Source organism: Pan paniscus, chromosome 6 (assembly GCF_029289425.2).
Source record: "Pan paniscus chromosome 6, NHGRI_mPanPan1-v2.0_pri, whole genome shotgun sequence".
Classification (NCBI taxonomy): Eukaryota; Metazoa; Chordata; class Mammalia; order Primates; family Hominidae; genus Pan; species Pan paniscus.
Window position 1 is genome coordinate 144,866,233 of NC_073255.2, and position 111,043 is coordinate 144,977,275.

General features: G+C 40.6%; 1 protein-coding gene across 3 annotated transcripts; it reads right to left on the reverse strand.

Annotated features, from left to right (window-relative positions):
* Positions 1–3,550: 3,550 nt before the first annotated feature.
* Positions 3,551–110,056, reverse strand: LAMB4 (laminin subunit beta 4). Of its 3 annotated transcripts, none has more exons than XM_034964769.3 (34): positions 110,001–110,056; positions 103,168–103,231; positions 96,028–96,185; positions 91,824–91,959; positions 89,176–89,249; positions 87,635–87,823; positions 86,513–86,576; positions 85,823–86,037; positions 84,508–84,628; positions 83,061–83,249; positions 78,425–78,604; positions 75,101–75,210; positions 72,211–72,290; positions 71,500–71,650; positions 59,424–59,609; positions 58,023–58,138; positions 56,766–56,886; positions 49,534–49,711; positions 47,841–47,984; positions 46,194–46,425; positions 45,587–45,744; positions 43,587–43,811; positions 42,600–42,820; positions 37,657–37,753; positions 35,456–35,831; positions 31,924–32,084; positions 29,152–29,357; positions 27,731–27,934; positions 23,580–23,724; positions 17,364–17,571; positions 14,203–14,341; positions 10,783–10,956; positions 9,008–9,161; positions 3,551–4,177 (listed from the first exon to the last, which is right to left on the reverse strand). In XM_034964769.3, the coding sequence occupies exons 2-34, from the start codon at positions 103,199–103,201 to the stop codon at positions 4,038–4,040; spliced, it is 5,286 nt and encodes a 1,761-aa protein (XP_034820660.2). In that variant the 5' UTR covers positions 103,202–103,231; positions 110,001–110,056; the 3' UTR covers positions 3,551–4,037. The 3 variants fall into 3 exon arrangements, with proteins under 3 accessions (XP_034820660.2, XP_057158915.1, XP_034820661.2); XM_057302932.1 differs by having other exon boundaries at positions 103,168–103,234; XM_034964770.3 differs by lacking the exons at positions 3,551–4,177; positions 9,008–9,161; positions 10,783–10,956; ... (12 more) ...; positions 47,841–47,984; positions 49,534–49,711 and adding an exon at positions 55,359–55,754.
* Positions 110,057–111,043: the final 987 nt, after the last annotated feature.

A 111,043-nucleotide genomic window follows, 5' to 3' on the forward strand; every position in this document is an offset into this window, starting at 1 on the left:
GCTGGGTTCCAAATACTTCTACCTGGCCTCTGGGGTTCAAACGTGGGCTCTCTGACTCCTCCCCTCACTCATCCCCTACTCTGGGATGTGCAGATTCCATCCTGACTTCTTCACGCTGGTCCCTCACACACCTTATCAGATCTCCTAGTGTTGGGGAGATGTCATTTTCTGTCAACTCGAATTAAGAAAATGATTAGATTGGTGCTGTAATCCCAGCACTTTGGGAGGCTGAGGTGGGCAGATCACAAGGTCAGGAGTTCAAAACCAGCCTGGCCAACATGGTGAAACCCTGTCTCTACTAAAAATACAAAATTAGCCAGGCATGGTGGCGCATGCCTGTAATCCCAGCTACTCGGGAGGGTAAGCCAGGAGAATCGTTTGAACCTGGGAAGCAGAGGTTGCAGTGAGCCGAGATCGTGCCACTGCACTCCAGCCTAGGTGACAGAGCAAGACTCCATCTCAAAAAAAAAAAAAAGAAAAGAAAAAGTATGCATGTTGTTGTTGCATATAAATATTATCAATTGACTACATATAGGTTCTTTACATCCTTTAATTCTTTTTATTTATTTATTTTGGCTACTCACATTAAATCCTCTTAGATGGGAGGCAGAGCTGTGCCTTCTACAATGAAAGCTGATAGAACCTCCTATAGGCAGAATACCTGGATCTGAAACCAAGAGTGGAAATACATGATACTGATCACAATTATATCCGAATGACTCACAAGCAAAAGGTTCCTTTTTGTACCTGTGACTTTGGGCCCTAATCTCTAAGGAAGTGTGTTTTTACTCGATAATACAATGGTTGTTCCACTGAACTGGAATATGTACCAATACCCAGCTATTTCAAGCTGTAAAGGATAAACAGGCAAAAAAGGGGGGTGTATAATTTTGGCTGGTGTAATTGATCCTGACAAAGATAAATAGAGCTGCTGGTTCACAGTGGCAACAGATGGATGTGACTAGGACCAGAGGGACCATGGAAGGAGCAGTAGAGAAAGCAGATCTTAAATCCCAGTGAAAGCCTCCTGAGTGGTTACAAAGACAAAGTCTACATCCTCAATCTGTGTTTCTCAATATGCTATGTTTTGTGTGTATTTATATTTTTAATTATAAAATATATTTAATTTCATTTTTATCTCCCTTTCCTCCCTCAGTAGTCTATATTTGGTATTTGTTGGTGGTTAACTTTACAATTTTGATTATAAGTTGCAGTATTTCCAGAAGGAATTGTTAGCTGAAGTGCAGAAGAAGTGGACCTCAGCTGGAGGCCAAGGTTTCAGAGCTGGATGCACTTGGTGAGTGATGAGACCGTGGGTTGGTTTCCCTTGAAGACAATGTGGGTGTGCTTTCATTTGGCTGAGTGCTATATTTTGTTTGGTGGAAGCACTTATTTTTACTTTAGAAGGGAAAATGGGGGACGGGCATGGTGGCTCACGCCTGTAATCACAGCACTTTGGGAGGCCAAGGCGGGTGGATCACCTGAGTTCGGGAGTTTGAGACCAGCCTGACCAACATGGAGAAACCCTGTCTCTACTAAAAATACAAAATTAGCCGGGCGTGGTGGCACATGTCTGTGATCTCAGCTACTCGGGAGGCTGAGGCAGGAGAATCGCATGAACCCGGGAGACTGAGGTTGCGGTGAGCTGAGATCACACCATTGCACTCCAGCCTGGGCAACAAGAGCAAAACTTTGTCTCAAAAAAAAAAAAAAAGGAAAATGGGATGAAGAATGTATTATGATATTTGGAAGTCAAAGAGGTTAACTTTATTCATATTGATTACATTTAATAGAAATTTATAATTTTTTTGATACCTGGCATCAAAATCCTTCCTATCTTGGAGGATTCCAAAGATAAGTAGAGGAAAAACTCCCCTTCTACTACCAAAGTCAAAGGGAATAGATATTCTCTCTATTTAGTCAATATGGTACCGAGGGCACATGAAGAGGCCCGGCCAACTGGATTACTTCTTCCAGGGTTGCTGAGTACTGAGAGAGTGACACAAGACAGAGAGACAGCTGCAAGTCACTGGGATGGTGGTGAGTGTCCAAGGAGGACAGCATTGGCCTCCTAACCTGAGTGTACTGAGGTGTGGTCTTGGAAATATGGCCTGATGCATAGTTGTCCTTAGTTACATTTTCTCCAGCCATTTCTTTTTGTATGCTGTCAGATATCCTTTGAATAAATTCCTTTCCTGCTTAATAAGCTACTGCTGGTTTTCAGTGATTGCATCCAAGAACTCAGACTGGTAAAATCCTAACGTTTAATTGGTTTATTGTTAGTTACTTAGCTTCTTTGAATTTTTAATATAAGATGTGCTTCAATGAATTAGCCACAAAGCTTTTCCCTCCATCTTCAAGATTATTTTCTTAACATACAGATTCCACAGTGGGATTACTGAATTTTATCATAGCTCATGATACACACTGTCAAATTGTTAATACTTTAAAATGTAAAGAGACACTGTTTCACTGAATCTTGCATTGGTCACATCTTGAACAACTGATACAGCAAGTAATAGAAGTTAGAATGATTTATCTGGCATTACTGAGGAATGAGATTTTTCACATATATAGATTTTTTTTTAGATAACTAAAGTCTCAAGGCTGGATATGTGAACCATTGTAATTATATACTTCAAGAGAGCTTTCTGGGGTGGTCCTTCCTGTAGAAAAGTTTCTTTCTATTTTTCAGGATCTCTAGGGAAATAGATTCTGCAATTTTCTGTAACAGCCTACATTTTAAGAATTTTCATATTTATGTATAATTCTAAAGCCCTTTGTTGAATTTTTAAATCTTTTTTGTTTGTTTGTTTGTTTTGTTTTTTGAGACAGGGTCTTGCTCTGTCACCCAGGCTAGAGTGCAGTGGCTTGATCTCGGCTTACTGCAACCCCTTCCTCCTGGATTTAAGCTATTCTCCTGCCTCAGCCTCTGAGTAGCTGGGATTACAGGCGTGCACCACCATGCCCGGCTGATTTTTTTGTATTTTTAGTAGAGACAAGGTTTCACCATGTTGGCCAGGCTGGTCTCGAACTCCTGACCTCAGATGATCTGCCTTCCTTGGCATCCCAAAGTGCTGGGATTATAGGCATGAGTCACCATGCCTGGCTTTAAATCTATTTTTTATGAGTCAGTCCTTAATGGAAATGCTCCAGCAGATCTTCCTTTTTCATTTATCAATGTTGATGTATATTATTTCTTATTCAAAAATGTGAAACCAAACTCACTTAAAATAAACTTTCTGAAGGATCGCTTTCACAAACAGAAGCAATTTGCTCTATTAGAAATCATACGTGCAAAAATAGTTAGTATGAAATCAGACTCATTTTGAAATGAGACAATATTATCTTTTATACTAAACAATAAGAACATGATTGATAGTCTTTTAAAAATAAGCAACACATTTTACAGCAAAAATGTCCACTGATAAATGAGGAGAAGTAGTTCAATATTTATCTTTTTGAATATTGTTCCAGTTCTACTTGGGGAAAACAGAATCCCCTGGCTGAGAATGAGCATGTAGGAATGTAGGTATAAAAGCAAGTTGCATTTTGAATTGTATGCAGTTTATTCAGAAAAGAATAATTTTACAAATAAAAGCAAATCCAAATAAACATAAAATATAGGACAATCTAGTACATGCCATACATATGTATTCCATCCTAATATTGGAGATATTTATTTAATGTTTAGGTTTATCTGACTGAAATGATTATTAAGTTAGTAGAGTACTTACTTAAATTTCTACTTGTTATATGGAACCTGTTATTTTTAAGTTAGGAAAGAGAAAGGAAGGTAAGAGGAAAAGTTTCTGAAACCAGAGACAATTTCATTACTTTCCCCTTTCGATTATGAAGTGGCATTTTCCTGGTGGCATTTCAACCTCCAGCCACACTGAGCAGGTGTTTAATGAGGACAGGGTGTGGGGAAGGAAGGTAGAAGACATTGTCAGTATTTCACAGGTTCAACAGAGCCCCAGGGGCTTGTACATCAGAAACCAGAAACAAAGGCACAAGCTTTTGCTCTTTAACTCTGCCTAGCTATAGCACCTAGCATATTTTTTTTCTTGCTCAACAATTTCATTTTTAATGGCAACAACTTGATCTTCCAATATTCTCAGTTGATCAGCTTTTGCTTGTCTACTTAGATTCAAATCTTGGATTTTCCTTTCTAAATCTGAAAGAAGAAAATGAAAGAAATGATATATTTCCATTTAATGGATTCCTGCTGGATACCTACATTATACCAAACACAGGGATTTATGCGCCTCTCAAAGATATATTTAGTTTTCTGTTTGGATTCAATGGATAAATCATCTATTTTCATCAGGCTTCTCAAGGTTTTCACATAAATTAGAGCAAACTGACAATTTTGTCTAAAAACTTTTATATCTAAGGCATTTATCAATGTGAGGCTGTAGTTGGTTAGAATTCATTAGGAATGAAAAGACAGATAACATCCTTGATGGGATTTGCTGAAGTGCTATATTTCCAAAGGTTTGTTCTTATTATTTTAGCTTCATTTTAAAACATGTTCTTTAGTGTTTTCCAATCTTTCAGAAAAAAAGACTGACTTTCATGTGTTGATTCCTCCCTGCTGATATTGAAGTCCCTGAACAGTAACAGCTAAGTGATGCCTTGGCTTCACTCCTATCCATCCATCAATCCATTGATCCGTCGACGCATCCATTGACCCATCCATCGATCCATTGATCCATCCATTCATCCATGCATCCATCCATCCGTCCGTCCGTCCGTCCGTCCATCCGTCCATCCATCCATCTATACATTCATTTATATAGTCTTCATTCAACAAATATCTGGAAATTCTAGTAAACCTTAACAAGGAGACCATATAAGTGGATACAAGAGGCATAGAGAGCTACAGTTAATAATGTGAGGCAGCATTTTGCAAAGAAACTCTGACATTAGAGTTTTTGCAAAACTTCTAAAAGAGGGAAGATAACTTCTAGAAGCGGGAAGGTAAATGTCTCACTTCATTTGGTCAGATCACACCTGAATACCGAGTTGGTTTGGAGTAATTGTCAAACTAACATGTGTTTAGAAAAAAGAATCAGATTGCTGAAGATACTTGAAACTGTCCTGTAAACAAACATTGAATTAACTGGTGATGTTTCATATGAGGAAGGCAGATTCAGGGCATGTGCCGTGGCTGTTTTCAAGTATCTGAAGGGCCAACCTAGGAAAGCAGAGTAAATGTGTTCTCTGTCATCCTGAGGAAATAAAATGGAAACTAGCAGGTGAAGCTCCACGAAGGAAGATTTTGTCTAAATATAAAAAACTCTCTAGGAGTCATGGCTGCTCAAAGATGAAAGAGCTAATGTGGAAGGTGTTGAGTGTTCTGTCACTAGATTCTTTCTTTCTTTCTTTCTTTCTTTCTTTTTTTTTTTTTTTGAGACAGAGTTTTGCTCTTGTTGCCCAGGCTGGAGTGCAATGGCGTGATCTCAGCTCACTGCAACCTCCGCCTCCTGGGTTCAAGCGATTCTCCTGCCTCAGCCTCCTGAGTAGCTGGGATTACAGGCATAGTCCACCATGTCTGGCTAATTTTGTACTTTTAGTAGAGATGGGGTTTCTCCATGTTGGTCAGGCTGGTCTTGAACTCCCAACCTCAGGTGATCTGCCCGTCTCAGCCTCTCAAAGTGCTGGGATAACAGGCATGGGCCACCACACCTGGCTGAAACTTTCAAATATAGGTTATTTGGGATTGAAAAGGGGATTCAACATTGAAACCATATTTGGACTAAAGGAATAATAAAGGCCTCTGTTTGTACCAGGAAAGTTAATATGATTGAGCTGGTTACACCAGACCCATTCGCCATCCTCGTCTGTGTTCTGGAAAGCTACCCTTCCTGGATAACAGCACTTGGCTCCCTTGACCTCTGGCTTTCATTCACACATGGCCAATGGACAGTGCTGATAAGTGGTCAGAGGATAGGAGGATGAGCAGTCTCTATCTCAGTTCAGCATGGAGGTGTATGCAGTTCTTCCATCCCTCAGGCTCCTGTGGGGTGGCCTCTTTCCTAACACTCTGGTGTTCACAGGGCTCTGGTAACGTTCCTGCTTCCCTGGCCCCTTCAGGTGTAGAGAGGCTAATGCCTTCTCACTGCTGCTAGTCACCAAGTACCTCCACAGCCTCAGTGGGTTCCCTTCATTCTTGTGCATTCTTTGTAGTTCTTCCCATCAAGAAGTAGAATCTACTTACCCTGTTCCTACCCCCACGCCCCTGAATCTGGGCTGGCTTTATAAGTTGTTTTGACTAATAGAAAAGCAGAAGAACTGATGTTGCAAGACCTCAGGAACCTTTCATCCTCTCTTCTCACTCTTGTGGTGCCCTGAAACAACCAAGCTGTAAAGCAGCCCGGGATAACAGACCATGTAGAGAGAGTGCCAGCATCTCAGCCACACCTGGCCCCTAACAGGCCATCAGCCGAACGCAGCTGCTTGAGAAACCCAGGTGAGACCTGTCGAAGAACCAGCCAGGCAACCCACAGAAAAGTAAGAAATGGTGGTTATTTTAAGCCATTACATTTTGGGGTAATCTATTATGCAGTGAATAAATGACTGAGACAACTCCACTTCTAAATACTTTGTCCAAAATTATGCCCATGTATGCTTTCTGTTTCTAGCTGGGACCCCGACTGACACCAAGTTCTGTGGAAGGACCGTGGCTGAAGACTGGAGTCCATTCCCCACTCTCTCAATATTGTTGCTGCCAAGGGCTCCATACTGGGATCCAGGGGCTCCTCTTCCTAACAGAGAGGAACAGGCACAGCCTTGTGGTTCCGCCCCTTCTCAAGTGGCAGCATGGGGAAGACAGCCAAATCAATGTCTCATTTTTCTATCTTGCTGAGTTCTGGAAACAGCCTCAAAAGGAAAAGAGAAAAGGCAGTAGAATGCCTTATTTTAGACCTCCCTGAGAAGCCCTCTAACTTCAACTTCTCTTCCAATCTAATTTCAAGAACTATAAAAGCTGTGGTCAATGGGGATCAGTGGAAACAATTTGTGTATGACATAAACAATAAGACATAAAAGCAGGACAGAAATATTCTCCCCATGTTTTTACTCCTAGAGTAAGGGCCAAGTTCTAGGATAATAGAAACTGACTTTCATGGTATTGTCTGACAAGTGGTCAGAGGATGGGGGGGTGAGCAGTCTCCATCTCAGTTCAGCACGGAGGTGTTGAATGCAAGATTAAAAAAAAAATCTGTTTTTCTGAATCTTTCTTAGTATTTCATAGTTAAAATAGCATTTTAACGAAAATACTTAAAAATGAAAAAAAATTACCCACAAGCCTGCTGCTTTTAAAACAATTATATAAGTGCAAGAAGCAGTGGTTTCTTCTTCACTCCCACTGCCTCCCTAGAGATAACTAATGTTAGCAGTTTGGTATGTATTTTTCCTGACTTTGGCCCATACTAATGTTCCATTTTCAGTTTTTTCATGTCATAGTAATGATATAAGTGGTTGTAAGGCCAAAGACTCATTTGATAATAAAAAAGAGGCATTTATAAGTGAGGAGTTTTGGTTACTTTAATATTTTGAGAATTACTTACACTCCTAGTTTTAAAGTTTTAGAAGATAATAAATACAACCAAGGGTAAAACTATACACTTAACATCTGATATTTCTTGATGGTTAGAGATAGTTAAGGACATGATTGCCCCCAAAAATCATAAATATCAATTGTGTAAAAAAAGATTCTGATTAGCTTTCTGATTGTATGTATTTTATGTTTTTTGTTTTGTTTTTGAGACAGAGTCTCTCTCTGTTGCCCAGGTTGGAGTGCAGTGGCGTGATCTTGGCTCACTGCAACCTCCGCCTCCTGGGTTCAAGCGATTCTCCTGCCTCAGCCTCCCGAGTAGCTGGGATTACAGGCATGTGCCACCACGCCTGGCTAATTTTTTTTTATTTTTAGTAGAGATAGAGTTTTGCCATATTGGCCAGGCTGGTCTCAAACTCCTGGGGTCAAGCAGTCCATCTGCCTCAGCCTCCCAAAGTGTTGGGATTACAGGTGTGAGCCACTGCGCCTGGCCGGTATTCCATGTTTGCAACACTTTGTGTGCGTCAGAATGTCCATTTAGATCAAAATCCTTGTCTAGAATATGATTCTTTCTGGGTTGCTATCCAAAGATATATGCTAGATGACCTAGTGCCCTAGATTATATTGATTCTTTTGGAGAGTTATTTTCATGAGAGGAAAAATAAACAACATAGGTTAGAACAGGGTTTCTTAATCTCAGCACTATTGACATTTTGGGCAGGACAATTGTTTGTTTAGGCAGTTGTCTTGTGCACTGTGGGATTTTTAGCAAAATCCCTGCCCTCTACCCAGTACATGCTAGTAGTACCTTCTAGGATGACAAGCAGAAATGTCTTTAGACATCTCACCCCCAGTTGAGAAGAGAGTTAGAAAAAAAGGGCATTTTTTTTTTTTTTTTGAGATGGAGTCTCACTCTGTCACCCAGGCTGGAGTGCAGTGGCATGATCTTGGCTCACTGCAACCTCTGCCTCCCAGGTTCAAGCAATTCTCCTGCCTCAGCCTCCCAAGTAGCTGGGATTACAGGCACCCACCACCATGCCTGGCTAATTTTTGTATTTTTAGTAGAAACGGGGTTTCTCCATGTCGGCCAGAGTGATCTCGAACTCCTGACCTCAGGTGATCCACCCGCCTTGGCCTCCCAAAATGCTGGGATTACAGGTGTGAGCCACTGTGCCCAGCCAAAAAAGGGCATTTCAAGGTGACCAAAGGAAATCTCAGTTTGTTTTGACTAATGCAAGGCAGATGCTCATTAACCTTTCTAGGCAAATCCATGCAAGAGGCTTGTTAACTTCACAGTCCCCAAAACACAAGACCAATTTCTACTTCTCTCTCCTCAGTGGACCCATGTGATAAAACTGTAAGCTGACATTGGTATAAATTCTACTAGTAAGGTAGAGTACCATGATGTTATTATCAAATTGGCAGGATGGATAAAAGAACAGATACCTGTTATTCTTCTTATCTTGGCCTCTGTATCTCCAGCCAATTTTTCTGCCGCATCTTTTAGCTGTTTAACTTTTCCTAATGTCTCCTTTGTTAGTCCTGTAGTGCTTGTCTTACGTTGGAGAATAGCATATTGTTTTTTCAGCTCAACAAATTCCTGTAACAAGCAACACTTCCATCATGAGAAAATATGTATAAAGCATGTACATATATGCATGATGATTCTCTTAATACCATTCATAGAAGGAATACAGAGGAAACCTTAATCCAGTCAATACACTTGAGTTGCTCTGATATTTCCGGCAGAGTTTTATTTGCATGTTTGTTTTTTCAGATTGAAAAAAATGTCAGCTTCTATTAAAAATAAAACTTCTTTGTTCAAAATAGCAATTGTTATTTCATGTTAAGGCAACTATGTCTGAGGCACCAATTGGTTGTTCTGCTCTATGTTAAGGGAGGATATGGAAGACAGAAATGACCCAATCCCATCCTTGACAAATCTCTGGTTCAGTTCAGTCAATCAGTTATATATGTAAAATGAAGGACGGAGTGAGTGATGAAGATTTAGAAACAGCAAGGATATGTTATTTGGTTGGCAAAAAGGTGAGAGAGAAATGAGGTAGGAAGGGAGGCAGGTGGGGAAGTAGAAGTGTGGCATGGAGATCCCCCTTGAATAGAATGGAAATCTGTGGGTTACCTTGTGTGTTGACAACCTAGAAGGTTAAGTAGATGAATAAAGGCCAGAGCCAGAAATGAAATATGGAAGTGGGAACAGGGTGAGTAGAAAGTACCTTTCTTGGCCGGGCGTGGTGGCTCACGCCTGTAATCCCAGCACTTTAGGAGGCCGAGGCGGGCGGATCACAAGGTTAGGAGATCGAGACCATCCTGGCTAACATGGTGAAACCCTGTCTCTACTAAAAATACAAAAATTAGCTGGGCGTGGTGGCACGTGGCTGTAATCCCAGCTACTCAGGAGGCAAAGGCAGCAGAATTGCTTGAACCAAGGAGTCAGAAGTTGCAGTGAGCTGAGATTGAGCCACTGCATTCCAGTCTGGTGACAGAGAGAGACTCTTTCTCACGAAAAAAAAAAAAAAAAAAAAAAAAAAGAACTTTTCTCAATCTCTGTTCCACAAAAAATGTTCTCAGTTCCTGTCAGTGGAAAATTTACCCAGCACATTAGGAATTAAAAGCAGGAGAATAGACCAAATGTAAATACACTAACATTTTTCTTTTGTTTAGGCAACTATATTAATGCAACCAACCAAAGGTTTCTTGCTAGGAAAATGAGCTGATAGGTTCTTTCAGCAACCTAAATTAATGGGCCACTTTCCACAACTGTTTAATTAACTCATTCTGATTTTTGTAACTTGATGTATTTTCTTTGGCAGGTGACTTTCATTTATTGTTTTCTTTATATGTTGTGTGACTGAATGAGAATAGAGGGCAAAAACATGCAATACAGACAAACAACATAAATTGTGAAAGTTTGGAAGTTCAGGGCAAATTTGATTTATGGACTGATTGACCAGGATACCACTAAGAATAATAGGATAGAGAGATGGGGGAGGAAACACTCCCAACATGATTTGGCCAGGGACTTCTGCCTTCTACAGATAGAAAATCCTTTGTGCATCAGGATCCCCTCAAAGACATACCATTGAGTCATGGACCAGCACAAAGGAAATGATGAGAAATGGCACAAAAATCTGGGGTTAAAGAACTATCTTTCAAAGAAGCCCTGCTTTTCTGCTCTTGGTGGCAGTGGTAGAACTAATGACCTTCTCAAGACTCCCAGCCTGGTGTTGGGCAGATTCAGCCTGAACTTTCGCATTTACAGCGTGGTCTTGATGGCTTTGCAACTTGGTCTGCAGCAGGGAAAGGCCATCCTCCAGCCCTGATCGCTGCTTTGCTAACTCCAGCTCACTCTTCATTTCCCTGGTTTGATTTTCAGCCTGTTGTTGATTTAAAGACCAAAAAGGGAAAATCTCTTTATGAAACAAACAAGAAGATAAATGATATATTAACCCCTTGAAAAATATGCTGAGTGTAAAGGAAAAGAAAATAGTGCCTCCACTTTTTCTGTTGCATTTATTTAAAATATTATAATAAAATATTTCAGACATACAAAAGGGTCTGAAAAATATAACGTTAGCCTAGTGTGGGGTGCGTGCCTGTAGTCCCAGTACTCGGGAGGCTGAGGCAGGAGGATTGCTTGAGCCCAGGAGGTTGAGGATGCAGTAAGCTGTGATTGTGCCACTGCACTCCAGCCTGGGTGACAAAGAGATAACTTGTCTCAACAACAACAACAAAAAAAAAAAAAGAAAAAAAAAAAGAAAAAGAAAAAGAAAAAAACAAAAAAAAGAGCGAAGAGAAAAAAAGAAAAAATATAACGAATAGCCATGTACCCACCAGCCAGTTTAAGAATAAAACATTAACAATGAGCTAAGGCCCTCAGCGTACCACTCCCCATTATATCTTCTCTCTCTCCCCTCAAAGACAACCACTATCTTGAATCTAATTTCTGTCATTCCATGTATCTCTATAGCATTTTTTCTACAACCTATGCAGTATTCCTAACAATATATAGTATTAAAATTTTTTTCACCTTATATAAATATATTGTATATTTCTGCAAGTTGATTTTCTAAAATGAAAAGTTATGAAAATTATGCTTATGTAGGTCATTTAAGCTAATTTACATAGCTCTAGTTCATTAATTTTTACCAGTTTAAAGCATTCCATTGTTTGAACATACAACATTGTATTTTCTATTCTCCGGCTGGTGCAAGTGACTTCTAATTTTTTCCCCTTACAAACAGTAATAACACTTTATGCTTGTTTCTTATTTCAGTGACCATATTGATCATATCTAGAAGTCCTATTTAAATATTTTTCAAATATAGCTGGTTATTAGACATTGTCTCTTGTTTTTTGGTCATACTTTCATACATTCTTAGATTTTCTTAAACATAGTAAACAATCTTATTTTGTATTCTGTATCCAATAATGGTAATATCCTCTGTCTGTTGGGTCCTGATTTTGTTGTTCATTATTTCTGATGACTCTTGTTTAAAGGCAATTTGTGGCTGGGCACGGTGGTTTATGCCTGTAATCCCAGCACTTTGGGAGGCCAAGGTGGGTAGATCACCTGAGGTCAGGAGTTCAAGACCAGCCTGGCCAACATGGCAAAACCTCGTCTCTTCTAAAATTACAAAAATTAGCTGGGCGTGGTGGTACGCACCTGTAATCCCAGCTACTCGGGAGGCTGAGGCAGGAGACTTGCTTGAACCCAGGAGGTGGAGGTTGCAGTGAGCCGAGATTGTGCCATTGCACTCCAGCCTGGGTGATAGAGCGAGACTCCATCCCAAAAAAATAAAAAAAAAAATCTTTAAAAAGGCAATTTGTTTCTTTACACGTTTGGGGGAAACTCTTGATGGCTAGGTTTTAAGGTTGTTCCTTTGGAGAGGATTTTTGTTTGCCTCTGCCAGGCATCTGGGAGCCCTACCAACCCAGGGCTACTTCAAATGATACCAGGGTTTTGAGGGCCACCCAGGTAGTATAAATTCTAGCCCCAAAATTGTGTTAGAGCCACAGTCATGGTTAGCAAATCTTAGTGGAGATGTTACTCCCCAACCCAGGGGCAAGTTTTTCTACTGACTCTGTGTGTTTGCATGTGTGTGTGTGTGTGCGTGTGTGTGTGTGTGTGTGTGTGACAGAGAGATTTTAACATTTCATTAAGGATTTTGCCATTTGGGGTCCCAGTTCTATGCAAGAATCTTGTTGCTTCCTGTGTGGCCTTTGCTTTCTGTCTTATATGCATGGTGACCATTAAAACCCAAAGCTTGAATGCTCCAGGGATGGGCAGATGCCTGCTGCCTGCTGTCAAGTTAGTGCTTGATTACCTCTAAATTCATGCTTTCCTGTCATTTTTGGCCTCTGAGACTATCAAAAGTTTCTTACTAATTCAGCTATGCATTTAAAAATCTAAATATCCAATCTAATATTTTTATGTGTTTTTTTCAACTACCAGGGTTCCTTAAGAGATTGGTTCACCATATTTTTAGAAATGGAAGTCCCTTCCTGTACCCTTGGGCATATGTGGGAGTTTGCCTAGAGCAGCAATCTGCAAACTTTTTCTGTAAAGGGCCAGCTAGTAAATACTTTATACTTTGTGGCCTATAAAGTGTCTATCCCAAATATTTAACTCTCTGTCATTGTAGTGCAAAAGCATCCATAGACAATACAGCCTGTGGTCATGTTTTGCCATCCCTTGTTCTAAGTATATGCCTAGAAGGGGAAATCCTGGGGCCTTCCTTTTTACTACCCCATATATGCAACCTCTTCCTATCCAACCCCTTTATTTCCTCGTGTATTACTTCTTGTTCTGTTGCTTTCTGCTTTGTTTGTTTGTTTTGAGACAGAGTCTCGCTCTGTTGCCTAGACTGGAGTGCAGTGGCACAATCTCGGCTCACTGCAACCTCTGCCCCCTGGAGGAGCGATTCTCCTGCCTCAGCCTTCCAAGTAGCCAGGATTATAGGTGCCCGCCACCATGCCTGGCTAATTTTTGTATTTTTTGTAGAGACGGGGTTTCACCATGTTGGCCCAGCTGGTCTCGAACTCCTGACCTCGGGTGATACACCCACCTTGACCTCCCAAAGTGCTGGGATTACAGGTGTGAGCAACCATGCCTGGCCAGATGGAGCATTTCTTTTGGATGAGTTTTTTTTTTTTTTTTTTTTTTTTTTTTTTTAGTTTTAGGATACTCTGATGAGATTTCATGCACATTTAATTATAAGAATGTTACAATAGTTAACTCATTTCTTTGGTTTTTGTGAGCTTTTAAAAAGTCTATTCCTTTCCCTGGTATCAGAAGGGAGATGCTCTGGCCTCATATCTACCACTAATTAGCTGTGTGACCTTAGGCAGTCACCTAACCTTCCTGAGTCATAGTTTCCTCATTTCCAAGCTGGTGTTAGTACCTGCCTTGGTGCAACCCCAGAATTGGTCGCAATTAATATGACGGTGAGACGTGCTCTGTAGAATATTAAATACATGCATAATACTACCCAAATCTTATTTATCCTCATAATAATCCCATCAGACCCGTAAAGCAAGCATAGCATTGGCATACATAAAAAGCACTGTGTTGTTTTTACCCTCAAAACCTATTTCAGGTTAGTTTCAAAGAAGACAAATACCTGCAGCACATTCTTTTTTATTTTTGTTACATTGGCAGTCAGCTGTGTAATGGTAGAGTTTGCCCATCCTTGAGTGATTTGAGCTTGTTGTAACTGGTTCAATGTTTTGTCAAGATTTAATAGAATATTTGCTTCTTTCCTAAGGTAAGATATTAACATGTCAGATTAGATAAATACACAATTATTCACTTATTTCACCTTGAGAGAGTTCATTTGACTCAACCAAATACTTTACTGAATTATTAAGTAAATTTAAATTACTCTTGAACAAGAGAAAGTGCTGAAGTCTTCATTTCGAGAAATAGGTATATTTAAATGCCAATAAAAAAACCCCACACACGTATATATTCATAGCCAGTGGATACATATTTTGTTAAATATGGAAATTAAGGATACAGGTTTGGGGTGATAGAACTATCAATCTTTGCACATAAAAACTATCCCGTGAATTCCAGTTTCCCTGATGTCTCAAATGTAAGCTACACTTTCTCAATCTCTATTGGAGTGGGGGTTGGGAGGGTCCAGAGGCCCCACAGAGAGCAAAGAGAGGACTACAGGCCCTGCATTTTCAGGCTTGTTTATTCAGAGTTAGCTAAGCTTCACTGACATTCCAGCCACTAAGAAGCCCAAGGTTAAAATCACAAGCATTCCAAGTGATAACAGTCTTTCTGCAGAAAGGAACTCACCTCAAGTCAACAATCACCAAATACTTAGATCTGTGGGCTCAAGACCACCTTGAGAAGAATGTACTGAGGGAGTGAAATATCAGACAGACCTTTGCAGAAGCATCATTAGAAATGAGTGTGCCCACAGTAGAGTTAGCTAAATTGCAAAATATTCCCTTTACCACCCAGCCTATCCTTTCCTCCAATGGTAATCTCTGTTTCCCTTTCTAACCTTCAGGAGCCTTCCCTCCTCATCATCCCACTGCCACCACCATTTCATTTCTGTAACAGTCCCAGGTTACCAGTGTCCATTTTTTCTATTCCCTGCCACCATTATCTTTTTCTTATATTATTTTTTCCTTTAGATTTTTAATTTACGACTGCAGGCCAGGCGTGGTGGCTCATGCCTGTAATCTCAGCACTTTGGGAGGCTGAGGCAGGTGGATCACTTGAGGTCAGGAGTTCGAGACCAGCCTGGCCAATATAGTGAAACCCCATCTCTACTAAAAATACAAAAAATTAGTTGGGTGTGGTGGTGCATGCCTATAATCCCAGCTACTTGGGAGGCTGAGGCATGAGAATCACTTGAATCTGGGAGGCGGAGGTTGCAGCGAGCTGAGATCGTGCCACTGCACTCCAGCCTGGATGACAGAACGAGACCCTGTCTCAAAAGAAAAAAAAAAAAAAAGATTTTCAATGTACTGCTTATTATAGCAAATTTAGAAAGTATCAAAAAAAAAAAAAGAAAAAAATGTAAGAAGGGGAAAAAATACCAGTAATCTTGCCATCTTTTAAAATGTTAGGATATTGTAGCAAAATTTTTTATTTTCATAATTAAGATCCTCTTTCATGTATAAATTGTTACCTGCTTTTTATTTTCAACTTCCTGTTCAGTTTGGATGTTACCTGCTTTTTAAAAAGCATTACCATTGCAATATAAGAATTTCTGCCTGTTATTAAATATCTTTTATCAACTTTTTTTTTTTTTTGAGATGGCATCTCACTCTTGTTGCCCAGGCTAGAGTGCAGTGGTGCAGTCTCAGCTCACTGCAGCCTCTGCCTCCCAGGTTCAAGTTCAATCAATTCTCTGCCTCAGCCTCCCGAGTAGCTGGGATTACAAGTGCATGCCACCACACCGGCTAATTTTTGTATTTTTAGTAGAGACGGGGTTTCACCATGTTGGCCAGGCTGGTCTCTAACTCCTAGCCTCAAGTGATCCACCTGCCTCGGCCTCCCAAAGCACTGGGATTATAGTCGTGAGCCGCTTCACCCAGCCCATCAGTATCACTTTTAATTGCTGTGTGATTACTTGATTTTTTTTTTTTTTTTGAGATGGAGTTTCGATCTTGTTGCCCAGGCTGGAGTGCAACGGCGCAATCTTGGCTCACTGCAACCTCCACCTCCTCAGTTCAAGTGATTCTCCTCCTCAGCCTCCCAAGTAGCTAGGATTACAGGCATGCACCACCACACCCGGCAAATTTTGTATTTTTAGTAAAGACAGCGTTTCTCCCTGTTGGTCATGCTGGTCTCGAACTCCTGACCGCAGGTGATCTGCCCGCCTCGGCCTCCCAAAGTGCTGGGATTACAGGCGTGAGCTACCGTGCCCGGCCTACTTAATCTTTTAAGTAATTGCTGTGCAGTTAATCTTCCTCGTTTTAAATATTAAACCTAGAAGGGGTTGGACTTTTGGATGAATCTGGTGCACTTCGTTTATACACGTGGATGATGAGACAGTGACAATGGCTCAGATCTCAGTGATGGTGGGTGTTGATGATACTACCACCTAACTGATCCTGTAACCCTGACCCATAGCACCCCATGCTCATAAAAACATCAATCTGGCTTTTCTTTTTTGGTTGGTTAAGTCAACAGGACAAAAGGCAAGAGTTAGTTAACTCTGTATACCATAGATATCATTTTCATCTTGCAGTACTCCTGGAGCTCTAGTGTCCATCATTATATTGGGTTGGTGCAAAAGGAATTGTGGTTTTTGCCATTGAAAATAATGGCAAAAACCGCAATTCCTTTTGCACCAACCTAATATCTTTACCGAGAATATACTGAGGAAGTGAAATATCAGACAGACTTTAAAAAATAATTTTGATTTCAAAGTACTGCTTAGTATAGTAAACTTAGAAAATACCAAACATTGATAAATAAGGGAAAAACTATACCAATATTCCAACCACCTGTTAAAATATTGGCATATAATGAGTATTTCACATTTATTGGTATGCATTGGTATAAAAAGGTATCAGGCCACTGGAAAGGCATTTTGAGTCTAAGAAAACAGGAAGAAAACAACCCTGAACCCTGTCACCGAGTCACTCAGCTTCCTGGGGAATCTCCAAAGAGAGCTCAGCCCTCAACTTGGGCACTGAACTATCAGAAGGTAATTTCATTTGAATGCTATAGATCCCTAGGCAAACATTTTCCTGATGTCCTTTCAGCAGATGGTCTGTTAGAGCAAGATAAGAATATTAATACAGTACTTACTCAGCTGCTTTGGCCTTCACCAAAAGCTTTTGGGCTCCATCTGCTTCTTCATTTAACCTGTTTTCATCTGTCCTGTAATCCTCACAGAGTTGCATATGTTTCTGTATTTTGTCAAGTTCATCGGTTAGATTTTGGGATGGAATTGGTAGGTGAATGTCAAGCACACCATTCGCAACCTTCTCGATGTCTTCTGGAGGCACGTTTTCCTCTTAAATAAGAAGCAGGGTTTTAGGTAATCATGTCTCCTTAACAAACACTGTATCTTAAAAGTATAACCACAATGATGTCTCAGCCAAATGCACTTGCATTTGATTATGTGCCCCTAGAATACAGGGATTAGATTGTAGGTTCCTATAGATTCTTCTTCATCCTCAGCTGTCCCTTCTCTCTGGAAGAAACAGTGCTCACTGAGTGCTGAATACTTGCTGAACAAGTGCTTGTTGGAAAAACAAAATACTAAAGACTTGGAACATTGTGTGTATTCTAAAAAATGTCCTGAGAATGATTTATTATAAGTACATACTCAAAAGCAATTAACATGTTTAGATACCTGTCATGAAGATTTAAGCACAATGAATGAGACACTGGAGAAGCTCTGCGTTTGAAGTCAACAAAACTGGATTCTGGTCCTCCATGACATTAAAAAGTCTCACAATTTTTGCTCATCTATGTAATTGGGTAACTATACCTGATGCTACAACTCAGAGGCCTATTCTGGGATTGGAGTGAGACAATACAGAGTAAAAGAACATGTTAATAGCATGTTATAAAGAAACTTTTTTTTTTTGAGACAGTCTCACTCTGTCACCAGGCTGGAGTGCAGTGGTGGCACAATCTCGGCTTACTGCAACCTCCTACTTCCTGGTTCAAGCGATTCTCCTGCCTCAGCCTCCTGAGTAGCTGGGATTACAGGTATGCACCACCATGCCCAGCTAATTTTTTTTGTATTTTTAGTAGAGATGGGGTTTCACCATGTTGGCCAGGATGGTCTCGATCTCCTGACCTCCTGATCCGCCCACCTTGCCCTCCCAAAGTGCGGGGATTACAGGCATAAGCCACTGTGCCCCCCAAAGAAACTTTCAAATACATCCATGCTCTACTTTCCAGAAAAGTAAATTTGGCCCCTATTGAGAACTAAAGTGGAAGATGAACTGTTAGAGCAAGCTTGTTCGACCCACAGCCCAGGGGCCACATGTGGCCCAGGACGGCTTTGAATGTGGCCCAACACAAATTTGTAACCTTTCTTAAAACATTATGAGATTTTTTTGTGTGTGATTTTATTTTTATTTTTAGCTCATCAGCCATCGTTAGTGTTAGTGTATTTTATGTGTGGCTCAAGACAATTCTTCTTCCAGTGTGGCCCAGGGAAGCCAAAAGATTGGATACTCCTGTGTTATAGCAAAGCCATTTGTCACTCTCCAGCTACTTACTGAACACCTACAATTCCCATAGGGAAGCTAGAGATGAACTAGACAAGGATCTTATCCTCAGGGGGCTTGCCGTCAGGTGAGGACTTATAAGTCATTATATACAAATATTGATCACATAGGAACAGAAGTGATCAATATAAGGCAAAATGCTATGGGGTTCAGAGGAAGGAGAAAATACTCCAGGAAGGATTTCAGATGCATTGAAACTGGACCTGGGAGGACAGCAGGTTAAACTTGTGGAGACTGTGGGGTGTGGGGAGGGGTAAGAGATATTCTAAACTGAGAGAATTACAGGAGCTAAAGCTCAGGGTGGTACAAGAAACAGTGCATGGATCACTCTTGGCAGGAGAGTAGTGTGCTTAGAAGGGCTGGGAGCAGATGGCACAAGTCCCTGTGTCAGAGGCTAAGGAACTTACACTGTTCAGAGAACAGTGGGAGCCAAAAATGATTTTCAGCATTTGAGTGACATGACATGAATATATATTCTGCTTGTAGTCATTTTGCTTTAGCTATTTTTCTTAATATAAATGAAATATTTTACTTTCTGTAATATTTTTGAAGCAATGTGACAAGAATTTTTTTGTGAGGGAAGTAAAATGACATTTTAAATAGAATCAGGGAGTTGGCTCTTTAAAGAAACAGTACTTTCTTTTTTTTTTTTTTTTTTGAGATGGTGTCTCGCTGTATCGCTCAGGCTGGAGTGCAGTGGTGCGATCTCGGCTCACTGCAACCTCTGCCTCCTGGGTTCAAGTGATTCCCCTGTCTCAGCCTCCCAAATAGCTGGGATCATAGGCACGCACCACCACATCCAGCTGATTTTTGTATTTTTAGTGGAGACAGGGTTTTGCCACGTTGGCCAGGCTGGTCTCACACTCCTGAACTCATGTGATCCGCCTGCCTCGGCCTCCCAAAGTGCTGGGATTACAGGCGTGAGCCTCCATGCCCGGCCAGAAACAGTAGCTTTTTAATTAAAAAAGTTCTAGTACATCATACTGAATGGGCAAAAGCTGAAGCATTCTCCTTGAAAACCAGCACAAGACAAGGATGCCCTCTCTTACCACTCCTGTTCAGCATAGTATTGGAAGTCCTGGCCAGAGCAATCAGGCAAAAGAAAGAACAAAGCGTATCCAAATAGGAAGAGAGGAAGTCAAACTATCCCTGCTTGCAGATGGCATGATCTTATATCTAGAAAACCCCGTAGCCTTGGCCCAAAAGCTCCTTAAGCTGATAACTTCAGTAAGGTCTCAGGATACAAAATCAATGTACAAAAATCACTAGCATTCCTATACATCAGCAACAGTCAAGCCAAGAGCCAAGCCAGGAAGGCAATCTCATTCACAATTGCCACAAAAAGAATAAAATACCTAAGAATACAGCTAACCAGGGAGGTGAAAGATCTCTACAGGGAGAACTACAAAACACTGCGCAAAGAATCCAGAGGTGACTCAAACAAATGGAAAAAGATTCCATGCTCATAGATAGGAAGAATCAATATCATTAAAATGGCTATACTGCCCAAAACAATGTGCAGATTCAAGGTTATTCTTATCAAACTACCAATGACATTCTTCACAGAACTAGAAAATATATTTTAAAGTTCATATGGAACAAAAAAACAGCCCGACTAGCCAAGGCAATCCTAAGCAAAATGAAAACAGCTAGAGACATCGTGCTATCTGACTTCAAGCTGTAATACAGGGCTACAGTAACCAAAACAGCATGGTGCTAGTACAAAAAACAGACACATAGACGAATGGAACTGAAAAGAGAGTCCAGAAATAAGGCCACACATCTAGAACTATCTGATCTTTGACAAAGTCAACAAAACCAAGAAATGGGGAAAAGACTCCCTCTTCAATAAATGGTGTGGGATAACTGGCTAGCCATATGCAGAACACTGAAACTGGACCCCCTCCTTACATCTTATAAGAAAATTAACTCAAGATGGATTAAAGACTAAAATGTAAAACCCAAAAGTATAAAAACCTTGGAAGGCAACCTAGACAATATTATTCAGGACACAGGCATGGGCAAAGATTTCATGATAAGGACACCACAAGCGACTACAACAAAAGCAAAAACTGAGAAATGGAATCTAATTAAAGAGCTTCTGCTCAGCAAAAGAAACTATCAACAGAGTAAACACAACCTACAGAATGGGAGAAAATTTTTGCAAACTATGCATCTGACAAAGGTCTAATATCCAGCATCTATAAGGAACTTAAATCTACAAGAAAAAAACAACCCCCTTAAAAAGTGGGCAAAGGACATAAACAGATACTTTTCAAAAGAAGACATCCATGGGGCCAACAAGCATATGAAAAAAAGCTCAACATCACTGATCATTAGAGAAATGCAAATCAAAACCACAATGAGGTACCATCTCACACCAGTCTGAATGGTGATTATTAAAAAGTCAAAAAATAACAGGTGCTGATGAGATTGCAGAGAGAAAGAAACACTTATACAGTGTTGGTGGGGGTGTAAATTAATTCAACCATTGTGGAAAACAGTGTGGTGATTCCTCAAAGACCTAAAAAAAGATTACAATTTGACCTAGCAATCTCATTACTGGGTATATACCCAAAGGGTTAGACATCATTCTATCATAAAGACACACTCACATGCATGTTCATTGCAGCATTATTCACAGGAGCAAAGACATGGAATCAACCTATATGCCCATCAATGATAGACTGGATAAAGAAAATGTTGTACATATACGCCATGGATACTATGCAGACATAAAAAAGAATGAGATCTTATCCTTTGCCAGAACATGGATAGAGCTGGAGGCCATTATCCTTAGCAAACTAACACAGGAGCAGAAAACCAAATACCGCATCTTCTCACTTATAAATGGGAGCTAAATGATGAGAACACATGGACACATAGAGGGGAACAACACACACTGGGGCCTTTTAGAAGGTGGAGGGTGAGAGGAAGGAGAAGATCAGGAGAAATAACTAATGAGTACTAAGCTTAATACTTGGGTGATGAAATAATCTGTACAACAAACCCCTGTGACTCGAGTTTACAAACCTGCACATGTACCTCTGAACTTAAAAGTTAAAAAAAAAGTTCGAATGAAAAGTGAATTTACTTCAATCACTTATTCATTCATCAAATAGTTATTTGTATTTATTATGAGATTATAGATTCAAATTTTTATATATAGAACTTTCAGGAGAAGTGATACATCCCTTTGTTAATAAGGCATTCAGATTTCAAGAAAAATATTAGGGTGGTCAAAGAAGAGCTGAATAGTATGGTCATCATCTAATGTAATGATAATTTTATTGGGGCTTTATAGCCAGGCAAAGAGAAGCAAGAGGTGGGTGGAGGGCATTGCAAGGCATGAAAGCTTCCTGGTCACCAGGGCTCTAGGGACACTGAGCAGTAAGAAGTTTCTTGTAAGAAACAGGATTTTTCTCTATGCCTACGTGTAATGATAGTTCTTTATGCCTTTAGTTTTAATAATCTGGACATAGATTTCTTTCAATTCCTCAAGTTAATTAAAGTAAAATATTTATTAGAAACGTATTCAGTAGCAATGAAGAGTAATAAGAGGACAGGCTCTATGACCCAGCAAACTAGATAGAAAGGAGGTCATGTAGACCCTATTCTACCAGTTCATGCAATTAGTTTAGCAACTTTGATTTTGATGTTTGTTTTGGTGCCTTCTTAGTTCAGCCTATTCCTAGACCTGGGTCCAGTCAATACCGATTCATCCAGCTTACTCATTGAAAGTTTGCTTTTGAATCAACAAAATGTCCAGTAGACTGATTCTACCCCATTCGTTTTTACTGACTATTTTTGTCAAAGGTAATTTCCACCTGATTTTTGTTTATCTTGAAAACAACAGCTAGAAACTGCCAATTCAATTTCTAGAAACATTGAGACAGGAAAAACAAACAACAACAACAAAAAACAAACCCAAAAAACCTTGGCCACAGGGGTCTCTCACACATATTAAGTAGAATAATGAAGTGATTGAAGAGATTGTAATGGATGCTCCAATTGCCAATTCATGTATAAAATGTTAAATTATTGAATTTGAAAAATGGTTATGGAAAATAAAGCCTCTTCACATTAATCATCTCTCTCTCTCTCTCAATCTCTCTCTCTCTCTGTGTGTGTGTGTGTGTGTGTGTGTATGTGTACAGAGAGTAAGGTTTCAGGTCAATTTCCAGCTTCAGTACTTGATTTTTTTAATCTTTACTAATTCTCTGGAGTTTAAAATGAGCCTCTCCCAAAGTAAGGCATAATGTACAATAAATCAGCTACTTTTGGTCAGCCACAGAGAACCAACAAAAGAAGACTTGGAAAATAGTCAATAATAGCTAATAATTTTTTTTAGATGCCAACTCCCTATGATATTTGATATCTAATTAAAATTCAGCACATCTTGATCTCATATCATTTCTGTCAGCAAAGAAAATTACTGAATCCTGATGTTGGGGAATCTGATAGAATTGTCATGTTGAACTTTCCTTAAAAAAAAAATAAAATAACTTTAAACACAAAGTTCATGTGTTTGGAATTTTAACTAAATTCTAGCATTTGTTACCACATTTATCTTTTACAGAAAGCTGTAATTTTTTGGCACAGAGTTGGTATTTTGAGATTATTCTCATTAAGGAATTAAAAACCAAAGGGTATATCATTTTTCTGATTTAGGCTTGTCATTTCCAATTAATATAATTTGGAACTGGCTATGATGTTTGACTATACATTAAAAAGGGAAAAAAACAAAAACTAGTCCCAATATATATTTTTAAATTACCTAACAAAAAGTTTTTCACTTTTTTGATGAAAAGATTGATGTTTTCTTCTTCAGAGTCACTTTGGTTTCTTATATTTCCCAGTTTTTCCCTTAGCTGTAAGGCATTGTTTTTGGAGACTTCTGCCCGTTCACTTATACTTTCGATCTGGAATGAGAAAAATACAATGAAGAATACTCGACAATATACTCAACAAAGGCATGTTCTTTGATGTTTAATTACTTAGCTGGACCAAATAAAACTGTCACTAAAAACTAAATAAAAGTCTAGATAAACCATAGATTCATTTGCAAGGAATCTTTTACAAGGTGATTATTATCTCTTCTCATTATCATGTTTTCTTTAATTTATCATTAATTTATCTTTTAGAACATTATTGACTTAGCACTAACGAATTTTTCTAATATAAGTCTAAAACACAAATTTTGTTTTAATGGGGCTTTAGCATTCTTTAATACCAACAACTTTCCCATAAATTACATAGGACTACTTACCTGCCATGGTCATCACGTTTAATAGGTTGAGAGCATTTTCTTTTATGTAAGTTAAAATGTTACTCTTCTAAACATTCCTCAAATTCAAGTAATGTACTTTCTTTGAAAACTAACAAAAAAGCATTCCTCCTCTTAATAAATGAGCTTGAACTGAGAGTGGGCTACAAAGATAAATTCCAGACACTTTGTACTCTTGGTAGAGGAATGACAGGAATAATAGGCTAGCAAACTAGAAGTGCAAATTCTTAATTGTGTGATCTGAGAAAGGTCATGGACTTTTTCTTGGGATTCCAACAAATTAGAGAGAGAGAAAAAACCCAGAAGCAATAGGACAATATTGCCAACAAGCTGAGCTTTATTGAATAAATTAATTGTGACAGAAGTAGGGCTAGTTAGGATCAAACATAATTAGGAAAAAAAAAAATCCGCTGGGCACGGTGGCTCACGCCTGTAATCCCCAGCACTTTGGGAGGCCAAGGCAGACAGATCACTTGAGGTTAGGAGTTCAAGGCCAGCCTGGCCAACACGGTGAAACCCCATCTCTACTAAAAATGCCAAAATTAGCCAGGCATGGTGGCGCATGCCTGTAATTCCAGCTACTGGGGAGGCTGAGGCAGGAGAATCGCTTGAATCCAGGAGACGGAGGTTGCAGTGAGCTGAGATCGCACCATTACACTCCAGCCTGGGCCAGACAGAGTGAGATTCTTGTCTCAAAAAAGAAAAAAAAGAAAAAAAAAGAAAAAAAATTCCGTTTATTTCCCCACAAAAGGAGCCTGCTTAATTTGAGCCATACAGATTTTTAAGAAAAGGATTTAAATTATAGTCATTGGCAAATGATGAAATAAAAAAGTATTTACATGATTTAAAATGTGTATCTTTTTTTTCAGAGTTGTTACTTAATTCTCTAGAACTTTCTTAGCTTTAAAATGGATAGCAGTAAGAATGGATTGCAGTAAAATGAGAATTCCAGAAATAAAATACCCTAGGCAGCAAAGCACCAAGTGATACAGAGGAAATCTCAGGCTAGATTAGTTGATACCATATTCAGAAAGAAAGAGATCAAGAAATTACTTCACTCTTAAAACATCCCTCTGCAATCCATCTTCTGTCACAACTGACTCCTGAGAATTCTCTCACAATCTCTTCTGGCACTCTTCCTCCTTCTAATCAAGAGGAAAATAGCACACCATTTCATCAACATGACATCCCCTCTCATCGTTTTCCAGTTCTCCATTTATGTGCTGATTAAACTAGCTTCTGCTAATATGGATTTCAAGGATAATTTTTTAACACTGATAGCTTAACATATTATTGACTTAATGATATGATCAAGCAGCAATCAGGACTCCTTTAAATGTGGGTGAGGTTTCTATTTTTTTGAGAAGGAGCAATATAATAGTTTAAAATTACATTAAACAATTAAGGTGTGTTTTAAGCACTGGGACCTAAGACCAGGATTTACATTGCTATGTTTGCTGCTGTATTCTCAACTTGTAGATGGATGCCTGGCACACAGTAGGTGGATATTTGTTAAAGCAATGAAGAACCACATGTGAATGGAAAATGATGTGGCAATACAGAATTGTGACTATGTAAGTAAAGTTTCAATATTTATGTAGGGATATGTTCCAGATTGGCTAATCAGATGCTTGCTCAAGGATATAGGGTGTGTGTGTGTGTGTGTGTGCGTGTGTGTGTGTGTGTGTGTATCTTGGCTGTGGTTCTCACCCCATTCCCAAGCTTGGCCCTCTATCCTTTACTGGATTTTGAGGCCCAGATGTCCTTACATATATTTCCTTCTTGTTCAGGAGTGGGTCTTTTTGTTTTTGGTTTTGTTTTAAACGAGGTCTCACTGTTGTCGGTGCAGGCTGGAGTGCAATGGCATGATCTCGGTTCACTGCAACCTCTGCCTCCCGGGTCCCAGCAATTCTCCTGCCTCAGTCTCCCGAGTAGCTGGGATTACAGGCATGCACCACCACGCCCGGCTAAATTTTTTTTTTTTTTTTGTATTTGTATTTTTTAGTAGAGATGGGGTTTTACCATGTTGGCCAGGCTGGTCTCGAACTCCTGACTTCAGGTGATCCACCTGCATCGGCCTCCCAAATTGCTGGGATTACAGGTGTGAGCCACTGCGCCTGGCCAGGAGTGGGCTTTTTTTGCTTGCAAACAAGAATGCTTACTGATACAATATTCAACATATAGTGGTAAAAAAATCAGCTCTTTAAAAGCTTTTTCTTCTTTGTCAGAGGCTCTTTGCGTATTGTCAAAAAAGAAACAGATTGGGGAGCACACCACTATCCTGTTTTCAAACCACAGAATAAAATGCATTCTCAAAAAAAAAGTCTAAAGAAAACTAGGTAATTAAAAATGATGCTCATTTATAAATGACCAGAAAAGTAAATGAAATTATTTCAAATCATTATAGATTTAATTATAAGGTACTTAAATGTTAAAACAACTTTCTCAGTCTATCAACAGGGGAATGAGTTCAAGGTACAGTTTAATTCCTATTAAGCTATTTTCTAACATGAAATTCTAACATTACAATTTGTATATTTAGTAGGTTTTCAAATATACCCTTACATATTTATGAATTTATGAAAAATTATTCTTTGCTTTGAGAGATCTATAGTTTTCAACCCTTTAAAAAAATTAATTTATATATTTCTTTTATTATTATTATTATTATTTTAAACAAAATAGAGATACGGCCTCCCTATGTTTCCCAGGCAGGTCTTGAACCCCTGGGCTCAAGGGATCCTCCTGCCTTGGCCTCCCAAAGTGCTAGGATTATAGGCGTGACCCACTACTCCTGGCCTGTTTCCAAATTTTTAATGCTTGGAGTCTTGACATTTCTATGTAGGTTTTGCTGTAAACAAACATGTCCACACGAGTCTATGACCTATGATAATGTATCTTGAATTCTTTCTCTCTCTCTTTACACACACACGTACACACTTGACTTTTGAATGACACAGGTTGGAACTGCACACGCCCACTTATATACAAATTTTTTTCAATAAAACTTACACCGAGTGTGCCTGCCTCTTCTGCCTCCCCTTCCACCTCCTCCACCCCTGCCATCTCTGAGACAGCAAGACCAACCCCTCTTCTTCCTCCTCCTCAGCCTACTCAATGTGATGACGATGAAGACCTTAATGAGGATCTATTTCCTCTCAATGAATAGTAAGTATATTTTCTCTTCCTGATGATTTTTCTGATAATATTCTCTTTTTTCTAGCTTACTTTATGGTTATATTATGATATATAATACATACATAAATATATGTTAATTGACTATTTAAGTTATGGGTAAGGCTTCCAGTCAACAGTGGGCTATTAGCAGTTAAATTTTGGGGGAGTCAAAAGTTACACATAAATTTTCAATTGTAGAGTGGAGGCTTGGTGCCCCTAACCCCCATGTTGTTCAAGGGTCAACTGTATACATATATATAACAGGAAATATATCAATATTCACCTCTGTTTCTAAATCTACATTCATATCATCTGTAATTTTATCCTATATTTCCAGGCACAAGAACACCAACTATCTAGAATCTATCTTCTCACTTGGAAGTTATATGGCAGTTTTATAAATTTTAAGCAGTCTGCTTCTTTATTGCTATAACTTTACAAATAAAGCAAGAGAAGATATTTACCTGATTTTTCAACCCACGAACCTGTTTGTCCAAATTACGAATAATGGATTTTGCTTCCTGGGCTTTTTGGAGGGCATTCGTTGAGAGGGTCAGGGAGCCGTGACAGCCGGGACCCCTACACTTCCTGTGCCCCTTCCGGCCCGTGCAGAGAGCACCGCCACAGGGCAAGGGCACACATGGCACATTTCCTGGATCTCTGCACACCTTGCAAGAGAAATGATTTACGTTAAATAGCAACTTGTTGTCAGAGCTTTTTTTTTTTTTTTTTTTTTTTTTGAGACGGAGTTTGCTCTTGTTGCCCAGGCTGGAGAGCAATAGCGTGACCTTGGCTCACTGCAACGTTCTCCTCCTGGGTTCAAGAGATTCTCCTGCCTCAGCCTCCCAAGTAGCTGGGATTACAGGCACCCACTACCACGCCTGGCTAATTTTTTTGTATTTTTAGTAGAGACAGGGTTTCACCATTTTGGTCAGGCTGGTCTCGAACTCCTGACCTCAGGTGATCCGCCCACCTCGGCCTCCCAAAGTGTTGAGATTACAGGCATGTGGCCTGGCTGTCAGAACTCTAATGCCATCCAGGCTCCTTGAGTCAAGGCACTGCTTTACTCATATGTTTCTTCAATAGTTGTTCATCCTTGGTACATGGGGGTAACCCATTAAACATTTCCTAGCTAACTAAATATCTAAATTACTTATCAGTATTGTGTCAGTCTGTCATCCTTTATATTTATGGTTTTCTGAGAAAACAGTCAAACTTTTAGGAATTACATGTGAGTTTCACTTTTTATTTAATTATTTATTTATTTATTGAGATGGAGTCTCGCTCTCTCGCCCAGGCTGGAGTGCAGAGGCACCATCTCTGCTCACCGCAACCTCCACCTGCCAGGTTCAAGCGATTCTCCTGCCTCAACCTCCTGAGCAGCTGAGATTACAGGTGCACGCCACTACCCCCAGGTAATTTTTGTTTTTTGTAGAGACGGGGTTTCACCATGTTGGCCAGGCTGGTCTCGAACTCCTGGCCTTAAGTAATCTGCCCACCTTGGCCTCCCAAAGTGCTGGAATTACAGGCGTGAGCCACCATGCCCAGCCTGCACTTTGTATTCTTTTGAGAGAATTAGCCTTTTTCTTGTAATGAGGCAAGAGGAGCAAATGTTCATAGCCTGTACTGTTTTAGAAATAGTAAATAATATCAAATAATCAAGCCACAATCTTTACTCTTTGATCAATTTTTGAGTTAAATAAAAATAAGGCTTTTTATAGTATATAATAAAACATATATATTTTATATACCTACATATATTTATATATTTCTAATATATAATGAAAAAGAAATTTAAAATGTAAGCTAGGGAAATATCATTGAAGAGGTTCATATACCAAGTAAAAACCACAAATGCTTTGACCTTACCATCATGAATATTTACCTTTTCATTCAATATTTGGATATCTGGTATCTTAATCTGCTTTAATCTTTCCAATGACAAGTTTCCTTTTGAGGTTAGTGTATCTAAGATGGTAAGTAAGTCATTCCTTGTATTTGCAGAGGTATTAATGGTGGAACTAGTTTCATTAATTTTCTTTTCAGCAGATGATGATATGTGATAATATTTCTTGATGTTTTCTGAGGAGTCTACGTCAATGCAAATTGAAGTAAGGTAAATTTTGTGAAAACAAATGAAATTATATATAAGTTATTAAGATAATCATTCTATAATTTGGCTACTGTCTTGGTCTCAACTATCACCATAAAATTTCAACATCTTCCTTGAATTTGCAATTGATGGGGGAAGGATTAGCTATAGTATAATAAATATGGATAGAATAGATACAGGGCATTGAGATTTAAGTCCACAGATGTGGTGTGAGTCCTGGCTTCACCCTTTACTGCCTGGGCATACCCTTGAGCAAATCAGTTCATCTCTTATATTTCATTTCTTCCTCTGTAAATTGGTGATAATAATTTGTGAGAATTGAGATAATATGAATATATTCTGTAAATAATTTCCACAAATATAAGATATTAACTATGAATACCTATATACACTCAAATATAATAAACCAACTAAATTTACTTAACCGTATAGAGCAGGAGTTGACAAACTTTTTCTGCAAAGGCCAAATAATTAACGTTTTAGGCTTTGCTGGCCATAGCATTTCTATTCCAACTACTCACCTCTGCCATTGTAGAGTGAAAGCAGCTACAGGCAGTATGTAAATAAAGAGGTGAGGTTGTGTTCCACTGAAGCAGTATTTACAAAGACAGGCTGTGGGCAGGATTCACCCTGATGCTGCGGTTTCCTGAACCCTGATGTTGAGGCTGCTAACAATAGCTAACAGCTAGTTGGGTGCTTTGTAGGTGCCTGTACTATACTTCCCGTCAATTTTCTTCCTCAATCTTCACAAAACAGTGCGAAATGCACATTAGTATGATCATATTCATTTTCAAATAAGGAAACTGAGGCTCTATTGAGGAAACTTATTTGCCTAAGTTCTCATTGATAGTAAGAGATGAAGCCAGGATGTGAATCCAGGGTGTTTGACTCCAGAGCCTGTGTTCTTAAGCACTTCTCTACATTTTCTATGTTTGCATTATTAATACAAATTTGTGAAAGTAATAAGGTATGTATGGTATATTTTAATGTAAATTATAGTATATTAGGGGTTTAAACCATAACTCCATATTTTAGGAATCAGAGGCCCACGGTCCTGATCTGATCTTTACTCCCTATAGAACCATAATCCAGGCAGGAGACAACCACACCTTATCTTTCAAACTTTTCTGGTTCTATAAGACCATACTCTTAATACATCATGCTTTTCACTTATCATGAAAAAAGTGTTCCTATTGCTTGGAATTAGTTTCTTCTTCCATTTTTGTGGCAGATTTTCTCCTACCCTGTGGAGATAATTCAATTGCCACCTATTCCCTGAAGACTTTACTAATGAACCCAGGAAGGATTCTGTTTTTGCTACTCTGTTTTTGAAGCAGCTTGAAGATGCTCTAACAGTCTTAATGCTGTTTGCAGTGGTTTATATTCTTGTCCCCTGCCCCCATTAGACAGAAATAACTCAAAGGTAGGGACTTGCTGTAATGATCTGCCTGTTTCTACTGCACAATGTCAGGCATTGGAAAAAAGCCCAGTAACTGCTGTTGGACTGCAAATTTGAGAGGATTAGCATGGGGGCAGTTTTACTTTATTTTACCTGGTGTGGGGTGACCTCTGATGGATTTTGAGTTCTTTCAGTGGGAACTGTCTTCTAGATTAGGAATCAGAGTAGATTCCTTACTCATTACATGGCATTTATTGAACATCATCAATACATCTTTGCTAGAATTTGTTTCACTAAATTTAGGCATCCCTTTAGGGAAATTAGGTATTCCTACCTGCCTTCTATTTTTTTTTTTTCTCTTCTAGGTCAAAATCAGATAAAACACAGGAGTGTATACATAGGACAATGAAAGCAGCCAAAGTTTTTTCCTGACATGGATTCATGTATATTTTCCATTTGCCTCTCAATTGGATGGCTTAGGTGTGAATAAACTCAGTGATGCTTCTCTCAGTAGTAACAGGTTGTCCATTTCCAAATATAACAGGGGTATGATCTTGAATAGCAGATGAACTAATCAAAGTTTTGCTTTAGAGTTCCATTTCTCTTGCAAATTATCTTGGCTTAGGCATAGCTCACATTCAGTTTTAAGAACTATGCAATATGAGTTAAGGGTGTGTAGTATGTTGCATGACTCTCATCCTTACAAAGCTCTTATGAGAAATATTGTGGGGTTTTTTTTGCCTCACATTCCATTGCATTTATGGTCACTGAAAATGGAGTGGCCTATACCGAGAAAGGCATATAAACATGTCTCTCTCATTTGCTTATGGCCATATTAGAATTTCTAAGTTGTTGATTATTCAAGACCCCTTACATGGGTTTGGCACTAGATTACTTTGGGTGTTAGCATTTGTTTAATATCAGACATTGTTTACTTGTTATTTTTGAGTGAATGCTAGCCAGGCTCTGTGATGTTTAAAAAGTTGAAATATCCATGAACAAATAATACCTTTAATGGTTGTTTTTGCATGTTCAAAAGTGCTCAGGCACTATGGCGGTAAGCAGAGGATGACTCACTAATGGAATGCACTGTGGATTTCATCAAACTTTGTGCAGACACAGTCAAAAATACATTTTTCCCTTACCCACAATGCTTGCATTAAGGACACTGGATTGCAAATCAATTTCTTCCTGAAGGTCTTCAAGTAAGAGGTCTGCTTCATTCTTTGCTCTTTCTATTGTATCTTTCAGATCTTGAAATTCATACACTGCTTTCAGTTGTTCATTTAGCTGCATGATTTGTTTTCTATAGAGAAAATAAGGGTAAATGTAGTTAAGCTTGTATTACATTCGATATATTGGTGAAAAAAATGCCACCAAAATTGCCCTCATTGTTAGGTATTCTTGATTAGAAGGGATTCCTTCTACTCGAGTTTTTCATTTGACGGTTTATAATTGTGTTTATGTCTCATCTCTTTCATCTTAATTCACCTTCCTGGACTATTGCAACATTCATTTAAAATATGGACAGCATACCAGGTCTAGTAGAATAAAGGCTCTCAAATCATTCCATTTTGACTGTTTATGCTCTGTCTTTCTTTGTTTTGGGTTTCAAAACATGCATTCAGACATGCTTCAATTAAATCAATCTAAGGGAGCTTTTGGCTTTCAACATATGATAAAATAGAACCGTTTACTTAGCCTGGGGTCAAATCAGGTCTTCATTTAGAATCAATCTGCATTCAGCAAGGTTCTTTCTAGTGTAACTTCTGTTCAGGGTCCCAACTCTTATTTTCCATTAGTGACAGGGAGGTTTTCTTGCTGGTGAGTGTTCCCCTGGGTTTTTTTCCATCACCTTCTTCTTTGATGGGTACACCTTTGTTGTGCTTCAATTTGCTGGGTTTAGCACCTACTGTTACTTCGAGGGGATAATGAACACATTCCTCATGATGGAGAAGCTGTGCAAATCTTGAAGTGTACAGTTGGGGGAAGTTATAAAATGAATTTATGGGACTAATTTATCTTGGCACAACGGCAATGCTTCCTTCCATTTTCTGCTGTAACTCTCCCCTCTAATCTATAGACTCTTCCTTCAGGCTCCAATGGTCACAACTGCAATTCTTCAGGCTAACAATAATAACAATAAAAATAATGATAATTACTCTAATTGGGACTTCTTAAGCACTTACATATGCCGGACACTATGCTAAGTGATGGGTCTTGAGTAATTCTCACAAGAATCCTATGAAATCCAGACTTTCTCTCTCTCTTTTGATGAAGAAATTGAAGCTTGGAGTTTAGTAGCTTGCTGAAAGCCACACATCTAGTAAGTGGATTTAAACCAGTTGGTTTGACTTCTGAATTTATGCTCATGACACCTGGGGTTCTTTGTCCTCCTGTTCCCCTTCCACCTGTAGTTTACCCAGCAACATTTTTTTTAATAGAACTACATGAGGCCTGGAGAAGACAAGCACGTGAGAAGGCAGGCCCTGTCCAGGGTGCCCCACAGTGAGGCAATGGCAAAGGAGCACAAAGAGGTGAGAAGATGGAGAAGGAAATACAGGCTTCTCTGTGAGGAAGTCAGGAAAGGCTTCAGGGAGGAGGTGATGTTTGTGTGGCTGTTAAAGAGAAGTAGGAGTTTGGCAGGTGGGCTAGGAGGGAACCGGGCTCTGGGCTGCTGGTTGAAGAAGCTCAGCAGCTACTGCTTTCTTCTCACTCCAGACCTGGGCTGGGCACTCCTCTTTCTCGCTCTTTCTCTCTGGCTCTGCCTGTGGCTCTTGCAGTCTCTGTCCAGAACATCCATGGTGGATTGGCTCATTCTGCTTTCTTTGTGCTATTTTGTCCGACATTTTCCTAATGATGTCTAACCACATGCCTGTGGTCCATGGGCCAAAGCTCATTCTCAGACAAGTTTTCTTTGGGCTATACAGTAGGGCTTCTTACAAGTGCTATTGGATTATCTGTATACATTTTGAAGTGGGGATAGTTCAGTAAAAATATGGATGTCTGACATCTCTTGAAAATTGAGGAGATCTGTTAACATAGGGGTCTAGATCTTGCAAAGCAGAAGTTTTATTGCTTTTTTGTTTTTAGAGACAGGGTCTCATTCTATCATCCAGACTGGAGTGCAGTGGCACAATCATAGTTCACTGCAGCCTTGAACTCCTGAGCTCACGTGATCCTTTTGCTATGTAGCCCAGGCTGGTCTTGAACTCCTGGCCTCAAGTGATCCTACTGCCTCAGCCTCCCAAAATGCTGGGATTACAGGCGAAAGCCACTGTGCCCAGCCCAGAACTCTTTAGAGAAGTATAGATGTGCCTGTTGTCACCTGCCAGCTTGACCCTGGCCATGTGTCCTCCCTGGGCCCTGTCACTGCATTTATGATGCGGTGGCCCTTTCCCTGAACTACCTAGGTGGGTGATACCTTCTTCCTTGTGCACCTTTTAAGCAATTATCATATATTTCTGGGATATTTCCCTATAGATAATGAGTTACCTTATATTTACACTCATGTTATATATGACATGAGCCTCTGCAGCTTCAACTATTCCTTAATCCAGGACCTTTTCTTGGGGAGGAAGGATATTTTGCTAGATAAGCACACTTTTGGGGTTTCTTAGCAGACTGTGTGCTTCTATGGGGGTAGAAACTATACCCAATTCATCCTGGTTTTGCCCTTAACAGTTTGGCAAACTTTGCCTTAGGAATCATAGCATCTCTGTCATAACTACTCAACTATGCCATTGTAGAGAGTGCAGCCACAGAGGAGGGGTAAATAAATGGGTGTGGCTGTGCTCCAAGGAAACTTTATTTACATAAACAAAGGCTGTGTCAGATTCCACCTGTGGGCTGTAGTTTGCTGAGCCGTGGCCCAAAACTATCAACATAATCTCAACAAATGGTTAAATTTTAAAAAAAGATTCAGTAATATGTAATAAAAATGAGCTTGCATTTTCAAGAAATGACCATACTTGGTATAAGACGTCATATTAATGTATAGGCTTCTAAACAACTGAAGAACTTGGGAAGGTTTGGTAAATTTTCCCTAGGTGTATCATTGAAAAAAATATGTTGTTTTTGAAACTACCATACTTCCAATTTTATATCTTTCAGCTTTACTGAGTTTGGGCTTCCCCATTAATGACTGTCCTTTTGTTACAATCAATGGCATCTGGAAAAATCACATATAATCCTAACTAGGTGAGAAAAAAGTAGACATACATGATTTCCAGCTGTTTTTTTTTTTTTTGAGACAGAGTTTCACTCTTGTCGCCCAGGCTGCAGTGCAATGGCATGATCTTGGGTCACTGTAACCTTCGCCTCCTGGGTTCAAGCAATTCTCCTGCCTCAGCCTCCCAAGTAGTGGGGATTACAGGTGCCTGCCACCATGCCTGGCTAATATTTGTATTTTTAGTAGAGAGGGGGTTTCTCCATGTTGGCCAGGCTGGTGTCGAACTCCTGACCTCAAGTGATCCACCCGCCTCAACCTCCCAAAGTGCTGGGATTACAAGCGTGAGCTATGGCGCCCGGCCCAGCCTGGTTATTAACTGAACAACTATCAGTCCCCTAAAGTCAACATAGGTACATTTCTAAATTGAAGGCTGACGATGTTAAAGCTTGGCGGGAGTTAAGGTAAATCAGGAGTTTGGCTGTCTGTTACTTGAGCATAAATCTTACCTAACAGAGTCATGATAATCCTTGACTTTTAAGAATTTCCCAGATGGGAAAACAGGATGTTTCAAAATCCTTTCTATTTCAGACACGTTCCCTCTGAGGTCTTTGAAGTCTGCCTCACAGACAGGCAGGGTCTCTCTTTTATCTTCCATGTTAGCAGCCAGTCTCATTAACCCTTGCACCGCTTTGGAGAGGGAAGAAATGGTGTGGTCCCATTGATCAAAGCACAAGTGACATTGAAGACAAGTAGGGAATTCCTGGCTGTGTCCCCGGGCACAGCGATCACATCTCTGGCCGCTGACACCCTCCCGGCAGCGGCACATGCCTGTGTCTGGATCACAGATGGGCTTCTGGGTACCTGCCCTGTTACAATCACATGCTAAAAAGGAAAACAGAAGGAGCAGAGAATGTCACTGGGCCTTTTGTTGATGACTAGCTCAAGAATCAGGTCTTTTCCTCTCTCCTGAAAATCTTCCCAACTCACACTTCTAAGATGAATATTTAAAGCCAATATAATTTCAGAGATCTGTGCAATAGCCATTATAAGACAGCATGGCTCTCTATATTCCACTAAGAAATCAGTTTACTATTTCAATTTGGCAAATATCAGACATTTTTATTGTGGGAGTGCAAGCATCTACAAGTGGGATCCTCATCTATTTGAGTAAGAAGTATGATTTAATGATGGACACACGATAGTAACTCTGCTGTTACAGCCTCCGAGGGTGGTTCAGGTGTGTCGAGACTCTCTAAGAAGTCCCATGGTCACACTTCTTCTGAGTAAAGCCCAGCTTGGGTGTGATGACCACGCTGTCTTCCATTACATAAGGAAAACAATTTCATTTTCCAAAAAGGAGGGGAAATTAAATTCATTTTGTCTTAATTTTAAAAAATTACTGACTCCACACGGTACTTTCTTTGAGTAGGTTTCTGACCAAGCCTGAAGATAGAGGATAGGGAGATCTATTGATCTTACTGCAATTTCCAAAAGGTTAGGGAATCACTAGCCTATGTTTTTGGACTAACTGCAAGGAACAAGTAATTTAAAAATGCATTTGAGGCTGGGTGCAGTGGCTCATGCCTGTAATCCCAGCACTTTGGGAGGCTAAGGCAGGTGGATTGTTTGAGCCCAGGAGTTCGAGACCAGCATGAGCAACATGGTGAAACCCTATCTCTACAAAAAATACAAAAATTAGCCAGGTGTGGTGGCATACACATGTATTCCCAGCTACTCTGGAGGCTGAGGTGGGAGGATCACCTGAGCCCAGGGAGGCTGAAGCTGCAGTGAGCTGTGATCATGCCACTGCACTCCAGCACAGGCAACCAGAGTGAGACCCTGTCTCAAAAAAAAAAAAAAAAAAAAGCATTTGTCAGTTTATGTAAAAATAATGCCAATTACAAATAAAAACTAGTTAACACACTAGGGCTCTTCAGCTAGTTCATCTGTCCAGCACATTGGCCTTGGTCCAGAGGGGTGGTGTCATGTCACTTCATCACCCGGAGGCCATTTCCCATCCTTAGCCGCTCTTCCCCAGGAGATTTAGTGGGGTCTGTGGCCTGACTTGATTATTTGCAGTTTCCTCTACTGCTTCTCTATAAAAGATGAAAGCATTTTTATGAAATAAGATTATCAAAATAGTAGACGGACACAGGGAAATAGGCTCTAAGATAGATTTTCCAAGAGCCAAAGTTTCACCCTGGGTTTTAACCCAGCAATTCCACTTAGAAAACTGAAGAAGTGGGGCCCAGAGAAAATCATTCAGAATGTGCATTTGAATGGGGCAAGGGAATGAGCAATATTTTTTAGCCACAAGGGCACATTTATAAAGGAATGGAGAGGAGGAAAGAGTTGCCATGCGTGGCTATGTATGGCTGACCATGGTGATAAGCCCATGATACCTGATATTTCTTTGGATTTTCTTCTTTTGGAAGCTGACTGTTCCATTTGTAATGAGTTTGAGGAATTTTAAGACAGGCTACGAATTTTAATATAGGCTAAATTTTTAACACAGGAGGAAAATAATCTTTTTGCAGGGCTATAGGAAGATTATTTTCAAAATGTAGAATTAAACTTTGTGAGTTTTCTAAGTCCACCTTATTAAAAGCACCAAAAAAAGAAATTTAAAATTCAGTTGGTTCATAGCATGTCCATGGTAGGGCCAGGCTGACTGTACGCATGAGTTTTTAGAAATCCCAATACTTACGAATGCATCGCCCAGGTGGATCACCATAATAATTTTCCTGGCACTCACTGCAACGTTTCCCGCCGTAACCTAATTTACACGGACACTGGCCTGTAAGCTGTGAGAACAGTCATGGGTGAGGAATTGACAAGTTTTATGGTCTAAAAAAAAATGCATTTTAATAGGAAATATTTTCCCCTCCAGTGAATTAGAACATACAGCTGTGCAAAGGCGGAGGAAGGATGATTCCCATGTCCAGCAGCCACCCCCGACAATACCAAGGATCAGGAGTTAATGTGCTTTGGCCTAAAGCTCCTGAATATATCGCCTGCTTCCAGCTGTTCAGGGACAGGTGGCCCAAACTGGGAAACATACACAGATGTAAATGAAAACAAAACACATAATGGGAAATGGGCCAGATTATTTCCCTCAACTGTTATGGGAGTTCCTCCATAAGTGAGTGAGGCCAGAGACCTGGTCTAACATTCATCAGTTAATGTGTCAAGTAATGTTTTCATTATGGAATGTATGATGTAGTTTTCACCAACTGGATTAGCGTTTTGCTCAAAAAAACATCTTTTTTTTGTACTTCAGGCTTAATGATTTAATGAGAGTTACTTAACTGTGTTTTTCAGAGAGGGCTGAACTTTTCTTTACCCTCCCAACTGAACTCTTGACCAGCTTTTCTGAAAACTGAGGAGGTTGGAAAATTAACAGGAGAAAATATAAAAGCAAATCACTATTGTTGTAGTCCTAAATTAGCTGCTTAAACAACAACTCCGTAAGTTTCCTGTGAATAAGTGGCTAGATTCTTAGAGTGACTGGATCTGCCACTTTTCTTTCCTTTTCTTTTCTTTTTTTTTGGAGACGGAGTCTCGCTCTGTTGCCCAGGCTGGACGGCAGTGGTGCAACCTCAGCTCACTGCAACCTCTGCCTCCCAGGTTCAAGTGATTACTCACATCTCAACCTCCCAAGTAGCTGGGACTACAGGTGTGCACCACCACACCCGGCAATTTTTTGTATTTTTAATACAGATGAGGTTTCACCATGTTGGCCAGGCTGGTCTCGAACTCCTGACCTCAAGCGACCCACCTGCCTCAGCCTCCCAAAGTGCTGGGATTACCCACATCTGGCCTGGATCTGCCAAGTTTCAATATCTTTGCAGTTCCTGCCAGCTTCTGCTCAAATATAAGGAGTTAGGTGGTGCTTGTTGCCCCGAGGCCTGTCGTACTGCTGATTGACCCAATTGTTGGGCAGTGCTTTCTTATACCGAAGTACAATCTGCCACTTTTTTTTTTTTTTTTTTTTGAGATGGAGTCTTGCTCAGTCGCCCAAGCTGGAGTGCAGTGGCGTGATCTCCACTCACTGCGAGCTCCACCTCCCGGGTTCACACCATTCTCCTGCCTCAGCCTCCCGAGTAGCTGGGACTACAGGCACCCACCACCACGCCTGGCTAATTTTTTTGTATTTTTAGTAGAGACGGGGTTGAATCTGCCACCTTTTAACTTGTTCCCATTGTTATGTGTCCTTACGAAATTGCACAAACCAGTTTGCAATTGCGTGTTTCCCCTTACAGTCCTTCTCCCAACTAGAGATGGCCATCCCAACCTGCCTTGGCTTCTTTTCTTCAGGCCCATCACCTCTAATTCTCTCTAGCCTTCATCACGGAATAGCATAGTTCTGTCCATTATCTTGGTTGTCTCCCTTTGGGCACGTACTAGTCTGTCAGTATAATGTTTAAAATATGGTGCTCAGAAATGACAACAATGCTCCTGGCACCACCAGGCCAGTAGAACAGATAATGGGACAGTAACTGCCCTTAACCTGGGCACAGCACCCCCCTACTCCAGCCTGTTCAGGCGTCGCTTCTTTGGCAGCCCTGCCACGCTGCTGGCTCACTGGAAGCCTGCACGCAATGAAAATCCTCAGATTTTTCTCACAAGAGCTGGTGCCAAGTTATTACTCCCACCCCGTATTTATGCAAGGGATTTAAAAAACCCAATTGCAAAACTTTACTTTTAACCTGTTAACATTTCATCTCCTTGTTTCCAGCCTGCATGACAGCCTATTGGGATATCTTGTTCTGTCTTTATCATATTAGCTTACGGCTTTGTAATATCTGCAAATTTGGGAAGCATGTTTCTCCAACTCCATCTAAAGTGTTGATGAAAATATTGGATGGCACATTTGGATCTCTCTGTGGGAAGGTACCAGGAACCACCTCTTGGCTAACATAGAGACATCTATCAGTAGTTGTTTAAACAGCTGGGAATCTAAATATCCACGTCTTCCCCGTACTCCAGTGAACATGTTTTTTGATTGCAGAGACCAGTGTTCCCCCATGGGATCCCCTATGCACCAAATAACCCAAAGGACCCTTGTTATGAGGGGCTTCCTGGTTAAACCAATACCATCTAACTTTCAGCTTCAAGGCTACCTTGGAACTGTGGTTTTTGTTGAATGCTGCTACAAACATGCTCCCCAAAAGGTCTAAGAAACTTGCCACATAGTGTTGTCTTGAGCACTAGGAGTCCCTCAAGAATTGGGAAGCCAGGTGGTCACGTGGAGATCTACCACTTTATTCCATGGTTGGTGGCTGCAGGTGTGGGGAGTGGAGGGGAGCTTATAAAACAGGCATGACCATCCAGTGTCCAGATCTTGGTTTCTAATACCATTCTCTAGTAAAGGAATCAGTGCTCCCTAGATAAACAGCTGATTCTAGGACTGGGGCAGAGAATACATAAGATGAGCCTGAAATATTTTGCAGTGCCAGAAAGTAAGGAATGCTTTTAAAAACTCTACAGTATTGGCCTATGTCAAAGGGACACAGGAGCCACTGAGAGATCTTCTAGTGACCAAAGCTGGAACAATTTGAACCACAAAATAAAGTAGTGTTGGACTATCCCCAAAAGTATAAATATCCATGAGTCCATGCTGATATAAATAAATGGTCGAATGAATGAATAAACGTAAGACAACAGACAAATCTCCAGTGCAGAAGAATTCCAATGATTTGTGGAGATACTCTGTCCTCGAGGAGGAAGAGCATAGCTCCCTACTCCTTAAGTAGGTTGCACATAGTGACTTCCTTCCGTAGAGCACAGTAGAAGAAGGAGGAAAAAGAGTAACTTGATGATATAACAGTCTGACAAACACTGCTTCAGCCAGGTGACCAAGATAGACATTAACAGGGATAAGTCGTGTTAATAATATGTACCCCTGATAGGATGTGATGAGAGTGGCACTTGACTTCTCTGGTGTTTTCGGAACCTATAAACCCAGTCTAATCATGAGAAGAATATCAGATCAATCTGAATTGAGGGACATTCTACAAAATAAGGAAGGCCTGAGAAACTGTCGCAGCCAAGAGGAGCCTCAGGAAATAAGATGACTAAATATAATGTGTTCTGAATGGACTCCTGGAACAGAAAAAGGACATTAGGTAAAAATTAAGGAAATCTGACTAAATTTGTTAGCAATAATGTATCAATATTCATGCATAGTGACAAATGTTATTAAATTAATATAAGGTGTTAATAATAGAAGAAACTGGATATGGGGTTTATTTTCTCTGTTCTCTCTTTACAACTTCACAAATATATTCTAAAATAAAAAGCTTATTTTTAAAAAGGTATGTTGTGGGGGCTGGGCGTCGTGGCTCACACCTGTAATCCTAGCAATCTGAGAGGCTGAGGTGGGCGGATCACTTGAGATCAGGAGTTTGAAACCAGCCTGGCCAACATGGTGAAACCCTGTCTCTACTAAGAATGCAAAAATTAGCTGGGCGTGGTGGTGGGCGCCTGTAATCCCATCTACTCAGGAGGCTGACGCAGGAGAATCGCTTGAACCCAGGAGGCAGAGGTTGCAGTGAGCCAAGATCATACCACTGCACTCAGGCCTGGGCAACAGAGCAAGACTCTTGTCTCAAAAAAAAAAAAAAAAAAAAAAAGATATGGTGTTTGTGTGTGTTGGTGGATGAGGATTGGAGAGAAAGAAAAAGAAGAGAAGGAAAAACCCATTCTCCATATAAGAACTACCTTCAAAAGACTTGACCTTTGAATAATAGGTTGAATAGTGGAGCTGAAATTGGAGGTGAGCCATGCTTACTAATTGGAAAGACTCCAGTTTCTTAAATTCGCATTTTCATTCCAATTAAATCCCGATCCCTATATTGTGAATTTGGCTTTTTCTAACATTTCTTGTCATTGTTTTTACCCTTTCCCCCCCAAACTCTATTAATGTGAAAATTGTTTCAAAGAATAGATTAAGCCAAAAGACAAAAACAAAACAACCACCAAAAAAACTAAGCGTATTATTAACAAATAGTTTTTTTCCCACAAGTAATGTTATCCTCATTAAAAATTCTGTGCCCACTGGTTTATTGACTGAAAAAATCACACGTGCATCTATCTATGTAGTATTAGTTGTATATGAAACATTGAAGATTTGCTCCTGGTACACATGCCTACATTCTTAAGATATGATTGATGCCAGTCTGGAAGTCAAGAAGACTTCTTATTTTACCCATATGTAAAGCAATTGGTGAGCAATAGGAAACAACAGCTCAGTTTTTTTAATGGACTTGTGGGTTTTGAAGGTATCTGTTTATTTTCATTCTGATTAATAATCTCTTCTGATTAACTATTTCTTAGGTCTTCCCTATAGTTACATGTATGAAATAGTGAAAGGTGAGGCTGATGTCTGTGTTTCACCGTGTATGAATTCTGACTTCCTCAGTCACAGAGAGAAAACTGAAGTAGGCGAAGCTGAACTTTGAGATGCTCATTCTCTTTTTTTGGTTTTCATTCCTTGATAGAGGCTGACTCCATCCCCTGTAAGGCCAATCCTGTTTCAATGCACTAATTAACAACAGTACATAAAAGAAACTTTCTTTACACATTTAGAAACCATGTCTCACTATCATGCTCACTTTGAGTGCACTAGTAAGCTTTAAAGTATCTTGCCTGGTCACAGTGGCTACTTTGAGAGGTCCTAGGGTCACAGTCACATGACTGACATCCTCTGCCAGGGACCAGATTCCAGTATCCATCAGCACAACGGTCACAGGCCAGGCCTGTGACATTCGGCAGACAAGGACATGCACCAGTGACAGGGTCACAGAGGCAAGCTCCCCCACCAGGGGGACACTCCATGGGACTCACGCCGGAAGCATGGCAGGAGCATCCTGTGATGACAAAACCATCATCAGAGGTAAATTCAATGATAAATGTGGCATTTAGCACACCATACAAAGAGCGTTTTAGACCTGGATGTACCATTTCTCCAAGGGGCTCAAAGAATGAACGCCTTATAATAGTAAAGAATTTACCAAAGAATCTAAGTAGGTTGAACCCATTTAATGGTTTCTGATCTCCCCAAATGCAAGTTCATGTGGTCGAACTTGCTCCAAGAGCTCACAGTTAGGATGATTAAAAGTCTTATTTTTCCCTCATGTCACTCACCAAAGTTCCATTTATTTAAATGACTTGAAAACAATGGTTTACGTACACATTACAGTCACATGATGAGTTTGTTACAATGCAGATTCCTGGGCCTCACTCCCAGAGATTCTGACTCAGTAGGTCTGAAGTACAGCCTAGGAATTTGCATGTTAATACACCTCACCTCCCCACTGCTCTGGCACAGGTGAACTGCGGACTAAACTCTGAGAAACAACGCTTTGAATCCACTAGGACAGGTATTTCAGGCAACAGACACAAAAGGCAAACTAATAACACCAGTGAGAACATTGTGGCTGCATCTGAGAATACCAGTGGTTGCAATGCACTAATTTCTGTTGATGAGTTCCGTACAACAGCCCTGTCACCTAGTGGGTGCTGCTTTTGCCTGCTGGGACTGGCCTAACTGAAATGATCATGGGAGAGCTGACAACACACTTATGAGCTGTCACTCAGCTGACACATTTCCCCCTGGGAGTTTTGCAGACTTACTTCTGCAGGTCTGATTGAAGGCTGATCCATAGTGACCTGGTTTGCAGAGCTGGCAGTTTGCGCCCTGAGTGTTGTGCAAACATCGAAGGCACTCCCCTGTTACCCGGCTGCAGGACTCTGGATCGGTTACATCTATGTTGTTGTTGCAGGCACATGGTCGGCAAGGTGCTCCTGAAATTCTTGGATTTCCATAGAAACCAGTAGAGCATTCTCCACACTGAGTACCTGAAAGAAAGCGGGAGGAAAAGGAATGGGGTGAGGTATCAGTGTCGGGAGAGAGGAGGAGATGGATGTTGTAAATAGAAAATTATTGGGCTCCTCTAGGAATAATGAGAAATCACACATTCGGGGTGAATAACGAAAAGTGTTCTAAGTGAAACAAAACCTTCATTTTCATTATTATTCATTTAAAGAATAAAATGATTATTCGGCTCTCAAAAGTGTTTGGTGGAGAATGGATTCCAGGCTTTCTTCAAATACCATGGAGCTGTGGGCACAGGATTTCTAGATCCTTATATAATCAGCATCACACTAGCGTGCCCCAGGACCCAAGACTAACCTCAGCCCCTGGTCTCCTGGGGCAACCCACTCTCAGTTGATCCTAGAGGTGAACTAAGGTGAAAATAAAGCAGGCCTGAAGAGAAAGTCCCAAACAGCAATAGCTGTCACTTCTAGAAGTGAAGATGAGCAAGAGCAGTTTTCATGACATATGAGCCCTTGAGGGTGTTTCTGTTAAGCAGTCTGAAGGAACCACCTTTCTCTCTAACACTCTTTACCCTTGCAACCATGAGATGACTGCGGCTTTTTAGGTGCCCAAACTGTGGCTCCACTCTCCACATTTTGGTTCATCCCACTTGGAAATGTTCACTTAGCCCAAACATGGTCTCAGTTCTTAAAAACTGACCAAACATACCAAACCATGCATTGGGAAAGAGGCTGCAAGGGAAGAGGTGAGAATTAACTGTTAACCTTAGATGTAACAAATGAGGGGAAAATCAGGCATGTAATTTATCGTGATGGTAATTATCATTAGTATTGCCATAAGTTCTACATATCATTAAATCAAATAGACTTCATAAGTTATCTTCTTATTTTCAGTAAACATTCACACTCATGTTTCATGTGTAAATACCTTTTTTTTTTTTTTTTTAATTTAGAGACAGGGTCTTGCTCTGTTGCATAGGCCCCAGGCTGGAGTGTAGTGGCATAATCAGAGCTCACTGTAGCCATGAACTCCTGGGCTCAAGCGATCCTCTTGCCTCAGCCTCTCCAGTACCTAGGGCTACAGGTGCAATCCATCATGCCTAGCTAATTTTTAAAATTTCTCTGTGGAGACAGGGTCTTGCTTTGCGGCCCAGGCTGGTCTTGGATTCCTGGCCTCAAGTAATCCTCCCTCACCCACTTCCCGGCCTTCCAAAGTACTGGGATTACAGGTGTGAGCCACTGTGCCTAGCCCTCTTAAAGTCTTTAAAATAAAATTTTCAATTGAGCAATAGATACATGTTTTGAATTAAGACTTATGTGATGGCTGTAGAATGCCCAAATATTGCTTCAAGATACCTGAAAAAATTAGTAATGTCTGTGAAATATCAAATTGAATATTTGAAATTATGTAAAGAAAGCATTTGACTAATTCCATTTATTTTTTAGTTGCTTGTTATATATAATACATATGCTACTTTATCACATTTATATCTTACTTAATGTGATAATTTTATTTTAAATAAATTAATTTGATTTGGTCTCATTTGGTCAATTAGTTTTCTAGAACATTATTTGCAAACAATCATAGCTCAGTGGCCGATGAGTTTTAATTGTCATTGGTTTGTGAATCATTCAAATTCTTTGTTCAATAAAGCAGCTATTTATCACATTGTGTCTTCTTACCATTTCTGCACCACACATTTGTCCAAGACAGATAAGTCATGAATATATGATCATTTTACAGATTACAGTGTGGGATAAAGAGAAAAAATTGCATCAAGCACTATACTGCATACCCGTATAACCTTGAAGACAATTGCAGATTACATCTGAGCTCCACAGATTCTGATAACAGGAATGGGCAAAATACTGATTGCTTGAGGGATCATCTGGACACAGGCAAGGACGACAGGGCTGTCCTGAAGAAGGATTTCCATAGTAACCATCAATACACCTGTCAAGACAATTTCCTTTCACCAAAATGTTTCCAGGAAAAGATCACATGTTAGCCAATGAGGGTTTGCTATGCTTTAAAACAGTGCACCTCTGAAAACTGAATATTTTAGAAGATGTTCATTTGCTCTGCAAGACGACTTTTGGTTTTTATATCAAAAGTCTCAACGTATGGTCAATTAAACTCTGTGTAATAGCACTCGATTTACATGTCACATTTGAGGAACATAGAAAGTAACATGCCAGGCAAATGTGTGTTATTGATTTAATCCTGCATTTTCTGGCTCTTAAGATGATTTTGAAGGGTGAGAAAGCAATGCTCTCCCCCACCTATAACAGTCCTCCCTCCCACACTTAAATATTGTTGAGTCTCTACTCAATGGATCTCTATTAGGAGATTGGAACAAAGTGTTAAAGACCTAAAAATTAAAGTGCATATGAATTCCATACCTTTCACAGTTTCTGCCAGTTGTAAAGCCTCCACAATTGAAGCATGACCCTGTCTCAGGATCACAAAGTTCAGCAAACCCATTACAAGGGAAAGGGTGGCAGCTGGGAAATCCAAAGTAGCCTGCCAGGCAGCGATCACAGCGGCGGCCAGACACCTCTCCATGGCAGGGGCACTGTCCTGTTACTTGGTCACATACAGTGTCCTTTGATCCTTGAGGATGGCAGTGACATGCTGGATGAAGCAAAGAGAAGTATGCTGGAGCGGGGATGAGTGGTGTGTGGTGGTGAAAGAGTTACAGTTCTGGTGTCTCATTTCCTTTCCCAATCCCAGTGAACTAAGTAAGCCTGTAACGTGCTTAGGACACAGCATATAATGAGTTCCAGGTAAACGTTAAATAACAATTCACTGAGTCACTGGATAAACAGTATGTTGCGAACAATTGGGTTTAATTAACGTTTGTTGTTAAAAACAAGTAACATGTTTTTAACGACTTAAACTTCCATATATCTTAGGTATATTAATATAACCTCTAGTATTAATATTTTAGTATTAATATAGTATATATAAATACTATACTAAAATAATGGTATAGTATTAATATAATCTCTAGATTATAAACCATATAAGAGCCCATCTTAACATGGTCAGAGTTTTCTTTTTCCTAGACAAGATGGAAGAGGCCCAATCCTTTTCTGATAAATTGTTGAATCCCTTGAGCCAATCTTCCCTGTGCCAAAATGTGATGTCATTTTATGTGATAGGGTGGCGCATGGAAGAAATGTTTGTTCCTTTGTCTAGATCCCTCTGTGTATCTCAGGCATTTTGTAACTTTTTTTAAAAAAAAGAAAAGAAAAGAAAGCAATGATGGATCCAATGATGGGCTGGGTAGGTGGCCATGCCCAAGCAATGCCCAGGAAGGGGAACCATTTCTCTGGATTATGATTGAAAAGATATGTTTCCCTACTTGGAAAGGAAATTAACCTACCTGTAGGTTTTCATGGTTCCTAAGGTAGGAATCTGAGGGAACAGTATTTTCACTAATGATTTACACTGTGAAGAGAGAACTATATACCTGAACATATTAGCCATGAGAGCTGTATTATCAGCTGTGGATGAAGCCCCATCTAAACCTTTATCAATGGGTGACTTATAAAATGAGTTACAAGGCTGTTTGCAAACCTCGCATCAGAAAGGGTGATATCCTCATTGGGAGAAGTCTTGTCTGTGGTGACAGCATTGTCCCTTTCTTGACTCCCCAATCTTATCATTGTTTTAGGCTTTCCAGCCACTGGGTTTGTGAGCTAGATCCTCAAGCTGGCTTTGCCAGCTCCCTTCATGGTGTTCCACGTTTTAACTGAACTACCAACCATTTGACACAGACTGCAAACTTCCAGAGGCATGGACTATGCCTTGTTCATTACTCTTGGTTCCTAATGCAGCTCTGCCTACAGTCAGGGCCCATTGATGAATGGATGAATGAAGTGTAGCAAAAAAATGTTCAGTATATTTTATGTACATAGATAGTCTGAATAATGTAGTCAGGTTTCCAATCTCCTTCCCATTAAAACCCCCCTCCATGACTTTGCCTGCTGTCAAAATGTCAAGACTGTGAGCAAGTGTTTCCCCTTGTGTGTTTTGCTACGTACGGTGACAGCCGTGATGCCCCAAATCATAGCTTCCAGTTGAGCACCTGTCACAGCAGCGCCCGACCACAAGAGGTTTACACTGGCACTGGCCTCCAAGTCGGCTGCAGCTGGATCCGACTGAGCCCTGGGGGTGACACTTGCAGGCTGCAAGGAACAATGGAAGGGAGGTAGAAATGAATGAAGAGGCAGAGAAGCACCTCACCTTGTTAGTAGCTATAGTTCACCTCTCTTTCATTTAAGACCTCTTTAATACTCAACTCCCTCATCTGTTAAATAGGGATAATATAGAATCTGCCTTGTGGGATTGTTGTATGGATAAAAGGAAATAAGTTCTGCGAAGTAGTTAGAATAGTGCTGGTACATAGGGTGCTCAATAAACATTACTTAACAAGTTAACAGACTTAAAATTGGTTTTAAATAATTATTCTAATGTAATTAATACTATTGGCATTCTTAATACTTCAATTCCTGATGTTCTACATTGGTGCTGAATTATACCTACTACTTTATTTATTTTTTTAGAGACAAGGTCTCACTCTGTTACTCAGGCTGGAGTGGTGTGATCATAGCTCACTGTAGCCTTGAATTCCTGGGCTTAAGCAATCCTCCTGCCTCAGCATCCCAAGTAGCTAGGGCTACAGGTGTCTGCCACCATACCCCTTACTAGTGTTTTTTTGTTTTGTTTTGTTTTGTTTCTGAGACTGAATCTCGTTCTATGGCCCAGGCTGGAGTGCAGTAGTGTGATCTTGGCTCACTGCAACCTCCGCCTTCCCAGTTCAAGTGATTTTCATGCCTCAGCCTCCCGAGTAGCTGGGATTACAGTCACGTGCCATCACACCTGGCTAATTTTTAGTAAAGACGGTGTTTCACCATTTTGGCCAGCCTGGTCTCAAACTCCTGACCTCAAGCAATCCACCTGCCTCCGCCTCCCAAAGTGCTGGGATTACAGGTGTGACCCACCATGCCCGGCCCCCCTTACTAGTTTTTTATTTCCCCCTATTCCATATATTTCATGACATGGTGGGTACCCTGAACTCATAGCTCTGTCCTAATGGAAAAAGCATTTGCCTAACATTCAGGAAGCCTCGGCTGTCATTGTAGCTGTCACTCTATAGCCATGCTTCTCAACTGAAGGATGATTTTGTCCCTTAGGTGACATTTGACAAAGTTTGGAGACATTTTTGGATGTCACAACTAGGGGAGGGCAGTACCGGTATAAGATCTGCAGGGCTGCTGCTAAACACCTGATAATGCATAGGGCAGGCCCCCGCAGCAAAGAATTATCCAGCTCAAAATTTCAGTAGTGCTGAGGGAGAAAAGCCCTTCCATAGCTAAATGAAATGGGCAAGTTACATACAGATTTTGGGCCCCAATGTGCTCATTTATTAAATGAATATTTTGGGATGAAAGATGTCTGGAGTTCCTTCCAGCCCTAGAATTCCAAATGAATATTTTAGGATCATTGTTCCAGCCATCTAGCCTATAAATGCTGCTGCAAAGTTCCTCTTTTATACACTCAATGTACTGTGCATTATGATTCCAACACATCAGCAGACCACTCTGTGTATCTAATCATTGAGTGATGGGTATTTTGGTTGTTGTTTGGAGTGGATGCTAACATAAATTGATTTGCTCCAAAAAGCATTTGTATGGATGTCAGTGCTTCAGTAGAGCCCATTAAACAGATACTTACCCACAGCCCCATCATGCAGCTTGGCAGACATGCTGATGATCAGCCTTTCACAGGCAGCCGGGAGCACTTGAGGTCCCATTGCTGAGGCAATTTCAACACAGTTGTGAAGCTGATACTCATCTAAGTCCTGCTTGCTGCAGAAATTCTCCAATGAATTGATTTGGGGAATAAGGCCAAGCTTTTGAAAGAATGCAAAAAGACTTAACATTCAAACTATCTGCTGTGTAAGATTCTACTTATATATAAAAAAAATTAGATCTATGAAAATAATGGTTCAAAGAAGACTCAACTCAATCCTTTAAACTGGTTAGGACTGAAGACTTTAAAGATTTTCAATTTATTTAAGAAATCTTTAAATATTTACATTTCTGGACTTGTGGCTAAGAAAAAAAAGCCTTTATCTTTCTACTATCATATTTTTTACTTGCTAATATGTTTGTCTAGATTTGAAAGAGTAATAACATCAAGTTGGTCATTTTGAACAACTGGTGTTAAAAGCAGCATGAAAATGGGTTTTAATTCAGCAGGTAAAGTCTGGAGACTAAACCTGTGCAGATACATCTCCTCTAGTCTTCTTTTTGCTTTATCTGTCCTGAAACCAGTTTCCATAGCCCTTTACTTCAACTCTCTTCAGTCTTTCCCTAATTGTCCTTTGACACACCCAGCTGGTGGCATCACAACCCTAGATGACCAGAGCTGACGCTTGAACAACACAGGTTTGAACTGCATGGGTCCCTTCTATGCGGATTTTCTTCCGCCTGCACTACTCCAAGACAGCAAGGCCAAGCCCTCCTCTTCCTCCTCCTCCTCAGCCTACTCAGCGTGAAGATGAAGAGGATGAAGACCTTTGTGATGATCCACTTCCACTTAATGAATATAAACATATTTTCTCTTCCTTGTATTTTCTTAATAACATATTCTTTTCTCTAGTTTACTTTATTGTAGGATACAGTATATCCTACATATACAAAATATATATTAATTGGCTGTATGTTATTGGTAAGGCTTTCAGTCAACAGTGGGTGATTAGTAGTTAAGTTTTTGGGGAGTAAAAAATCATATGTAGGTTTTTGACTGCATGGGGGTGTTGACACCCCAACCCCCAAATTGTTCAAAAGTCATCTGTATTTACCAGTGTCTCCTCTTTCTGCTGTACTCTGAGCATATGTCGTTACCTCCTTACTACACAGAGGAAACAGACCCCAGCAAAAGGCCTGGAGCTTCCTACTACCTGCCTCCCAAATTCCAGGCTCTCGAGTCTTACCACCCATCTGGAACATTTAGTGCTCAAGAAGGACGAGGTATTGGGAGTGGAAGAAATGTCCCATTGGTAAGTCCTCTAACCTCACAAAACTCTTCTGCATATTATGCTTGCTTTCTTCACTCTCTTCCTCTCAACTCACATTTAAATGTGCTCAAGTCTCTCCCATCTGTAAAATCACCTCCTCAATCGTACATATTCCTCTTGCCACGGCCCCTGTCTCTGCCCTTTGACTCCTTGATAGGCAAATTTCTTAAAAAAATCATTTCCTTGTCATCACCCCTGCCTCATCTGCCATTCACCCTTCAAGCCAATGCAATACTTCTCCCCTATCCCATCCCTAAATGTTAGAGTTCCTCAGGGTTCTCTCATCAGCCCCCTCCTAACTCCACACCTACTTCCTAGGTGATCTTGGCCACACTGGGCCACCATCTGAATGGGTGCCAGCATCTGAATTTACATCTCCTGTGCACCTGTCAGTCGTGGGCTCCAGATCTGCACTGATATCTAACGCCTATTAGTTGCCCCACAGGCACTGCAAAACAAACATGCCTGAACCCCACTTTCCCTTCTGTGCTTATTCTTGGTAGACAATGCCACTATCTGTCAAGCTGCTCAGTGGAGAAAACTGAAGGAGGTCATCTTTGACACTTGCCTCTTTGCTATCAACACTTTTGCCTAACGCACATCCCACACACATCAAATCACAAGCCTGGCCAATTCCTCCTCTTAGATGTGTCTAGGGTGCATTTATGGCTCTTTGTTCCCCTGCCACTTCCCTAATTCAGGCCACCTGGATGATTACAGTGGCAGCTGAACAGATGGCCCAGCATCCACTCTTGCCACACCCAATCCATTTTCTACACTAAAGTCAGAGTGATCTTTTTAAATGCAGTTTGTCCAGATAATCTCCTTCTTAAAACTTTTCAGTGGCTTCCCATTGCCTCAGGGTAAAAATCTGAACTTTTTTTTTTTTTTTTCATTTTGCTATGCTCCTCCTGCTCATCCTCTCAACCCCATGGTCCTCAATATGGGAGGTACTGCCCCTCTAGGGAGCATTTTGGAAATTTGTGGAGGTGGTTTTAGTTGTCACAGCAATAGAGTGATGTTTATTACAGGCATTTAGCAGGTTGCAGTCAGAAACGTGGGACATTCTCACAAAATGGCCCTTATAGCTTTTGAAAGTTCCATTGGATATTCATGAAGGAGAAAACCCTGTTTATAGTTTGAGTCGAGAGCCTAACTCTATGTTTTTTAAACATGTTTACAACACACCTGCTTTCATGGCTATCTCCCCTGCAGTGATTCTACCTATGTGAGCATCTTCCTACTTCATTGCGTCTTCTGGTGTATTCATGCCTGTACATGTACACATTGAAGTCTGATGATTTATTTATCCATACTTTCCTTTTGTTTTTCCTTTGTATTAATATTAGCATATTACATTGATGTTATTTGGAAGTCATGTATGCACATAGGCTATAGTGCCTATGAATTTCATTTCAGGATGGTAAGGAATATTAGAAAATATTTGTAATAAAAATATTTTTAAAAGTTAAAAAAGGGGGCATGGGATTGGGTCAGATGAGGCTGAGAACCACTGCGAGAGTCACGCTGAGCTTTTTGGGTCTGTGCCCTGTCACGGTTCCCAGGACCTCTAACCCCATGCTCTCATTGCTTGCTTGTCTGCATCTCCCCTTTAGAGAATAAGAACCGGGGTGGCAGGGATAGCACACGTCTTGTTTACACCTATGCCTACCACAGTGTCTAATTTATAGTAGGCGCTTCAAAGAAATTTGTTCAGTAAAGAATATTTATAGGTCTACTACTGTATTCTTAAGTTGATATGAAAATGACTCTGTGCTCTCCAAACACAAACCAAGTGGGGAGAGATGAAGAAGAAAGCCATATGGACTGGGGTTGGGGATGAGGGCAGCCAACCAGAGATAATTTACAGCTCTTGGTCTGAGCCATTGATAGTTGGCCATTCTGGGAACTGAGAAGATAGACCAGATGACAAGAGTTCCTGTCAGCTATAGGAATTCTTTTTTTAATGGAGTCTTGCTCTGCTGCCCAGGCCTGGAGTACAGTGGCACGATCTCAGCTCACTGAGACCTCTGCCTCCGGGTTCAAGTGATTGTCCTGCCTCAGCCTCCCCAAGTAGCTGGGACTACAGGCAAACATCACCACGCCCAGCTAATTTTTGTACTTTTAGTAGAGACGGGGTTTTGCCATGTTGGCCAGGCTGGTCTCGAACTCCTGATGTCCGGTGATCCGCTCACCTCGGCCTCCCAAAGTGCTGGGATTACAGGCGTGAGCCACTGCGCCCGGCCAGCTATAGGATTTTGTAATGCCATGACTCACTTCTTCTACCAGAAACTTCTAAGGACTTTATGTTTACCAAGTATATTCCATTCCATGGTTTAAAAAGAAGAATGGCAGTTTTATATTCTAGAATGCCTAATATATTTTTTACTCTAAACACAGTTTTATAAATGCACATACCATGTAATCTGGGTAACTGAAAACAAATTTCAGTGATCTCACAGTGCTTGCCAAACAAGGCATTTGTGCAGAAGGAGCACCATGGGTAAACAAAGGTTTCCTTTGGTCTTCTTGGTAATGTCCCCTGGTCTCAGATGCAAATGTTAATCTGGCTGCAGAAAAGAATAAACTTTGAAAGGGCTGCGTCCCAAGCAGTCAAGTGTCTTATCTTCCCAGAGCAACAAAACTGGTGGTATGGCATTAATCATGTTAGTCTGTAACAATGAAATGTGCAAGGACTTTCTCCTCCTGGACATTTTGGGTCAGAGACCACAGTGCACACTGTAGTTGCCCGCCCTAGGTTGGCCTTGGCAGGCTGGTGTACTCATCCTGTAGTGGGTGTGGCACTGGCTCCTTAAGGCTCACAGCTGTTCCCTTCTTCAGAAAACTGCACTCAGCCATCTGGTCCAGGGGTTTATGCACTCACAGTGGGGCGGGTGGTGGTGGTGGTGGTGGTGAACCTGTAGCTGAGCATTTATAAGGCACTGCTTTGCGTCCAGGGAGGTTCAACTGTGTGGTACAATCCAAGCTCCAGAGCTCCAGGTGGGATCAGCCTGAGGCCACACTTCAGTGGAGACCACATCCTTGCTTGGTTCCTTCCCCTGTCCTCCCCTATTTTCCTTACTCCTCTCCTCTCAGGAACACACCCTCAATAAATCACATCTACCTGAGTCCCTGTCTCAGCTTTTGCTTTAGGGAATCTGACCTAAAACAGGTCTGGGCCTCTTCCGAGATTTCTGACAGTTACCAATTATGGGTTATTCTCTTAACTTTTATTCATACTTCAGGTTTTCCACAGTTATATGTAAGAGAATGATCGACTGAAAACTAATCGAATGCAATATTTTATTTTATTTTGTTTATTTTTTTGAGACAGCGTCTTGCTCTGTCGCCCAGGCTGGATTGCAGTGGCGTGATCTTGTCTCACCGCAACCTCTGCCTCCCAGGTTCAAGTGATTCTTGTGTCTCAGCCTCCTGAGTAGCTGGGACCACAGGCATGTGCTGCTACACCTGACTAATTTTTGTATTTTCAGTAGAGACGGGGTTTCGCCATGTTGCCTAGTCTGGTCTTGAATACCTGGCCTCAAGTGGTCTGCTTGCCTCAGCCTCTTAAAGTGCTGGGATTATGGGTGTGAGTCACCATGCACGGCCCAAATGCAATATTTTAAAATTAGTTCCAAATTATTTACTTATTGCATCTATCAAACATCATTGTAATGATTTTATATACAAGTCTTTCTTCTGTACTAGGCTGAGAATTATTTTTTAATAAGGAACCATATTTTACACCCCAGGACCAGCATACTTCCTGGCCCATATATACTCAGTGAATGGGCGATGAGTGGATAATTTGGATGAATGCCTTTAGTACAGCATCAAGTGATAATCTTTGGAATTTACAAAGTTTAGAAATATTTAGGATATAGATTGAAAATCAAGAGTATGTCGGCTTTTATAAATTTGAGTTTCCTGATTATTATAGTAACAGTAATATCCCTTAGTGATCTGGGACTTCATTAGTTTCTTCCTTTCTCTTTAATTTGCTTGGGTTCCCAATTTTTGGCATTTCCCCCCCAAATTAAACCTATCAGATTTGATTTTCTTCCCTTTGTAACTCATATGTTGGTTAATGAGTACAGTTCTATTTAAAGTTCCTCAGTGGAGAAATGGATTATATAGTTAGGGAAATCATGACAGTTTAAAATTCCCAATTAAGAGTTTGTTTCTACTTTCTACTGTATTTCTACTATAATATGGTAGAATCTACCAGGTAGATCCTCTCACCTGAACTGTTACAGAGCTCTCTAGGTACAGGATTTATAACACCTTTGATTATGGTTGCCAGATGAAATGTGGCTGTAAAGTCTCTGTGCAACTACTCAACTCTGCCTTTTAGCTTGAAAGCAGCCATAGATGATATATAAACAAATAGGACTGGCGGTGGCCCAATAAAACTTCGTTGGGCTGTAGTTTGCCAATTAAGTAATGATATTAGAAGATTCTCACAAATACGCAAAAATGCAATTTTAACAAAGAAATTTTATTTTTATCCATGAAATTACTTTTTAAAAATCCCACACAATTCTATATAATTCTGTTGAAGGTGGGATGAAACTGGTACCTTCATACTGTACTAACGATCTTAAAAATTTATTGGGGAGGCTGGGCATTGTGGCTCATGCCTGTAATCCCAGCACTTTGGGAGGCTGAGGCAGGTGGATCACCTGAGGTCAGGAGTTTGAGACCAGCCTGGCCAATGTGGTGAAACCCCATCTCTACTAAAAATACAAAAATTAGCCAGGTGTGGTGGCGGGTGCCTGTAATCCCAGCTACTCGGGAAGCTGAAGCAGGAGAATTGCTTGCACTCAGGAGGCAGAGGTTGCAGTGAGCCGAGATCGTGCCACTGAACTGCAGCCTGGGTGACAGAGAAGATTCCGTCTCAAAACAGAAAAAAAATGAATTGGAAAATATGTTCCAGAAAATATTTTGACAAATTATTTCAAGAGCCATAACACCTTAGGTAAAGTAGGAAAATATTTTAAAATATTTTTAAAAATATGTATCAAATATACATAGTAGTAATATATATCAAATATATGTATATTTCAAATGTATCAAATATACATATGTATCAAACATGTATCAAATACACATAGTAGTAAAAAATAGAAGCAACTTATATGACCAGGAGTAGGGAAAATAGATAAGTAACTTAAGTAAATCTACTCAATGCTCAACCCTGCCCAGGGACAAGCCTGGGTCTGAAGGGCTGCACAGAGTAAGAAGTTTGGAAGGAATGCCCATCGCCCCACTCTGTGGGGGAAAGATGCTGGAAGAAGTCACTCAGGAAATATTATGCATGGTTTCTGAAGATAAGAAGACTACATACATACCATAAGAAAATGCTTATGATGAAGTGTGAGGTGAAAAAAATTGGCCTACAACATCGTATAAGAACTCTGATTTCAATGATACAAAAGTGTAGGATGTATAAAATGGGAACTTGGAAAATGATAATGATTAATGTGGTTGGATTTCTTCCCCACATTTCCTACACCAACAGTGTGCTGTCGTGGCTCAGGGCAGGGATGTGGAAGCAGGCTGGGTGGCTCTGATTCTGGACTCCTTACTCACTAGCTCTGTGACCCTGTCACAGCGTCACAGACCACTAGCTCTGTTCCATCATCTGTGAAATCATGAAAGTATACCTACCACACAGGGTTTCTGTGATTAAATAATATGTAAAACACTCCAAACCATTACTGGGACATACTGTTAAATAAGATTTGCAGATGCTATTAGGTGGCTTTTATAATTGAGCAAATACATTTACATTTTTAAAGAAATATTTCACTAGTGAGTCTAAAAGTAGTTATAATGGTGCTTAGTAGCGAAGAAAGCACCCACAAAACTCTGTGATACTTACAGAGTCCACCAGGACATGTGAATGAGCGTGGGACTCTCCTTGCAAAGGCTGAGAAAAATAGACATCTATGGAATATTGTACATCTGGTTCTAAACAGATGGGTGTGGGAAGCAGCATGATTCTGTATTAAGAAAGATAAAGCAAAAATTCAGACCACAGAAATACAATTATATTAGCTAAATGGTCATAGTATTTGGTAGCATTGCACTTGTACTGGGCAGTGACCTCCACTGTGGGGCTGAGGCCAGTGTAGGTCTAGACCAGCACAGGTGGGTTGGTTGGATGGTAAAGTCACATTCAGATCCTCTGTGGCTCTTCCACAGGATTGTGCCAAGTAGCAAAGTCTGAGAAACTATTGGCTGTGGGTTGTTATCACAGCTCTGGGGAAAGGATGGTACAGAGGTCCTCATCCCGTCTCTCATGCTAACATCAACAGGATCTCAAAAAATCTCAAAAAAAAAAAATTTGCTGCAGCGCATGGTGGCTCACACCTGTAATCCCAGCACTTTGGGAGGCCAAGGTGGACAGATCACGAGATCAGGAGTTTGAGACCAGCCTGGCCAATATGGTGAAACTCTGTCTCTACTAAAGATATAAAAAGTTAGCCAGGCGTGGTGGAACGCTCCTGTAATCCCAGCTACTCAGGAGGCTGAGGCAGGAGAATCACTTGAACCCAGCAGGCAGAGGTTGCAGTGAGCAGAGATCATGCCATTGCACTCTAGCCTGGGCAACAGGGCAAGACTCTGACTCAAAAAAATATATATATTTTGCCACAAGTTTCTGTTGAGGCAAAATCAGTGGCCTCAAAATTAGCAGTCTTTTACTTCAAAGACTCTCATCTATTGAGAGTAATCAAGCTGAATGTTTTACTCTTATTCTGGTTGCATTTTGCTTTCTTACATTTCAAAGCCACCTGGGGACCGGAAAAGGAACATTCAATATTTAGAGTCAGGATATCCTGGCTAGAATCCTGGTTCTGCTACACATTAGTGATGAGTTTTCAGTAAGTCTTTTAAGTACTCTCCTTCTCAATTTCTTCTTCATCTAACGAAGACAAAACCTGCCGTACTGAGTTGTTATGAAGATTAAAAGTGATATTAAATGTAAAGCATAGTGCAGCACCCAGTAAGTGCTTAATATATGTTATCGTTTTCTTCAGACCTCCTCTTTCTCCACTTAGTTCCCAGAAACAAATTACTGATAAGTGAACAAAATTCTAAGAAGCTTTCAATGTTTGAGGACAGGTCTGAAACATACCTGGTAGCCGCTGGTAAGGCAAAAGACTGAGGCTTTGACTGTAGAGTCTTGGGTATGCAGTGCTTACTCCCTCCAGGGGGGTTCACCACGATCTGGACAGTCCAGTCAGCTGCAGACTAGACAGGCATGACATTAAGGCATGTCACTGCAAGGATGCAGGAAAATGTTTTGCACGTACACACATATAGCTAATGGAAAGTGCATGGACTTGAATTTGCAACCCCTAGGCCACTTGGCAAAGAGTTTTGGAATTGAAAGAGTCTTAGAGGTTCACTCTCAGGCCCAACTCTCTGATGCCTGAATTGTGATCCAGGCAGAAAAAGCATTGTTTCTCATGGGCTCACGAGCCTGGAAAAACCTTAACTCTCCTGACAAACCTAATCCTCAACCCCTATTTCCCAGGGAGTTGACTCATTCATCATGGCTCTGGATCACAGAACAAATAATAATAATTTGGAATCCTTTACAAAAGGAATCTATATACTGGGGAGATATGCAAATTAGCTTTATTCTGAAGCCTTACAATTTGGAAAAGCTTTTTAAAGGTGTCAGGGCCATATTCTCTCTACAGATAAATTAATCTATGTATATTTTTAATGGCTTTCTTATCATATTCACTGAGCCAAAGTTCACTGAAGTTCCTTGGCTTTCACTTGTAAGTAAGAAATAGAGAATTATATCCTATCACACATTTCAAAGCAGATCAGCTGCTCTAGGCATGTGATGCACTGTGAGAGCCTCCAGAATGTGGTCCCTAGTGGGGCTTGGGAGCCTCTAAGACCACACCCCCCTCCAGCCATATCAAATATGTTTCAAAGGAGATGTTCAGTGGGCTTCAGATCCAAAGGAAGGTTAGGAACTATTGGTGTAAATCAACTATTTTTCTAATTTGGCTTCTATTCTGTTTTAGATATTTCTTAAAAGGTGGGCGGCAGGGGGCCTAGTAGTGGGAAACAAGAGGGGCAGTTTGCTTTTGGTCTTTCTCTTGTTGCAGGGTAAGATGCAAATGCAAACAAATGCTTCTGCTGCATCACCTGTGAGTCTGAATCTCTGCACATGTGTTGGTTTATTAAATTTTTAGAAGAAAAGTACCAGGAGGGCATGATTTGTGTTATTTTGGTTATTTTTCTTAAACAAACAGTCACCACTTCCTTAAATCTGGTACCTTAAATCTATAACTCCAGCTGTAGCTTCTCTCCATGGGATACAGCATGCATGCATATGGCTCACTGTGCTGCTTCAATATCTTTAGGAAACCCTTGGGTTTATAATGCTCCCCAGATGTTCACTTTTTACAAATCCTTTTCTGATGAACCTATTCTAGCAAGGCTGAAATGGAAACAGTTCAAGAATGTATTTCTGTCAGCTTTTCACCACCGAAGTTGGAGAGTTAAAGGATACCTGGGTTTCATAGCGAATGGCAATGGTGAAGTCCACAGGAAAGGGAATGTTGTTGACAGCAAATCTCAAGCCAGCCCCAGGGAGAACCCTGGCAAATCCAGGTCCACTCCATGTAACAGGGTTCCCAGGAACTGGCTCTCCTAAAACAACGTGAACAGCAGGACTCTGGCCAAACGTCTCCGAGCCCTAAAATGGGAGAGGAATGTAAATAGCTTTGCCTACAGTCAAGGCCTGAAAGAGTTCAAGAAAACCAGTCCCCCACTGCACCACCCCCTGTATTTCCTGGTGTGTATATGATTCATATGAGTCACAGATAAATTATTCTAAGCAGGATACAGTCCAGAATCCAGCTGAGAATAATGTGCTAATACTGCAGCTTTGGAACATATGTTACTGTATAGAATGATTGATTTGAAAGCAGTGTTCCGGGAAGCGACTTTAATTTTAAGTACCCCTTGTGCTAATGAACTGAGCAAATTCCACATTGATAACCTTGGGTTTTCTTGGATATGACTGCGGAGTTCTTCCCAAAATATGGAGGCTATTCCCATGCCCACTTTACGGATTTTGCCTAATTGGGCATGACAATGAGAAAACCCACATGGATTTATTTTCTAGATATTTCTTCCATGCAAAATGAGAAACGCTCTTCTTCTATCTGCTTGGGAGCATGTAAGTATAAAACTCCTAACATGATTAATTAGAATCCCTGACGGTCTCTATACTGGATGTCAGCCTGAGGCCATCTGGACCCTGTAGATAAAACCTCTTTAATTACTTTTGCATCTGCCTCTCCACACTCACAGCCTCCGCTCAAATTCCTCCTCTTGTTACTTTTGCCTGTGTTGCTGCAATAGTCTCTTGGTGCTGCTCTCTTCTCTCTCTCTGGTCCAATATATATCATGTACTGCTGCCAACCAAGCATCTCAAACTCTTTCTAACTGCCAACAAAATAATGCCCAAGTTACTTAGCCTGGAGTTCTAGTTGCTCTGTGATCTACCCCAAACTGCCCTTCATTTGATAAATTTTTAGTAACAATTATGTGCCAGCTCCTGAATTAGGAATGCAAAATAAATAGGACAGAGCCTCTGCCACAGAGGAGTTTAGAATCTCGCATCTGAGGCAGAAATGTAACCAAGAAATTGTGCTGTCAGATTGGGTTTTAATAGACAGAGGTATATGTAAAGTCATCAATATACAATGTTTTTCAAACATTAAAAAAAAAAAAAACCCTTGTAAGGCTGGGTGTGGTGGCTCAGGCCTATAATCCCAGCACTTTGGGAGGCCAAGGCGGGTGGATCACGAGGTCAGGAGTTAGAGACCAGCCTGGCCAACATGGTGAAATCCCGTCTCTACTAAAAATACAAAAATTATCTGGGAGTGGTGGTGTGCGCTTGTAGTTCCAGCTACTTGGAAGGCTAAGACAGGAGAATCGCTTGAACCTGGGAGGCAGAGGTTGCAGTGAGTCGAGATTGCGCCACTGCACTCCAGCCTGGGTGACAGAGCGAGAAATAAAATAAAATAAAATACCCTTGCAATTGCAGTAGACACTGTAGGTGCCCCTCCCAGATCTCCTTTAGCTGTTTGGTGCACCCATCCCCCAGTTGCTGTGTGTGTGGCTGCTGACAGCTCACAGGTGACCCTTGCTCTGGAGGATTGCTCTTTCACATCTCCCTCCCTAACCAGCCAACACAACCTCTGGGAGCTCACAGCCAATGACTGACTGATACAAGGCTGACCAGATTGTCTCAAGGGGCAGGACAACTTTGCCTCCAGTGTATGCCCCTGAGCTCCTCTGAGGATCAATTCAAAGTTTGTTTTACCTGAGACCATGTCTCGCTCTGCTCTTTCCTTTTCTCTATCTTTTCTCCTTCACTCTCTTAAGAGTATTCCTGAAGAACATTTCCTTAATAAATCACTTGCAGTTGAATCCCATCTTAGGCTCTCCTAGGGCACCTGATTTGACATAATTAATGCCAGACAGTTTACCTAAAAGTAGATCCTAAGATGCAATTCTGGAGGTGGATAATTTACTGTTTGGCTGGCAGTGAGGGCTGTGGTGGGTGACATGCACTGATGATCCCTGGCATGATGTAGTGATACAATTGCTAAAACTGTCACCTGTGGAGAAATGGGACAGAATACAGGCAGGGAAGGGGAGGCACTGACTTGAGCAGTATTTCTGGCACTGAAAGATATGGGAGGCATCTGCATCCTTTGATGTTCCAGTAAGAACTGTGGAAATGGGTGGCTGTTGTTGAATGTCTTTGATGAGAGAAAATGACAGGGTAAGGACAATCAATCACCAACGTAAAGCAAAGTGTGAAAATCAGAGGGCCTCCTTGGGGGCATGTTTAAAGAGACTCTCGTCTCCTTAAACTAGAGGGCAAGAAGAGCTGAATATTCTTCACAAGCATTAATTGTAAGAGTTGCAGAACTTCAGCCGGGTGAGGTGGCTCACGCCTGTAATCCTAGCACTTTGGGAGGCCGAGGTGGGTGGATCACGAGGTCAGGAGATTGAGACCACCTTGGCTAACACAGTGAAACCCCGTCTCTACTAAAAATACAAAAAATTAGCCGGGCGTGGTGGTGCGTGCCTGTAGTCCCAGCTACTTGGGAGGCTGAGGCAGGAGAATGGTGTGAACCCGGGAGGCGGAGCTTGCAGTGAGCCAAAATAGCACCACTGCACTCCAGCCTGGGTGAAAGAGCGAGACTCCGTCTCAAAAAAAAAAAAAAAAAAAAAAAGAGTCACAGAACTTCAGAGAAGAGCCTGAATTACCAGCCTAGGTAAATTACTTCTACAAAGATAACTGTCTATTGGGGAAGGGGGTATACCCATAATCTTTCAGTATTAGTGGATACAGGATCTGAGCTTATGCTGATAACCAGGTATACAAAGTGCCACCATGGTCCCCTTGTTAGAATAGGGACATATGTGGGTCAGGTAATAAATGGACTGCTAGCCTAGGTGCCTTTCATAGTGACGTCACTGGATTTACAGAACCACCTATTGATAATTTTCTTCAATTCTTGAATATATATAATGGAATGAACCTGCTTTGCAGTTGGCACTGGTTCTTTGACCTGTGGGGTAAGAGCTCTTGTAGTAGGAAAAGCCAAATAAAATCTTGTAAAATGAGCCCCCTGCCCCACACCCAAGCCAAGACAGTACATAAAAACACTAATGCAAATCAGGGGCATCCTCAGAGTGCCACTCTCAAGACTTAATGGATGAATTTGTGGTAGTTCCCATCATATCCCCATTTAAAGCACCAGTCTTGTTTCTGCAGTTGTTGGATGGATCACTGGCAGACAGAAGTCAATTACCACAAATTTAACCGTGGTATAGTCCCACTTGCAGCTGTTGGGTTGGATGGAGTGTCTTTACTAGAGCAGATTAATACAGCCTCTGGAACATGCTATGTAGATATTGATAGGCAAAAAGGTTTTCTCTTCCATACTTTTAAGGAAAAAGGAACATTGTCAGTCCTTTGATGTTTCTACATTGTCTGCAAATGTGGTGGGGTGGGATAGTCGGGCTCTATTTTCCAACAAGGGCAAGTGGGTTCCTTCTGTAGTCTGAGAGTGCTGAGGAGAATACTTGGGAAGGGTAAGAGTGTATGTTCACAGTCTTGCTCCGGGCCTATTTTAATTCTCTTGTTCTCTGTCACAATATAGCCCAAAAGGATCTGGACCATCCATATATTCTATGAAATACCACATTAATCCCCTACATCGAGGGCTAGTGAAGTGGGTGCCTTGACCCAAGTTGCTATTACATGGCTTCCTACAGTGAGAACCAGCCATTCTATGGCCTTGGCAGCACTCTTTTCTGAGGGCCGATTCACTAAGGTGGGAAAACATAATATCTCCTCTGCACAATAGATCCACTTTCCAGCAAAACAAGTTCAGCCATGGTCATGTGATTTGGGGATTCACTGCCCTTACACAAACCATACTATCTGGAAGATGCTGATCTGAGATGGCAGTGGAATGGGGCCCCTTAAAGATGCAGCTGAAGCATTAGCTTCACAAACTAGGAAATGAAACCCCAGGAGATGGGCCAGCATTCTTTGGGAAGTTATGTACTCCTTAAATGAAGGCATTTATTTGATGCTGTGTCCCTAACAGATAGAATACATGGGCTTGGGAGAACCAAGTAGGATTAGCCATGCCCACTACCACTCCCAGTGACCATGGTAATCTGGGCTTCTTGTCACTGTAACATTAGGCTCTGTGGGTCTAGAGGTCTTGATTCTTGGAGGGGGACAGAGTTCCTTCTGCTAATCTTACAGCTATGGCTGCTACATGGTGTCTTGGGCTCCTCATGCCAGCAGACCAGTAGTCACAAGAAGGAATTATCATAACTATAGGGCTGTGGCTATATCATGGGGACACGAGGAATATGTATGGCACTGAGGTGATCCACTGGGGCACATTTAGTGCTCCCATACATGTGGTCTGATAAGGCATGCAATGCAGGGGCTCCAGCCCATGAGGGATGAGAGTGTGAGTCATCTCATTCAGAAGTGCCAGTTGAGGATAAGGGGAATCTAGAATGTGTAGAGAGGAGGGAGGGAGATGGTACCAATTAGAGCCTTGGTACCAACTGCAGCAGCCAGAGGCTGTAGTTTGTCTCACTAGTGTCATTTTGTAAATTTCCTCAGGAATTATGGCTCATCAGAATCCTGGAAAAGCTGTGCCTGCATGGAGTGAACTTAATGTAAGAAGCAAATGGACAGGGCCAGCTTCATGGTTACGTAGGAGCACCCCCCAACCCCCTAAAGAAAGCCCCCATGCTTGATTTAATGCTTTGCTGTCACCATCTTGATATAGTTAATAATTTTATTTCTTTGAACTTGTTCTGTAAGTGAAATTTTTTGGGACAGTGGAGCATGCACGTGAGCAGAAGAGATATGTGCATCATGTATGTCTGCTTCCTTGTTGACCCATTTGCAGATAGTGCACAACATGGGCCAATGAACACAGAATTCTGGTGGACCTACTATGCCTGGGATTTCAGTGAGACTCAAAGTGAGTGCAAGGTAAGTGTGTTACTAACGTGATCGAGTTAGCAGGAGTGCCGATAGCCCCAAGAAGCCAAGCTTTCTGTTAGAACCAGACTTGTTTTGAATGCAGAAAGAAAGGCATTCTAAGAAACATAAACAACCAAGGAATCCTTTTTTTTTTTTTTTTTTTTTTTTGACACAGGGTCTCGCTCTGTCACCCAGGCTGGTGTGCAGTGGCACAATCGCAGCTCTCTGCAGCCTTGACCTCCTGGGCTCAAGTGATCCTCCCACCTCAGCCTACTGAGTAGTTGGGACCACCAGCACACATCATCACACCCAGCCAATTTTTAATTTTTTTTGCAGAGATGGGGTCTCAAATCTAGTCTAGTCTCAAACTCCTGGGCTCAAGTAATCCTCCCATCTCAGCCTCCCAAAGTGCTGGGATCACAAGTGTGAGCCACCATGCCAGGCCCCACATATTTTCTTATTCATGTGACTTCCCTGCGTTAGCCAACTACTTCCACTGAAAAGGATGACTAGAAGGAAAGAGAAAGACAGGACAACGCACAGTTTCATTTCCTTTCAGTCCTTCCTTACTCATCAATATGCTGAAGGTAGAGTGTTGGTTGAACACATAGCAGGAAGTGAAATGAAAACAGTTGACTTAGTTTTGTGCAGTGTTCTCACAGTTCTGTTAAGAATGAAATACATATGTATATATGACTACAAATTGACAATGTGAATATGAATACAAATTTTGTAATTTCAGTGATTCCATGTGTGAGTTGAAATGTTCTTATGTTTGCAGTTAAAATTGGCACTGCACTCTGCAAAGATGAATGGTACAATTCATACTAATAATTTTAAATTTTAATATATCTTTACATAGAATGACATTGAATGGCAAATAACAAAATGCTCTGACAAACTGAGAGAAAGACCATGAAAGAAAGTATAAAGCTTTATATTTTAGTACTTTCAATGGCCCTTTGTTTCCTTCTGATTTTAGAACACAAGCTCTGCATTGTTATTTTTTTATTTTTATGTATTTATTTATTTTTTTTTGAGATGGAGTCTCGCTCTGTCACCCAGGCTGGAGTGCAGTGGCGCAATGTTGGCTCACTGCAAGCTCTGCCTCCCGGGTTCACGCCATTCTCCTGCCTCAGCCTCCCAAGTAGCTGGGACTACAGGCGCCCGCCACCGCACCCAGCTAATTTTTTGTATTTTTAGTAGAGACGGGGTTTCACCGTGTTAGCCAGGATGGTCTCGATCTCCTGACCTCATGATCCACCCGTCTTGGCCTCCCAAAGTGCTGGGATTACAGGCGTGAGCCACTGCGCCCGGCCCTGCATTTTTATTTTGCACTGGGCCCTGCAGGTGGGTCAGAGCATGCAATGAGTAGGTGTTGTAGGTGCTGTTGTTCTGCTGCCAGATCCCCTTTACTGGGTTAGTGCATGCACCTGCCAGCTCCTGGGACTGTTGCTGCTATGGCTCCCGACTGACCCCTTCTTTTGGGCCTTGCTGTTGGCTGATGAGAACCACCTCACCTGGAAGGTTACCTGCATCTGCCCTGGCAGTCCAGCACCAACGACTGACTGATGCAGGAACGCAACAGGCCAGCCCTGTGCCTCAGTGGGTGACAACTCTGTGGTGCAATTTATGCTTCAGAGCTTCCCTGGGAGATGAGACCCAAAGCTAAACTTGACCCTCGACCCCATACCTGCCTCCCCCTTTCTCATTTCCTAGCCTACTTCCCTCACTCCATTATAGGTTTTACTTGACATACGTTCCCTCAATAAAACACATGCACCTGAATCTCTGTTGTCATCTGCTTCCAGGAACCCAACCTAAGACAGTGACACTGTACACATGCACACATACACACATTTATATAAAATTGAAAAAAATTTCACAAAAATATTACTATTTTGTATTCTTCTCTTGTACTAAACTGACCCACTAAACTGGTCCCATGGCCTACTTATTAACTCGCATGGCCCGCAATTTGAAAAATTATGGCTGTATGGAACCCCAGAGATGGAAACAATTATGTCCAGATGTCAGGGTAGGAAATGTCAGAGAAAAATCTGAGTTGGGCTTTAAGGGATGAGAAGAAGTTTTCCCAATCAATAACACAGATGTGGTCATTTCAAGAAAGAGAGGAGTATGTTGTGGATGCTTAAAGCAGGGTTTGTCAGAGTGCTGTCATGAACCACCCATATTAGAATCACCTTGGGGCACATGGCAAACACCCAGGTTTCTTGGCCAGCCTCAGATTCCCGGATGTGGTATCTCCCCAGGGTCAGACCTGGAATCTGGATTTTAAATAAATTTCCTAGGTAACACGCACAGTAAAAATTGAGGCTCACTGAGGGAATTAGGGGAGGGGACTAGCGACTCATTCCCCAGTCTCCTCTTTCAGGTGGACTTCAGATTGAGGAGAGCCACTTCTAGCCTAGAAGTCAGAGAAGGCCTCGTGGGGCTGTAGCATAGGAATAGAAACAAGTAGGAGAAAGCAAGTCCCCATGACTGGCGCACATGATCCTGGTAGGGGGAGCAATGCCCACGAAGCCTTCTCTGAACTTCTCAGCTGGGGTACTTCTCCATAATCTGAAGTCCATATCATGTTACATGCAGCTGTTTCATGACCCTTAGCCCACCCCACCACACATTAGCCATTTGTATCCACGGCTCCTTCCCACTACAATGAGGGCAGGCTCCATGTTTAAGTGTTTCTGTTTTCTTTCATTCAGCCATTTTATTCACTTGAGAAGGTCTCTTATGTGTAAGAGGTACTGGGTTTGGGAACAAGACAGCCAACATCTGCTTTCATTTGCTTCTCCAACATACCCATTTGTGCATATGCACACAGGAAGGCTCAGTAAAAATCTCAGTAAAGCTAAAAAATGAAGGAATGAACTAACCTAAAAACAAGCCTACAGTGGCTCTGACTTTCGTGAATAACAAGGGATGGCTACAAGGTCTTCTGGACTCTTTGGAGCCTCTGTAGCCATGGGAGGCTGGGCCGTGAGGAAGTGGCGTCACTCTGCCACTGATGCCAGCACTGACCAACTGCAACTGTCTCAAAGTCTGAGGCACAGCTACAGCACCAACCCAGAGCCATCAGTGTGTCTTTCCTTCTCCATGTAAGAGGAGAGCCACTCCTCAGCACTTTACCTCTCCTTACTAAAATGACAAGAAATCGTGAATTCACAGTGTTCGACTCTCTAACCCTTCAGAACCCAGATTTCTAGAAATTACTTGTTTTGCAAAGAAATAAAGCTATTGATGTTTTTCCCCAGAGGCTCTGATTTCTTTGGGCTTGGTTTTTCCTTTCCTCCATTTCTATTCATGAGGGTAATAAGAGCTTTTACTAACTGAGTACATGCATGGACCAAGCACAGTTGTAAGTGCATTCATTACCATATCATTCATTTACGGCATGTGACTGTGGCCATTCGTGAATGGTTTACCTCACTCTGCTCATCAGCATGTAAGCTTTGCTTCTGATTTCTCTTCAGTATTATCTTTTCTTTGTCAATTATGAAATCACTTCCTTGTTGCTGGAAATACACATCACATTCCATGCAAAGCTGTTGCTAAAATCTTTTTTTTTTGGGGGAGACAGAGTCTCCCTCTGTCACCCAGGCTGGAGTGCAATAGCACGATCTCAGCTCACTGCAACCTCTGCCTCCTGGGTTTAAGTGATTCTTGTGTCTCAGCCTCCCAAGTAGCTGGGACTACAGGCGTGTGCCACCACGCCCAGCTAATTTTTGTATTTTTAGTAGAGACGGGGTTTCGCCATGGTTGGCCAGGCTAGTCTCAAACTCCTGACCTCAGGTGACCTGCTCGCCTCGGCCTCTCAAAGTGCTGGGATTACAGTCATGAGCCACCATGCCTGGCCTAACATCTTAAAAAGAAATGACAGTTTAAGTACCCATCAGAAGTATTAATTATACCATGGACCAAGAAGTTCAGATTATTCCACCAATGAGCCATGGAGAAAGTTAATTGTAATTCTTCTTAATTCTGCAGTTAGAACATTGAAACAATTCTTCGTAAGATGCAGTTGGGTTTGCTTTTATTCTTATTCATAGTTTCATCTCCAACCTTTCTCTTCTCTCTGTTACCCCTTAACTTAGGTCCTTATTTGTTCCTGTCTGGACTAGTGTAGTCTGTCCAGAAACGGGCTTCACTTCTGTTAGATTAAGTTTGTAAGAACACTGAGGATGGCCTCTGTCACATTATTCTCTCGCACAGAAGGTGTATGGTGAACACATCTGACAGCAATAACTTAAGCATACCCTGAGAATGACCCTATGGCCTAAAAGGAATGTGTGTTTAGAGTTCCCAGCTAAGGAATCTGGGAGTAGCCAACCTGGAGATTCATTCCTTATCTCTGAGGAACATCTGAACCTCTGGCCTATCCTATGGAATACAGGCCATACAGGGGTTTGAGGCCCTTTGTTTTGGGTTAAATGAAGGTTGCATAGAAGAGGTTGCTAGGGGGAGGGCACTAAGTGAAAATGCTATATAAACTACACTTTTTTTTATAGCAGTGCTCCTGTCTAGCCTGCTGCCAATGGACCCCCGTATGTAAGTTCCCTCAATCATCCCTATGTCTCATTCTCTGGCTCTGGGTGTCTTCTTCGGTCTCTTTGAACATGGTGCAGTATCTACTGAGGTCAATAGGGGCCCAGCATGACAGAAGGCTTCAATGAGTTCTCAATGCCCAAAAAATAAAGTTTAGCCTCCTTAGCAGGACACTATAATTTTATTTTACAATAGTTCTTCTCTATTTACACTCCCTGCTGTACCTGTGACTATACCTGCCTTGGTTCTCCTCTGAATTGTTATTTATAACTTGCTCTGGCTAGACTGTCTTCTCATAAAGTCTCACTCATGGCTTAGAAATCCTAATACACTTACTGATTCTCCTTATCATTTGCACTGGCCCATCCTAAGCTATCTATGTAAATGTGTTAGCTGTAGTAAAAACTCCTAGAGCCAGTGACCCTAACTAATCCTTATCTATACCATCCTTAGCCTGGAGCTCAGCTTTGTGTGCACCTTGTACAACATCTTAATGGGTTAAGAGTAAGAGTTGTGTTTGTTTTTTTGAGACATGGTCTTGCTCTGTTACCCAGGCTAGAGTACAGTGGTGCGACCACAGCTCACTGCAGCCTCAACCTCCCAGGCCCAAACTATCCTTCTACCTCAGCTTCCTAAGTAGCTGGGATCGAAGGCATGTGCCACCATACCCAACTATTTTTTGTCATTGTTTTTGTAGATATGGGACCTCACTATGTTGTCCAGGCTTGTCTTAAACTCCTGGACTCAAGTGATCCTCCTTCCTTGGCCTCCCAAAGTGCTGGGGTTACAGATGTGAGCTACTGTGCCTGGCCAAGAGTAAGAGTTTTGAAACCAGATGCACCTGGGTTTCAATCCAGTCTCCCCCAACCCCACTATCTACTAGATGTATGACTTTGAGTGACTTACCTAACCTCTCTAATGTTTTTTCCTCATCTGGGAATTAGGGATAATAGATTATTTGGAGACTTAAATGAGATAATGTATGTAAAGTGCAAAGCATAGCGCATTAAATACATGGAATATTAATAATACAGCAACAGTAACAGCATAGCAAGCATACCATGAAATTTCATTTATGAATGTGCAAATAATTAAATATTAACCAACTTAAATCTTTTCTACTACTATTAAAGATCATACCCTCAGCAGAGAAAGAAAATTATTCACATTATTGCCCTTTAAACTCTTAATATCAATCCCACCTTGAATGCTTTTTCTTTTTTCATAGGTATTACTTTCTAACTTGTTAAAAAAAATTTACCTGCCCTTTAAACCTATTCTATGTCCTGGATATTTTTCCTTAAGCCATGGAGGGAGTAGTAAGGGTTCATATCATGCATGATATAACCCCCCTCACAAATGAAATCAGCATTGTTTCAGATGCTTTACTTACAACCCCTGGCTCAGAGCCGTATTGGCATACTTGATATTATTCTATTTAATTGGTAATAGGATAAACATTTGTTCAGTATGTGCCGTGCTGGGGGTGCTACAACCATCTATTTTAGATAATTATGTTTATTCTGTTTTCCCATCTAAAAAGTGAGACCTAGTTATGACCTAAACAGAAATACCCATACTTCTTTCTAAAATTGTTTTTTCAGTCACCATCATAAAGATGCAATATTCAAGACCACGAAGAAGAACCCAGACCAGGGATTGCTTCATTTGGATTCCACCTACCGTAGTTGTTACATCTAAGTAGGGACAATGAAAATCTCCTGCTATGGTCTTGATCCTAGTCAGTAAAAGAGCAAATTCCAAGCCTCCTAAGGGGCATTTTCATCCTTCCCCATCTGTCCTTACAGATAAGGAAGAGATTCCAGGAATGACTCGGTTCCTGGAACCTAGAATTAGTCCCCCTTGTTTTCTTTATCTATCCAAATCCTGTCTTAGGGATCAACTTTCACATGCTTTCTCTCCTTAAAGACTTTCACCTTGAATTACCTTTTCTTTGTCATATTCCTATTCCTATCTGGAGTCACACTCTTGAGAACCTTCTATACCTTCGTCATGCATTTATTAGCAGATATCGATAAAGTTCCTACAGTGTGTCAGGCACTGTGCTAGGCGCTAGTGCAACAATGATGAATGCTATACACATCCACCTCACCCTTTTATAGTTTATAGTATCATGGGGAGATGGAGAAGTAGATGCTCAATAAACACATTTTGTCTGATGGGTATACCTTGAAACAGCAAAAGTAAAGTCTGTTTCATCATAATTTGATCCGTTCACATTTATGGGCCAGACCCTGTGGTAGACCTGAGATACAAAGATGAACTAAACAGAGACTCTGCTCTCAAGAGTTTATATAATCTGCATTTGCAGGTTATAATAAACTCTGATCTGCATCTTTGGGCAAAAGCATTCTTTTCTAGGTATCTTGACCACGATCTCAAGTATGTGCTCTGTGTGTTTACTGACATATCATCAAACACAGTCTGTAGGGAAAGTAAATGAAATACGAACCAAAGGTGCCAGTCCTTGGAGTGGTGTGGCTTCCTCTGCCTCGTAGAGATAGAAATTCAAAGGAGCAAAGAAGTAGCCAGGGGCTGGTTCAGAGCAGCTACGGCCAGTGACATGTGGGCGGCATTCACACTGCCCATTCTTGGGTGAGCACCTGAGGAAAAAGCAATTCATCATGAAAAAATGCAAAGTAGGTGAGCGGAAAATGAAGGTGTAGGGGTGCTGGGCTAATGCTCCCTGAGTTTGGAGCAATCCTTAGAATCAGTCAATCAATGGTCCTGTGGGAAGATGCAGAAAGGCCATGGGTTTAACATAACTGGCCTTGAATAGTGAATCCAGGGCCATGGAGCCCAGGCGGCCCCTTTCCCCACCCTACGTCCCCAACCCCCCACTGCCAGGTTCTGCTCTAAAATCTGGCAAAAAGGGGGCTTTAGGATCTCTCTTTACAACATGGCAAAAAGCTGGTATTTTAGGCAGGTCACACGTATTCAAGCACCCATGCCACCAGCTTGTGGTGGGATACCCAGCAGAAGGATTGTTTACCTCACCCTTGGAAATATTTGAAGTGAAAGAAATCAATGGGCTGTAGTTAATGTCTCAAGATCATTGCTTGTCATGGAATGAAATTTTTCACCTATGACTATGAGTGTATCAGAATAAAATGTGCTTTTAAGTTTAAATAAGGAATATTGCTATAAAACTTATCTGACTTACACGTTAGAATAAGCACCTCCAATATCACAGTCACAGGGAGAACACCCATGGAGATGATTTCCCAGGCCCCAGTATCCAACCTACAGAGAAAAAATGCTCAGCTGATTCCAGCTATGAAGATGCTGTTGCTCTGAAGTGCAACACTGAAATCACTACAATGCAATTGCCACACATCAAACAGCCAAACAGCCTGCACCATCTCAGAGAAACCTTCCAGGCCTATGCGCTTGGCTAATGATCTTCCATGGACACATCTCCCATCTCCAGGATTTGAAGTAAGGGGACAGGGCTGGGTGCGGTGGCTCCTGCCTGTAATCCCAGCATTTTGGGAGGCCGAGGCGGGTGGATCACTTGAGGTCAGGAGTCTGAGACCAGCCTGGCCAACCATGGTGAAACCCCATCTCTACTAAAAATACAAAAATTGCCTGGGTGTGGTGCATGCCTGTAGTCCCAGCTACTTGGGAGGCTGAGGCAGGAGAATCGTTTGAACCTGGGAGGTGGAGGCCACAGTGAGCTGAGATCGTGCCACTGTACTCCAGCCTGGGTGACAGAGTGAGACTCCATCTCAAAAAAATTTTATAAAATGAAGGGGACAGGAAGGTTGTCCATGTAATGTGTCAAGTGGAAAAGAAATGGGAGCCTTAACAATTCCTCTAACATCATCAGTTATGCTCAATCTGGGTTATATAAGTCCTATCGGAATAGAAGTTCTTCTACCAGCCTATGTGTAACTGCCTTTATTTTTCCCACCCCACAGACGGAGTCTTGTTCTTTTGCCCACACTGGAGTCCAGTGGTACGATCTTGGCCAACCTCCGCCTCCCAGGTGGAAGCAATTCTCCTGCCTCAGCCTCCCGAGTAGCTGGGATTACAGGCACCTGCCACCACGCTCGGCTGATTTTTGTATTTTTAGTAGAGACGGGGTTTTACCGTGTTAGCCAGGCTGGTCTTGAACTCCTGACCTCGTGATCCATCTGCCTCGGCCTCCCAAAGTGCTGGGATTACAGGCATGAGCCACCAGGCTCGGCCGTGTAACTGCTTTTAAAAAAACTGATAGGTTCCCTTACCACAACAATCTCTGGGAATTTTACCCATACAATACTGAAATACTTGGAGGCAGAGAAATCCTTCAATCTAATTTTGAGATATTACATGAATACCACCACACTTTAGCATAGGCATTTGTTTATCAATCAGTTGTTTTGGCATAATAGCGTGAATCCATGTGAGAGAGTCAACTCTATTGTTCCAGACTTTTTCCAACATTGCAACATCTTGACTGTTGTTCAAAATAAACAGCTGGTGAGATACAAATAACTATTTTCTAAGTGTTATAATATTTAGTATAAAATGCTAAAAAAAATTCTCCTCCCACACATCTCAATTGAACATGCTCCGATAAAACTTAAATTTTAGTAGGTATGAAATTCTCTTTGGAAATGGTCTTGTTAAGCATCCATATTTTTTGTATCTTGGTATAATTTTATGCATGATTTTACTCAAAAAGGTGTCTTTTAGATATTAAACATTGATGTCTTTGGACACAATGCGACAAAGGACTTGATGTTTTTCCCCAAACCAAAACTTCAGTTTAAGAAAAAAAAATGATGTGATAGGAACTGCTTCCCACAGGATGTGGTTGTGAAAACTTCCTCTAGGACAGGGAATGCTGCCATGCTGGCCACCTCAGGGCAGATCCAGGGCACCATCAGAGAGATGTGGATGTGGAGAACCTAGTGGGTGCATGGGCTCAGCCACGATGGACAGTTCCCCCATGGGGGGTCCCTGTTCAGTTATTTTGCTTGCTTGCCCTGCAAGCAAAAGTGAGTCTGTACTGCACACGTAGCAGTTAACCAGCCAGTGAAAAAAGTCAGCCTGAGCCTAAGCTTTGTCTGGAATTACATGATTTGGTCGATCACATAATTTCAGGATTTGTTGATCCTGTAACCAACTGTGCTTTTTTTGTGTTACACACTTATGGTCATGGAGGTTGGTGTGGCTGACCTTTCTCTTTAAGGTACAATTTTTAGATTTTTTGACTTGTCTTCCAGAATCCCTTCTTCATATTTCCTTCCTTGCTTCTTTCCCCCACCGCCTCTGCCCCATCCTGTTTTCAGTAAAATGACTTAAAATATGAGCACAAAACCGTGTCCTCATAGGCATATGTTTCTTATTCATCAGCTACATTTCTTCAGACACATCGAGGTCACTGTTCTTTTATTAGGTTAAGATTTTGTGGGTTTTTTTTTTTTTCTCTCTAAAATGTCATGGTGAGCTGCCAAGATTGGAGAACAAAGAAAAGAGTTGGGTTTGAACTCCCCAATTGCATCATGCATTTCTTATGGAGTGAATATGTTTTATTTTACTAATTTTAGATGATACATCTAAAATTGTATGTTTAGTAGAGTCTGTGAAAAATCCAAGAGTTTATTTCCCACAGGAATCTAAAATACATTAAACCTAAGCTTGTTTTTTTATAAGACCTTATCCAAAACATTTTTAGGAAGGGAGTGGTAGGGATGATAAGGGGATTGTGTACAAGGGATAGAAGAAAGTTCTGGTGGCCCAAAACATGGGCAGATAAATGTGCTTCTATTCTACTGCTTGGCATTTTCAGGAAAAGAGTGGATAAACCTAATAATATCTGTGCCTGGGTCGGTTTAGTCCAGTCCAGTGGTGAGCTGGTAAATGTTTAACAGGCAGCTCAATGCAGGGGTGAGGGGAGGCTGATAGGTAGTGTTTGCTGATTTCTGTAGTGTAAATACTCATACCACTGGAGTATTAAAACACAATAGGACAAGAAAGAGATTAGCAAAACCAAGTCTCACCTAGGCAATGGCAATAGAAATCTGTATCACTATATAAAAGGGAAACTATAGGCGAATACATACAGTGCATTCTTCGCAGTGTGCTCCGGTGACATATGAAAGGCACAAGCATTGGCCTGTATCCACATCACAGGTCAAGAATGGCAGACTCCCAGGGGGGTTACAGTCGCAGGCTGAAAGCACAGCATACACAATTATTCTCATTCTTAATTCCTCCACTCTTGCGAGTGTACTTAATAGCTCACACAAAGCAAGAAGCATAACCGCAAGAACACAGAGAAGCCTGCCCTGCCAGGTTTATTGTGTGCCTGGCTGCGTGATTATTGTATTGCATATAACCTCACAGAGGAAATCCTGTGTCAGACACTTCCAGAGCCTTATGTAGTTTTACTGGATGGCAATTAGGAGGAGGAGACAAGTAGGTGTAGCTAGTTGTACATGCTGCAGTACTGGCACAGTAACCCTAAGTGATGCTGACCAGGCTGGTGACTCAGAGGCAGAAGTTTCTGGGAGTCATGGTTATTACTGATCGCTCCTTCTCTGGCAGATGCATCTGGAATCCCACTCTCTCTTCTCTCCTTTAGTACTTTGTTACTTTTTGTCTTAATTCCTCCCTCCTTCTTCTCCTCTACCGGTAGACATTTCTGAGCCCTGCATATGTTGCAAAGGCTAAAAAGACATGCTACCAGAGCAAGGAATACACTTGCAGCAAATAACCAATGTTCATGGAAATAACCCAAATGTCCCATTGACTAATGAATGGATAAATAAAAGTGGCACCTCTGTACAATAGTATGTTATTCAGCAATAAAAAATAAAGACCGATGTAATCTGCAATATGGATAAAACTTGAAAACATTACTAACTGTACCATCTTAACCATTTTAAGCAGGCAATTCAATTGTGTTAAGCACATTAACATCGTTGCATAAACAAACTCCAGAACGCTTTTCATCTGACAAAACTGAAACTCTATGCCCTTTATATAATAACTCCCCACTCCTTCTCCCCTCTAATCCCTAGCAACCACCGTGCTGCTTTCTGTCTGATTTCGACTACTCTGGGTACCTCATATAAGTGGAATTATATAGTCTTTGTCTTTTTGTGACTGCCTTCTTTTACTTTGCATAATGTTCTTAAGGATCATCCATGTTGATGGATGTGTCAGAATTTTTTTCCTTTTTAAGGAAGAATAAGATTCCATTGTATGTAAATACCACATTTTGTTTACCCGCTCACCCATCAGTGGATACTTGGGTTACTTCCACCTTTTGGCTAGTGTTGCTATGAACATGGAAATACAAATATCCCTTCAAAGCTCTGCTTTCAATTATTTTGGGTATATATGCAGAAGAGGGGTTTCTTTTGTGGGGGGATGAAAATGTTATAAAATTGATTGTGGTGATGATTACACAACTTTCAATATACTAAAAATTATTGAATTGTTTACAAGGTGAATTGTATGGTATGTAAATTATATTCAATAAAGCTGTTATGGGCTGGGCACAGTGGCTTATGTCTAGAATCCCAGCACTTTGGGAAGGTGAGGCGGAAGGGTTGCTTGGGATCAGGAGTTCAAGACCAGCCTAGGAAACACAGTGAGACTCCGTCTCTCAAAAAAGAAAAAAAAAAAAAATTAGATGGCTGTGGTGGCACATGCTTGTAGTTCTAGCTACTTGAATGCTGAGGTGAGAAAGTTGCTTGAGTCCAGGAGTTTAAGGCTGCAGTGAGCTATGATTGTGCCACTGTAAGCCAGCCTTGATGACAAAACAAGACTCTGTCTCTCTCAAAAAAAAAAAAAAAAAAAAATTTAAAGCTGGTATACACCCACACACACCAAAATAATGTTCAGCCTGTTCTTGGAGGACATCAGTTTAGTCAGAGAGTCAGAGAAACATGTGGAATGCTGAAAGGTATGATGGGAAATTGGTTTGACTATATAATTCATTATCATGACATTTAATTTTGCCATCAAACCCAAGAAGAGCGTTTTATTACAGAAAGATTCAGACCAATGTTTTCTAAACATGCAAATAATCCACAGTTCCTTACATGGGCAAAAATATGGAGCAGGAGGCTGTGACCAAATGGAAATTATTTACCCAGGGTTTCTGAGGAATCTGTAGCTCTACGGAGGCCCCGAGCAGCTCTAAATTTCTGTGATCCTATAGCTAAGGGTCTGCTCATTTGGCCTTAGAAAACTGCTGAGGTGTTTTTCTATTTCCGCTCCCCCGCTTCCCTGAGCTCTTTAATTTTTTTTTCTTTTATCAGAGAACATATGGACCAATATTAGAAGGGGTGTGAGAAGAAAGGGGAAACATAATTTAAAAAATAAAAAGAGGCCGGGCATGGCGGCTCACGCCTGTAATCCCAGAACTTTGGGAGGCCGAGACGGGCGGATCACGAGGTCAGGAGACAGAGACCATCTTGGCTAACACGGTGAAACCCCGTCTCTACTAAAAATACAAAAAATTAGCCGGGCGTGGTGGCACGCACCTGTAATCCCAACTACTCCGGAAGCTGAGGCAGAGAATCGCTTGAACCTGGGAGGCGGAGGTTACCTTGAACCGAGATCGCGCCACTGCACTCCAGCCTGGGTGACAGAGCGAGACTCCGTCTCACAAATAAATAAATAAATAAATAAACAAACCACCACTTGAAAATTGCCTAAGATGACATCAATCTTGCAGAAACACATAATGTAATTTAATGGATTTGTATGTAGAGGTCTAGTGGAAACCAAAAAAACTTTTGCAACTTGGCATTAAATTTCTTGCCATTTCCCCGTGTTTGTTCCAGTGGGGAAAATGTGAATGCCCCCTGCTGGTCCTTTATGATAAACCCAGCAACACAGAGAAAAGTTCTCCACTAACCGCTTAGGATTTACGGGAACCATTATGTTACTTTTTAAAACCCAGAGGTTGGCAGGATTCTTAGGTATTCTTGATCATCAATTTTTAGGGCAGACAGAGACAGCCCCAAGCTTTAAAACGCACAGGGGCCGAGGTGGGCGGATCACTTGAGGTCAGGAGTTTGAAACCAGCCTGGCCAACATGGTGAAACCCCGTCTATATTAAAAATACAAAAATTATCTGGGCGTGGTGGTGGACGCCTGTAATCCCAGCTACTTGGGAGGCTGAGGAAGGAGAATTGCTTGAACCTGGGAGGTGGAGGTTGGAGTGAGCCGAGATTTTGCCACTGTACTCCAGCCTGGGCGACAGAGCGAGACCCCATCTCAAAAACAGACAAACCAACCAACCAACCAACCAACCAACCAACCACATAGGGGTTGATGGACGCCCCCCCACCCGCCCCCTGACTATGGACTTACGCTGGCAGCCCATAGGGGTTGATGGACACTCCCCCGACCCCCAACTATGGACTTACGCTGGCAGCCCAGGGGGTCGGTGGCGCTTAGTCCGTAGTGGTTGGGCTTGCACTGGTCGCATTTGGCTCCTTCCACGTTCTCTTTACAAAGGCACTGGCCGGCCACAGACCCTAAGGCAGGATCAGAGTGGCTCACACAAATGCCACCAGATATGGTCCCATCGGGGTCACATTCACAAGCTGGGGACACAGACATTCATTGTTTTAGTTAATTGCAAATTGTGGGAAGCCTGAAATATAAGCACGGCATTTTACTCATGCTATAACTATCTTGCTTTGTTTAAATAATTAAATGTTTAAATAATTAGACCACTTGGCAAGAGCTATTCAGAAATGTCTCCCAGATCTCTAGCCTTGGAAAACGTTGAATAAATCCATGCATATATTTTTAAAAGACTTTTAAATGATTCGAAAGTCAGAGGACCAGAGGAAGACTGCTGTTATGAAAATTAAGACTAGATTATGTTAAGAATAGACTGATTCTTCTGGGGATGATGAGAACGTTTTGGAATTAGGTAGATGGGATGGCTGCACAACATTGTGCTGGTGAACTGTTGTTCATTTAAAAATGGTTAATATTTTATGTTATGTGAATTTCATCTAAAAATAGATTTAAAAAAAGACTCTAAAGGTGAAAATAAGGTCAAAATCTCTGAAACGTGCTTAAAAAGTAAGTCTCTCCTCTATCACAGAAAAATATGTCACAAGGAAAAGTGACATTCTATTTTATTTTTCCTGGAAGAAACACCTGTAAGAAGGAAAGGGAGGGAACAGTGAGAAGTATTCATATCCTTGGTTTTGTTGGGGGGAAATCTGCTGACAGGTCAAGAGCTTGATGGAAGAGATTCTGGAAAATGGGATAAACAGTCACTTGCAGCACAGGAGCCACAATGGTAGCAACTTTTTCCTGTTGTTGTTGTAGACATTTGAACAACTCAAGGATGGTGTGTCATATGAAAAAGAATGTTGACAGTTTGAGTTAATTCCAGAGGGTAGAACCAGGAGAGAGTAGAAGTCACAAAAGGTAGCACTTGATTGAGTTTGAGGAAGAACTCTCTAATAGTTAGGGATGCCCAATACTGCAGTGAACCCCTCATCATCGGAGGTGTCCAGGTAGATGTTGAAACAGCACTTGTGGCTTTGGTATGGATGACAAATGTGTTGTTGGGCATTAGATGACCACCAAGGTCTCTTGTACCTTTGTGGTTCTGTGTTTCCATGGGGTTCCACTTCTAAGGCGTGCAATAAAAATAAAAATATGAATATCCTGATTTTAAGGAACAGTCACATTCACATTTATACATGCTTGCTTTGGATTACTAAAAACAAAACTGTCAAGTCTAAAACCATGTCTATAGAACCACCATTTAGGTTAGTGAGTTTAGTGGAAACAATTCAGTCAAACCAGTTGTTTCGCATTATTGAAGCAACTGGTGTTTCCTCTCTGACACAATCTTTCAAATTTCAATGATTTGTTACTTGTTATTGTTTTGTGACTGGTGACTTACTATGAAGAAATAGCATTGAGTTCTGTTTAGTTTGGAAAAGCCACAATTTTCTTCTAATTAAAGCCAGTTGCTTCTAGAAAGAAGGGAACAAACTGGATTCATCTTAATAGAGGCCAAAAGGAAAAAGCTAAAATTTCTTTGGGAGACACTCCAAAGAATCAGTATTGAGTTCCAGAGAATAATTTAATTATGCACAGAAGTATCCTTTGGGAAAGAGATGTGGGAAGGGTGGATAGTAAATGTTCTTTGAAATAGCCTTATGTCATGACCTTTAGAAGTCTAATTGAATGTCTTGGTGTCACATAATTCTAGCAAACTTTTATTATCAAGTAGTTGAGTCTACCAAATCTTGGTTTTTCTGTATCAAATTTAATGGCAACTTAATTGTAGAAAACTTAAAATTAGTCAACTCTTATGCCTGGAATCTGCTTATGTAAATATTTAGGTTCAAACAAGGACAACTTAGAGAAAATTTATATGAGAATTCTAATCAATCTTCAAATACACATCATTTGTATATATACACATAAACATTTGTTTAGGTAAACTGGGAGAAACTGGGGTGTCTCATGATAGTAGTTTGTTACAAGCTCCTCATCTACCTTTTATGGAAAAAATCCTTGTTTACAAAGAATGACTTCTTACTTTCATACCAGGAGTACTAGTTTTCTTTCCAAAGCACTATCGAGTTAATACTCGGTGGTTCTTAAGGAACAAGACTTTGATTGATGTGCTCAAAATATTTGGTTTGTTATTTCCAAATCTCTTTCCAGATTCCTAGATTATCTGTTTCAATAATTGTATTTCCCTGATTCTACCCAAGAGAGCAATTTAATCTTCTTTTATAAATACATAGTTTTAAAACAATAAAAGTTATGTGTGTGCATGATTACAGACTGTGGTAAAAACTGTGTGGTAGGATACTTAGGAAATTGCTCTAAAGAAATACATTTTCTGAGAATCTAGTTCTTTATATCAATTTTGAACAGGTCACGTAAGGTAAATTTTATATAGTCAGGTGCCTACTGAGTGATCCGAGCTAAAACATTTCATTGATGCATTTTCTATATTGCGATCACTTAAAGTTTGAAATCTAGGACATTGAATCTATTCAGGTGGCCAGTGAATTACACTGCATAAGACTTCATTTTATATATTATGATTATATAAAAGTTGAAGTTAGATTTTATAGCAGCTTCCCTGCCCCCACTTTAGCATTATATGGATATACCCTAAGAAGCGGGCTCCCTGAGTCCTGGGAGAGGCAATCTTCCATGGGTGCTGGTATCCTGAACGTTCTTGCTAAGTGTGCCAGCCGTTCAAGTCCCCACTGGCTCTTTACCTAGCCATTTCTTAGAGTTGTGCTTGCAGTAAGCAACCTTGAGGGATGGAGTGGCATCTTCCCTGGATAAAAAATAGGCTTGCTTCCACTTGCTATAAAGCAATCCTCCAAGTTCACTGTTCCTTAGCTGTATCATAAACTCACTAGATATGCACTATTCACATGGTATCCGTTGTGTCACTCCCATGGGACATGGGGACATGGAAACTCAGGCCAATACAATGATCTTGTTGCTTGCTATGCCATGAGTTACAAAGTCTTTTGTCTTTGGCCCAAGAGTTTTGTGTCTTCTGTTAGTATCCATGAAACAATAACAGGCTAACTTGTTCGTCGGCAAGTAAAGATTTCAGACCCAGTTACTGACACTGGGTATTTGAAATCAGGATGGAGTATTTCTGTAGGCAAAAATGTATAGCAGTGATGGGATGACAGTGAGCAAGCAAAGTGGCTGGGGTGCAACATTTAAGGAGGTACCCACTCTCAGATTTGTGCAAGCAGCAAGTGTTAGCCCTGCACTTCCATCACCCTGATAGCGAGTTCTTCCTTACATTTTGGAACTTAAGTGCCTTCCTTGGCTCACTCTAGTCCCAGTCCTGCAGGAAAATGCAAATTAAAACAATGATGAGATACCATTTTTGATTAGTGAAAATTAAAGTGTGATAAAACAAAGATAGCAAAAATTGAAGTTTGACAAAACCAAGTGTCGACAAGGAAGCAGAGCCCCAGGAACTCCCATTTACTATTGGCATGAGTGGCCATTGGCACACTCACTTAGGGGACCATGCAGTGTTATTTAATCAATTTGAAGTCCATACTCCATGGCCCAGAAATTCCACAGCTAGGTATATCTCCTAGGGACAATGTTTGCATAGATGCACAAGGTCACATACACAAGAATGTTTACTGCAGCATCCAAAGAAAAACGAACAAATAAGTTTTGTCATACCTAAAGGAAAAACTTCTATAAGAAATTAAAATGGAAGAACTAAGACTACCTGATATAGAAAAGTCTCAAAAATATAATGTCGAATGAAATACCCAAGTTGTTGAAAGACACATACAAAATGACATAATCTATCTAAACTTTGAAAACATGTCAACATATATTGTTCATAGATAAAAACACATGTGAAAGAGTGAAAAAAATCATGATAATGCAAAATATATGAGTTTACCACTAGCAAGGAGGGTAAACAAATGGGACAGTTGTGTACCTGAGACATCAATATAGTGCCTGTCATGTTTTATTAAAGAAAGTCCCAAGAGTGACAGGCTAAGACTGTTCTAGAGAAAGCTGATGGTGGGGTATAAGGGTGTATATTATATTATTCTCTATTATTTTGTACATGCTTGAAATATTTCATTTAAGAAGTTGAGATTCAAGATAAAAGATTTTTAAAGGTTTTTAAAAAGCGCAAGGTAAGTAACATGTTAGCTTATGCATCTTAACAGCAAAATTGAAGTGTCTACAGCCAGTCGAATGTTTTAGCCAATTTTACCACTTTGGTTCCTCCCCCAGCAGGCTTCCATGATACTCAAGGTGTCTGCCTCTCCTGGTGGAATCCTGCATAATTTCCCAACTACCAGGACAGACACAGATTATTTGGATCAACTTGTTTGCAGAAGGAGGAGCTCTTAAAGCTGAGGTATTTTTGCAATCCTCCACTCTCCAAAATAGGGTAGTTTGGAGATGCCGTTAAGCAGATGAGGTGCGGGCAGCCCCAGTAAGATCAAACTGAACTTTGCTCAGACAGTGGGTAGGATCCAGGCAGACCCGGGGACTCACGAATGCACGCGTAGGGATCTGAGATGGTCTTGAGCGGGTCCCTGTAGAAGAGGGGTCTGCAGCGGTCGCAGTGCTGCCCCTCAGTGTTGTGCTGGCAGTCTTCACACACGCCCCCGCTGAGGCCACCGCTTGCCAGGTACGTAGTCATGTCAAAGTGACAGCGGCTGGAGTGGCTGTTACAGCTGCACGCTGAAAGGAGAAGACAGTGACTGAGAGGTAGACTAAGGCCTCGGGTGGCACAGCCAGTGCCCCCGCACTGGTCAAGGCACCCGCTAGTCCTCCTGCCATTTCGTGTTCTTTGTATAGATGCACCAAGCAAACACAGGGCCAAAATGTGTGCCCTCAAGGGATCGTTCTAACACTCTGATTCTGCTCCTACGCTTTCTATAAAATGTGCTCCCCATACGTTAAATATGTAGTTTTTAAAAATCAAGTGAACAAAAGTAAATCATTTCGGTGATCTAAAGCCACAGAGTGCAATATTTGTGGTGTTCATTAAAGGATGCTTTTACTGACTTATGCTTTGTGCAACTGAAATTTTTACATGAAATATTCTGCATGCTCTGGGATTCCTAGAGAAGACGGCAGAGGAAACCGGCCTGGCCCCTCTTTCCACAGCAGCAGAGAGCTGCAAGGGCTGCGGTCAATTTTATCTCATCTGAGGCTAGGCCAGTGGTCTGGAGGGAAAGGCAGTCTGTTTGGAGGAATTTGTCTTTATGGTAATGTCTACACTGTTTGTCTTTTTGGTTCTTTTCCTGTAAACAGTCTAAGATCAGGCTGCATATTCCCCGGTCTTGTATACTGTGACTCTCATGGATGAGGCTTTTTTATTAGAGCTCTTCTAGGGACATTTCATTCCCTTAAATTCTGTTTTTCCTAGTCTAGGAAAAGAAATTGAATAACAAATTTGTTTGGAAGTTCATTAAAATTCAGAGGCAGCGAACATGTTAGCCAAAACAAAACCAGCATCTTATTAGCCTGAGTATTTTATTTAAAACAATACAATGGCCTGTCAAACTCATTCCTGGGCCTCATTTCTCCTATTATCCTACAGATGGGTTTAAGGTCACGTTCATGGAACGTATGACTATTCAGGATGACAGTGCAGATCTCTGGACCAAGCCTAGTGTTCACCAAATTCTTGGAGTTGCCTTGTCCCCACTGATATTGCCATTAAATGGCTCCATCCCTCTACTGGAAGGGTGCCACACAACATGCTTACTGTTTCATTTTTTAAATTAAACTTAATTTGTGGTGGGAGGGTTGGAGAAGTTGGCGATTCTTCTATGTGGGATAATTGGGAACATTGGGATATCACACTAAAGGAGCTGGGAGGACAGCCTCCCCACTTTGGTGCCTGCAGCCCCACAGAAGTGAACGAAGTGTTTCTCAAAATAAGGAAATGCAGAGCACACTCAGTCTATGCAGGGAACTGAGTTTCACCCACATCTGCAAGCGTTGTCCTGGAGGTCTGCAGCTGGCCTCCAAGGAGCGTCCTGGAAGAAGTCCTTGCATCTCTCACAGTTCGGACCATCTGTATTGTGCTGACACACACACTGACCGTGAACCTGCATTGTGCAATAAATAGAGCGTTGAAAGAGGGCTTGTCCTTGGGGACGTTGGGGTTCTTTAAATGGGAAATGAAATACCAGGTCCTGGTACCTCTCTGATCCTTAGTTTCCCATATGTTAATTACAATACCAACCTTGATTATCTTCTATTATTTTCTTAACTAGCTTTAAACTTTATAAAAATTTTAAAAGTTCAGTGAACTTCTAAAATACAATACTTTTTTTGGCTTTTCTGAATTCTAGTTTCAGGGCAGCACATTGCAGCCCTCAATAAAATGAGGAACAGGATGGCTAGGGGGTTTGTGGGGAGTTGGGGGGGAGTAGTATATGGGATTGTTTAGGAGCATAAGAGAAAATAGAGAGTTAGAAAAGGGAACGAAGCTGAAGAAAGCCTGTGATTCTCCTGGATTTTCCCAAAAATGCTCTAAATGGCTCACATGCAGAGAGAGAAGCTCTGTTTCCAGTGAAACAGAGGTAGCTGAACGGGAAGGCACACTAGCTCAACATTAAGCCTTGTATAATTATGCCTAATAAACAGTTGACATTTATTTAGTAGACACACTCCCTGGGGCTCTGCATAAAACTACAACTCTTCTACAATGTCTTTTAAGGCTAGCCCCCCAAGATGAGAGAGATCTGCCGTATTAAGACACAGCCATTCCCAGGGTAAGAATGCTATTTGGATTGAACATTTTACGATATCAGATATTGCTGAAACACCTTAGCATTGACTACAGGGTCTTGCACACAAAAGTCCTTCAGTAGATTTTTGGGAGAGAATGAATGTGAAATTATTAGGTTGGTACAACAGTAATTTTGGTTTTTGCAATTAAAAGTGTTGGCAAAAACAGCACTTTTGCACCAACCCAATATGATCCCTCCCCACCAAATCTCCATGCTCTACAAAATAAATGAAAAGAGGGCAAGATGAAGTATCTTGAAATCCTAAAGTATAAATTCTGCTCACTAGTTCAATGATGTCCATATGCCGCAGAATCCACAAGCACCTGTGGCTGGAGGAACTGGAGGGCCCGAGGTGGCCTATCAGGATAGGTTGAATGGTACCCATCTCAGCATAAAACTGGCACTTAGATTTGTTGATCTCCATGTGGAGTGTCTCATCTATATATGGCACCAGGACAGTGAAAGGCAGGTAGGACAGCCCACTGTTCTTTCGGATTAATAACTCACCATTCCAGGAGGGCTGAAAACATCTCCCCGCATCTTCTGCATAGGGCGACATTCGCTAGCATGGCCATTGCAAAAGCAGCTTCCCCGAACAATCATCTCGTACAGAGCATAGTAGTATTTATCAAGAGAATCATTTTGCCTCCTTCCAAGCAAAGTATCCCCAAGGGTGTGGAGCTTGGTAAAGTTTATCCTCAGGTTTGTCAATGTCACAAGGTCTAAAGAAAGGAAAATAATGAATCAAAGTGAATTTGAGGTGCATCAGTTCAAGGGATTCTTCTTGACTGATATACACTTAATATACTATAGAAAAGCGATTACAGGCCCGGTGTAGTGGCTTGCGCCTGTAATCCCAGCACTTTGGGTGGCCGAGGCAGGAGGATCCCTTGAGCTCAAGAGTTCAAGACCAGACTGGGCAACATGGCGACACCCTGTCTCTACATAAAATACAAAAATTAGCTGGGCATGGTGGCGCATGCCTGTAATCCCAGTTACTTGGGAGGCTGAGGAACAAGAATTGCTTGAACCCAGGAGGCGGAGGTTGCAGAGAGCTGAGATCACACCACTGCACTCCAGCCTGGATGACAGAGCAAGACTCCGTCTCAAGAAGAAAAAAAGAAAAGCAATTACAAGGAATATGCCAAACATGAAATTTTTTTAAAGCTGATATGAAAAATATAAAGGAATTCATACCTTGGATGTAGGGGCTATAAGGGTTTTCAATTTCAAAACTGGGATCCAAAACTTTTAAAACAACCTGTAAAACAAATATAGATAAATTTATAGTATATTACCTGAAAACGTAATTGTCAAACACACTCTTTTTTTTTTTTCAAACCTCCCAGGCCCAAGCAATCTTACCACTTCAGCCTCCCAAGTAGCTGAGATCACAGGCATGCACCACCATGCCCAGCTAATTTTTAAAGATTTTTGTAGAGATGGGGTTCTCCCTATGTTGCCCAGGCTGGTCTCGAACTCCCAGGCTCAAGTGATCCTCCTGCCTCAGCCTCCTAAAGTGCTGGAATTACAGATGTGAGCCATCACACCTGACCGTGAAATGCACTCTTACAGAAGAGACCCTGATCTTACAAGAAGGCTGAGCCATTGCTTCCCAGCTGGCATAGAATACAGATTATCACTTGGGTTAGCATATGAATAGAAGTACCAGGAGCAGAAATAAATGAAAAGTATTAATCAGTAATTTCTGGCTCTTTATGTACAAGTGGTTCATACAGGCAGAAAAGTCAAAGAGAGTGCTTATGCTGGGTTGGGATGGAGTGACAGACAATTTGGCAAGCCATGATCAATTTGGATTTGGTGGTGAATTCTGGAGCTGTCTTCTGCCACTAATTCTTTCTGCTCTACCTGGCAAAATAGTGCCTGTTCAATCCCACTCACTCCAACCTTCTCTCAGGCACCAGCTTTGCTCAGAGGGATGTTCCCGGCAGATTCCCCTGGGGTGGTGGTTTACAGAGCATAGGGATGAGATAGCTAATGTCAGGCTGCTGCTAGCTTACAAGGCTCCTTTGCAAGCATTAGAAATGGGTGTTCCTTCTTCTGGGTGCCCGGGGCCATGGTGCCCCGTTATGTGTTATCCCATGCCCACCTTCAGCTGAGCACTCTTGTGCAGGATTGCTTCTAAAAATGTATTTAGTATTTATTTGGGACTCATTTCAATTTAGACACTTTCATTTTTAAAAAAGCAACAGCCCAACTTACATTACAGTAAACACTATAGAAAGTTTTTCATTTAAGTTAATTATACTTTTTAAAAGTTTAATTTATACAAAATAAATACAAGGAAGGAAATGCTACCTCTCCACCTGTTGAGGGTTCAATATCTGAGTATTTGGAGTCACAAACAATGTCTCCCACTCCCTGGGCCTGGCCAGATGTGATGTTAGGAAAGGAAGTGGCACAGTCTTTTGCAAAATATTTGAACACTTTCCAGTTGTGTCCATAGTCTGTGGAACGTTCAACTAACATTGCAGCAGGCCGAAAAGTCTAGGAAAAATGAGTAAAAGTTGGCACATTTCACAAAGGCAGATTTTATTATCAACTTCAGATTGAATATTTGTATTTTCTAATTCCATTTTTAAAAACTTTAGGTGTATCTTTTTGTTGTTTGTTTTGTTTTGTTTTTGAGACAGGATCTCACTCTGTCGCCCAGGCTGGAGTGCAGTGGCATGATCTCGGCTCACTGTAGCCTCAACTTCCCAGGCCCAGGTGATCCTCCCACCCCAGCCTCCTGAGTAGCTGGGACTAGAGGTGCATGCCACCATGCCCAGATAATTTTTTTGTAGAGCCAGAGTTTTGCCATGTTGCCCAGACTGTTCTCAAACTCCTGGGCTCAAATGCCCACCTCAGCCTCCCAAAATGCTGGGATTATAGGTGTGAGTCACTGTTCCTGGCCAGGTCTATCTTTTAAAATCTACTACACAATACACACACCACAGTCTCTTTTCAGTATTTATGAGTACACACTTTGTCCTCATAATCTAATTACATTGTAAAAATGTTTATGGCTTTGTGAATTATTAATTGAAGAAAGATGGCATATAAATGGAAAAGCTAATGTAGTTAATATTTTACAGCAATTTGTTGTGATTCTCTTTGCCAAGCATGCTTTTCCTCTGGCAAACTCTTATATATCCTTCAAACCCTATCCATGAAGTTTATCCTGATTCCCCACAGCAGATTTAGCCTCTTAAATTCCCCAGCATTTTAAATCAATCATCCCGCTAATTCTGTACTTATCACTTTGTATTATAATTTTCTATTATATTTATATGTTTGTATCCATGACTAGATTGTGAGTTCTTTGGAGACAAAGACTGGTGTTTTTTTTTTCATTTTTTAAATTTCATATTCATTTTTTCTTACCAAAACGAGCATAAAGTCTGACATCAAAATTAGAATTTTCCTGAATGATTAAAGAAGCACTATAGCACAATGATTTTCTCTGTCATCTGACTAATCTTAGTAAAGACTCTTTTAATTTTTCTTTCCCCTTGATTACAACCTTTCCATATTTACCTAAATAATTTCCAGTTCTTGCCCTTTTCTCCCAAAAATTATCTTTATAGTTCTTATGGTTCCTATCACCTCAGTACTAGGAGTTTTCCTTTTCTCTGTGTCTTCTAATTTTTTTAAAAAATCATATAGTCATGGTCATTGATTTTTAAAAAGTGTTTTTTTTTTTTCTTCATGTAAGAGTCAAAGCTCAGGTGGCAAAGGTCAAGTCTGAACTTATTCTGTTTTGGTCACTGCAAGGAAGCAAGGCAGTGAAATTCCAGATAAACACTGAGCGTTTAGGGAATAGATAAAAGAGGGGCAGCAGGCCTATTAGTCTATACCTTAAAGGTCAGGATAAGGTGGCTGAACCGAAATAATGCCTCTAAGTCCAGTCTGATGCTGACACGATCAAGACCTAAGGAAGAATCCAGAAAGAAGAAAATCAGTGATTTTGAGAGACTTCTGCTTATCATGTTAATTCCCCATTGTGGCTTATCTGTAATAAAATCTCTTTGATGCCACAAGGCTGACGATCACTCTTCCCAGTCTGTTGGAGTGGTATCCCATGCCACTCCAAGCCCAGGAGGTATGCAGAGCAAGATAGGTTTCACCCTGACTGTGCCCACATCTGTGTTTTAGTGGCAACACACATGGCCACTATGTGGCAGCATTACATATGACCAAGGGAGTTTCAGGACATTTGCCCTAGGTGGAAAGAGAGAAAGAGAGGGTTCATTTCCTTGTGCTGAAATCTTGACTACACATAAACATGAGCTAGCTAGCCAGAGGGTGGTAAAAACCAATGCACCCCTTTCTTCCAAGAGCTGCTACAGTCATTTGAACTAGAATTTCATTGTCACCTGGCATATAACACAGCTTGGAATATTCCCCTTGGAGTGGGGACCTGTGGGCTCCTCTGTGGCTGAGGCGGTGGTAGAGGTAGGCTGGTCAATGTTTTGCACTGAGCTAATTATGATCCATCTCTAGCAGAGATGTGGGGTATTAGCCCTAACCTGGACACAAAAGAAGCCCAGATCTCTCTAGAGCAGCACTGTCCAACAGAAATAAAATATGAGACATGTATGTAATTTTAAATTTTCTAGCAGCCACATTAAAAAAGGTAAAAAGAAACAGGTAAATTTGTTTGTAATAATATACTTAAACCAACATATTTAAAAGTTATTTTGACATATAATCAATATTTTAAAAATTAGTGATTTTTTAAAGACAGAGTCTCGCTCTGTCCCCCAGACTGGAGTGCAGTGGCAGGATCTTGGCTCACTGCAACCTCTGCCTCCCGGGTCAGGGGATTCTACTGCCTCAGCCTCCTGAGTAGCTGGGACTACATGCTTGCTCCACCATGCCTGGCTAATTTTTGTATTTTTAGTAGAGACAGGGTTTTGCCATGTTGGCCAGGCTGGTCTCAAACTCCTGAGCTCAAGTGATCTGCCTATCTTGGCCTCCCAAAGTGCTGGGATTACAGGTGTGAGCCACTGCACCCTGCCAGAAAGTCAGTGATTCTTTATTATACATTTTCTCCCAAAACTATGTCTTAGAAGTCTGGGATGTTTTTACACTTCCAGCCCATCTCAATTTGGATTAGACACATTTCAAGTGCTCACACAGGACAGTATGGCTCCAGATGACAGCGGCTGGACTACAGTGAATCGGGGTTCAGCCTAGAGTTCTAGGGTGAAAAGCTTAGGTACGTGTTTGCTGCTGAGTGGGCAGCCACATTGCAGGCTGAGTGTCAAGGGTCCTAACCCTTTCTAGGAAAGAGATCTGTCCCTCTATCTAAGGTGCTTGGTTGAGAATCCTTGCTCTATGTCATTGGCTTGGACAGAGTGACATTCCCTTTGTGAGGAGATGTGGAACAAATGTTAGATGTGGGGGTCAAAACAGCCATTAAGCAAAAATGGCACCATTCATCAGGAGGACAGGTGGCTGTGGAAAAAACACCTCACATTCATTAAGGAGAGTCCAGCTGGAGATCAATAACTAGGATCCAAAATGAAATGGCATTTAGTAGACACAGTCAATCATTGGTCAAGTGGATGACATAAATAAAACAACCTCATATTATGCTTGCCCTAAACTATCTTATATATTATGATTATTCCCACACTCCCTTCTAATGGTCTAAAATCTCCTAAAGGAAATACATTCAGGAGTTTGTAGAGAATAGAGGAATTATAGTCCAAAGTGCAACACATAGCAATGTAGTGAATGAAATCATCTTGTGGGGGTTAAGGAAAACTGAAGAGTTCCAGACTAGTGTTAAAGAAGGGTCATCAAGAGTAGGCAAGCCTGCATTAGGAAAGTCCGGCCTGGATGGACATACATTTGGGCACATGAGGCCCATGGCTGGGGGTGGGACATGAGGATCCCTGATCAAGTCCACATTTATAGTGACCATCTAGGAATCTGGATGGTCAGCGGCAATGTAGGCTCAATATCGCAATTGTTCATAAAGAGAGAAAGGCATACTTCAGTCCGTAGCCAGCTATCCTTTCAATTCAGAGATTTTACTTTGGCTTACAGTAAGAAGCAAAATGTTCTTTTTCTCTTTGCCTTCATGTGTTGAAGGAAAAAGCACTTGGCGCTAACTCTCAGACTTCCCCTGGCATTATTCATTCAGTTTACATCAGTGTTTTGTATTAGGCTTAATTTATCAACACTTCATAAACTTTCTTCTTCTTCTTATTTTTTTACAAAGAACAAAAGGATGCAGAGATATTTTCTTCCACATGGAAAGAGTGAAACATTCTGAGTTATGTGCTTAAAATACATTTTGATTTTCCTGTAAAGGAAAGTATTCTTGTTAAAATGAAAATAAATTGTATTCTTATATGGGTCTCTACATTCTTGGAGGATACTGTTCCATTCCAATATAATACTTTGCTGTGACATTATTAAAACCATACAAGGAAGAGGATGTCATATTAAAATATTGAAGAAATAAACAACTGGAAAGGAACTTAAATCATACCATTTTCAGATTGCCACCATTTCTTTTCTCTGTCTGGTTCAAAACTTACAATGACATTCTCAATGGTGTGGCTGTTGGGTTGGTCATACGGATCATATGGAAATCTAGAGTCACAGATGAAGCATTTTTGTTCCCCCTGGAAAACACCATCATTAAAATTAAAAATAAAAATTGGAATTACATATTGTTGGGCTAAATTAAAGGCAAGCTGTACTTACTATATTTGTCTTCCAAACTGGCTAAAAATAAAAGGCAGAGGAAATAACAAGACATCAAAATGCCTATCAGTAGGTGCCTAAGTACAACAATAAACTATGAACTAAAATTTTATAAATTTATACATTTGGAATAAAAATGCAAATTTATGTAAAACTAATTTTCTGTCATATAAGAGGAAGAGGATCTGGAAGTTATTTTAAACTGTACACAACTAATATGAAGAAATAAAAAATTAGAAATAGACCTCTTAGAAGGTCTTAGTGAATTGGAACTAGTTTTGCTTAGGATTTTTTTGTTTTTTGAGACAGAGTCTCATGCTGTCACTGAGGCTGGAGTGCAATGTTGCAATCTCCTGGGTTCAAGAGACTCTCATGCCTCAGTCTCCCGAGGAGCTGGGATTACAGGCATGTACCACCACACCCGGCTATTTTTTTGTATTTTTATTAGAGACAGGTTTTCACCATGTTGGCCAGGCTGGGTCTTGAACTCTTGGCCTCAAGTGATCTGCCTGCCTTGGCCTCCCAAAGTGACGAGATTACAGGTGTGAGCCACTGACCCCAGCCTGCTTAGGATGGATTTTTGAAGGTTACAACAGCAAAGGCTGGCCTTTGAGTTTTCTTAATTTAATGCATCTACTTGCAGCTATACTTGAAACTCCTAAGGGGCTCTGTAAGGATTTCCAAAGCACTGTCAGTGGCCTGCAGTTATTCCTGGCTAATACTCAGAGGACTCTGAAGGAGCTCTTTTGCAAAGCTTCTGGGAAGCAGGGGCTGATCATTATAACCTTCTGTGCTGGAAATTGCGTACAACAGCATAGGTGCTCAGCTGGTGGCACTCAGTGCACGTTGCTTGTATGTCCTAGCCATGGCTCACAAGGCCCAACATGATCTGGCCAGGGCCACCTCTTTGCCTTTATGTCTACTTGGCTTTTCACTCTCTTGACTCTGGCTACACGTGCTTCTTGCTATTTTTTAAGCACTTAGAGTCAGAAGAGTTCAAGTTGTTCTTCCTCCCAGCTAGTCTTATCTCTTGCTCCTTCCCTTCTTTCAGGTTTCTGTTTGAATGCCTTCATTTCAAAGAGCCTTTCCCTGACTACCCTATTAAAATGCCACCATCTTTTCACCCCCATGGCCCTCTGCCACTCTCTATTTTTTGTCCTGCTTTATATATTTCCTAAGCCCTTATCACTACTTGAGGCTATATTATACAGTTGTTGGTTTATTGTCTGTCTCTATAATAAGAATAAAAACTGAATGGGGCAAGGACCTGGTTTTGTTTATTGCTGTATCTCCATTACCTAGAATAGTGTGTGGTACATAGTAGATGTTCAGTAAAATTTATTAAATGCAGGATGATTTTAATGATTATTTCAGCTACAGTCAAAACAAATCAATCCTTCGAGAGATTCATATAATCAGTGTATCTTAGCATCACTGGTCACTATAGGCCTTATTGTTGAAGAAAGCCAAAATGCCTTTTGAAAATTAAGGCAAAATGGATCTAAATAAATTTTGCATAGGGGTAGGCCCATCCCAGTGACCAGTAGAAGCTTTGTGATTCTATCAAAAGTGATGGTCTTCAAATAATTTCCAATAATACTATGGAAATTACTTGAGAAAATGTTTAACTTCAGGGCTTGTGGACCATTTTTTGGTTAACATTTTAGAAGTATAATCTTTGATGAGGTTGGCTTCAGAGGATGCTTAGTTGTGGCCGCTAAATGTGAGTTCCATCTTGGATAATTTAATAGGTCAATGTTGACTGGAAGCTTCTGAACAAAATGTTTTGCTTGGTAGCTCTTTCTTAGATAACAGATGGGAAAAAATCATCCTCCATGCTGCGTGAATGTTTGTCTAGACCAGTGGTCGTAGCCCCTTCTATAATACACTTTGTCAGCCTGAAATATTTTGAGGTTTTTTTCCAGCTCTAAGCTTTCTAAGATTTCTGTCATTCTCTAGACAAAAGAAGCCTCCACAGTTGGAATTACTTCTATTTTTGGTGGTATAACTTTGAGATACAAGAACACCAATTTCTAATTATCATCAGAGTATGTTGGCTCAGGCAACAGTAAGCAAATGCCAGTGGGAGAACAAGATGGCTGGCGCTCATATTGGAAAGTGGCGGTGGCTCATGCCTGTAATTCCAGCATTTGGGAGGCTGAGGCAGGCGGATCACTTTAACCCAAGAGTTGGAGACCAGCTTGGGCAACATAGTGGGACTGGTCTCTATAAAAATACCAAAAATTAACAGGGCATGGTGGTGCTTGCCTACTCCACCAGTAGGTGGAGTAGCCTCCCCTACCTGGGAAGCTGAGGTGGGAAGATCACCTGAGCCTGGGAGGTTGGGGCTGCAGTGAGCTGTGATCATGCTACTACTGCATGCCAGCCTGGGTGACAGAGCGAGACCCTATCTAAAAAATAAATAGAGTTGAGAACCAATTCTTTGTCCAGAGCACCTGGACTTAGTAGTCACCTGGCCTAGAGTTGAGCAGAACTTCCACCATGTAATTTCCTTGCACATGCAGAGAATTTGCTTTCTTACACAAGTACTTCCCAAACTTAGAACAGTGATATGCACCCAAGTATTGTCTCCACTTATTTATAATAGTCACCTTTTACTAGAAACCAATTTGAATACAAAGCATTTCCCAGAGACTTAAGCAGTTGCTTTAAATGAACAATACATGGAAAAGCCTGGACCACTAACATTAGGCTTATGTCCAACTTCCTTCCTGCACATCCTCTCATTTATGGGGTGGACGTGATTACCTCAGGGTTTTCGGTAGGGACGATACTCAGATGACCTTGGATGCTTGTTCTGTTCCCAGTACATGGAGAGGAAAAGAAACCTGAAAAGCCACTTATCCTTTTATAAAACTGATCTTTAAGGGGAAAAGGCACAAAACTATGTTCACATTGGGAATTTATGATTTTTAGACAGTATAACTTCCAAGTAGTATTATGTTGGTGTACAATCAATTCAAAGTTCTACACCTCTTCCATCTCAAGGCAGAGCAATGAGGACTCATGTTCAGCATAATGGCAGCAGGCCCTGATGAATCTTCAAACTTCATTAAATGAGTCAATTAGGTTTCCTCTATGGGAGTGGCTAAGGTAGCCAAGTAGACTAGTAAATTTTATAGCAATTCCTTACAAAGACTAACCAAAAAGACTTTTATGTCTCATTCTGAAGGTAACAGGAAATGGAAATTAAGCAAATCTTCCTTATTTTTGATTAGTTAAGGTTTCCTGGACTTTGAATTACATGAGAGTTGGCTCTCTGTATCTGCAAGTTCCATATTTGTGGATTCAACCAATCAAGGATTGAAAATATTTGGGAAAAAATCACAACAATAAAACAATAACAGGGTAGGCCCAGTGGCTTAGCCTGTAATCCCAGCAACTCAGGAGGCTGAGGTGGGAAGATCGCTTGAGGCAAGGAGTTCGAGACCAGCCTGGGCAACATAGTGAGACCCTGTCTCTAAAAAGACAAAATTAAAATTAGCCAGGTGTGGTGGTGCATGCCTGTATTTTTAGCTGCTTCAGAGGCTGAGGTACACTCCAGCCTGGGCAACAGAGTGAGACCCCTGTCCCTAATGAAATAAAAATAAGATAAATAACAATATAACAATAAAAAGAACACATTTTAAGATGTAGTGTAATAATTATTTACATAACATTTACATTATGTTAGGTATTACAAGTAATCTAGAGATTATTTAAAGTACATGGGAGGATATAGGTAGGTTACATGTAAATACTATGCCATTTTAGATCAGGGACTTGAGCATCCATGGATTTTGGTGTTGGGGGAAAGGGTCCTGGCACCAACGCCCCGTGGATACTGAGGGACAACTGCACCAGTGTCTCCATTGTTTAGAAAGGAAGTTGTCTCCTTTAATGTCTGAGTAGCCCCAGGTGTACCTGGAAAAATCTACATCATTGATTAAATAATGTCCCAGCAAATAAACAAAAAGCCAACCCACCTCCAGGTAACTGAGGATGCAGTATTTCTGGGCTCTGCTCAGCCCACAGGTAGAAGAAGCCGTAAGCTGCATGTTCCTGCCCACCAGGAGATCACCAGTGGTGGGATGACAGGCACCCCTGTTGCAGTCATCTTGAGCTTTTGAGTAACTGAGCCACCCTTGAACACAACAGAAATAGCTTACACGGAAGGCAGTCTAAGGACAGCACAGGGCCTGCAGAAATGACTGGTTAAGGGGGAAAGTTATGTATTTATTTAATATTGGCCAAAGATGTATCAGACTTTTAAGTTTATTAATAGATGACAAATGGTCCCTACTTTGCTTGCTGGGTGGCATGAGGTGTAATACCTCTTTGAGTCTTTTGAAATCTGTATTTCAAAATACAGATTTGGATTAAAGATAAATACTTCTAAAATGTGTTGAACTGAACTCCATATCAGCAGGATTCTCCATCAAAAAGAGATACCGAGAACAATACACTTGAAAGATACTGCATTCTGTATCCCTTTCTTATTTACAATGGACACCCGCATATGAAAGTCCAAGAGATGCTTCCATGAAACTAAAACGAACAAAACAAAACTCTTTAAAGTTGTTTAATCTAGCATTTCCCAAATTTATTTCACCATGGAAGGCATTTTTTATTCAAATCAGGTTAACATTGTGTGCAATGCTAGGAAAACACTTGGGAAATCCTAAACTCAATTTTGTTTAAGTGTCTTCCAGTCTTAAAAACCCTATGAATTTTGCCAGGCACACTGGCTCATGCCTGTACATCTCAGCACTTGGGAGACTGAGGTGGGAGAAGTGCGTGAGGCCGGGAGCTCAAGACCAGCTTCTTCAATATAGTGAGACTCCCATCTCCACAAAAAAATGAAAAGAAATTAGCCAGGCATGGTGGTTCATGCTTGTAGTCCCAGCTACTCAGGAAGCTGAGGCTGGAGGATTGCTTGAGCCCAGGTATTCAAGTCTATAGTGAGCTATAATGGTGCCATTGCAATCCAGCCTGAGTGACAGAGCAAGACCCTATCTCAAAAGCAACACCAAAAACAATCCTATCATTTTGGAAGTGGGGAGGTCAACATGTCTTTCTTAGAGATTGAATTTAAAGTTAAATCTCAGGAATTAAGTTATAAACCCATATAATCAAATTATTCTGGAAAATTTCATAAATTACCTATATAGTAGAGCATACATGGTTTTGTGTAGACAAATCCTAACATAACGTTTGAGAACTATCAAGTTAGATAAAGAAGGAAACAAAGGAAACTCTACATGCAAATGAGCAAGCATTCTAATCATTCCAAGTTAAGATAACTGTTAAACATCTATACGGGCATGAGGGGCAAGTAGGGTCATCTGAAATAGTTCTTTCCATCATGTTATCTAATACACTTTGGTAAGCAATAATTTATTAATGGATTGGTTAATTGTTGGGAAGATTGAATAAAACAAAGTGGAATCTTACTGGGGGTTAAGATCTAAAGTTAACACACAAAGTTAAACATATATATAATGAGTGTCTACTGTATTTTGTGGGTAGCTACTTATGTTACAGGAAAGGGGTCCCGACCCAGACCCCAAGTGAGGGTTCTTGAACCTCACACAAGAAAGAATTCAGGGCGAGTCCATACGGTAAAGTGAAAGCAAGTTTATTAGGAAAGTAAAGGAATAAGAGAATGGCTACTCCATAGACAGAGCAGCCCCAAGGGCTGCTGGTTGCCCATTTTTACAGTTATTTCTCGATGATATTCTAAACAAGGGGTGGATTACCCATGTCTTCCCCTTTTAGACCATATAGGGTAACTTCCTGATGTTGCTATGGCATTTGTAAACTGTCATGGCACTGATGGGAGTGTAGCAGTGAGGACAACCAAAGGTCACTGTCGCGGCCATCTTGGCTTTGGTGGGTTTTGGCTGGCTTCTTTACTGCAACCTGTTTTACCAGCAAGGTCTCTATGACCTGTATCTTGTGCTGACCTCCTATCTCATCCTGTGACTTAGAATGCCTTAACCATCTGGGAATGCAGCCCAGTAGGTTTCAGCCTCATTTTACCCAGCTCCTATTCAAGATGGAGTTGTTCTGGTTCACATGCCTCTGACACTTATAGAAATAGTTTTTTTTCTTTTAAAAAACTATATATGAAAAAGACAATATTATTTTATTGTTAATTCAATTAAAGCATTAGAATCCTGTTTGATTCTGGAGGCCAAATCTAAGCTCTAGTTTTCTCTTTATTGCAATTCAAAATGATAGTGATAATTTTGTAGATGTAAAATAGCCTCTAGATGGAAGGGCAGAGGACCTAGAATGGCTAAAACATTTTGAAAAAGGAAAATAAAGGCAAAGGAATAGCTCTATTCAATATGAAGGCTTACTATATAGCTATAATAAAGAACAGACTGCGATTTTGGCAGAGGAAAAGACACCTAGATCAATGGAACAGAATAGAGAACCCAGAAATAGACCAATAAAAATATGTCCTACTGATTTTTGAGGTGCAAATGCAACTCAATGGAGGAAGAACAGCCTTTTCAATAAATGGTGCTGGAGCAATTGGATCCACAGCCAAAAAAAGAAAAAGAAAAAATGAACTGCAAGCAAAACCTCACACCTTATATTAATATTAATTAAAAATTCAGCATAGACTTAAATGTAAGCTGTGAAACTATAGAGCTATGAAACTCATATAAAACATAGAAGAAAATCTGGCATTTAGGGCTAGGTGAATAATTTTTAGAATTGCCAAAAAAAAAAAACATGATCCATAAAAGGAGAATTTAGAAAATTGGACCGTGTCAAAATTAAAAACTTTTGCTCTGAGAAAGACCTTATGAAGAAGTGAAAAGGTAAACTATGGAGTAAGAGAAAATACTTGCAAACCATATATCCAACAAAGCTCTTGTACTTACAATTTAATAAGAGCTTTCAAAACTCAACATTGAAAAAGCCAATCAAATGAGCAAATGGCAAGTGACATGAACAGAACACTTCAGTGAAGAAGATACACAGATGGCAAATACACACATGAAAAGAGGTTCAACATCATCAGCCACTGGGGAAATGCAAATCAAATCACATTGAGATATCACTACACACCAATCAGAATAGCAAAGATAAAAATAGTGATAACACCAGATACTAGAAAGGATGTGAAGATCCCGCATACCTTGCTGGTGGGAATGAAGAATGGTATAGGCACTCCTAGGAAGAATATGGTAATTTCTTACAAAACTAAGCAGGTACTGATCAAGCAACTCAGCAAGGGAACTCTTGAGTATTTATCGCAGAGAAATTACAACTTATGTTCACACAAAAACCCTATACAAATGTCCACAGCATCTTTATCTGTAATAATAAAAAACTGGAAACATCCAATGTCCTTCACTGGGTGAAGGGTTAAACCAAGGGTGGCACATCTGTACCATGGAACCTAGCAAAAAAAAGTAGTGAACCATTGATACAAGCAACAACTTGGATGGATCTGAAAGGAATTGTGCGGAGTGAAAAAAGGTTATGTACTGCATAATTCTATTTGTATCACATTACTGAATGACAAAATTATAGAGATAGAGAACAGATTAGTGGTTGTCAGTGGTTAGGAAGGCAGAGGGGGAGGGAGGTGGATGTGGCTATAAAAGGGTAGTACTAGGGATGCTTGAGGTGGTGGAACTGTTCTGTATCTTGACTGTGGTGATGGGCACATAGATCTATATGGTGATAAAATGGCATAGACTCAAATACACGCACACATGAGTACATGTATAACTGGTGAAATCTGAATAAGGCCTGTGAATGACATCAGTGTTGATTTCCTGGTTGTGATATCGTGCTATAATTATATAAGATGCTATGACTGAGAGAAATTGGGTGAAGGGGTATATGGTCTCTCTCTGTGTTATTTCTTACAGCTGTGTGTGACCTTACAATTATTTCAAAATAAAAAGTAAAAGAGACAAACAATCCCCAACCCCCATCAACTTCTGGATGGTAAACCAAGCAAATCCCAGACTCTAAAAATACACATGTGACATGTTCTAGCTGCTCTTATACACTTTATCCTTGAGACATGAAAATTTATGCCAAGCCTTATTTCAGTAGACAGGAGTGACAGGGATGGGCCTATAATAAAAAATAATAACCATACAGTGAAATCAGCTTGGTTTCTTTTCAGTTTTCTCTATTTAAAAAATATAATAATCTTTTCATGAACTTGTTTTACATTTAATGGCTTTCTTTCCTTCAGTTTGACCTCCAAAATCGCCTATATGGTTATTGAAAAAACCGTGTTATTTCTCTTACTTAAACATTATTCACATGAACTATTAATCTGGTCATTTTGTATTATTAGGCATGAAACAGACATGGATCATAAGTTCTACAGCTAAGAACATGATAATGTCTCCACCCACACAAGTTACTAAATGACACTTTGAACAGGAAATTTTCTATTCTCAATCTCAATGTAAAGATTATTATTCTAAAACAAGGGCACATTTCTTTCTCTTCTGAGATAGCTATGTGAAGAAAGCTAGCTCCATTGGACACTTTCTGTTTTGTGGTATAATAAATGGTTAATGTGGACTTTTATTTAACCAGCAACCCACATTCATATTTTGTTTGTTTGTTTGTTTTCCGGAATTGGTATCTAGGATAAATAGCTATTCAGAAGTTTGGACTCCAATAGACCAAAGATTTTTAAGGACAATATCAGGTATAACATTTCTGTTGATGTTACATGTGAATAAAAGAAGACTTCCCTTCCAGGGATTTATACTTTTAGACAAGTTCCATCCTGGATTTTTTTTTAATTGGAATTGTTGCCTTAGAGATTTAACATGTTTTTATAACCTGACTTGGCCAAACTTGTTTTCGTCAGAAATTTTTTTTCAGAAAATATATTCCAGGACTTAGGGAAATTTAACTATTATTCCTGTAACATTATAAGTGCAAATATGAACTTCTTGTCTAAAATATTTGGCAAAAAGTGACTAGAAATGTAAATAGTTAAAGTTTCATGCCTGAACATAGACTAAGCAATATCCTTCCTGGGATGAAGTTTCCAAATGGCAAATCACATTAGCAACGGGTTGGAATTAATTCAGAAAATAAACATGTTTATGTCTTTTGACAATCAACACGTTCCTAAAAAATGACGCAACCTGAAGATAGAACCTGAAGATAGAATGTTATGAATTTTATGAATGTTATGATATTCCAAAATGAATTTAGGAGATCTGGTCATTTAAGGAAAATATACAGTAAATTTTCTGTAAAGAATTGTTTTATAGAAATTACTGTTACTATATAATTTCTCTAGTATTTCTGCATGTTGTCATAATTTTCTCAAACACATGAGATGCTTTCTCACACTTTAGAGTTCACATCAGAGCTTTAGAGGATGTAAACACATGTTTATACGTTCATGCAGATTATAATGGGTGAGAAAAAATACCAAGAATGCGGCCTGGCACGGTGGCTCACACCTGTAATCCCAGCACTTTGGGAGGCCGAGGTGGGTGTTTCACCTGAGGTCAGGAGTTCAAGACCAGCCTGGCCAACATGGTGAAACCCTGTCTCTACTAAAAATACAAAAAATTAGCTGGGCATGGAGGGAGCACCTGTAATCCCAGCTACTCGGGAGGCTGAGGCAGGAGAATTGCTTGAACCCAGGAGGTGGAGGTTGCAGTGAGCCGAGACCGCACCATTGCACTCCAGCCTGGGCGACAAGAATGAAACTCTGTCTTAAAAAAAAAAAAAAAAAAAAAAAAAAAGAACGCATGTACATAAGGTTTGCACTTTGCGTGAAGTTCCTAAAACCTATGGGGCAGTGCACTTTTTATGATTATTTCTCCTTATATTGCTCAGTCAGAAGATAAAACTAAGTGTTTAAATAGGCTGCAGTATTTATGTAAGTGTCTATGTTCAAACTATCAATGGGAAAATTCCCAAGCTGATGATATGTAGCTAACCTGCTTGGGAGTTTGACCATCGGCAACTCAAGAGGTTTGGTTAAGGTCAGGGCAAGCTTATATTTAGAAATGTACGATTGATTGCAGTGAGGTCTTTTCCGCCCAAGCTAATTTAGTTGAGAAGATTGCTTCTCCAGAGAGAGGAGTCCCCTAATTGAGGAGGGCTCTCTCAGCAACTGTGGATCGGTTTAGAACTTTTGCAAGATGTTAAGTAAGATATTCTATATAAAGGCTGGGGAGAAGGTAGAGTGATCCTCAGTGGTGCCTTCTGATTTTGGATATTGGTTTAGTTTCAAAGAGAACATGTAAGGCAGGTGCAGGTTAAAATAGCTATTTTTCTGAATGAGACCAGTCCTGGGATGTGGAGGATGAACTGAGGGCTCCAGATGAATGACAAGTTTCTGTTCCCACTGGGCTGTGGCTCACCTCTCCAAGGCAGGGGATTTTCAACAGAGAACAAATGAGTGCTTACCATCTGGACTATTACCAGCAAATCTAACTGGAAAATTACCTCAGGGTTGGAAAATTGTGAAGAAAAAGAAAAAGGTGAGATTCTGAAGGTTTGTTGTCATGAAGAAATTCAGCATAAATCTTTGAAGTGAAGATTCTAAGCAATTTAGTTAGTACTCAGTAACAAAAGCAGGCCTGTTTTCGATGTAGAAAAGTCAGATCAAAGAGAGTAATTGTTGGAAACATCTTCTCTATGATTAATGCAAATTATTCTCAGCTTATTAAAGACAGCAGGAGCATAGAGAATTTGGCCTTTTAGCTTAGAGCTGCTGCTTACTTAGAAGAGGGAATTTTGCCTGTAACTTCTTCACAAGACCTCATTGCTGGGATAAGTGTTACATTGAAAGCATAGCTATTAAAACAATTAGATGCATTGTATTTGTAAATTAAGACACTGAAACTATTCTCTGTTCTTTAATATTTTACTTATCTGAAGATAACATTCCATTAAAAAGTGATAGAAATAGCTATATGTGGATACTAAACATGTTGGAGTGGAATTTTTCAGTTGCTTGACACAATTACACAATAACAACAGAATAGCTACATAAGCATACAGCACTATAGAAGACAGAAGTGAATATGTTTAAAAACTATTTCCACTAAATATTTTAGGACAGTGCAAGCAGTAAATAGATTTTGACAACGAATACTCACCAATGTGCAAAAAAAGGGTCAGTTGAAATTGCATTCTTTTGTCAGGAGATGATTAAATTCAATTCTACTGGGTTAAAAAAAGGTTAAAGTCAATCACTGATAGAAGAAATAATTGCCATCATCACATGTTATGTAAAAGTGCTTAGAGTTATCGAATGGTTCTTATGCTTTAGACAGACGAAATAACCACACTGTCCAGATCCTCAAAAAATAAGAGTGCATAAACATTTTAACAAATATTTGTTTGCTCTTAATGTTTGCCATTTTTTGAAATCACAGAATTCAATTGTTTGTGGGAAATAAGAGGAAACAAATATAATTTCCTTTGCATATTTTAATTTTAACCTACTTTTTGCCCATTCTTATTTAGAAACTTTTTCTTCTAAAAATTACACAGTTAATACATACTTATTATAGAAAAAGTAGAATATTCAGACAGGCAAAATGAAGAAAAATATCACCTATAATACCACCCCAAGTGGGTCATGATTGCACCACTGCACTCCAGCGTGGGCAACAGAGCAAGACACTGGGGATGGAGGGAGGCCCCTCTCTCAAGAGCCTTTTCTTCCATACTTTTTCCTTGCACAAATAATTTTCAAAAATAATATCACACTGTTTTCTTATTTCGATCAATACATTCCAGGCATCTTTCTGTACTAACAAATTCACTTTTAATTAGTGATATTTTATCAAGATTAAGATCCCCTGGAGTCTCCTATAAAGCAAACTTGTGATCTTCTTCTTTGTAGATTTGGCCATGGCCCTTGAGAGAGAGGCTTCCCTCCATCCCCAAGTTACCATTGAAGAGAGTTCTGATCCAGAGTGGAGTACATATACACTTCAGTGGGTCTGGAGAAAAGAAGGTAAAATTTGTAATGGTTTTTTTTTTTTTTTCCTTTTTTTAAGACAGTGTCTCACTCTGTTGCCCAGGCTGGAGTACAGTGGTGCAATGGTGGCCCAGTGCAGCCTCAGCCTCCTGGATTCAAGCTGATTCTCCCACCTCAGCCTCCCCAGTAGCAGAGACTATAGGCATGTGCCAGCATACCCAGCTAATTTTTATTTTTTGTAGAGATGGAATCTCATTGTGTTGTAAGATGGACACCAGTATTTTTAATTACTGCATAGTATTAGTCTGAATGTAGAAACTAGAATTGATTTAATGAATTCTCTATTGGTTGATGTGTACTTGGTTTATAATATTTTCCTATTATAAATATTTCTGCTAAATCTTTGTTTATAGCCTTATTCACTAGGATATAGTAAATGGAGCAGAAATAATGAGCCAAAGAGTATATGTGTGTGTGCATATAACCATATATGTATATAAAGATTGTATATATATATACATACACACATGCACATATACAAATATACATATGTATATGTATGTATAAAGCTTTTGATGTCACTGTCAAACTACCATGCAGAAAGTTTGTTCCAATTTACACTCTTATAACCAGACTGCGAGCACTGCTAACATGAGCCCTTACCAACATGGAGTATTATTTTTAAATATCTGTCAGTTTAAAACACACACACACAAAAAACCTCATTATAATTTATTTGAATAGTAGGAAATATAAAATCTCTTTCACGTATTTTCAAGTGAGACTATTTTTGCACATTCTACCTTCAAGGCTTTTCCTGGTGAATCCGTTACCCTCCTACTCCCATATTCCCAGTCCCTGCACATGCACAGTCCCTGCGCTCCAGCCTTAGCACTCCAGTTTCTGTTTTCTGAATCTTCTTCACACGCTGTTTCCTTTGCCTTGAATGTCACCCTCCTAAGCCCAAATGTCAGCCTCCCTATGAAGTCTTTTTAGGGTGTTTTGCAATGCCTGATTTTAGGCAAATATCCCATTCTGTGACTCAGGCTCTTTATGAAGCCTAGGGTTCACTTTGGAAGTCCAATGCTGGAAAGTGACTCACTGAGAAACAGTCCTCCCATAGTACCTCCATCAGAATGAGCTCTACCTGTTGGAAAAGTCTGCAATCTTGGGCTAATGGCCTCATACGAAACCTTGTGAAGACCTATAGGAGAATCCAGGTTGCAGCTATAAGAAGGTCCATTCTGTATAGGCCACCTGAACCTGCACAGGAGCTTTTCTAGGTGGTACTTTCTTACTGCTTTTTTCTCACAGGCAAGTCAGGAGCTTGGCTTCTGTTCAGCCGCCCAGATACACTTCTGATAAATGAAATATCTAATCCTGATGCTGTCCTGTATTTAGCACTGCCCGTGTGCTTCATTCTGTCTGGAAATGCAAAATGATTGGCATTATGGTCATTTAATAAGAATGGGCATTATTAGCAAAGTTTGAAAGTATGATTCTCTATAACCAAAGAAACTGAATTCAGTGAGATGACAATCTCTGTGAATAGCCTACGATTCACGGCTTGTAATGATCTAGGCTCTGAGTTGCTGGGGTAAAGTGCTACATAGGATATATCGTGGCATTCCTGCTTCTCTCCAATGGAGAACCTATTCACAGGGCAGAGTCCAAAGCAAAAGACTGTTTCCAGCTACAAATGATGGGCTAATCTTTTCCTACATCGGACAGGTGGGAGTGAGGCAGACTGCCGAATTCCCAGGACTCAGATTTAGAAAGACAGGAGGTGGAACTGTAATGCTCAGTGCAGGAGTAAAAGAACAAGCAGAATGCCTTTTGCAGAGCATCTGGGGGAACAAAGCTTCCTCAGTATCACAGTTCACCACATTTCTATGATAAAAATGACCTGCTGAAAATTTCTTCAGTCCATATGGGAATTCTCTTCAAGCAACAATACAGGTCATGGTACAAAGACTACTGGACTTCCCAGTGTACATCAGCCAGGTTTAAAAATGACCTGCCGCAAAGGAGCAGCAGGAGGAGTCAGAAACAGATCCCAAATTGAACTAGAAGAGATACAATTTCCTTATTGATAATTGGTTAAGGATTATCACAGTTGCTATGTGAAGAGATAAATGACAGAATCACACAGCTTGCCAATAATTCTGTTAGATCAGCAGGTCACAGCCCTGGATGCAACTGAGAATCACTTGAGAAGATATTTTTAATGACTTCCTTTTTGAAATATTTATTTTTAATTGTGGTAGAAATACACCTACATAAAATTGACCATCTTAATCATTTTTACCTGTACACTTCAGTAGTGTTAATTACATTTACATTGTGTGCAACCAATCTCCAGAACACTTTTCATCTTGCAAAGTTGAAACTTTGTATCCATTAAACAAGAAGTCTTCATGTCTCCCCCAGCCCCTGGCAGCCACCGTTCTACTTTCTGTCTCTATGGATTTGACTACTCTAAGTATCTAACATATGTAGAATCGTACAATATTTGTCTTTTTTGTGACTGGCCTATTTCACGTAGCATAATGTCCTAAAGGTTCATCCATGTTGTAGGATGTGTCAGAATTCCTTTCCTTTTTAAGGCTGAATAATATACCATTTTATGTACCTGAGGAGATATTAAACTACCAATGCTCAGGCCCAACTCAAACTAATTAAGGCAGAATCTCTGGGGTGGGACCCAGGTGTCAATGTGTATAAAACACTCCCTAGGGGATTCTGAGATGTAGCCAGGGTTGAGAACCACTGATGGCTTGCCAACACCTAAAACTGATTAATTTGCCCCTCACACTTGCTCTGCTCCTGGATTCCCTTCTAAGAGAAGGGCATAACCCAGTGCTTTCCAAACTTTACTGCACATTAAAATCCACCAGGGTTTTGTTTTGTTTTGTTTTTTTGAATCCTGATTCCCGGGTCACATTCCATACCAATTACACCACAATATCTGGGGTTAAGGCCCCGACATCAGTATTTTTAAAGATTCCAGGTGATTCCAATGGGCAGCAAAATTTGAGACCCACTGCATAACCATGGACCAACTGTCTCAGACTAGAAACTTGAGGGTTACCTTTGATTCCTCCTTTTCTTACCCTTCAAATCTAAATTCTTCTCATCAAGCCCATTTGATCTTATCTCCTTAAACAGTGGTTCTCCAAGTGTAGTCCATGGACTTAATAAGATAACCAATTCATCCTAGTTTGCCTGGGACTTTTCTGATATTCTCATTGCAAATCCCCAGGTTCGGCAATCTCTCTCAGAACCAGGCAAACTTACATGGTTGGTCACCCTACCAGATGAGCAGCATCAACATCATGTGGAAATGCCAATGATCAGGGCCCAGCCAGGGACCTACTGATTCACAGACTCTGGGATGGGGCTCAGCATGCTGCCACGTGCCCTCCAGGTGAGTCTGATGAACGCTCAAGTTTGAGAACCACTGCCCTAAGCAACTCCCAAGTCTTTGCACTCCAAAGACTGATGGCTCCTCAATAGTAAGACTCTGCAGGCTGTCGTGTTGGGGTGAGCACAGGACATTTGGCAATGTTTGCAGACATTTTTGGCTGTCATAATGAGAGGAAGATGCTGTATGGCAGACACACCTGAAAGCAATAACTTAAGCAGACCCTGAGAATGACCTGTGTGTTTAGAGTTACAAGCTAAGGAATCCGGGAGTAGCCAACCTGAAGATTCATTCCTTATCTATCAGGAACATCTGAACCCCTGGCCCATTCTATGGAACACAGTCGATACAGGGGATCGAGGCCCTTTGTTTTGTTGTAAACAAAGGTTGCCAGGTGGAGGTTGTTAGAGGGAGGGTGCTCAGTGAAAATGCTGTATGAACTGCATGACTTTTACAAGCAGGAGCGGTTCTCCAGTCCAGCCTTACATACAGCCATGGGTCTGCCCTGTGTATAAGTCCCCTTCAATAAACCCTATGTCTTGTTCGCTGACTCCAAGTCCCTTCTTTGGCCTCTCAAACATGGTGCCATCCCTACTGAAGTCAATAGGGTTCTGGCATGACAGACGCTACTGGCATTGAGTGTGTAGAGGCCAGGGATGCTGCTAAGTAAATATTCTACAATATTTCTGGGCCCTACAACATAGAATTAAGCATCCTAAAATATCAACAGTGCTGAGCTTGAGAAACTTTCTCAGTGGCTTCAGTGCCCTTAGCTATGGGCCTTATCATCTCAGCCCTTATTTCCCAAAATCACTCACCTCTAGTCTTCCTCCCCATTTTCTATTTCCCATTTTAGGAGAGCTAAGCTCCAAACTAGATAAGTATTATAATGAATCTGGCAACCTCCAGAAGTTCTGTTATCTGAAATCACCTATCCAGTCATTATAAAACCCACAGCTGCACATACAGCGCAATTTCAGAAAATGTGGTAACCTTGTGCATGCCTTCCTTCATCAAACTATAAGTTTAATTGGTACTGCTTTTCGGGTTGGTTTACCAGAGCTGATATTGGAGAGCCTCTCAGGGGCTACATGGCACTTTTTTCTTGTTAAATTCATCAGTGAGTTTTACTAATATATGTAAAAGTGATTAGGACTAATAAAACATTTTCCCTCCTTTGGATGAGATATGTATAAACGTATTTCCAAAGGTGCTGGGTGCATTTTGGTAGCTGTTTAATGAATGCTGCTAGATGACACTGGTCTTAAAATGTATTAAGTGTTGCAATAAACAGTGAAATATATTAGACTGAAAGTAACTTTCTGGCATTGCTAATTTATTTAATTTACTGACCATTCACTTATATTTGCCTCATCTGCTCTCACTTGAAGGCTGCAAAGAGTTTACTCTTTTTTGTCAAAACAATTTGGATGAAACAGATGAAGAGAAAAGGGCCATGTGGTGCCCATTTGCCCAGCTCCTAGAACCACAGGTGCATCGTGTTTGATAAGAGCCTCTCTGCAGGAAAGACATGCATTCCGCTCCTGTTTCTACTACAGCACCTTTCTTCTGCAAATTGTACAGTAATTTATAACACAGAAGATAATTATAAATACATTTATATTAGTCCTTAAGACTTTTTCTGGCGCACAAATAATTGTCTATAAAGTGACAGTTCTCAGAAATCTTGTATTTAACTTTCCTTTGTCTAACTTTTTTTCATGTTATGTCAGGACTCATTAGATATTTCAACTGTTTTGCCTAAATTTCATCATAGTGAGGAATGCAGAATACAGAACTATAAAGTTTACTTTTTTTTTTTTTTTTTTTGGAGACAGAGTCTTCCTCTGTCACCGAGGCTGTAGTACAGTGGCACATTCTTGGTTCACTGCAACCTCAGCCTCCCATGCTTAAGCAGTCCTTCCACCTCAACCTCCTGAGTAGCTGGGATTACAGGCATGTGCCACTACGGCTGCATAATTTTTATAGAGATGGGGTTTCGCCATGTTGCTCAGGCTGGTCTTGACCTCCTGAGCTCAAGCAATTTGCCTGCCTCGGCCTCCCAGAGGGCTGGGATTACAGGCATGAGCCACCATGCCCGGCCAAGTTTATGTTTCTTTTAGTTATAGCAGACTTGCTTTTCTTAAAACAATATTTACACATATCTAGAACATTAACAAAATATTTTGAAAATATGGGTAGTTCTAATGCATTTAAACTTTTATAAGTTGTCATAAGTTTTATAACCATAACAAAAACAAATTTGCTGAAAACACAATACAGTTGTACATTTCAACACTACATCATTTGAAGCTCCCTTCAAGGTACAGTAAGGCTCAAGTTGTTGGCTTCATATCACAATGCACTAACATCAATTTTCCCATTGGATACTGTTTTATGTTGCAATAACCTTTATTTAAGTGTTATTGGACTATCATTCTGTAAAAGTAATAGTAATCTATGTGCTAATATGCCCCATTTCTTACTTTATGACAACTCCACTTACCCCCTAAATTCTAATACCTTCATTTAATCCATAAATATGCCAATTTGCTAGTGAGAGAGCAGGCAAGACTTACCAGAATTTGGGAGTCTTTGTGGAGAGGTTCAGGCAGCAAACGGGGCATGTGAAGACACACCTGAAAGTTAGAGCCAGTTTATGTAGAAAACATTCTCCCCGAGGCACCTAAAAGTAGGGAAAAAAAAAGACAAGAGGTATTCCAACGCCTGTCAAAAAGGTGATTTGTGAAGTCACTTAAGTTTTCACTTATACACACACACACACCCACACACACAAACAGGGAAATAGAGCTCAGTTTTACAGCAAATATTTTTCTTGTTTTCTCTAAAACCAATTTTAATAGCCAGGAATAATGCACAGACATTTTGTTCCCTGTTTTATTTATTTTTTTCTGGTTCATGTTTTAGCGGTCATTTTCAGACAGCTTGATACTTACCAGCTATAAAATGTGCAGAATTAGATGGGCTTGTTTCTCAGGAATGTGAGACCCCTGACTCCATCCCAATCTACTTTCAGGCGGACCAGGTGGAATAGTTTCAGATGGGTTCCCAAGGCTCTGACCAGTCCTAACTGGCTCAAGATCATCTTAAATGGCTCGTAGATTTCTGTTTACCTTGTGATTCGGCAAGTACAACTAATCATTGTGGGAATGGCAAGTTTAAGTGGTTTTGGAATCCATGTGGTTTGAAATTTCATTCTCCTACGAGGAAGGTTTATAGTATAGAAATGAACCTACAGCAATCTTACATTTTATTCACTTGTCAGTGGATTAATATCTCCATTTCAAATCTGTGCAGTTTCAATGGGTAAGTTTATTGGTTGCTTGAAAAAACATTTAGGATTTCTAGAAGCTCATGGAAAATATCCTTAGGGAAGAATAATGATTGTGAACTGAGCCAAAATGAGATGCTCATTTTTACACAACATTTACAAATCAGGAAATAGATTCAACAAACTTTCACCAAATACCACTCTTACAGGCCTTTAAGCTTTTTCAAGGGTATTTTTCAATGCTTCTTACCTGTTATTTGTGTTTTAATTTATTGCTGTATTTTTCCATCGATGCCACTGTTTTTAATTTTGTTCCCTATAGGTCAGGTT

Excerpts from the sequence above, each read along its gene's own strand:
- LAMB4 (XM_034964769.3), bottom strand. The coding sequence starts at position 103,201 with ATGCAATTTCAACTGACCCTTTTTTTGCACATTG. Across the intron at positions 72,291-75,100 it reads CACACTGCGAAGAATGCACT|GTTGGATACTGGGGCCTGGG; the intron begins GTATGTATTCGC and ends TTTTCTCTGTAG. Across the intron at positions 17,572-23,579 it reads AGTGAAAAACTTTTTGTTAG|AGGAAAACGTGCCTCCAGAA; the intron begins GTAATTTAAAAA and ends TTCTTATTTAAG.